This window comes from Myotis myotis, unplaced genomic scaffold (genome assembly GCF_014108235.1).
Source record: "Myotis myotis isolate mMyoMyo1 unplaced genomic scaffold, mMyoMyo1.p scaffold_m19_p_2, whole genome shotgun sequence".
NCBI classification, from domain to species: domain Eukaryota; kingdom Metazoa; phylum Chordata; class Mammalia; order Chiroptera; family Vespertilionidae; genus Myotis; species Myotis myotis.
The window spans coordinates 208,253,050-208,393,361 of record NW_023416324.1 but is presented as its reverse complement, the minus strand read 5'-3'; the positions used below and the strand labels follow the sequence as shown (position 1 = coordinate 208,393,361).

The 140,312-nt window shown below is 55.9% G+C and overlaps 1 protein-coding gene and 1 pseudogene across 3 annotated transcripts; both read left to right on the top strand.

The window, feature by feature from the left end:
* The first annotated feature begins 34,908 nt into the window (after positions 1-34,908).
* LOC118675802 lies at positions 34,909-58,304 on the top strand (annotated as a pseudogene).
* Positions 58,305-58,746: 442 nt separating this feature from the next.
* COL18A1 (collagen type XVIII alpha 1 chain) lies at positions 58,747-139,290 on the top strand. 3 transcript variants are annotated; one of them, XM_036349544.1, is made up of 42 exons: positions 58,747-58,853; positions 58,956-59,050; positions 103,309-103,853; positions 109,464-109,550; positions 110,539-110,598; positions 112,665-112,794; positions 116,609-116,670; positions 117,044-117,163; positions 117,538-117,564; positions 118,744-118,806; positions 118,897-118,983; positions 119,384-119,437; positions 119,570-119,728; positions 120,582-120,644; positions 121,626-121,652; positions 122,663-122,794; positions 123,380-123,442; positions 124,409-124,435; positions 125,323-125,358; positions 125,852-125,923; positions 126,274-126,309; positions 126,540-126,632; positions 127,138-127,167; positions 127,251-127,277; positions 127,512-127,574; positions 127,913-127,987; positions 128,924-128,950; positions 129,149-129,202; positions 129,576-129,650; positions 130,844-130,921; positions 131,492-131,534; positions 131,784-131,846; positions 132,987-133,030; positions 133,282-133,404; positions 134,088-134,241; positions 134,322-134,395; positions 134,970-135,098; positions 135,535-135,567; positions 136,793-137,038; positions 137,484-137,681; positions 138,003-138,118; positions 138,866-139,290. In XM_036349544.1, exons 1-42 carry the CDS (start codon positions 58,843-58,845, stop codon positions 139,074-139,076), a joined length of 3,912 nt encoding a protein of 1,303 aa, XP_036205437.1. In that variant the 5' UTR covers positions 58,747-58,842; the 3' UTR covers positions 139,077-139,290. The 3 variants fall into 3 exon arrangements, with proteins under 3 accessions (XP_036205437.1, XP_036205436.1, XP_036205435.1); XM_036349543.1 differs by lacking the exons at positions 58,747-58,853; positions 58,956-59,050 and adding an exon at positions 93,863-94,555; XM_036349542.1 differs by lacking the exons at positions 58,747-58,853; positions 58,956-59,050 and adding an exon at positions 93,863-95,263.
* Positions 139,291-140,312: the final 1,022 nt, after the last annotated feature.

Sequence of the window (140,312 nt, the reverse complement as noted above, 5' to 3'; positions counted from 1 at the left end):
ATTTTTCTTCAAGGAACATGCTCACTTTGCAATAAATGCAGAGCTAAAAATCAGCAGGCGGGCCCACTCATCACGCCTGAACCCCAGGTCACCAGCACCTGCTGTCCCCGGCCACACATGGTTCCATCAGTTCTGCTCAGAAATGTCACAGCTGCATTTCCAGGGCCCCAGGTCCCCAGAACCCTGGCCCACAGCCCACACTGGCCCAAATGCAGGTCACGTCCTCTCTTAGTCATCTCTGATGACTCCCACTGCTAGGGACAGTCCCACACTCTGCTTGGGCATTGAGGTCCAGCTGGGCCTGCTCGCCCCCCTCTCTTCGTTTCTCCCTCCTGCCCCCTGGCAATAGTTGGCTGAAGATTGTGTGGGTGCTATTCAAGAGGGCTTCCTTAGACTTTGCAGTTTGGCAAAATAAGTTTGTCTGCCCTAGCCGGTTCGACTCAGTGGCTGGAGCATTGGCCTGCAGACTGAAGGGTCCCGGGTTTGATTCTGACCAAGGGCACATGCAGGGTTGCAGGCTCCATCACCATTAGAGGGCATGCAGGAGGCAGCCAATCAATGATTCTCTCTCATCATTGATCTTTCTATCTCTCCCTGTCCTTTCCGCTCTGAAATCAATAAAAACATATAAAAAATAAAATAAGTTTGTCCTTCAAAGCCCGATTTGCATGTGACTTCTTCCAGGAAGCCTCGCTGACTGCCTGGAAGAAAAGGAATCCTCCCTATCGAGGTGCGATGGAAGATGGAAGATGTAGGAGTCCACCAGCCATGTTGGGGCCCGGCCCCCCCATTTCACCTGGCATTCTATGAGTGAGGATGGGTAGAGGTGGGGAGCACACGGAGCTGCCCTCTCCAACAGGCCGCATAGATGGGGCAGATGGCGGACGCTACCCGATTGAGAGGCCCGGGGAGTTACTCAATGAGACCATGAGGGGTGCTCCCTGGGGCACTGAGGGAGATGGAGGTGGGGGGCTAGGTGATGGGTCAGCATGAGAATGCTCAGGTGAGACCTTGGGGCTGGGGTAAAGCAAGAGGAAGGCGGGGAGGGGGATCTAGGAACTGTCCTGAGGTGGGAAGAAGTGTCTGTGGATAAAGTGGGTTCTTAGGGAGAAACACAGGAAGGGCCCAAGGTGTGTCCTCAGAAGGGTGTCTGCCATGCCTGGGGCTCCAGGTCTGGGCTGTGGAAGTTCAGGAACCCCGCCCCCCCCCAGGAGAGGATCTGGGGAAAGATGGGGCGTTTGTTCTATGCACATCCAGTGGGGTGTCTGGGCCTGTGAGCAGTTCAAGGGGGCTGAGAAGAACAGGCTGATTAATCAGAAAAGTCAGAGCAATAAATTTAAAGGCTTTTATATTAAAACAAAAGGGAGAAGGAATAGACACAGCTCCTTGGCCCCTGCTTGCCACCACCATTGGTCACCCCAGCGTGGTTACATCTGCCCCATCCTCCATTGGTCACCCCAGTGTGGTTACATCTGCCCCGTCCTCCATTGGTCACCCCAGTGTGGTTACATCTGCCCCATCCTCCATTGGTCACCCCAGCGTGGTTACGCCTGCCCCGTCCTCCATTGGTCACCCCAGCGTGGTTACATCTGCCCCGTCCACCATTGGTCACCCCAGTGTGGTTACATCTGCCCCGTCCTCCATTGGTCATCCCAGCGTGGTTACATCTGCCAGGCTCTGTGCCCTAGGAGCTCACATTCACAGGGGTCACAGGGGTCACAGGGGCTGGGGTTCCGGCACATCTTTTTGGCAGACGTCAGGCAACCTCCCACTAAACGTACCTGCGAGGGCTGAGCCCGGGGGTGGGGAGACCTCACCCATCAGCGGCCCACTAGTTCTCTCCTGCTGCGGACAAAGTTGCCGCCTTACAACACCTGTCCTCCGCTTCCCCGTCCGCACAGCCCCTGGGCTGGGTGCCCCTGGCTCCGAGGTGGCAGGAGGTTGTCCCTGGGCATGTCATCCAGGGTTAACCGGGTGCAGGATTCCAGGTGACTCACGCCCGGGGCTGGCAGGTTGGGGCTGGTGGTTGGTGGGAGGCCTCCTGACCTCCCTGCGCCTCGGGCTGGCCCAGGTCTGCCTTCTGGCTGGGTTTCCGCCCACGAGGGCGGTGAGCTCAGCTCTCGCTCTGCTGCAGCCTCTGGGGAGAGGAGCAGGCCGCCTCCTGTCCCCGGGGAGCATTCCTGGCGGATTCCATAGGCGTCTGTGCAGGCGCGGGGTTTCCAGACATACCTGTGGCCAGGCAGCGCTCCTTCGGAACGGAACAGTGAAAACACCTGGGAGACCGTTCAGCTTTCCTCCCAGGTGCGAAAACCACGAAACCGCCCAGCAGGTGCGGCTCCGTGATTGACGTGAACCAGGCGGTCACGGTTTGATTCCCGGTCAGGGCCCATGTCCAGGTTGCGGGCTCCATCCCCCCATGGGGGACATGCAGGAGACAGCCAATCAATGTTTCTCATCGTTGATATTCCTATCTCCCTCCCCCTTTCTCTCTGAAATCAATAAAGATATCTTTAAAAAGCAAACCAACCATGAAACCTTCTAAACTTGGTGCCTCAAAGGGAGGCAAGCAGATTCCTTGCCAGGAAACCATGACAAGGCACAGATGTAAGGCTGCCCAGAGGACACTTGCTGCCCCCTCCCCCCCCAACCCCCCCCGGGGGCGGTGTCTGTGCTAAAGTTCCAGGTTTCTGACCTGAAGGTCTGAGGCAGGGCCTGACCTCAGCCCTGGGGGCGGGCGTGCCTCCTGGACGCCCAGCATGGGGCCCCAGAGACCTACCAAGACCCACCTCCTCAGGGCCGAGGGGCGGGGCGTGGGGTCCTCCCTGGGCTCCCTGGGGGGCCACCCATCACTGTGCTGTCACGTAGATGTCCCTACGCGGGAGGGGTGGGGGTGGACGGGAACTCTGCCGCCCTGGAAGCTCTTCTGTGAGGCTGAAACTGTTTCAAAGTAAAAAGTTTAAAAAAAAAAACATTTTGTGCTGACCGGGTAGCTCTTGTTTGGAGCATCAACCCACACACCAAACGATTTCAGGTTCGATTCCTGGTCAGGGCACATACCAAAGCTTGGGGTTCGATCCCAGGTTGAGGGCACATACTGGAAGCAACCAATCAATGTCTCCTCTCTCTCTCTCTCTCTCTCTCTCTCTCTCTCTCTCTCTCCCCTCATCCCCCCTCCCCACCTTACTCTCTCCCTAAAGTCAATAAAAACAAACACCCACATATCCTTGGGTGAGGATTTAAAAAACTCAAACAGCCCATGTTTAGGGAAACGATCTCTTCTGAGTTAACTTGTTCCTGCTCAATGGGGACAGTGACGCTGAAGTGACGCCCTGGCTCATCTGTGGACTGAGGCTGTTTCAGATCCTCGTTTGAAAGGGCTGTGAGCCATGACCCGGCCAATTGGACCTGAGGACATTTCCTACTCCCTGGCGTTTAGTAACAATGAGGTGATTCTTCGTCAGCACTGAAGTCCCTGCCACCGGGAGTAACTTTTTTCTCTGACGTCAGGAATGTCCCTCAGGGAGCACAATGCCTCCGTGGGTTGGGTTCACACGTGGGTTGGGTTCACACGTCACCGTCGATGCTTTAAACCAATGGGGTCTTTGTATTTTGGCAAAACATGCTTCTCGATTCCCTGTTTCTCAAAGACGCACCATCTCTCCAAATCCTACTCTCCTGGGCCCGGCCACACGCAGGCAGGCGGTCTGCGCTGCTCGCTGGGCCTGAGGGGCCACTGGTCATCTGACGTGTCAGTGCCCACAGCGCAGGGAGCCTCGCCGGCCGGCCGGGGTCTCAGGGACACAGGGGCCGGCTGCAGCCTCGAGGGCTCTCGGGCTCAGTGCAAGATGTGCGGTGGCCTGTGGAGGGGGTCGGGAAGGCGCTAACAAGGAGGAACCTGCTGTGAGCCCACAGGCTCTCGGAAACAGTATCTCACGCCACGTTAACCACATCGTCCTTAGAGAAAGCTAGCGAGCCCGGCGTCATCACCTGCATTTCACAGATGGAGACACCGAGGCCCGAGGCCCTCTCCCTGGCCTGGAACCCCTCCGAGGGCTTCTACGCGTCATACACGTATGGACACATAGCACGTTTAAATGAGACCAAAACGTGGTCCACACGCCTCAGTTTAAAACCGTGGTCGGCACACTGCGGCTCGCGAGCCACACGCGGCTCTTTGGCCCTTGAGTGTGGCTCTTCCTAAGCCTTAGGAGTACCCTAATTAAGTGAATAACAATGTACCTACCTATGTAGTTTAAGTTTAAAAAAGAAATTTCAGTCGTTGTACTGTTGATGATATTTGGCTCCGGTGACTAGTGAGTTGCCGACCACTGGTTTAAAACATAACCATGTCCGGTGTAAGCACATTTACGGACGACACCTTAGACATGGATCCCGAGGCCACTTTGTTCTGACTTTAGGAAAAGGCCCCGGGGCTGATGTGCAGACAGAAGAATGAGGTGTGGTCCCCTCTGGACCGTGTGGCGGCGCCCAGCCCTTTCCCTGCATTTTGCCCAAATATCTTGGGATTAGAGGTCGAGTAGATAGCGGGAGATGGTGGTCCCTGCAAGTGGGATTTGGAACAACACAGCCCTCTGAAGAGCAGAGCCTTTATCTTCAGAAGGGCCAGGGCGGGTCCTGTGTCCGATAGAATGTAAAAGATCAACACAGTGGCCCGACCGGCAGCCCGGGATGTGTCTGGAATTTGTCTTTGATTTTTTTAAAATAACCCACAAGTTGGTGTTAACGTCTGATTTTTTAAAGAAACTCCGGTATTTATTTTTTAATGTTGTGTTTGTACAAAAGCCACCCGAGAATGTCACAGATCATAAGGACATCAGATTAAAAAAGCAGTGCAGTTCTCATGAACATCACTAGAGAATTTACCTGTACACTTTGCCCTGAACGTTCATGTCATGGACTGAAAGTCTGTGTCCCTCCCCCCCACATTCCTATGTTGAATCCTAACCCCCAAGGCGATGGCGTTGGGGGGGGTGGCGGCAGGGCTTTGGGGGGGAGGGGTGCTTGGAGAGGCGACTCCAGAATGAGATTAGTGCCCGAAGTAGAGACCAGTGAGCTCCCTGCCCCTTCCCCAGAGAGGACTCGTTGAGAGGGTCCTCACCCACCGTGCCAACACCTTGCTCTTGGACTTCTGGTCTCCTGAGCCATAGCAATAAATTTCTGTTCTTTATAAACCTCCCGTGTGTGGTATTTTGTTATAACAGCCCACACAGAGTGAGATAACTCAGGGGAAGCCATGTTATAGGTCTTTATACTATTACAATATCACCTGCACGCCTATAAATTTGTATTAATAAACTATATAAAAGAGAACAGTTGTGTGTGTTACAAGTCGTTTACAAGTGTTTAATGTGTAGGATCAGTTAATGAAACAACCAAACAGAAAATTACTAAAATGCCAGTCTTTTTATATCACACACACTTCAAAAGTTGATAAAGACTCCAAATTTGACATCTCAATTGATCATATTATGATTAGGAAAAACACATAGAGTTTAGCAAAAACGGGGGCTGTGGTTGGGCTCTCTTTAAAATATTTTTAAATTTGTAGACTTCGGTTTGGGAGCACTTTTAGGTTTACGGAAAAGCTGAGTGGCAAGTGCAAAGTTCCCGGGTGCCCCTGGCCCACACATTTGCTTCCACTCACTAACATCGGTGCATTTGTGGGCTACATTGCTGCCACTGAAAGCCATATCGACACTTTATTTTTTAATTATTTTTTATTTATTTTTAGAGAGAGAGAGAGAGAGAGAGAGAGACATCAGCTGCCTCCAGCACACCCCCTACTGGGGATCAGGCCCCAAACCCCGCCATGTGTCCTGGCCAGGAATCGAACCGGCAACCTCTCGGACAACACTCAACCAACTGAGCCACACCGGCCGGGGCTCAATACATTATTATAAGCTAAAACCCGCGGTTTGCAGCAGGGTTCACTCCGTGCCAAACGTTCTGTGGGTTTTGACAAATGGGCAATGACACGTGTCCACCAATTCGGCTCCTTCTTATCGGGTTAAAAATAAATGGGGCCTCCCCGAGGTGAACGTGTGGCGGCCATCACTTTTCTCATAGTGTTCCTTCTGGAAATATTGGCCTTGGAAGGAAACGTTTTAATCACTAGCCACTGCTCTGCGTTTCGGCGAAGACCCAGGAGCCTGTTATCTTATCTATTTCTCGGCGTGCTGCCAACTTCCAGACGCGTAGCTCAGAAGCTGGGCTTCTTTCTTCTGCATGTAAGCTTACACTCAACACAGAAGCTTTGATTCAAAGGACAGCTCAGTTTCATGGGAATGTTTCCGTTTTACTCGTTGGGATTCGTATGGAAGCTGGTGAAACTTATAATCTCTTCCTTTATAAATATTCAGCCACTCATTTACCCATTTGTTCACTCGGTTGTTCGTGTTTCTGTCAGGAGTCCATCAGTCTCTCAAACGGAGGTTCCAAGGTCATCTCTTCCTCCTAGAAATCACCCGCTTTGTTGAAACAAACCAAAGTCGAGATGAGCTCATTGCACTTCTCAGACCCCAGTCAACCCCCCCCCCCCGCCCCCCGCCCACCGCCCTTGGTTCCTGAGGCCCCAGGACAAAGGAGGGGGAGGAGGAGGGAAGGGAAGGGAGAGACCCACAATCGGGGTTGCCTTCATGGCAGGGACTGTGTGCTCAGTTGTCCCTGGAAATTTAATTTCAGCTCTTCAAAGTTGACATTTTGTAGGGTTGTGAATACCAAAATTATAAAATGTGCGAATTCATGTAAGTGCAAATTCCCACATTGTAATTGACAATATTTCCCCCGACAGTCACATGCCCTGTGACACGCTGTGTACCTTATTCACACAGAAATTCTCTCAGCCTTCCGCTCCGAGTGCACCTGAGGCTGACACAGAAAACATCGCGGCCACAGGAAGGATTCTTTCCTCTTAACCTGGAGAGCTCCTGTGCCGGAGGGCAGATGCTTCTGCTGTCCGAGGACTCCTGCGAATGACACCTGGCCGCCCCTCACCCAGCATTGCCCCAGAGCACAGCCACTAGCTCAGTGGTTCTCAACCTCGGCTGCACATGAGAATCACCTGGGAATCTTTTTAAAATCCTGATTTCTGGGCCTCATCCTCCGGAAATTCTGTTTCTTGGTTACTAATGTTGTGGCCTCACCCCACAACAAAGAAACAGAATTTCCGGAGGATGAGGCCCAGAAATCAGGATTTTAAAAAGATTCCCAGGTGATTCTCATGTGCAGCTGAGGTTGAGAACCACTGCCCTAGATGCTAAGGTTTGCCCGGGGACCTTTAACCTGCCAGCAGCACAGGTGAGGGGATAGGTTTGGTCACATTCACCCCACCTCTTTTTTTTCTTTTTCTTCTTTTAATCCTTTTTCAAGGACATTTTTTCCATTGATTTTTAGAGAGAGTGGAAAGGAGAGGGAGAGACAGAGAGAAACAGCGATGTGAGAGAGACACATGGATTGGTTGCCTCCTGCATGCCCCGGACCAGGGAGAGGAGCCTGCAACTGAGGTATGTGCCCTTGACCAGAATCCAACCTGGGACCCTTCAGTCTGCAGGCCGACGCTCTATCCACTGAGCCAGACCAGCTAGGCCAGTGGTCGGCAAACTGCGGCCCCTTGGGTGTGGCTCTTCCACAAAATACCATGTGCGGGCGCGCACGTACAGTGCGATTGAAACTTTGTGGCCACACTCAAGGGGCCAAAGAGCCGCATGTGGCTCGCGAGCTGCAGTTTGCCGACCACTGAGCTAGGGCCACCCCACCTCTTGACCTGCCCCAGGGACTTGGCACATTTAATATTTGGGGAGGGAAAGAGATGCATTTGAAGGTGCAGGCGGGGTCCTTGGGAGCTTATACTGGGATCCCCCAAAATCTCCCAGTGCTGTTGACATCCGACTGGTTCTCAGCTCACACCTAAGATCAGAGTGCACACCTCAGCGAGCTGCCTGGAGCACATGCACACGTGTGCACACACGGTGGCACCCGCTTCGAGCTGGCTGTACCACACTCACGCGGCGCATCGGCAAACAGCCTCTCCCTCTTCCAGCTTTAAGCACCGTTTGTTTTTTATCACCAGCAGATGTGTGTTTTATTCAACTTTCTATTTATGCCTTCTTGGAGGTTTCTTAACAGCAAGCACAGCAGGAATTTAGTTGCGTACACAGGAAATCCAAAAGAATCTGCAGATAAACAAATTTTACACTTTAAGTAGGTGAACTGTGTGGCTCATAAAGTATATCCCCATAAAGCTATTACTTTTAAAAAGTGAACTTAGCAGGGACACTGGAGACACAATAATATACAAAAGTCAATTGTATTTACCTAGACCTGCAACAAATAATTAGGCAATAAGAATTTTAAAATGACAGCGTTTGCGGTAGCCTCAAAAGTCTCAGCTGCCCAGTAAGTAATAAATTCAACAGGATTCTGACCACTACACAGTGTTTATTAAGGTGGATTAAGGAAGACTTAATTAAATGCAGGGAGATAACGTATTGTGGATTAAAAGACAAACATTATAAAGACATAAAACCGTATCTGTCGATTTAAGGCAATCCCAGCAAATGTATGTGTGTGTGTGTGTGTGTGTGGGGGGGCGTGTGCATGTGTGCGTGTGTGTGTGGGGGGGCGTGTGCATGTGTGCGTGTGTGTGTGTGGGGGCGTGTGCATGTGTGCGTGTGTGGGGGGGGGCGTGTGCATGTGTGCGTGTGTGGGGTGTGGGGGGCGTGTGCATGTGTGCATGTGTGTGGGGGGGCGTGTGCATGTGTGCGTGTGTGTGTGGGGGGGCGTGTGCATGTGTGCGTGTGTGGGGGGGGCGTGTGCATGTGTGCGTGTGTGGGGTGTGGGGGGCGTGTGCATGTGTGCGTGTGTGGGGGGGGCGTGTGCATGTGTGCGTGTGTGTGTGGGGGGCGTGTGCATGTGTGCGTGTGTGTGTGTGGGGCGTGTGCATGTGTGTGTGCGCGTGCGCACGTGCCGTGGGGAAATGGCCCCGCTGATTGTGAAGTTCGTGTAGGATGCATAAAGGAACAGGAAAAGCTGAGACAACCTTCCGCTGCGGGGCCAGGGCAGGCGGCCCAGGCGGGGCCAGGGGACAAAACCGGCAGGAGCACACACCTCAGGGCAGCTCTGCTCCCAGGCCTTTCAAACTCAGAGAAAAGCCCAGCGTGGCTGGCGCAGGGGTTGAGCATCGACCTAGGAATCAGGAGGTCACGGTTCAATTCCCGGTCCAGGCACATGCCCAGGTTGTGGGTTCGAGCCCCAGTGTGGGGCGTGTAGGAGGCAGCCAATCAACGATTCTCTCTCATCATTGCTGTTTCTATTTCTCCCTCTCCCTTCCTCTCCGAAATCAATCAAAATATATTTTTTAAAAAACAAAACTTTGAGGAAAGCTTTGCTGCTGAAGAAGAAAGAAACTCAGCAAACTTCTCTGGGTGAAGGTTAAAGACCTCTAGCCTGAGGCTGGGTGTGCATTCAGCTGGGCTCAGGGCCAGCTCCCCGCCTCCCGCCTCCCTGCGTGGCCCACAGCGCGGCTGGAGGGACAGGGCTGGAGACACAAAGGGGATCCCTATTCTCTTCCCTGGACCAGGGGCCTAAGTGGGAGGCCTGTGTGTGGCCTTCATAAGCCAGTGATCCTCCCCACCCCGCCCCACAGGTGCCTGGGGTCACCCGGGCCCGAGGTTTCCGGGGAAAGAAGGGTTCAGATGAGTGGGTGTGGCCCACCCTTCCTGTGGGGGAGGAGGGCTCATCGACCCCTCCCAGGAGGACTCCCTTCCTCCCACACAGGTGACCTGGGGGCAAAGCCTGGAAAGCCTGACCAGCTCCAATGCCGACCTCTTTCCATCCATTGGGAGGCCCATGCCTGGTCCCGCTCACAGCATCTGGGACCTATTTCCTGCTGGTCCCAGACTGCACACCCTGGGCGGGGGCCAGCTGGCTGGTCTGGAAGCCCCTCGCCATCAGCCCACACAGAAACCCCCAAGGCCAGGACTGCTTTCTCCCCAAAGTGGCCACCACCATGCTGGGGCCACAAACACTGGGGAGCCAAAGTAGAAGGGGCTGTTGCAGGGGAGATGCCAGAAATGAACACACCAGAACCTCGTGCTCACATGGGGCCTCGTAGGAGAAGAGGCCGGCCCCTGAGACTGGACAGCCGTCCAGACCCTGCCCGATGGTCCTGCTGTCCTGCTCTCTGTGCCCCCGGGGCTCCTCCTGCCACTCGGCCCCTCTCCCCAGCCTCTGGCTCTCGGCTTCACAGCTCTGTCCTAATGCCGGGTGGGCCTCCAGCTCACCACAGGCAGCATCGCAGCATCGTCAGAGCCTCTGCGTCACCATCAGGCTCCTGCCGTGGGGCCTCCCTGCAGACCTGTAGGTGGGTGACTCACAGCCGTGCCCCAAGGGAAAGCCCCCTCCAGGAGGGGTGAGTGAGGGCAACACCTGAGGGAGGGGGGCACCCAGAGTTCTGCCTGGCCCCAGAGTTCTCCCAGTTGGTGCTGTTTCTTCACCTTGTAACCTTTATACGTAGAGTTGGGCAGTTTACACACACAAGCACAGCACATGTACCTGACTTTTTTGAAAAACCCAAGTCACCAAAACTAACAAAAATTAATATAAAATATGAATAGCTCTATGTCTAGTTTGAAAAATTGAATTCACCATCAAAACTCTTTGTAGAAATAAAATGCCTGGATGGTTTTACTACTGAGTTGTATCAAAGACATAGGAAAGAAATATTACCAATCTGACACAAACTCATTCAGAAGACAAAGAGGTAACAATCCCCAACTCATTCTGTGAGGCTGGCGTAACTCTGATACAACAACTGACCAATGACAGTGCAACAAAAGGAATTTAGACAGTAGTACTACATGAGCATGGACACGAAACACCTAACAAAGGGTTAACCAATCAAATTCAACAATATATAAAAAGGGTAAGTTATGTCATGTGACCAAGCACTGCTTAGCCCCAAAATGAAAGATCCTATATAATAAAACCCTAATATGCAAGTGGACCGAACAGTGGAAAGACCAGTTGCTATGATGCACACTGACCACCAGGGGCAGATGCTCAATGCAGGAGCTGTCCCCTGATGGTAAGGAGCCCAGCAGGCAGGCGGTAAGGAGCGAGGGGTCCAGGACTGTGAAAGCCCCGGACTGCAAGAGGGCCTAAGCAGGCAGGTGGACATCCCCCAAGGGGTCCTGCACTGCCAGAGGGCGCAGGCCAGACTGAGGGATCTGCCCCCCCCCCCTGCACAATTTTCATGCACCAGGTCACTAGTTTATTTAATATTTGATCAATCAGTACAATTCACCATATTAGCAGAATAAAGGAATAAAATGTACAATCACTTCAATAAATGCAGAAAAGTCATTCAACAAAAATTCAGCACCCATTTATGATACAGACTAAGAATAAAATGAGAATTCATCTTCTGACATGGGCCATCCACGAACCGTCTACAGCCAAAATCACATTTCATGATGAAATAAGGTGCGTTTGTTTACCCCCTATGTTTGGGAACAAGGTAGGCCGTCTGCTTGAACCGCATCTGTTCAACACAGTGCTAGGGGCTGTGGCCAATGCAATAAGGCAAGACTAGGAAACCAGAGGCATACAAGGTGCAGCGTGCCTGGTACTAAGAGGCACCTTTCACCAGACCTGCCCTCTCTTCTCAGCTCTGGGTTGGGAATGCTGAGATTGCAAACATTTCTACTTTGCAGCTCCCTCTCACACTCTGCACGTTTACACTCTCCAGTGGGTGCTAGAGGAGACTGTTGCAGTCCAAAGGGACAGAAGGACCAGGGTATTAAAGGGGATGTGGTGATTCCATTTAGTGTGTTTTCCTGGACAGCACCCTCGACAGGAGGGAACATTAGCTCTTTCTGCGGCTTACACCTACCTTGGCCTTCAATTTTGGCAACAACTGAATGTGAACGGTCAGCTAGATGATTGCATTATATCGCTTGACAATTGTACAAGGATTTGTAGGAGAATGTCTGTGCCCCTAGGACAGTGATGGCGAACCTATGACACACGTGTCAGAGGTGACACGCAAACTCATTTTTTTGGGGTTGATTTTTCTTTGTTAAATGGCATTTAAATATATAAAATAAATATCAAAATATAAATCTTTGTTTTACTATGGTTGCAAATATCAAAAAATTTCTATCTGTGACACGGCACCAGAGTTAAGTTAGGGTTTTTCAAAATGCTGACACGCCGAGCTCAAAAGGTTCGCCATCACTGCCCTAGGAGATGCACCCTGAAGTATTTAAGGCTAAAGGGATAGAATGTCTGCCCCCTACTTTCCATTAATTCTAAAAACACTTCAGAGACAGGGAGAGGAAGAGAGATGAAGGAAATGACCCAAAATGTAGAAAATCAGTTAAGTCAGAGTAGAGGCGATCCAGAATGTTCCCTCTCTACTCTTGTACCTTTTCATTCATTTACTTTGTTTGAAATTATCGCAAAATAAAACACTAAACAAATGTAAGAACAGTTAAGTCAGGAATAAAACAGCTGTTTGTTTCAAAGGGGAACGGCCATATGTTCATAACCACAACAGGGAGGCTCTGACTCCAAGTTCGTGAAGCTGTTTTGCTGTCAAACGTGCCGACGCTGCACATTTCAAAGCCGACCTTCGCCCCCCGCAGTTGCATTTTTTCCAGTCAGATGTTCTCACGGGACAAGAATGTTTAGTTTTCACTTTGCTCCCACTGTCAGTGAGGCTTCCCTGGCGAGCATGCGTGCACACCCACCACCCATGTCTGCACACGGAGTTAAGATCCCTCACTGGCTGCAGGCACAGGCTGGGCTTGGCACGGGGCACGGGCTTATCATGGGGGGATGGATGAGCTCTGGAGCCTCCTGGCACCTCTGGGCTGCTGGGTGGAGAGGCCTGGCTTATCTCCTCTCAGACACAGAAGGAGCGGTCCAGCTCACCTGGTGCTGTGGTTCTCAAGCTTTGCCATCTGGTATGCACACGGCAGCACTGGCGTAAATGACGGTCAAGGTGTAAGTCACAAAAAGAGTCAGTTCCAGCTGAGGGGGAGCTGGCCCGAGTTCCTCATGGTTCCGGGACCCCGCGTCTGAGCCTGGCTCCTAGGGGCAGCTGTGGATCAGTCCAGAGCTCCAGAAGGTTTAGCATCACAGAGTGAAGTCGCCTTTGCCCAGGGCAACTGACCAATGCAGCCTCATGGGCGAGACTTGAAGCGTGAGGAGACAGCCGGCCCTGAGCAGCCAGCACACTGATGGGGAGGACTGCTTCTCGAGGGCCCCCGTCACTCGTCTGTGTATTGTGGGGATCGGCGAGTCCCTGTTCCTGGAGATCTGACCAGAGGGGACAGTAGCTGACTCGGCCCTCCGTGACCAGGGTCACTTCCCCGTTACCCTGAGCAAGGCCAGGACCTGGATCCACAGCTGGTTCCAGGACTGAGGCAGGTGCTCAGACCAGAGCCAGAATCCACAAGTGGCCATTTTTCTGCGTCCCTTACTACTCAGGACACTGCTGGCCGCTGGGGGCAGGACTGGACATCTGCTTCACTGGTCGGGGGGGCCTGGGGTCATTATTTAATTCCGGTAGGGGTATGTCAGCGAGTCCTAGCTAACTAGCACGGTCTGGGTGCCACTCCTAAGTGCTAACTCGTCCTCACAGAAGCTTATTGACAGAGCGGGAAACTGAGGCACAGGGAGGCCACACAGCTGGGCAGCACGGAGCCTGGAGTTGAAGCCCTAATCTACCAGGCATCCAGCTGCCCACGGGGCCACAGAGAAGGGCCATCTAGTAGAGCATGCCTGAGGGTCCAGGCTGTTAGGGCAGCCAGGAATGAGGAGCTAATGGGTGGAGGGGAAGGCATGGTGCATCCTGGGGGGCCATGCTCACACAGCCTGGTGGGCAGGACCAAACCCACAGGGACCTGAGAGTCCAGGCCCCAGGGCGTCCCTTCCTTAGCTCTGCCATTGAAGCCTGGTCTTGTCCCCACCGGCTCTGCCTGGGAGCCCTGCAACCCACCCCCCCCCCCCCCCCCCCCGGCTTACTCCCTCCCTCACCCAGCCAGAAAATGTAGCGGAACAAACAGACCCTACCCACAATTGCAATCCTCATCGTAACGTTAGGAGCAGGCAATTCGCAATGTGTGTGGCCCAATAAAAGGAGACTTTCTAATTGCATTACTAGCTTTACAGGAAGATTTCAGCCAATGGAGGCTTTGTCCACTTTGGGGTGGGTGGGATGGAATGCTCATAAATTCTCACTGCTCTGTCCATCTACTTATGGGGCATCTACTGGGTGAGGCCCCGGGAGGCCCTGGGAGACAGGTCAGACCCTGCCCAGCACCCCGGGCTTCCCACCCCTACGTCTTCATAAGTGACAAAGATGTAAGAATGTAGTGACAGCTTGGTTTAGGGCAGTGGTCGGCAAACTGAGGCCCCTTGAGTGTGGCTCTTTCACAAAATACCACGTGCGGGCGCGCACATACAGTGCGATTGAAACTTCGTGGCCACACTCAAGGGGCCAAAGAGCCACATGTGGCTCGCGAGCCGCAGTTTGCCGACCACTCGTTTAGGGTAGGAAGGAGGTAAACAGAGGCCACACCAGGTGGGGGACAGAGGCCCTACTGAGGAGCTGACCTTCTCAAGAGCCCGAGAAGGTTTGAAGATTGACACTGGTTTTCCTGGCCGAGGGCACAGCAGGGACAAAGGGCTTCCTCTAACATGATAACAACCCCAAAGGGACTCCTTGACGAGCTTATAGTGACTGTAAAACTTATTTTACACCTTATAACTAAAGGATATAAAAATATTTTAATAAAAAGAACAATGAGGAGAGGTGAGCCTTATGGGATGGAAGACCACCCTCTAAGTCAGTGAGGAGGGAGTGGTGGTGCGGGGAATAATTACAAGGTTCACCCCCCTCATCCGTGGCCTAGGGCACGTGGCACTGGACCAACCATCCACCATCCACTCATTCATCACAGGAGGGGCTGCCAGCGATGGGACCGTGAGGGAGACGTCGTGGGCCCAGGGGTCAGCTATGGTGTTAACTTGTCATGAGCACCACCCGCTTGGAGCATGCTCACACTGAGAGCCCGGAGCAGCAAGACACTGTCCCCAGCCCCAGGGAATGGTGAGCCCCTCCAACCAGGGGAGCTCAGGGCCATGAGGACCAGAAAGAGGACACATGAAGACCAGGCAGAGGCCACTCAGAGTAGCAGACACCGGGAGAGACAGTCAATCCCCCCAAAACTTCTGCTCCATGCACTGGGGTTTTGTTAGAACATGCTGGTTCCCTAACAATCGCCCGCCCTCATCCCTGGAACTGTGGACATGTGACCTCACCTGGCGGAGGAACTCTGCAGATGCGATTAAGGTTAGGGGCCCTGGGCCAGAGAGGTCATCCTGCACCATGCCCGGGTCCTCACAAGGTCCTCATTGGGGGGGCGGACGGCCAGGGAGGGGCGGCGATGCGACAGCAGCCTCCAAAAGCCAGAGGAGGGGAAAGAAGGGGCTCTCCTGGCGCCTCCAGAGGAGCTGCCCCGACACCCTCCTTCCACCCACATCGCTGATTTGAGACTTGCCTCCAGAACTGTCAGATAATAACTGTGTTGTTTTAAGCCACTACATGTGTCGTCATTTGTCATGGCAGCCACAGGAAACGAATACATTGAAGGCAAACCACTTGGCGCGGGGGGGAGGGGGGGATTGAAAATAAATTACAAAAAAGACAATGTCAGGAGCAAAGGTTTTAATTGAATGAACATGGTACAGGGAGGAATGGACATGGCACAGGGAGGAATGGACATGGCACAGGGAGGAATGGACATGGCATAGGGAGGAATGGACATGGCATAGGGAGGAATGGACATGGAACAGGGAGGAATGGACATGGCATAGGAAGGAATGGACATAGTATAGGGAGGAATGGACATGGCATAGGGAGGAATGGACATGGCACAGGGAGGAATGGACATGGCATAGGGAGGAATGGACATGGCACAGGGAGGAATGGACATGGCACAGGGAGGAATGGACATGGCACAGGGAGGAATGGACATGGCACAGGGAGAAATGGACATGGCACAGGGAGGAATGGACATGGCACAGGAAGGAATGGACATGGTCTAGGGTGGAATGAACATGGTACAGGGAGGAATGGACATGGCACAGGGAGGAATGGACATGGCATAGGGAGGAATGGACATGGCATAGGGAGGAATGGACATGGCACAGGGAGGAATGGACATGGCATAGGAAGGAATGGACATTGTATAGGGAGGAATGGACATGGCATAGGGAGGAATGGACATGGCACAGGGAGGAATGGACATGGCATAGGGAGGAATGGACATGGCACAGGGAGGAATGGACATGGCACAGGGAGGAATGGACATGAGTAGGTAGGAATGAACATGAGTAGGTAGGAATGGACATGTGCAATTAAGAATGAACATGCCCTAGGCAGTTTGGCTCAGTGGATAGAGTGTTGGCCTTCGAACTGGAAGGTCCCAGGTTCGATTCCAGTCAAGGGCACATGCCCGGGTTGTGGGCTCGATCCCTAGTGGGGGACTTGCAAGAGGCAGCCGATCCATGATTCTCTCTCATCATGGATGTTTCTATTTCTCTCTCCCTCTCCCTTCCTCTCTGAAATCAATAAAAATATATTTTAAAAAATGAACATGGTGTAGGTAGGAATAAACGTGGCATAGGTAGGAATGCACATGTGTAGGGAGGAATGCACATGTGTAGGGAGGAATGCACATGTGTAAGTAGGTAGATAAACACTCACCATCTGGAGAACACAGTAACGGTGGGTCCATGAGCCACAGGGGACCTCTGACCTCCCAGCAGGGTTCAGGCCAGTGCAGGGAACTTCTCAGAAGGTGCTAGGATCGGGTTCCCGGTGTGCCCGGGGGTGAGGAGCCTGGGCACTAAAGCCTCCGGGTGTCCAGTGGCCACTGCCAAGATGGACCTCACTCTCTACTCAGGGCCAGGAGCCCTCAGCTTATAGGAGGTCAGAGTTCTGTGCTGCAAAGGTCGGTTGCCCTCTGAGGAGCACAGGTGGCTCTCAGGGACCTGGGGTAAGCGCCAGGGTCCAGCTGCTCTGGGCTGGACAATGGGGTCATTGTGCCCAGATGCTGAATTGGCCAGGAAAGGGAAGTGGAGCTGTGAACTGGTCCTCTGCTCCCAGCAGGCTTCATCTCTGACACCAACAGGCCCCCACCTACCGGCTTGAGGAGGCACGAGGTGGCCAATCGCACTGCCCAGTGGTGGTGCAGCCCGACCAGGTGTGAGGGTGGTGAAGGAGAAGGTGGTGGGGCTGGGCCACCAGGCGCTGCTTGGAGGGTCATGTGACTCCCCACTATGGGCCCCAGGAATCCTGCATTTCAGGGGGTGGCTGTGGGAGCCTCCAGCTCCTGGGCTGGGTTCTCTGAGCCTGCAGTGGGGGAGGGTCAGGCTTTGGGGACAGAGGGGACAGAGGCGGGACTCGCAGGGGAGTCCATGGAGACTGCGCCCTCGGACAAGAGGTCATTGGAGCAGCCCAGCTGGTCTGTCCCGCTGCTGGGAGCCAGAGGCCACGGCCGGCAGGGTGGCCGGCACAGTGATTTCTCAGTAGGAGAGATTCCTGAATGAGGGCAGTTGCACAGTGTTGCTCATCAGCCTTTCTTTAAACTTATTTTTCCTTAAACTTCCTGATCTGGTTTTGGATTGAAGAGGATCAGAACATGCCAGCCTAAACCATGCCACTTTGGCAGAAGGGCTATTTTGAGCTGAAGGCAATTAAGCACACACATTCACACACACATTCACACACATTCACACACACACATTCACACACACATTCACACACACATTCACACACACACATTCACACACACATTCACACACACATTCACACACACATTCACACACATTCACACATTCACACACACATTCACACACACATTCACACACATTCACACACACATTCACACACACATTCACACACATTCACACACACATTCACACACACTCACACACATTCACACACACTCACACACACATTCACACACACATTCTCACACATTCACACACAGATTCACACACACATTCACACACATATTCACACACATTCACACACATTCACACACACACACACCCTCCCGCCTAAGAGCAGGGCCATGGCTCCCTTGGTAAAGACAGCCCCCACCTGTGCAGGTGTCCCCAGGAGACAGTAATAAGGAGCATGAATAGGCCGCTCCCATTGACCATACATTTCCTAGGCACCTTCCCACGCATTACCCGCCCACCCCAACCCCGCTCCCTATTCCGGTCTCTTCTCCACGAGTCTCACCCTTTCTTAAAATGGCGTGTGACCCCCTTCCGGGGTGGAACGGTCTCTGGAATTTTCGCCTCCTTTCTGTGAGGCCCCCACGTGCATATGCAATAAACCTTTTCCCCTGTTAATCTGGCTTTAATTCAGTTTCATCCACAGACTTCGATCACTGCCTATAAGAGGGCAGCTGACAGGTTTCCCTCCCCACAGGATGCTTACAGGAGAAGCCACCACCTGGCCTCTTTCAGCTCCTAGCTGCCCACGTGGAGTTCACGTTTCTTTAAACTCCAAGAAACCTCACAAATGTTTTCTTTTCTTTAAAAAAAAAATCAGTGTAGTGGCCCCCCAGGCTGGGCAGGCAGGGCGTCCTGCCAATCGATGTGGTAATAAGGAGGCACTAGGACGGCCACTGGCCCCAGATGGTCTGCGAGATTGTCCTGACTCACAGAACCAAAGCACACGATGCCTGGTGCCTGGAAGTTCAGTTTGGACCTTTTTCCAGGGCAAGAGTCACCCAAGCTGGGAGCGTGGTGTGTGAATGGGCCCTTTCCCCACGGACCCTGGTCCACAGCCCCTCCCGCAGGGGCCACGCTGGCTGGGTCCCCCGTCCTGCGGTCTGATGACAGCTCTCCACGCCCAGGGCTGCGCGTTGGAGTTCGTGGCATGTCATTAACATTGGTCTGTTCCAAGCAGCCTCATTAGTCTCATTTCCTTGCCAGAGAACATCGGCTGGGAAAGCAGTTGGACAGCGGCCGCTGAGGAGTCCTGTATCAACCTTCTCACAAAAGGTGTATGTGTGGGGCGGGGGGAGCATGTGACTCTGTCCTCTCCAGGCTGGGGTTCCCACAGCAGCCAGCTGTGCCCATCTCCCTCCTGGCTCCGCCCCCTTTCCTCTGCTCATCCTACAAATTCCCCCATCAGTTCCCACCTCCACCCTCCGCCTGGCCAAGGCCCAACTGAGAGCGCCAGTGGGAAGCTCTAGGAAAGTACAAATTTCCTCCCTGTTGAAAATCAGAGAAGAACCTCCCACCTCCTTCTTTGTGCACAAATCTTCTTAATGGCTCCGTAAGCTCCTGGCCGGCTCAGACGCAGGAATGCTTCCTCACGGCCGGGAGCCAGCTCTTTGAACTGTAATCGCCCAGGAAGAGGGACCTCCTGGTTTCCTGGGAGGGATGGCCCTAACATGGCACCTGACTCCCAACTGTAAAACCCATTTAAAAGTCTGGATTCCTCTGTCTCCCCAGTTGCTGCAGCCACTTGCCTGTGATGAGCACCCCATGCTGGTTTAATGCTTATTCAGTACCAGAATTGTGTTCTTTCTCATATATATATATATTTCAGAGAGGAAGGGAGAGGGAGAGAGAGATAGAAACATCAGTGATGACAGAGAATTATTGATCGGCTGCCTCCTGCATGCCCTCTACTGGGGATCGAGCCCACAACCCGGGGAACGTGCCCTGACCAGGAATCGGATCATGACCTCCTGGTTCACAGGTCGACACTCAATCACTGAGCCACGCCGCTAACTTTATGGAGAGGTTTTCTGGGTTGAAAAGAGGTTTGTTTTTAATTCTACTTCCCCAGGACAGCCCTGGTGGAAGATGGCAGTGCAAGGAGAGAGGGATGGTTCAGGTCACTTCTCACAGCCTGGCCCCGGTTGCTGACCCTGGCTACTGCCACAATCCTTGCAAACAGGCCTTTGTCAAACTCCCCTCCCCTCCTGGGCGTGTCTCCCCCAGCCAGCCCTTCCCCCAGCAGGCTGCCTGTTCAGAGCTGGCCCTTGTGTGGGCTGCATTTGGTCCTGGTAGTCAGGAACATCCTAGCAGATGGAAGGCCACACACAGCGTCCCGAGGTCTAAGGTTGGACCTGGTCCACTCTGCCTGCTTGGCTCACACGCTGTGCCCAGGTGGCAGGCCACGGCACCCCAGGGTTTCCATCGCTAAGGGCATGGACTTTTTTTAAGGGCGTGGACTTTTGCTTTTCTGTCCAAGTGCTCCTTCCACACGCTGTGGGTCAGCAGTTTAGACCAGCTGTCCCCACTGTGGGTGGACAGTCAGGACACTGTGGTCACCTGCAGGAGCACCACATGAAGCCGGCCAGCTGTCTCTCAGCCCCATCAACTCAGCTCCTCCACACAGCCTGCCCCCCCGCCCCCCACCCCCCCCGCCCTCCTCAGGGGCCCTGTGGGGAATGCTTGCCCCTCACTTCCTCAGGTCTCTAGTTCCGGAGGGATTTAAGGGAGAAAAGATGGAGAAGGGCATCTTCAATGGCAGGAGGAGCAGGCGGTGGGTGTAACCAGCCTCATACATGCACACACACATGTGCACACACATTCTCACATGTATGCATACGCTCATGCATGCATATTCTCATGCATGAGATCCGGAGTGAGTGGCTGAGGCAGAATGCCCACCAGGCCAGGTGTCTCGGCCACTGGCCAGAAGTCCGGGAGGAGCTGGCCGTGGGGGGAGGGCACCGGGCCCCTGACCTTGGGCTGGACATGTAGTGAGAATAGAACGGAGATTCAGCAGATGTCTCAGGTGGGCCTGGGAATCCCACAGAACTGGGAGGTGGGCAGAGTCCAAGGCCAGGATGATGCAGCCATCTGGGCAACGCCCCCACGCAGTGCAGAAGGGCCTGAGCTCCGCCCTCCCCTGCCCGGCTGGCCCAATTACTCCGAGGCCGCTCCCATTCCCAGGCCCCCTGACCCCACTGCTGAAGCGGCTCTGAGCCTGGAGGGCTGCCAAGGGCACTGACCTTCCTTCCTGACCTCCAGCCCGCCTTCCGCTCTCCCCACCCCATGAGGGGCCTAGATGGCTGGCACCCCTGAGGACCTGGGGTGGGGTAGAGTCAGACTCTGACTCCTCCCTTCCTTTCTCTGAAGGTGCTGCTAACACATCTGAGATCCCTGCTGACACTTAATCTGCCCTGGGCCTGAGGGAGGAGGCGCCTTCGCCTTCACCAGCAGGAAGGAGGTTGTGCAGCAGACCGGCCCCTCCTGCTCTCCCATCTCCCCGGAGCCCCAGAAGGTCCGGACCTGGCTCTCCTTCCCCAGGAATGGGCGGCCTGGACGCATCTCATTGATTGTTAGTGAAAATGCTGACGGGGTGATTTTATCTGTCCCTCTCCCCGGGAGGTGCCAGTATCACGGGTTCCTCGTTTAATGGGGGAAACGCTGGAATCAGGCTGTTCAGACTCTGGCCGGCCTCCACCTCACTGTTCACGCTCCAGCTCCCACTTCCTCTGGTCCTAATAGAGCAGAAGTTGTTGAAGGCTGTTTACCCCATCAGAGTTCCAAGGGCCTGTGTGACTCATGGTCTGGCTGCTTGCTTCTGGATGCATTTACCAAATATCCACTGTCTCAGGCCCAGAGGCCAAGAAATTTCCATCTGTTCAGGACATACAATCAAGAAACATCTAAACCCAGAGGAACCAATGAGTCAGCAGAATCCCGGAGTTACTCACCAGCACTGAGAAACTGGCCCCATCTTCCTGTTTTAATTCACTCGGTGAGCCCTCGCCAGGCCGCTGCTCCGTGCCAGGCACCATGTGGACCGGCTCACGCTGTCTCCGCACCCAGGAGCTCACAGTCCATCAAGGGAACAGGCCGGGCAGTCATCGCATAAAGGGAGCTGTGCTCAGGGCCTGGCAGGACCGGGGAGGGAGCGAGGTGCCCGGAGAGCCTCTCAGGGGCGCTCCCACCCACATTCCCATTGCACCTCCACCACCTCACAGGGACCTCCTTACGCCAGCTCTTCCCATCCAGCTGTGCGTCTGTCCGTGAGATGTGCCTCTTTGCTGCGTGCAGCAGTACTTAGTTTCACGGCTGCACGGTGTTAAAATGCCAAAACCAACCCACCCTCGCTCGTCCCGACTCAGGGCACCAGAACCTGCTGCTATAGATAGCCCTGTGCATGCCTTCGGTGGGTGTGAGCAGGTACTTCTGTAGGGCACACACGGGAGCGGAGGTGCTGGGTCACAGGCTGTGAAAAGGTTAAGCTTCAGCCAGTCGTGACCAGTGGTTTTCCAGAGTAGCTGTGACAACCTGCCCGCCCACCAGCTTCCCCTGTCCTTGTCCACAGCTGGAACGGTCAGTCTTCAATTTTAGCCACTGTGGTGGACGGAATCTCATCGCCCCGATGAGTGAGGATTTGAGCTACGTTCCATGTATTCACTGGACATCCTCCCCGGTGAGGTGACTAAGTATATGACCATGTGTCCACAGGGCCGTGCACTGTATTCTCTGGATTTGTGTGAGTTCTGTATAGTTCTCTAGACAAAGCCCTTATGACGTCTACAACGTGATATGCACCGTGGCACCTTCACTCTCACGGACTGACGTCCTCGCTCTGAAGCGCAGGCTTCCCACAGCCTTTAGGACACACTTCCTCTGGTCGTTCAGGTTACAGTTATATCTTCCCTTATGTCATATTTTAGGTCTTTGTGGTTTTACCTTTCACCTTGAGAGCAGCAACCCCTCTGGCATTGGTGTCTTAGGGTAGCGGTCGCCAACCTGTCGGACTTCACGGACCACCAGTGGTCCACGGACCCCTGGTTGGCAGCCGCTGCTCCAAAGGTTTCCTTAAACCAGCGGTCGCCAACCTTTCAGACCTCACGGACCATGTGAGGTGAAGCTGAGATTGTTTTTCTTCCTGGAGAGATATCTCTACATTTTTTCTAATTACAGTTCACATGCAATATCATGTTAATTTCCGGTGTACAACATCGCGATTAGACATGTATACACCTTACAAAGTGATCACCTCAATAAGCCTCGTGTCCACCCGGCACCACACATGGTTATTACATATCATTGACTACATTCCCCATGCTGTACTTTACATCCCTGCGACTATTTTGTAACGACAAATTTGTACTTTTTAATCCCTTTACTTTTTTCACCCAGTGCCCCAACTCTCCTCCCCTCTGGCAACTATCAAGGTGTTTGGTTTAGCCCAGCCGGCGTGGCTCAGTGGTTAAGCGTCGACCTATGAACCAGGAGGTCACAGTTCGATTCCCAGTCAGGGTACGTACCGGGGTTTCTGGCTCAATCTCCAGTAGGGGGTCTGCAGGAGGCAGCTGACCTATGATTCGCTCCCATCATTGATGTTTCTATATCTCTTTCCCTCTCCCTGCCTCTGTGAAATCAATGAAAACATATATTTTAAAAAAAATTTTGTTTTAGCCCTGGCTGGTGTTGCTAAGTGGTTAGAATGTTGATCCGTACACCGAAGGGTCACAGATTCAACTCCCAGTCAAGGGCATGTATCTGGGTTGTAGGTTCGATTCCCAGCCCCAGTCAGGATCCGTGCAGGAGGCAACCAATCCATGTGTCTCTCTCACATCAATGTTTCTCTCTCTCTCTTTCTTTCCTCCCCCTCCTCCCTCCCTTCCACTCTCCCTAAAAATCAATGGGAAAAATATTTTTTAAATGTTTAGTTTCTTCATTTATTTTGTTTTATTTAAGATTCCACATATAAGTGAAATCATATGGTGTTTATGATTAGCATAATACCCTCTAGGCCCATGCATGTTCTCGCAAATGGCAAGATTTTATTCTTTTTTGTGGCTGAGTAATATTCCACTGTATATACTGTATTTTTCCGTGTCTAAGATGCCCTTTTTTTCTAAAATCGTTAGACTGAAAACCTGAGGGGCGTCTTATACACAGAAGTCAGCCAAGGAGGGAGCCGCGTGGGTGCGTAGCTGCCCACACCTTGTCAAACAGGCTTCCTCCAATATGAGCCTTATTGTTACTAATGCCAGCTGATGCTGTAATTGCAGGTGGAGGTGGAGAGTGCACAGATGCAACAGGGACCAGAGCATTCTGAGCCGATAAAGATGTTAAGAAAGCCCTGACCTATTTGGCTCAGTGGATAGAGCGTCGGCCTGTGGACTGAAGGGTCCTAGGTTCGATTCCAGTCAATGGCATGTATCCAATGGGGGGTATGCAGGAGGCAGCTGATGGATGTTTCTAACTCTCTATCCCTTTCCCTTCCTCTGTAAAAAATCAATAAAATATATTTTAAAAAATAAAATAAAAAATATTTTTTTAAAAAATAAAAAGATAAAAACCATTAAGTGATTGTCTTACTCTGGAAAATTCAAATGGAATGTAATCAGCTGTGCAAAAGAGCATGAAAATAGAGCCACAGAGAGACAATTTGGACCTCCTCCCACTGAGTGTATGATCAGACAGTGGAGAAAATAGGATGAACAACTCCTTAAGGTGCCAAAAAAGAGAGAAGGCCTTAAGAGGAAAACCAACAAAATGTTTAAAATACTGATTTCTTAATTTCGGGTTGGAAAAGTGGGGGAGGGGAGGTCTTATACACAGAAAAATATGGCATGTACCACATCTTCATTATCCATTCTCCTGGCTAGAAATCCAATCAGCTCACCCCTTTGTTGAGAAGCCCTCCCTCCCCTGCTGCACTGAGGTCACTCTCGCTCTGTCCTCACTGCTCCATCCTCACCAGCTTCCTTTCGATTAGGGTTTAAGTGGCATGTTTTTGCTTCTCTTACTTCCCTTTCTGTGTTTTTTTCTAGAAGTTTTTCCTACAAGCTGAATGCTATTAGATTTGTTTTATTTTCAATCCAGTCTGACAGTGTTTGAAAGGGTTTAGTTCATTTTCCATCGATATAATTTCCAATACATTTGGGGTTACAGCCTTCATCTTACAATTTATGTCCTCATGCCAAGGTGGGGAACCTTCTTTCTGCCAAGGGCCATTTGGATTATTTATGACATCATTTGCAGGCCACACAAAATTATCAACTTAAAACTTATGTTGCTATAAAGGTAAGCTCTTAGATTGATTGAGTTTCGAGTCCCACCTGCAGTTGCCCTGGCAGGGCCAGGCCAATGACATGGCCTGAGGGCCGACGTTCCCCACCTCTGCTCTATGCCCACCTATTCTCTGTTCCTTCTTCTCTCCTCAATTCTCCTCTTTTTAATTTTATCAACTATCTTTATTTTTTCAATCCTCACCAAGGATATTTTCCATTGATTTTTAGGAAGAGAGAGGAAAAGACAGAGAGAAACATCAATGTGAGTGAAACACATCGATTGGTTGCCTCCTGCATGTGTCCTGACCAGGATCCGGGCCAGGGAGGAGCCTACATCTGAGGTACGTGCCCTTGACCGGAATCGAAACTGGGACCCTTTGGTCTGCAGGCGGATGCTCTATCCAGGCCGATGCTCTCTCCACTGAGCCAAATCCACTAGGGCTCAATTATCTTTCTAATTATTCCATGTTCTCCCTCTATTCGCTTGCTTGTTATACATTTTTATTGTTCAACTAGGGGTTACTTTAGAAATTACAATATTCATCTTTGAATTCTAAGAGTCTAATAAAATTTGTACTTGTATCTCTTCTCAGAAAATGCCAGGGCCTTTGAACCTTTGAATTCCTTTTATTCCTTGTGGTAAATAAAATGACTCCCCAAAGATGTCCATGTACTAATCTCCAGGGCCAGTGATATGTGATGTCACATAGAAAAGAGCCTTTGCGGGTGTAATTAGGTTACAGACCATAGAATACAAAGATTATCCTGGTCTGTCCGGTGGCCCAGTCAAACTACAGGAGCCCTCAGGGGCGGGAGACTGTCTCTGGCGTCCGTCAGAAAGATTCCGAGCAGCAGCAGGACTCGACGTGTGCTGCTGGTTTGGAATGAAAGGGACAGTGGCAAGGAATGCGGCAGCCTCAATAGCAGAAGCCCAGCCAAGAGCCACAAAGGAAGGGGACATCAGCCCTGCACGGGCGAGGACCGGAATTCTTCCAAGAACCGGAGCGAGCCTCTCTGTGGGTTCTGCCCTGGGCCTGCAGACAGAGCCGCCTGCTGATGCCTGGACTGGCTGTGTGAGACCCGAGCAGAGAGCCTAGTCCAGGCATCCGAACCTCAGGCCTATCGAGTTGTGAGACTGAAAAGCCATGTTGTTTTTGCCCTGCCTTTTCGATAACCTGTTACGTTGCCGTGGAAAACGAACACCCTCCCCTCCTGCCTTGTCGGTGGCTGTGATGTTCAGTTCCACATGTATGTAGCCCCGGCAGACCTCCTTACTCAATGCCTTCAGTGCTAGCGACTTCACTTGCACCCCACGCCGGGGCTGCCCTCTGCCCTCCTCCACGGTGGGTCATAGGTAGAGATGACCGTCCTCTTTCATCAGAGCAACACCCTCTGGAACTTCCCTCTAGTGCTGGGTTGTTGGAGACAAGTTCTCTCTGATTTTGTTTGTCTGAAAATGTCTTTATTTTGCTTTCTTCTTGGAAGATATTTTTGCTGGGTATAAAATTCTTAGTTATTGATCAACAACGTAAATAATAATATTATTGACTTATAGTCCTAAGAATAAAATAAATATCCTTGAGTCCATATTGACTTAAATAGTGATTGAATTACATACACAAGAAGGGATAACTATTCCTTACAGTAAAGTCCCATTAGTAAATATAGAAGGAATAAGGTAAATAGAAAAATCATTATTATGACACTATGAGTAGCCCTGAGCACAATTCCGTGCACCCGTAGATCTCTGCGGGGCCTGGCCGCTCTGTGCCCACTGACCAGAAGCTCTCTGCCGCCCAGAGGCCCATCCGCAGCCGGGTGCGGAACGCTTGCCTCATTGCCAGGGCGATGACGCAAGCATTCCGCGCTCCAGCCTGGCCAGAGGCCCCCCGCAACCCCAGGCTGCTCCATGCCCACTGCCCAGAGGCCCTCCACGGCTGGGGTGGAATGCTTGCCTCGTCGCTGCAGTGACAAAGCAAGCATTCCACCAGGCTGCTCATGCTGCCTGCTCTCAGCGGCTGCCCCCCAGGACTTGGGGACTCCAGTGGGGCTGAGAGGACTGGGCGCCACCATCTTTGTGATGGAGTGTTGGTTAATTTGCATTTTACCCTTTTATTAGATAGCATGGTAATGATTGCTGTAGCCAAGATCCATTGATAAATGCTAAAATTAGGGGGGGGGGTGGACTTTAAAGGAAAAAGGATATTTGCAGAGCTCAAAATATTAAGTGTTGTGGTTCTAGCATGAGCCCACAAGTTTGTGTGTCCTGCCCTCTCCAGGAGGGGGTGCTCTCTTGTCCTCTCCCCAGTGTGACCTGGACGCAGTGACTCCCTTCCACTAAACAGAGCATCAGAGGGGAAATTTGTTACTTTTGTGTTGGAGGAGCTGCAGCCTCTACCTTACCTGAGTGAACAGGGTTAACGTGATCAGTAATAGGCCTTGCTATCCTGTCCCCTGGTGTGATGTATTGGGAAGGACACTTCCCTCTGTGATCTTTCCAAAAACCCCAAACCCCACTGTAATTGTGAAAAATCATTGTACAAACACCAGTCAAGGGTCATTCTATGAAATACCTTGTTAGTACTTTTCAAGAATGTCAAGGTCATGAAAGACAAGGACAAGCTGAGAAACTGCAGATTGGAGGAGACTAAGCTGGCCATGAGTCCACAGCCTACGGTGTTCTTGCCCTGAGGTCAGGGTCAGCAGGTCTGAGAAGGGACGAGGCTCCTCACGACCCCCTTCAGTTCATTGGCGCCCACCTGGCCTGGACCGTTCCTGGAGCAGAGCCCTGGAGGCTGGGTTTGGCTGTGGGTCCTTCCCCATGAGAGTCTCTTCTAATGGGTGAGGAACTCAGGGAGGAGACTGGAAGGCTGTGTGGTGAGTGGCTTGCAGCCCTCAGGAGCTGAGACCAGAGATGCTGTGGAATCCAGGAGGTTGGGCCATGGCCAGAGTTCCAGAGCCTGGGGCCCAGCTCCTTGGTGCATTAAGTAGAATCAACCTTAAGTGGGATGGGGGAGGGGGGTGTTCTGGGCAGTTTAGGGGGAATTGGAGGAATCCAGGATGATGGCACTGCCTCAGGCAGGTCACCCCAGCCCCCCGCCTGGGGTGGGGCCCAGAGAACAAACATGGGCCCACCATGAGGGGCCCAGCCGTGCCCAGAGCAGAAGGACACCCTGATGTGGGCAAGGTCCAGAGGGAACAGCACAGCCCACCCAGGAGCTCTGCCCACGGAAACGGTGATCCAGACACAAAGTGCCCACCCTCCGGTGGGTGCCAGCCCCGCCTGCCCCCACGTCAGCGGCTCACACTCCGCTCCTTCCAGCCTCCAGGCGCACCCCCAGGGATGATGCCTGAGTCAGTGGTAAGAGCAGAAGGCCCTGAGGTTCCTGGAGCCTGCATCTGGCCAGGGAGGCCTCGGGCACCCAGGTGCTGGCACACAGGGTTGGACACAGGGATTTTTACTGCTGTTTCTTGCAAGGAGGAGCGAGTGGGCGGTGCGGACGCTGCCTGCCTCGGGGGCACCGGGTGCGTGTGAGCTGCCCGTGTGGAGCTGCGTTTGCTGTGGTCACGGCCATGTGTCCTTTGTCTGTGGTTGTTGGCCCGGGCCTGTCGGAACTGTTTCTGTTTCCCATCCCCTATTATATTATCTTGGCACCGAGGGAAGGAGCGACCTCCTGGAATTGTTTGCTGCGTTTATTGTTGTAGAGCCCTGAACACGTGGGAGTGATTACGAGTCTGGGGGCTGTGTCATTTTTTCCCTGCCACAAACCTGTTCCCACCCCGGCCTCACATCCTCATGATGGCAGAGAACAAGAGCTGGGGAAGCTGGCGGACACAGGGCGAGGGTATGTGTGAGTGTGATGTGTGTGTGTGTATGTGTGTGTGTGAGGTGCATGAGTGTGTGTGTGTGTGAGGTGCATGAGTGTGTGTGTGTGTGTGATGTGCATGAGGGTGTGTGCGTGTGTGAGGTGCATGAGTGTGTGTGTGTGTGAGGTGCATGAGTGTGTGTGTGTGAGGTGCATGAGTGTGTGTGTGTGTGTGTGTGTGTGTGTGAGGTGCATGAGTGTGTGTGTGATGTGCATGAGTGTGTGTATGTGTGCGTGTGCGTGTGTGTGTGTGTGAGGTGCATGAGTGTGTGTGTGATGTGCATGAGTGTGTGTATGTGTGCGTGTGTGTGTGTGTGTGTGTGTGTGAGGTGTATGAGTATGTGTTAGTGAAGATGTGATGTGTGTGGAGGGTGAGGATGTGATGTGTGTGATGTGTGTGATGGGTGCGTGTGAGTGTGAATGTGTGTGATGTGCATGAGTGTGTGTGAGGATGTGATGTGTGTACATGCAGGTGTGAGTGTGTGAGTGTGTGAGAATGTGTGCATGTGTGTTAGTGTGAGGGTGTGATGTGTTTGTGAGTTAGTGTGTATGAGTGTGAGTTAGTGTGAGGGTATGATGTGTTTGTGAATGGTAGTGTGTGATGTGCATGAGTGTATGTAAGTGAGGATGTGGTGTGTGTGTACATGCAGGTGTGTGAGTGTGTGTGCATGTGTGTTAGTGTGAGGGTGTGATGTGTTTGTGAGTGTGAGTGAGTGTGCATGAGTGTGAGTTAGTGTGAGGGTCTGATGTGTGTGACTGTGAGTGTGATCAGACCAGAAGTCGATCTTCTTGGACACCTTCCATCACTGTTGTTCAGGCAGCCCCTCCTGTGATGGTGACCCAGAGGAGGAGACACAGGCTGAAGTGTGACATGGGGACTGTGTTCAGGTGCGGGCCCCGCGGGCTGTGCGACTTCCTAGGAGGCTTCCCGGTGGGGCTATGGGGTGCTGGTGGCTGCCCCTCGCCCTCGGGGGAAGTGACTGGTCACCTGGGGGGTGGGGTCCAGAGGCCGGGCCTCCTGCTCTGATGGGGCTCTCAGAGGGCCGCCAGCCCCAGGAGCCCCAGGGCTCAGGCTAAAAGCCAGTCTTGCACTTTTTAAGACACGGATGTGACATCAGCACTGGCAGGCGTGAGGCCTCCCTTGGAGCGCAGGGGTCCCAGCCCTCAGTTTGGGTGGGAAACACCAGGCCAAGGGCCTCTGCACCGCCCCCCACCCGCCCCCAGGCTGGAGAGAAGCTCACACTCTGAAGTGAGGAAACTGGCGGGGTCCTGAAGGGCCTGGGAGGAGTCCTGGGTGTGACCTCCCTGGAAAATCCCATCCGAGGCCTGTGCCGAGGGGGTGGGCGGACCACCTCTCCCTCCATCCGTCCCGCCCTTGGGTTTATTATTGTAGCCTTTCTCTGACATTTGTTGGGGCAGATATTTATTTACTAAAGGAAACCAAACATTAAAACATTTGCTTTGTTACAAGTAAAAGCCACATTCCAGGAAGCAGACAAGGGCTTTAAAAACCCACAGAGACTGTAAAAGCCAGCCCGTGAGCACAGCCTCCGGCCTCCCCTCTGCACAGAGTTCCAGGAGCACAGGGTCTCCATCCCTCCATCAAAGACCAAAGACGGGGAAGGAAAGGAAGCGCACCAACCAACACACACATCAGCCCCGAAGCTGGACTCTTCGTGAAAATATAAACAAGCCTCCAGGCGATCCAGCCAGTTTAAGTTCACACTCCCTGGGCCCACGGGGGTGGGGTCCCGGCCAGAGTCGATGCTGTTGTACCCCAGTTCACAGGGACCGTGGGCGAGGCTGCCTGTCCCCTCCAGGCTCCCTCTTTGCATGACAACCGGGCTGTGGTCTGAGTCCAGCAGAGCCTCAAAGCCCAGGGGAGCCTGACCCACTGACCCCTCCCAGGGCCTCCCAGGGGCTTGGTCTGCCTGAGTCCACCCACCCCGCCCTCCGGGGCGCCAGGTGCCGAGCCCCTGCCACTCAGGTTAACAGGAGACCCACGTGCACTCACGGTGAAAACCTCACCACCAGTTGTGAAATGTGGGTTCCGCAGGATGGGAAAATACCTCACTATGTTTCCTGCGTTTCCTGCGGGGCCAGACTGGCCGCCCTCCCCGGGCCTCGAGGAAGGAGTGTGAGTCACCAGCGGTCAGAGCCAGGCTGCCATGGGCCGCGAGGTTCCTGGAAGCAGGCGCCGGTCAGTGGAGAAGGAGGCTGATCTGAACTGGCCTCTGCCCTCCAGGGCGGAGGACAGGGGAAGGCCAGCCCTGCAGGGCAGGGAGCACCCTGGGAGTCCAGTTTAGGGGTAAAGAGCCTGGATAGGGGAAAAGTGCCCTGCAAAGGCGCCATAGACCCTGTAGAGCATGAACTAACCTCATTTGGAAGAGGGGCCTTTGCCAATGGGAGTAAGCTAAGGGTCTTGAGACGGGAGACTTCCCTGTACCTTCCCGGGGCCCCAGTGCCGTGATGCGTCCTGATAAAGGGAGGCAGAGGGAGGCCTGACAGACAGAGAGGTTGTGCTAAGGAGGCAGAGATGTGAAGACGCTGCCCTTGAAGGCTGGAGGGCCTGGCCTCAGCCAAGGGCCCCCAGAAGCTGCCAGCAGCTGGGGGAGGCAGGGGGAGCCCCCCTTCCCTAGAACCTCGGGGCCGGGGGAGCTCTGCCCACACCTAGACTTTGGGTTCCGGCCTTCACAACTGTGACACAGTATACGTTTCTGCTGCTTCGCGTCACCCAGTTTGTAGTGATTTGTCCAGCCACCCCCGGACATCACACAGCAGAGAGGAGAGGCGTGAGGGCAAGGTCTGGGCCGAGCCGGTGGGTGTGGAGTGGGTGCTGTTTGTGGGAGGGGCCCCCAGAGAAAGGAGGGGCGGCCAGCTTGTGTGACTGTGGCAGGACTTGCCCACCAAGGGGCGTCTCGCCCCCAAGCCCCATGAGCGGCGAGCCTGCTTAAGGAGCGGTCGGGAAACCATTGCGTTGACCTGTCCCCGTCACAGTCCCCCCACCCCCTTGAGGGGCCCATCCGTGATACAAGCCTCACACACTCCCACCTGCGGCCGAGTCCTGTCGCTGCTGACCCAGGACTGGCTCGATTTACCCTTCGTAGAAAGCGAGGTGCAGAGCTGTGGAGGCTCTGTCACCCCAACAGACATTGCCCCATGTGACCCCCTCTCCCCCTCTAGCCCACATTCCCCAGGCCCTTGTGGTCAAAATGCTGGGCTAACCACTGGTCCCTCGGGGAAGTGAACACAGGATAGTGCCTTCGAGGGCACAGAGGCTGTGCCCAGCTCCCGGGGGGATCCTCAGGGACCCAGAAACCCTAGCACAGCGGGCAGGGAGCCCCGAAGCAGGGACAGTTAGTTGAGGGTGACAACAGCTCCACTGAAGCCCGGAAGGGTCCTGCCCGCCTCCGCACTGTGCCCACAGCGGGTGTGGGTGGCTCAGTCTGCCCTTACCTGGCCCTGTGTCACCTTCGGACACATCCTCTGGTCCGGGGTCCCCTGCCCTGGCTGCACGGTCGCATCACCAGGAGCTTGTCAAGCACACTGACACCTGTCGCCTCCCGCACGACCTGCCCCGACCCAGGCTCCTACGGGCAGAGCCCAGCACTGGGGTCAGTGGGAGGGGTTAGTTCCCAGGTGACTTCCCACTGGGCCACCAGGCTGAGCACATGGCCAGGCTGGCTCTCAGCTTCGGCTTCCGGCTTCTGTAGACGGCAGGAGCACAAGGGCAAAAGGAGCACAGCCCGAAGCACCCTTTCTCCAGTCGCGAAGGTGGCTAAACCTCCTCCCAGCTCCCGGAGGGTCTACGAGGGGCAGGCTGCACCCAGCACAGGAGAGACGTTCCAAAAATCAAAGCGGCCATTTTCGTGCCTTAGATGAACTGAATCAAGAAAACCATTCAGGGGTCAGAAATCTCTGTCACTGAGACCAGGGGCTCCGATTTCTCCGGCTCAGTTAACAACAACGCTAATAGAGACACGGGGCTCGGCCTGCGTGGCTCAGGGGTTAAGCGCTGACCTATGAACCAGGAGGTCACAGTTCGATTCCAGGGCAGGGCACATGCCTGGGTTGCGGGCTCGATCCCCAGTGGGGGGCGTGCAGGAGGCAGCCCATGGATGTTTTTATCTCTCTCCCTCTCCCTCCTCTCTGAAATCAATAACAATAATTTTTTTAAAAAAGGAAAGAAACGTGGTTAGTGGTGTAATAACTAGAAAGCCTGGAAATGCTGAGTGATGAAGAAAGTGTGCTTAGGGGCCCGACCTCACTTTTGGGGTGGTTGGCCTGGGGGTGCAGGTCGCCTTAGATAAACACAGGTGCAGGTGTGCGCACACCTGGGGAGGTGTTCAGGGAGGTGAGTGCTGTGTGTTTTGGCAGCTTCTGGCTGAATGAGTTCTCTGGTTGCATTTTCATAGCAAAATGTGCGTTCTCAGTAAAGACATATACTCTGCGACACAGGTGCCTCCAAGAAGGAGGAGGAGGAAGTGCCCTCATTTTCCTGGGGCTGCCTTCAGCTGGGCGGGAGGAGCCCTATGCTGGGGTCAGATCGGCAGACACACATTCCATCAACCCGCCATCAGCATGCCCAACGCCCGCAGGAAACGCTGCCCCGTATTCATTTCTTCCTCATCAAGGCCTTTATCAGCACCACCCACCAAGTCACTGCCCCTGCCCTCTCCCTCCAGAGTCAAGGATGTGCCACAGAAGTCAGCAGCGGAGCTTGGTGGTCAGGAGAACGGACTGGCCTGGGCTCTGCCCCTTTTGGGTTTGTGGTGACTGTGCCCAGCTCCTGGTGGAGGACCTCAGTTCCCATGCGCAGCCTGGGTTGGCTGTCATAGACCATTTCCAGGGTCCAGTCCCAAGGGGTTGTGACCACCTCTGAGGCCACTCATCTATATAATAAACTAATAAAATGGTAATATGCCAATTAGACTGGACGTCTTCTGGACAAAGCCACGGTGGTGGGAGCTGAGGCAGAGGTGGTTAGGGGCGATCAGGCCAGCAGGAGAGAGCAGTTAGGGACAATCAGGCAGGCAAGCAGAGAAGTTAGGGGTGATCAGGCAGGCAGATGAGCAGTTAAGAGCCAGCAGTCCTGGATTGCAAGAGGGATGTCTGACTGCCAGTTTTCTGACATCCCCTGCAGGGTCCCGGATTGGAGAGGGTGCAGGCCGGACTGAGGGACCTCTGCCCCCCCTTTGCAGGAATTTCATGTACCAGGCCTCTAGTTGCTTTATAAAGATAGATGGAGCTAGAACCAGGGATGGAGATGGAGTGGAAATGAAGTCAAAGATGAGATGGGGAAAGTGATGAGATGAGATGAGATGAGATGAGATGAGATGAGATGAGATGCGATGAGATGAAGATGAAAAGAAATGAGATGGCCCAGCCGGTGTGGCTCAGGAGTTGAGTGTCAACCCAGGAACCAAGAGGTCACCGGTTTGATTCCCAGTCAGGGCACATGTCTAAATTGTGGGCTCAGTCCCCAATAGGGGGAGTACAGGAGGCAGCCCATCAATGACATTCCTCTCTCATCCATGTGTCTATCTCTCTATCACTCTCCCTTCCTCTCTTCCTGAAAAGCAATAATAAAAACGTATTTTTTAAAAAATGAGATGAAGATGGAGATGGAATGAGATGGAGATGAGAAGAGATGAGATGGAGATAGAGATGGAGGTAGAGATGGAGGTAGGGATGGGTATGGAGTAGAGATGGAGGTGGAGGTGGAGGTGGAGGTAGGGATGGGTATGGAGTAGAGATGGAGGTGGAGGTGGAAGTAGGGATGGGTATGGAGTAGATGGAGGTGGAGGTGGAGGTGGAGGTAGGGATGGGTATGGAGTAGAGATGGAGGTGGAGGTGGAGGTAGGGATGGGTAGGAGTAGAGATGGTGAGGTGGAGGTGGAGGTGGAGGTAGGGATGGGTATGGAGTAGAGATGGAGGTGGAGGTGGAGGTAGGGATGGGTATAGGAGTAGAGATGGAGGTGGAGGTGGAGGTGGAGGTAGGAGGGGTATAGAAGTAGAGATGGAGGTGGAGGTGGAGGTAGGGAGGGGTATAGGAGTAGAGATGGAGGTGGAGGTCGAGGTAGGGATGGGTATGGAGTAGAGATGGAGGTGGAGATAGACACAAGAAGAAGGATTGGGATAGGGTAGAGACAGGCAGATTCGCCCAGCTGAACAGCCCTGCAGGGCAGACTGTGGGGGTCGCAGTGGGGAAGGCTCGGAGGAGGGGGCGGTGCTATCCTGCCTCTGTCCTGCCCCAGGCAGGGCCCTCCCTGTGGGTGAGGTTTGCTTTCAGGCAGGTGTCCTGGCTGGGAGCCCAGCTAGACTGGGGGGAGCAGGCTCCGAGCCCCTGTCACCCAGCAGCTGCTTTAAGGCCCAGTGGGTGCAGAGCCGCTCCGGCCATGCTCTTGAGGACCTTCTCCGGCACCACGATGCCTCGACGCCTCGCTGGGGAGTGGTGCCACCGAGCACTGAGGCTGGTGGGAAGGAGCCGACTCAGCGGACAGAAGCGTCTCTGCATGGACCACGCTTTCTTGATCAATGGGAAGGGACAATTTTGGCTTTTTTTTTTTTTTAAAGAGGAAACAAACGTTGAGGGACTATTTCCAACACAGAGGCCAGTTCCCCCAAGTTTTGTCGATTCATGCATCGCAATCCCTGTGGACCTTGCGGCAGACCCTGAGGTGGGAGGAGCCTGAGACTCCGGGCACAGGAGCCCGTTTAAAGGGCAACAGAAGTGCTCTCCAAGGAGCCATTCATTCTACGGAAGCCAGATTCCAAGGGCAGCCCTGCCCTGGGCTCCCACCCTCCTGGGGACCCTGAGCTATGTGAGGAATCTGTCCAGTGCAGCCCCCACATGTGTCAGCATGGCCCTGCCTGGGAACTGCACTGCGGGGTCAGGCACATCCCTTGCAAAGGAATTCCCCGGCCAGCAGGTCAGGGCTTCCAGGAGGGGCTGGGGGCGGCCCGGGCCACCACCCGAGCGGGCCCTCACCTGCCGGCTCACAGCTTCGGGCTGTGTCAGGTCTGCGGGTGCTGGTGGGGGACACACACCTGGGCTTCCTTCACGGGCACTTTCACAGGAAGAACGTCAAGGTTTCGATCTTGTTTCCGCTGTGGCAGCTCCACTGATTGCTCTGCAGGTAAAGGATGTTGGTCTGAGGTGGGAAAGGCCGGAACCACACCTGAGGACCAACTGAGCCCAGGCGGAAAGCGAGGCCTCGGGCATCATGCTCCCCCCACCGAGGGCCCATCTGCTTTCTATCTCTCAGAGCTGACTCTGCACCAAAATAGACCGGAGAGTCACTGTGACCTTGCAAAAGTCCCCACTATTTTTACATTTGCTGTCCCGAGGGACAGCAGCCATGAATCATCCGTGACAAATCTTTCCTTTATGTCCATTTTATGTTTATTATTATTTTTTAAATCCTCGCCCAAAAATATTTGATTTTTAGAAAGAGTGAAAGGGGGGCGGGGAAGGGAGGAAGAGAGAGAGACAGAGAGAGAGAAACATGGATGTGAGAGAGACACATCGATTGGTTGCCAGCTGGAGCCAGGGGTGAAACCTGCAACCCAGATATGTGCCCTTGGCTGGGAATCGAACCTGCGACCCTTCAGTGTGCAGGCAGACACTCTAATCACTGACCCACACCAGCCACGGCTTTGATGTCCCTTTTGATTCCACCCTCCCAGGGTTACACAGCCTCACAGGGAGGCTCCACTGGGCTTGAACTCAGTGCCATGAAATAGGTTGCAAACTGGGGAGAACGCGCTTCATAATTGGCATGAAAAGGCCCTAGCCATTTTGGATAGAGCGTCAACCTGTGGACTGAAGGGTCCCGGGTTTGATTCCTGTCAAGGGCACATGCCCGGGTTGCAGGCTTGATCCCCAGTAGGGGGCGTGCAGGAGGCAGCTGATCCATGATTCTCTCTCATCATTGATGTTTCTATCTCTCTCTCCCTCTCCCTTTCTCTCTGAAAACCAATAAAAATATATTTAAAATAATAATTGGCATGAAAAGTCTGTCCTGAAAAAGACACTGGCAAGGGCTGTGGCCCAGCTGCCTCCGTGCTTGCCCCACGCGGGGGGGGGGGGGGGGGGGTGGAGGGGGGGGGCGCTGTGCCAGGAACCCCGCGGGGCTCCCTGCACAGGAGACTAGAGCCCGGCTCCTGGAGAAGCCGCCTGCAGGCAGCAGCATCCAGCCTCTGACGCCTGGGGTGGGGCCCAGCCTCCGACCCTGGTTCTCAGGCAGCGGCATTCGGCATTCGGGAGAAACTTGATGCCTCCCCATAACATTGTTTCCGTATTCCTTCTCACCTGCGATTTCTTCAAGGAAAATCCACTCAGACCTCATTACTCACAAGTTCCACATGTGCAGACGCACCGACTCGCTAGAGTTGATGTGTAACCACAAAATCAATACCGCGGTGCTTTCGCGGTCATGCCGGGACCGCAGAGCCGCGAGCGGCCTGAGTGGCTGGCACACGCTCCCGGGGCACAGGCGACACCCTGCCCTCTGGCTCCAGCTCCCAGGCTGTGAATGTCTCCTTTCATGGTCTGCTCACTGCCGCGTTTCATTCTTTTAAGCGGCCCCAGGCCAGGGCTGCGGTGCCAGGAGGCTGTGAGGTGCTTCCCAGAGGAGATGCAGTCAGACTGGCTTCCTTCAGAGCCCAGGACGCCCCGTCACCAGGGGTTCAATGATCATGACTCATTGTGTATTAACGATCAGTGCGCATTCATCAAGGTGTCTTTCAGCGGAAACGCACGCTAAGAGGGTACCTATCGGTGGGTGGTGCGGAGGCTCTCCCTGCGTTCACCAGTTCGGTGCTGGAGACGACTTTACAGGATGTGGCCCCCATAGATCATGGAACTGGCTGTGCTGAGAATGTGTGACCCTCACAGACTTCAGTCTCCATCAGATTCCACTCTTCCCTGTTCCCTTGCACTTTCAGGGCTTGGTATCCTGAGGTGAGAGGCCTCGCTGTGTCCGCCCTCGCTGGGCTGCGGGCCCTGGCCCTCCGCCGGGAGGGTCCATGACTGAGCGCATGGAGATGGGGATTTTCAATGCAACAGGGACTGCTGAGCTGTTGGCCCAAAGAAAGAGTTTACTCATCCAATACGACTCTCAGGGTGTTTTCTGAAAACCTATGAGACCCGTAAACCCCCTGAGGATGGTGTCGGGGGCTGCTGTGGGCAGTGCCAGAGGCTGGCAACCACATCTGTCTGCCCACGTCTGCCCTTTCTATGTGTGTGTGGCTCTGTCCCTGGTCTCCAGGGGGACCGTGTGCTGCCTCCCAGCTTTCCGCTCCTGGGCCTGCCCGCCGCCCGCCTTTCCGAGCACATCCCTCCTCCAAGAAGGGCTCAGCTGGCCCCAGGCAGCACTGCCCTTAAAAGGAGCTTTTCTGTGGCCCTATCTTAGGAATCCCGAGCCAGATTGGAGGCAGGCGTCCAGGCCTTAGGCACTTCCGTCCTGTCCCCAAAGGTCACGGCTCTCCAGCTCTGAGGAATTCTGGATGTCTCCCAGGGCGACCGGCTGAGACAGGCAGGATTGTTCCAGCACATCGCTGTGCCCTACAAACCCCGCCTGGCGGGCCGGAGAGCGGGTGGGCATTGGAGCAGGGAGCCACTCGCTCAGGAAGCATGGAAGGCATGAGGACATTCCTGCCCGCCCTTTCCTTTCCTATTATTATTATCGTTGTTGTTATTTCCCCCTTTCCTTTAGGCCACAGTGCACAGGGCTGGGCTCACTGTGGTCCTTAATCCGAGACACGCCCTCCCCACTGGTCCAGGCCGCTGCTGGGTTCATGGGTCACTTTGTTATCTTAAGCCCCGGAGCAAGTGTCCACCTGAGGCAACAGCAGGGCCCTTGCAGGGCCTCCCTCAACCCCCCGGTCCCCTCCATTTCCCGGCCCAGCAGGAAGAGCATCGCGTCCCGCAGGTCCCACGCCTTGCCTTCCCTCTTCCTGGTTTGATTGCATATTGTTGGTTTTTTAAAAAATATATTTTATTGATTTTTTACAGAGAGGAAGGGAGAGGGATAGAGAATTAGAAACATCGATGGGAGAGAAACATCGATCAGCTGCCTCCTGCACACTCCCACTGGGGATGTGCCTGCAACCAAGGTACATGCCCTTGACCGGAATCGAACCTGGGACCCTTCAGTCCGCAGGCCGACACGCTATCCACTGAGCCAAACCAGCCAGGGCTGCATATTGTTTTTGTTGTTGTTGTTTTTTAAGTGATTTCTCTCTCTGACTGGATCCCAATATGCAAGGTTGTGGGTTCAGTCTCCAGTCAGATACATACAAGAAGCAGCCAATGACCCTGGCTGGTGTGGCTCAGTTGCTTGAGTGTTGTCCCATGCACTGAGAGGTCGCCCGTTCGATTCCTGGCCAAGACACACGCCTGGGTTGCAGCCTTGATCTCCGGGGAAGAGGGTGCGGGGGAGAGGGGAATAAGAGGGGCATGCAGGAGGCAGCTGATCAATGATTCTCTCTCTCTCTTCCTCTTTCTCTAAAATCAATAAAAAACAATTTTTTTAAAAAATAGAATCAACCAATAGATGCATAGACGATGGTACAACAAATCAATGTGGTTTTTTCCTCTTTCACTCTCCTTCCCTTCCTCTCTCTCTCTCTCTAAAAATCAACTAAGACATTTTTTAAAACGTAATTTCCTGTTTCAGTGGCTTCTGACCATATAGAAAGGGCACCACACTGCGTGACACCTCTGAGCTCCCCTCTCGCCGTGCGAGCAGCTGTGATGCACCGAGGGAGCTCTGTGCGCACTCGTTCAGGTGGCTGTTCCGCGTGTGAACCCCTGCAGGGCTTCTCACCCGGCGTCCTCGGGCTTCGCTGCTAAGAACACTTTCACACGCCCGCTCCTCCTAGGAGTGCACGTGCGGGGCCGTGGGCTCAGACGCCGGGGACAGCGTGGAACTATTTCCCAGAGTGGCTGCACTAATGCAACCTCCTGTCCCCCAGCAGCAATGAGACACCAGGGATTCTTATTCTCTCCAACTCTTGGTGTGATCAGATTTCTACGTTTTCTCCAAACACACGGGTGTATCATGGCGACTGATGCACCGCTGAGCCTCTCAGCATCCCTGCTCTGGGTTCTGTGCGTATTTCCCTCTCCTTGTTGGGTGGCTGTGACCTCACTGTTGATCCCTTGACGTCCTCTCTGCATCCACACCACCACCTCCTTATGTCACGTGCGCTGTAAACATCTCCTCCCCGGTACAACTTGCTTTTCAAACTTTCTTTAGGGTTTCCTCTCACTAACGACGTTCTTCCCTGTAACACAGCCAAGTGTGCTGAGCTTCACTCCCCAGGTGCGCATGGGACACCCAGTCCCTCTCCAGCTCTGACCTCCTCCTGTACCCACTCCGTGCCAGAGGCCCGAGAATGGGCTGCACCCTAACCCCTGCCCTTTGGCTTCTGGTGGGTTCAGCTTCAGGGAGGCAGCAAGAGCAGAGACTGGGAGCAGAGCAAGGTCAGGGACCGGCTCCCCAGGTCCCCTACCGGGTCACCAAGGGTCAGCAAGTCCCTCCACCAAAGGCCACAGCTCCTGAAGGGCCACTCCCCAGAGCTCCCTGGTGTGACCTGCCCATGTCTTATTTGCTACTAGTGCACAGAAACCCAGATGGCTTTTGTATATTAATTTTATATCTAGTCGCTTCACTAAACACTCCCATTACCTGTTACAATATGTTTGTGGACTCTTTGGGGTTTTAATGTAAGCAATCATAGCAACTGAAAATTACAGCTTCGGTGGCTCCTTTTCCATCCTTGATGGTGTCACGTCCACCATGCGGTAGAGTCCCGGGGTGGCGGGTTTCAAACTCATACAAGAGGGGCCTTTCTGGCAATGACAGCAGCACAGAGGGAAGGACCTGCCGCCCTCTGTTGTGCTCTTCATGCAGGGAGCACCAGTGACACTGAGGCCCCACCTTTCCGAGGAAGAGGGAAGAAGGCTGGCGCACAAGGTGAGGCCGGTCTAGATGACGCCGAAGTGAAGTGCCTTCCAGCTCCCATATTTTGAGGTACCAATTTACATCCTCCCTTAGGGGCCTGGTGGCAGTGGGTCTCAACGGCCAAACTCCATTCCCTAGCCGGTTTGGCTCAGGGGATAGAGCCGTGGCCTGCGGACGAAAGGGTCCCTGCTTCGATTCCAGTCAAGGGCACAAGCCTGGGTTGTGGGCTCCATTCCCAGGAGGAGGTGTGCAGGAGGCAGCCTGTCAGTGATTATCTCTCATCATTGATGTTTCTAACTCTCTCTGAGAATTTGCCACACGGGGCTGATGGTTGAAGTGTGAGGAGATTTCTGGAGCCCTGAGAGAGAGCTGGCTCCAGGGGGGATGTAGGGAAGGGATTCAGTCTCCACATGGCTCGGCTGACTCACTCCCCTGCCCTCCTCTCCAATGCTGCTTGGAGGACCCCAAGACTGGGGCTGGGGTCTCCGTATCTGTGGGCTTAAGAAAACCTCCCTCGGGTTAAGTGCTGACATAATACAAATTCCTGGGGATGGGGGTTCATTTTCTATTGTTTTACACCTGACCATGGTGGTGTCCATATCCTAAGAATCAGCACAGACCTGTAAAGAATGGCCAAAACGCCAGGTATAATTCTTTAACATGTATCTCCACTCCTTGTGAGAGGAGAGCAGAGGGGAAGGAGGGGAAAGAAGGGAAGGGAAGGGAAGGAAGGGAAGGAAGGAAGGGAAGGAAGGGAAGGGAAGGGAAGGGAAGGGAAGGGAAGAGAAGGGAAGGGAAGGAAGGGAAAGGAAGTGGCACAGGGAGGAGTTGAGGAGGAAGCGGAGGGAGGGGGGCAGGGAGGCGGGCCTGTATCAGCCATAGTGAGTGCCGTTCTTTGCCCGCCTCTAGTTTTCTGTATCTGCATTTTCTTAGCATCAGCCATACCATGTGCTCACTTCTGTGCCTTGGTATTTAATGCAAAAGACATGCTCCACACATCCTTACAGACCTTACTGTCATTTTCACCACTGCACAATATTCCATTTGTTGATATACCCCAACTTACCCAAATCATTTTCAATAGCTGATCATTTAAAGTTCTTACTGTAGAAGTGTAAATAGTATCACCAGCACGAGGGGTGGTGCCCAAATACCGGAACAGCTAGGACGTTGGACATGGAGCTCAGACCTCCCAAACCGAAGCAGCTGGGCCATGGGGACAGGCGGCAGGCGGGGCAGGTAGGTGCAGGCGCCACCAGAGCTGGCTCCCCGTCCCCGTATTTCTATAGCTCAAAGCCTGCGACTTAGGCCTGGCTGGCTTCCCAGGCTGGTTCCCTTTTCCTTTTGCCATAAATAAAATTAAGACAAGCTAAAGGCGTCTCTAAGGGATCTTTGCACCGACTTGTTTGCGGCTGGAAGAGCCTCAGGGTAGACGGGGAGAGTCAATGCAAGCTAGGAACTCTTCTAGAACCTCCGTCATTGCGCAGACAGAGCCCCAGCGGGTCCCAAGCGAAGCTGACTGGAAGGAAGTGCCAAGCCCAGGCGTCCTGCCGGCCATCAGTCCCCCCTCTGCCGCCAGGCCCGGTGCCTGCCCTTTCCTTTTCCTTCACAGACAGAAACCCCTGGAGAGAAGTTGAGGCGAGAGAAAGAGGCAGACAGAAAACAGGAAAGGGGGAAGCAGATGGGAAAGCCTGCCTGAGCTCAGAGGAAAGGGGGGGACAATGGAGAGGGGGTAGGGGAAGGGAAGAGGTGGGGGTAGTAGGCAAGGGCATCTGGGCTGGCCCTCCTGGGCTCAGTCCTCACCAGCCCCTCCCCACGCCTGGATGTCACAGCCCCTGGTGATTCTCTGTGGCCCCTGCCAGCACTCCCAGTTCTCCCATGATTCACAGCTCTGAATGGCACAGGACAGGAACCTGGTCTGCATGGCCCCTCTTCAACTAAAAACTTCCCTGGAGAGATCACACTTGTCATAAGCGCCTAGTCACCCGTGTAATTCTGATCTTACTGTTGTTATTTACTTTTCTTATGGTAAGAGACACCATACATCTGGAAGTGTGTTCATAATACATTTGTGGAATTTAAAGACTAAGAGCAGCCCTAATTGGTTTGGCTCAGTGGATAGAGCGTCGGCCTGTGGACTGAAGGGTCCCAGGTTCGATTCCGGTCAAGGGCATGTACCTTGGTTGTGGGCACATTCCCAATAGGGGGTGTGCAGAAGGCAGCTGATCAATGTTTCTCTCTCATCGATGTTTCTAACTCTCTATCCTTCCCCTTCCTCTTGGTAAAAAAATCAATAAAATACATTTTTTTAAAAAGAACAAGAACAGAAAAGTCATCCCCAAGCACGCCTCTGTCTCTTCAGTTTGTGCCAGAAGCCAACTTTGAGACAAAGGTTCCTGGGCACGGAGGTGACCTGGAGACACAGGTAGGTGGTGGGGAAGGGAGATGGAAGAGAATCCGCCACCAACGGGCATGTGATCAAACCAACTGCCACCTGGGCCCTGCAGACATCTGGTAGACCATGTGGCTCAGTTAGCCCGCCTGGTAGGAGAGGGAGTGGACCCTCTGGCTGGCTGTGTGCATCCGGGCATGTGCTGGTGGTACACTCATCGAGGGTGTGCCCGGGACTGGTAGGGCCCTGAGAGTTCAGGGAGGGCCCCAAAGGCGTGGCCTGCACCGCTCACTTGACTTGACAAGAACATCCTGGTCCTCAGGAGCCCCTTCCCAAGACTTTTCATTACAGTGTTTCCCCAGGAGCATGGGCCCTTCTAACCATTCAGTTCTGGTCTCTGAGATTCATAAAGGATCAGGCTGTATGTCTTCTTCTACTGTGTGGTGTCTCTTACAATAAGGAGAGAAATATAAGGAATGGGCCTTACATTTCCGAGGCCCATTCATGTTGGTGCACGGTCCTCATGTCACTCAAGCCGTGAAATGTCAGGAAGACCATCCACATCAAGTAGTTCAACCGAGAGAGTTTAAGGTGGGGAGTGGACACAAAGGCATGGCTGGGCTGAAGTATGAAGTGGGCGTAATGAGGCAGCCCGAGATCAGCAACAACAGGACCACTGGTGTCCTGAGCTGGAGGGAGCAAGGGAGGGGGTGGTGTTACCAGAGCCAGGAGCCAGGCCACCTGCTGGGAACCAAGTCAGCCCACTGGGTGGGAGTTGGGACCAAGGAAGGGAGGCACCACTGACTGACATGCCCCCTGAAGCAAGACAGAGGAGAGAGACACCCTGGCTCCTCCCTTCCACCTTTTAATCTCTTGCCAGCCCCTCCCATTGGCTGACACTGAATGACAGCTAGTTGACAAGGGAGCATGGGAAATGGCTTTTGGATACAGAGCAGAGTGCAGCAAGGGAAGGGTGGGAAATGGATCTGGCACAAGCAGGAACGTGTCTGTATACTATTCTATGCTTGAAGGACACTGGATTGGTTCCAGCTTTTTTCTCCTATAAGCCCCTTTGTGCATGCCACCTGGCATACATGTGTGCAAGCATTTCTCTGAGACAGTGTTTTCCAAACTTTCTGACTACCATATTTTCATGGTGATGCAGTGTACACACACAACTGAAGCCAACGGCTATGGAGCAATGCTTGCCCTTGTGTGCAGTGCTTGCTGACATTTTCTGTTCTATTTTTATTATTGTTATTGTTGCTGTTGTTGTTTTTACTCTTATCACATCATCACCATCATCATTATCACCATCATCACCACCATCACCATCATCACCATTACCATCACCATCACCATTACCATCATCATCATCATCGTCACCCTCATTATCACATCATCACCACTATCACTATCACCATCATCATCATCACCATCACCATCATCATTGTAATCACCATCATCATCACCACCAGCACCATTATCACCATCACCATTACCATCACCATCATCATTGTCACTACCATCATTATCACATCATCACCACTATCACCATCATCATCATCTCCATCACCATCACCATCATCATTGTTACCACCATCACCACCACCACCAGCACCATTATCACCATCACCATCATCACCACCAACACCATTATCATCGTCATCATCATCACTGCTTGTGTCCTGCTAAGTTGATTTCATCCCTCACTAATGGCCTGCAGTTTGAAAAACACTGCTTTGAGTACACATCTCAGGATGGCATTGTCGCGTCATTGGGTGTGCATAGCTTTAATTTCACTAGGAAATATCTAGTAGTTTCCCAAGGCAGTGCTGCTCCACGTACCCATCAGCGATGCAGACATGTTTCAGTTGCTCCCCATCCTCATGGACAGGGGTGCATACCCAGGGGAAACCCCTTGTGGGTTCTGATTTGCATTGTTTCCTATAGAAGGATAGCATGTGGCCTTATTTGGAAATAGGGTCACTGTAGACATCACTTGCAAAGTTATGGTCTGGTGCCCCCACCCACCTGCTTCACCATCCCGCCGCGGCCAATGCCCGCCATGTTCCACAAGTGCCCCCTGTGGTCAGCACTCGTCATAGTGACTGGTTGTTCGGTTGTTTGGTTGTTCCGCCGTTCGGTCTATTTGTATATTAGGGTTTTATATATATATGTAGATTATAATTTGTTTTTGAATGTTAAGCCAACCTTGAATTCCTAGAATAAATCCTACACATTTGTGATGCTCTATCCTTTTTATATATAATTGGATTTTATCTATAACTAATGGCCCAATGCATGAAATTCATGCACATTATAAGGGAATTAATTAGAGGAAATATTTTAATATTGCTATTTGCCCTTTCTCTATAATAGAAGTGTCAGAGATGAAAGAAAATTAGTAAAATGTATATGAAAATTTTCCTCCTGTCAGAGTCTGGGGCATGCCACAGGACCCAGAGTCAAGTCCCCGCCCACCCGCACGTGCCTCAAAATCACGTGAGACCCAGACCTGGCTGGCCCCAGCTCTGTCAAGCCCCACTGGGCAGGGGGCACAGCCTCAGGTAATTTGGCCTGGTGTTGAACGGGGGTGGGTGCAGCCTCAGGTCCCCCGTCAAGCTCCACTGGGTGGGGGTGTGGCCTGAGGTCCCCCATCAAGTTCTGCCGGGCGGGGGACGCAGCCTTAGGTCCCCCACCCTAGCCCGGCACCACTCAGCCTCAGGTCCCTGCTGATCGCTCATTATGGCTCATTACGGGAACCCCACCTCCGCTGTGGGCACAGCCATCTTGTTACAGAAACCCTGCCTCTGCTGTGGGTGCAGCCATCTTGTGATGGCGTGATGGCGTGAGGGTTAATTTGCATATTACCTCTTTATTGTATAGGGCAATAAAAGCATAATATGCTAATTAGACCAGACATCCTTCCAGACCACCTTGTGGACGAAATACACAAATTCCTTGAGAGACAGATTATCCATCCTGATATAAAAGGAAAGGAAGCACAGGTCCTAGGTGCCAGAGGGAAGCCGGTGCCAGCAGCCGGGGGAAGGAAGGCCTACTCTTGCATGAATTTCGTGTATCAGGCCTCTAGTTTGTTAATAATTTTGTTAAGGATTTTGCACATATATTCATGGAAAATATTGATTTATAGTTTTCTTGTAGTGTCTTTGTTGGATACCAGGGTAATACAGGCCTCATGAAGTGAATGGGGGAAGTGTTCCCTCTTCCATTTTCTAAAAGAACCTGTATGGGTTTGCAATTATTTTTTCAATAAACATTTTATAGTACTCAGATAAAGCTATTTGCTGGGTTTTTCTTTGTAAGAAGGTTTTTAGTTATGTCTCAATTTCTTTAACAGATGTAGAGCTATTTGGATTTTTTAAACTTTCCTTTTATATCAGTATGGATAATCTGTCTCTCAAGGAATTTGTGTATTTCACCTAAGCTACAGAATGAATTAGCATAAGATAGAATTGTTTATAGTATTCCCGTATTAGCTTTTAAAAAACTGTAGGATCTGTAGTGATGTCTGCTCTTCCGTTCTTGATATTGGTAATTTATGCCCAAACTCTTTCTTTCTTGATTAGTCCAGCTCGAGTTTCTAAAAAAACAAAAGAAACAAAAACAGCTTTTGATTTCAATAATTTCCTCTATTGTTTAGTTTCTATCTCATTGGTTTTGTATTATTTCCTTTCTTCTATTTTCTTTGTGCTTAATCAGCTCTTATTTCCCAGTTTTGTAAGATGGAAGCTGAGGTCACTTTGAGATCTCCTTCTTTTCTAATTTGAGTATTCAGTGCTATGAATTTCCCACTGAGCACTGCTTTAGCTTCTTCCCCCAAATTTTATGTTGTATTTTCATTTTCAATTAATTCAAAATATATATATTTTTTCATTTCTCTGAGAGTCCGTTCTGACTTATGGCTTATTTAGAAATGTTTAAAATTTCCAAATAGTTTGGGACTTTAAGGATATCTAATTTTTAATTCTTGTTCTGTTATGTTCTAGAAGCATACTTTGTATGTCTATCTTAGTGAATGTCAATGTGCACTTGAGAAGAATATGTTCTTCTCAAGAAGTATCCTTGGGTGGCGTATCCTATAAATATCAATGAGATCTAGGTAGTTGATAGCATTGTTCAAGTCTTCTATACCCTTATTGATTCTTTTGTCTACTTGTTCTAGCAATTGCTGAATGTTGACATCTTCAACTATAAATTGGGATCTGTTTATTTCTCCTTCCAGTCCAATCAGTTTTCGCTTTATATGTTTTGGGGAATTGACTCCTTCATCACTATTTGTGATATATTCCTTTTTATGAAGTCTGTCTGATATCAAGATAACTACCCTGGTTTTCTTTTGGCTAGTGATTGAATGGCACATCTTTTGTCATCCTTATGCTTTAAATCTATGTATGTCTTTATATTTAACATGAATTTCTTATAGACATAATTTAGTTTGGTTTTTCATCCAATCTGACCATCTCTACCTTTTAACTGGTGTATTTAGACCATTCACACTTAATGTAATTGTTGATAATATTGGATTAAAATTATAATTTTGCTGGGTCTTTTATTTGATTCATCTGTTTCTTGTTTTTCTTTTACTCTTTTCTGCTTTCTCTTAACTGAGCTATTTTTATATTACTGTTGTATGTTATCTTTACTTATTACTTATACCTCTTTAAAATATTTTTAGTGGTTGCCCTGGGGTTTAAAATATAAACCTGAATCAGAATTTACATTCAGATAGTATCAGACCACTTCACATGTAGTGTAAGAAGCTTACAATGATATCTTCCCCATTCCAATCTCCCATCCTTCCTGTTAGCATACATTTTATTTTTATGTGTGCTCTCAACCCACTACAATGCTACTATTTTTCCTTTAGAAAAAGAGCTATCATATATAGCAATTAAAAATACGGGAAAAAGAATTTTATCTTATCTTCATTTCTTCCATTTCTCAGATTCTTCATTTCTTTGTGGAGATCCAGTTGGCAGCCTCGGTTCATTTTGTTTCCGATTGCTGGAAGTCATTTATCACTCCTTGAGGAGTAGGTATGCCAGCAATATAGTTCTTGTTTCTCCGATATAGTCTTTTGTTTTTTTTTAATTTTAAAAGACATTTTCGCTGGTATAGAATTCTGAATCGACACTTTTTCTTTCTTTCATGGCTATAGGCACCCCTTCGCTGTCATCTAGCACGCATGGCTTCTGAAGGGCATTCTGCTCCGATTCTTCCCTTCGTCTCTCTGCAGGGAATGTATCTGTGTTGGTACTCTGCTTGCCTTAGAGATTTAGAGATTTTCCCCTCTCTCTTTCCCCCTTCAGTTTAAATGTGTTACACAGATGGGCTTTTTGTTTGGTTTTGTTTGCTTGTTTGTTCTACCTTGTCAATGTAAGAAACATTCAACCCTGTAGAGACTTTTTTTATGAGTTTATTTGAGCCAAACTGATAACAATTGCCAGGAAGCAAAATCTCAATGGATTGAGAATGCTCCAGAGAATGGCAGTTTTGCACTTTGTTTTATGTTTCAGAACAAAGGGGAAGGAGATATTGGTGGGGTCCTGAGATGCAGAACCCCCCTCCACCCCCGCGCCCCCCCCACACACATGGAGTTTCTCTCAGCCTAGCTACCTATGTGGTTAGGAGCGCCCTACTTAAATCTGGCTCCTCCCTGACTTTTTGCCCTAGTACCAAGTGGCACCTGAGATACAGATGGAAGTCTGGTACCTGGCCATTTGCATTCAGACCAAATGTTGTAGTCTCTTTGCTTCTCGGTCTATGGTGTGGACCTGGCCTAGGTGGCGCCTAGAGCTTGTCATACTCAGGCTCTGCTGCAACGTAAGGAGGTTACATGAAATTCATTGGTGATACATTAGGGAGGCAGAAGAAAGCAAAGTGGGGTGGGGTGGGGGTATGTCTGGGCCTGGATAAAAGTAAAAGGAATAGACACTTCCTTTACATAGGTGGGTAAAGGATTTTAACTGTTAACAATTAACTTGATAATAACAATGAGGGGATTTGTGGTTTCCGCTCTGGTGGGTGGTTGTCCTTGGAGGCGTCGGGTGGAGAAGGAAATTATGTTGATATTCCAAAGGTATGTTATCAATTTTGTTATCATAGATGCGGGGGGGGGGGGGAAAGACAGCAGGCTCAGTTAAGGCAAAGATTGACCTTTGGTAGAGAAAATACAGCCCTAGGACAGGACTATCCGCCACGAACTGGTTTTAGTTAGAAAGTTTTCATTTCAGAACATCCTAGGTGGTTACTCTAGAGCAGTGGTTCTCAACCTCCCTAATGCCGCGACCCTTTAATACAGTTCCTCATGTTGTGGTGACCCCCAACCATAAAATTATTTTCGTTGCTACTTCATAACTGTAACTTTGCTACTGTTATGAATCGTCATGTAAATATCTGATACGCAGGATGTATTTTCATTGTTACAAATTGAACATAATTAAAGCACAGTGATTAATCACAAAAACAATATGTAATTATATATGTGTTTTCCGATGGTCTTAGGCGACCCCTGTGAAAGGGTCGTTCGACCCCCAGGTTGAGAACCACTGCTCTAGGTCTTTGAACTTGTAAGGCCGCCACGCAGGCCTCCCCTGAGCTTGTCAGTTTTGTCATGTGGCCCCTTTTTTGTCCACAACCTGTTGGGGCCACTCATCTTGCTATGTGTTCTTTGTGCTTCTTTGATCCATAGTTTGGTGTCTGTCATTAATCTTGGAAATTTTCAAATATATCCTCCCTAGGGCAAAAGGGCAGGGAGCAGCCAGATTTAAGTAGGGCTCCTGAGCTCTTAACCACATAGGTAGCTAGGCTGAGAGAAACTCCATGTCTGTGTTGGGGGTGCGGGGGTGGAGGGGGTGAGTGGGGGGGGGAGGGGTCTGCAGATCAGGACCCCACCAATGTCTCCTTCCCCTTTGTTCTGAAATATAAAACAAAGTGCAAAACTGCCATTCTCTGGAGCATTCTCAATATATATTTCAAATATATCCCCCCTGCCCCTCTCCTTTTCCTTCTGGGATTCCAGGGATATGTGCCTTAGGCTGTGAAATACTGTCCCACGGCTCTAGGATGCGCACCCCTGTTTTATTTCTATTCTTTTTCCTCTTTCTGTTTCAATTCGGATAATTTCTGTAGCACTGCTTTCAAATCTGCTGAGTCTTTCCTTGGCTACCTTGAGTTTGCTAATGAGCCTGCCCGTACCATTCTTTATCCCCTTTCCTGGGCTTTCCCTCTTTAGCACTCCCATTTCGTATGCTCTCACCGTATCCATCTCTTTTCAAGACAGTTCATTACTCTAGTGCGGGCGCGCACGCACGGTGCGATTGAAACTTTGTGGCCCACGCGCAGAAGTCGGTATTTTGTGGAAGAGCCGGTATTTTGTGGAAGAGCCACACTCCAGGGGCCAAAGAGCCACATGTGGCTCGCGAGCCGCGGTTTGCCGAGCCGCAGTTTGCCGACCACTGTTCTGAGCAAAAAAATTTAAAGCAACCCAAGTCTTGCCCTAGTCGGTGTGGTTCGGTGGTTAGAGCTCCTCACATGGATGTTTCTCTCTCTGTGTCTTCCCCTCCCTTCCACTCTTTCTAAAAATCAATGGAAAAATATCCTCGGGTGAGGATTAACAACAAAAAATCAAGTTTTGAGGACATATCTGTAATACTTTCAACAATACATTTTTTAAAAAAGCAAGTTTTAGAACCGTGAGCATGATCTCATGTATCAATGTAAGAAACATTCAACCCTGTGAAGAACTTTTGTGTGTTTATTTGAGCCAAACTGTCGACAATTGTCGGGAAGCCAGATTTTGCTCTGGAGAATGGCGGCTTTGCAAGTGGGTTACGTCACATCCATTGGTGATAAATTAGGGAAGCGGGAGAAAGCAAAGTGGGGAAACCTCTGAGATTAGATGAAAAGTAAAATGATAGACGCATACACCTTTTACAGAGATGGGAACAGGTAGTGAACAGTCAACAATTAACATGATAAAACAATGAGAGGATTTATGGTCCCCGCCCTGCTGCACAGGTTGTGCCCCGTGGGGTGTGGAAAAGGGGGCGTTACCCTAACATTTTAAAGGAACGTTATCGTAGATGCAAATGCCAATAGACAGGCTCAGTGAAGGTAGAGATTGACCTTTGTCAGGGAAGATACCGGCCTAGGACAGGACTACCCACCACTAACTGCTTTTAGTTAAAAGAGTTTTACTTTCAGACCATCCTTTGTGGTTACGCTTCGGTCTCTGAATTCGCAAGGCTGCCCTGCAGGCCTTCCCTGAGCTAGTCAGGCTAACACGTGGCCCCTTTTCGTCCACACATGTATGCTTTTAAAATTTTTACAAAACAACTTTCTGCGTTTCTGGAGTAACAAATACCTATAAAATGCATTTTATAAAAACCAGCAGAAGGATAATAACGGGGACTGTGCTTGGCAGGAGACTGAGCTGCGGGGGCAGGCCAAGGGGGAATTTAGCTTTATTGCTAACATTTGGACTTGTTACACTGAGTTGTAATCATGTGAGTTGTGTATGTTTAAATGGCTCAGGCTTTGATTGGGGGTGAGGAAGAGTGGGGGAGGGGTGCGCAAACTGCTGGGATGTAAGGTGCCAGGCAAAGGGGCTGGAGGTTGTTACCTACAAATCTTCTGCCCTGAAGGGTTCCTACTGGGGAAGGGGCGCTTTGACATACAGCCTGCCTCAGCTGTAGTAAGTTTATCTCCCTTCCTTCCTCCTTCCTTCCTTCCTTCCTTCCTTCCTTCCTTCCTTCCTTCCTTCCTTCCTTCCTTCCTTCTTTCCTTCCTTCCTTCCTTCTTTCCTTCCTTCCTTTTGTTCACTGGTGAACAAAGCAAAGAAGCGGTGTGGAGAGGGAAGTGGGAAGCCCATAAGCAAATAAATGAGCAAATGAACAAATAAGGGAACAAGAATATTAAACAGCAGTGAGTGCTCTGCAGAAAAGTAAAGGAGCTGGTGTGGTAGCAAACGCTGCTCCTGGTGGGCCTGGGCAGTCCGAGCAAGCTCTGAGGACCAGGGCGCTGCAGACGGTGAGGGTTGGGGAGCCAAGACCAAGCCCACACCCCTCGTTGAGTGGGGTCGGAACTGAGTGGGGCTGGGAATGTTTCAATACTGATCTCGAGTGTGAGCAGACCCAGGCTGTGCGTGTGTGAGTGGGTGTTGTGGGTGCACATAGATGGGTGAGCAGGAGTGGAGGGAGGCCCACCGGTGAACTCACCCGAGGGAGGCTGTGCGTGGCCCTGATCAGGAGGGAAAGAGACCCGGCGGTGCTGTGTGTGGAGAGCTGCCAGGCAGGCAGGAGGGAGTCACCTGGGCTTCTCGCTCCGGCCCACGTGCAACTACAAAGCCCGGTGTTTCCGTGGGTATTGATGCAGCTCTGTGTGGTCTCTGTGGGGTGAGGCCTTCCTGAGAAATGGGGTGGCCCAGGTCATGAGATGCTGCCTGGAGAATTCAGGGACCCCCTTCCTCCCTCCCCTCTGCCGCCGGTTGACTCACTGTGAGCTCAGGCATTTCCCTGCAGCTGTGAAATGAGGAAATGGCTCTGACATTAGCACAACTGTTTGTTATGAATCTTGGAAAATGTGGGAAATCATGGAGAACAGTCCAGAGCTCACCTGTAATTCCAGCACTCAGAGCTAACCACCTCTCCAGCCGGGCTCCGTGCCTTCCTCACAGGCACATCTCCTACCGACCACCGCCTCGCGTGCGTGCTGTTGGCCAAAGCTTTTCCTCGCAAATATTCCTTATTTAATTAGATTTCTTCCTGGGGATGTGATATTCCGTTTCGCGGACATCTTGTCATCCACTTGCTGTTTCCGAATCCATCGGTTTCATTGGCCGCCCTGCCCGGTGCCCATGTCCCTGCTGCTCAGAGGCTGACATCCAGCTGAGCCACCAGCCAAGGGCAAGGCTGGGCAGGAAGGGTCGGGAGCCGTGGACTCAGGTGGTCTTTCACTCGGGATGTATTTACTGAGCATCTACCAGAGGCAGGCATCACCCCAGGGGCTGCAGGTGCAAACACAGGAAAGGTACAACACACCTGGTGTGGCGCTGGAGCACTGGGGAGGGAACCAGTGGTGCAGGCAGCAGGCACGAAGACCAGGTCGTACAAACTGTCATTCCTATGTGGTGAATGCGGTGGGAAGAATAAACCAAGGCACTGGGGTCAGTGACGGGAGTGTGGGAGCTGTGTGTGTGTGGGGCCGGGGGGGAGGTTGACAGAGTCCAGCAGAGGCCAGAGTGTAGGGCCATGGATGGGACTCGGTCTATTCACCCATGTGGCCAGGACATGACGGGACCCAGCTGCCCAGATTGGGGTGGACCATGTGACCAGGGCCTGAGGACTGAAGTGTGTGGCCTGGTGTGGAACCAGATACACGTCTGGATACACTGTGCTTTTCACAGCCAGCTCTGCCCAGCATGGCTTCTTCCTCTCCTGGTGAAAAGTTACTTTTGTAGCACATGGCGAGCTCCCTGGCGCTGCAGGGAGAAGGGACAATCTGGGCAGAGGTCGCATGTCCTGCCCTTTGCATGCCCATGCCCAGCCGGCCTGAGACACCTTCCTGCCTGTCCCACCTCTCTCCCTTCACAGCCCCCTCCCCAGGACCCACTGCCCCTGGAGCAGGACTTGAGGGAATCCACTGTAGTTTTGGAAAACCCTGCCAATTTAAGACGAAAGCCATTTAAAAACAAGCCCAGCTTTGGGGGTGAGTGGACCGGGAGCCTCTATTTCCAGTCATGGGGCACCGTCAGTCAAGCCTTTGGGCAGCACAAGTTGGTCACGCTGGTCTGTGTCTGTTGCACAGGCCAACCTGGGGACAAGCTCAGCACTCGGTCATGTCTCCTGTGTAAGGACATGTGAGACACGTGGCATCACAGGAAAACAGGAAATCAACACAAGGAACGGACAAGAAATGTGGCTGGAGCCGGGGTTCTGGCCCTTCCACCCCAGGACAGCCTCCCACTCGCTGGGGCCTTTGCTCCGGACCCTCCCACCCTTGGCATCTCCACCTGCCTCCTCAGCCCAGTTGAGGAGCCCCCTGCTGCCCAGACTTGCTGTGGTCCCTTGGCCCCCCTGGGACTTCTGAGTCCTTGGGGTGAGTTGACGGTGTCCACCCCTCCCAAGGCAAAGGGCGGGGGGGCAGTGTCTCTGTGGATGAGGGTGGGAGATCACACAGCAGTGTCAGCTGAGGGAGATTTGGGGTCTTCTTGTTCTACGTGCACATCTACACTTTCTATAGTGATCACATGTCCCTGTGGACCCTGGGGGAGGAAGCAACTGTCCTCTCCCATCCCAGGTTCTTCAGGCCCCCCTCTAATAATTAAATCAACATAAGACAGGTTAATGAGAGAAAACAACTAAGTTTCATGCACATATATGTGCATATGGGGGCCCCCATACAGGAGAGGTTCAGGGACAGACGGGAAGTGAGGGACATATGACATTCTGAGCTAAGGCACCTGGGGCTTCAGAGGGAGGAGGGCCATTGCAGGATGATAAGAAGATCAGACATCCAGTCCTTCCTATAGATAGGATAGGCCCTCCCCTGTAGATAGGCCCCCAAAAGTTATTTCTGGTGATAACTCTTACTATGGGCAAGGTCCCTAATTTAAATTCTTCTAGACAGTTGGGGGTGGTGGGGGTACAGAAGTTTCTCTAGAGCTCAAAGGGTCTGGGTTGCCTTTCACTCATAATAACCTACATACCACCCAGGCACTTCTTGGGGGGACTCGTTCTGAACCCCTACAGTGAATAAAGGGAAAGACAGAATTCTCATAAGAACGCGATGGGGGACAACGTGCCTGCACCCTCCCCCTCCTCCACCGTCGCCTCCTCCTGCCGCTCCTGGGGCTGCTGGGTGGGTGCGGACCTCGTGTCTCTTTTGTGAAGCAGCAGCCGAGGAGACTCTGGCGCTCACCGTGGCAGATGAAAAGCCCAAGGAAGGAGTCAAGACTGAGAACAACAATCATATTAATTTGAAGGTGGCGGGCAGGATGGTTCTGCGGTGCAGTTTACGATTCAGAGGCAGCCTGGCTGTGCGTGTTCAGTGGTTAGCGTCGGCCTACGATTACGGTCAGGGCACATGCTGGGTTGAGGGCTCGATCCCCAGTAGGGGTGTGCAGGAGGCAGCCGATCAATAATTCTCATTATTGATCTTTCTATCTCTCTCCCTCTTTCCCTCTCTGAAATCAATACAAATGAATAAAAATATTTTTTTTAAAAAAAATTAAGAGGCATACTTCTTAGTAAACTAATGAAGGCCTATTGTGAATGACAGGGTTTGTCAACGAGGCAGATCAGATTCCGATTTGACGGGCAGCCAATCAATGAAACCCTGCACAGTTGGACGTGGAGGATGAAGGTACACGTGATGTGTGCCAGCAGCAGACAGAGCTAACAAGGGAACCTGCTACCTCGCTCCAGAACTCGGTTCCTACAGACCAAGAAGACATTCTCAATGAGAAAACCGCAATTTGGTTTCAACGCATCTGACTACTACCGTAGTTTTCTCTCTTCTTTTGTTTTCCCCTTCCCATTCCTTTCTTGGACATAAAGTCACTGATACATGTGCACAAAGCATTTGCCTTCTTTAACACTAAGTGGCCTATGGTATGTTTTGATCGACATCAAACGGAGAGGGGCTGGGGAAAAGACTGGTTCAGTGGAACCCCCCACCCCCTTCTCCCTGAGCGGAAGCTCACTCAGCTCTCATCTTTATATTCCAGTGCGTTATTTTGCTCTCCCTGTTTAACAAAAGAAGAACAACATAAAAATCCTTGCACACCTTGTTTGGAGAATTTTAATGTTTTTCATTTATCATTGTAAAACCAAGAAAAATTTTATAACTTTTTGTATGTAGCTGTTACATGCAGGGAAATCTGCCTTTAAGAAGAGATAAATTACTCTCAAAGAAATGAATCCTAGATAGTTTTCCCTTCAAGTCAAGCGCCTTGTTTAAATAAACTGTCTTCATGAGTGCTTCACAGTAAAAAGCCTTATTTTCGTACTTTCGTTGTTGATGGCACTTTTCATTACACGAGGGTCTTTGAAGCTAGCCCTCCCTGCAAAGCCCCTAAAGGTGGGCTCATCCTGCCTGGGGGCCTCCAACCCAGAGACTGCAGTGGTGGTGATCAAGGGGGCCAACAGGAGGGAGGTGATGACTCTGGGTGGGGGGGAGGACAGGAGGGACACTAGGGAGGTGCTGAGTCCCAGGCCCCGTGTGCACTGCCCTCCCCCTCCCGCCGCTCCCGCCCAGAGCTGCAGATCAGCCAGTCCCACCTGCAGAGGCAAGTCCTCTGACTGCAGATTTAGGAATGGGTGGGGTTGGGTGGCAGCAGGATGGGCCTGAGGGCGGGTGAGATGGAAGAGACCGAGGAGCTCCCGCCCTTCAGATTCCTTCCCGGAGCAGGGCTGAGCCATGGACAGATGGACTGAGGGTCAGGCAGATGGTCAGGAACCACTCTAAGGAGTGCTGTTAGGACCGAGGACATGCCAACCACACACAGAAACACACCCACACACGTGCACGCTACAGAAACGCACCAAACATAGGCACAGACAGCGCCCACAGACTCACCCACCCCGTCAGAAACAGACACCCCCCACTCAGGGCCCCCCCCCCATCCATACAAAAAAACAAACGTTTTGCAAAAGAGTGTGCTAATCCTCAGTTCTATGATATTCTCTTCATTTTTTAAAAACACGGGTGACAACCTCTAAGTTGATTTCTCTGCCCACCTTGTACCCCAGGTGCCCTTGCCATGCAACCTAGAGAAAGACTCCAGGTTCCAGAACAGGACGGTGGTGGAGGTGGATGGTGGAGGTGTGGGGCAGGTGGCGGGGGGCGGGGGGGCGGGGGGGTGGCAGGGCCTGGGCCCAAGGCAGGGCCTGGGTGGTGGAGGGGGAACCATGGGCTGCATGGGGAGCCAGGCAGGCCTCTCTGTGGCAGGGTGGAGAGCAGGGCCGGAGGAGGTGCTGAGGGCAGCTGTCAGGTGGGTGGGCCCAGGGAGGTGGTGGTGGAGGGGCACATGGGGAAGGCTGCCTCCCTAGGGCATATAGCTGGGGCCTTGTCAGGGACAAGGTCTCTAGGCTGGCTGAAAAATGAAGTCTGGGATTGTCCAGGAGGATGTGCTGGGGGTGGGGGTGCCAGAGAGGTGCAGAGAGCCTTCCTTAGTGAGGTGGGGGAGGCAGGTATCCAGGTGCAGATGCGCTGGGGACCAGGCAGGAGATGACTGGGCCAGGAAGGGGAGTGGGGGCTGAGCCGGGCCTCCAGGAGTGATCCCGTGGGTTTCACAGAAAGTTAGAAGCCAAGGGTGATGGCGCTGGGGCCTCTGGTGTCCTGAGAGGTGAGGGGCGAGGTCCAGGACAATGCGAGTTAGTTTAAGAGGTCAATATGAGGGGCTCTCTGTGGACAGGCCTGCTGGGTGGGTATGAGGACAGGACCCCATGCTGAGATGCGGCCAGGGGCTCCAGCCCGAGGCAATGGAAACCAAGTGGACATCACTGGGGGTAGGAGGCTGGGAAGGCTCTGGTGAGGGGCGGCTGGACCTCCGGGAGGGAGAGGGGCCCAGACACTGGGGGCAGGGGCGCATGGGGGGGGGGGAGGAGGGGGGCTGGCCTTCTCAGCGACTCTCCCAAGTCCTTCCCTCTTTGTAAAGTGGTGGTGGTGGTGGTGGGGGGGGGGGGGGGGGGACCTAGCGGGAGTCGCGGCCGGCGCTGTGGGGCGGGGACGGCCACCTGAAGCGTCCTGGGGCACAGGGTCACCCTGGGCGGCCGCAGCAGGTGGCGGCGGGCGCAGCATGGGGAGCGCTGTCGTTCTGGGCCTGAGCCTGCCCAGGCGGGAGGCTGGAGCCATTACCTCGCGGCTAATGCGCTCACGAGGCTGGGCAGGAGCCCCGCTTCTCCCCCCTCCACCCATTATCCCCCAGCGATAAACGCCTTTGTTCAAATCGCCCCACCGGGTTCAGGGCCTGGAGAAGACTCCCCGGGGGGCCGCGAAAGAACCTTCCCGAATAAAATCCGGGCCGGCTGCGTCGGTCCAGACCTTGCCCCCGGCTGGGAGCCCGGATCCCACGTGCGCCCCGAGCTGGGGCAGGGCTGGCGCTCTCCGGGGGCGGGGGCGCGGGCGGACCGCGCTCGCTGGGGCTGGGAGGTGGGGAGAAAGCCCCCGGAGAGCGCCACTGCGCGCGGTGCTAGGACCCGAGGGAGCGGCCGGTCACCCCTCGAAGCCCGGGATTTGGCCAACCGTGCCCCAGCCCCAGCTCAACCCAGCCCACCTCCTGGTTCAGCCCGAAGTCCGGGCCCGGCTTCCCGGCCTCCCCGCCCCGCCCCCTGCCCGTCCCCGCCTCGCGCCCCGCCCCGCCCCGCCCCGCCCCCTGCCCGTCCCGGTGGCGGCCGGAGCGTGAGGGCCGAGCGGGCGCACCGCCGCGGAGGGTGCAGGAGCCGCTGAGCAGACCGTCCGGCCCGCAGAGCATGGCGCCGAGGTGCGGAGCGCGGGGCCGCGAGGCGGGCGGGGGCAGCGGGGTCGCACGGCGGGCGGGCGGGGGACGCGTGCGGAGAACTAACCTGCGGCATGTCGCCCGCAGGTGGCCCGGTCCGTGGCCGCTACGGCGATGCCTCCGGGACGTGCTCCCACTGCTGGCCCTGCTGCTCCGGGTTCGCGCGGCCTCGGCGGAGCCAGGTAAGAACTGCGGGGTCTGCAGGCCGCCCGCACCCCAGCGCTGTGTGCGGGTCTTCGGCGGTGCCGGCCCCCTCACCTCCAGCCCATCCCGGATTTGGTCCCAGGAGGCGGCCCCCGCGCTGCCCACGCGCACGGGTGGCCAGCGGGCGGCGGGCGGAGGAGCGGGGTGGGGCCGCGGCTCTGTGTCCCGCGTGTCCCGCGCTGGCCATTCATTCTTCGGCTGCAGGGGTTCGCGCTGCCCCCGCCACCGCAGGACCCAGGGAGCGGGCTGGGGTGGCGCGGGCCCTCCACGCCGCGAGTCCTTCGGAAGCAAACTTGGTGACCAAACTTCGGCCACTCCGCGGGGAAGTTGGTGCACTCGGCGGGCGGTTCTGCCGGCCGAGGGCCACCGAGGGGCCGGGGCTGTGGTCGCGGGGGCAGCTGTTACACTCGCGGGGGCTCTGGAGGCGCCCGCGCATCCACCGCCCTGGTCACTGGCCTCGTCCCTCCCAGCTCCAGAGCGGCCTCAGTGGGTTGCGCCTCTGGGCTCCGGGGGTGACCGCGCCGGGGGCTGGCAGGTCTCCGGGGAAGACAGTGCGGTTTGGAGTGAAACCACTTGGTTTCCAACCTGTTGAAGCAAAAACTGCTCGGGTTCCCCAGGACCAGCCTTTGTGCTCGCAGGGGCCGCAGGCTTGGGTCCCGCCGTTGCCGCGGTGTCGGGTTGCGAGCGGTCCCCTTTGATGCCGCCGAGCCTCCGGGAACAATGCGCTGAAGTCCGTTGTTCGGCTGCGCTCGCCGCCTTTCCCGCGTGCGCCGCAAACCGTGCCGAGGGCGCCGTTCCAGGCGCGCTGAGCTCCCTCTGCCACTGGCTTCGGGGACCCGGTTCCTGACCACGCGGCTGCCAGGCCCTCTTCTTGACACGCCCAACAGTGGCCGGGGAGGAGGCGGTGTTGCGGGAGTGGAGGGATGCCCGACCGCGGGACAGCCCCCGCCCCAGGGACCCGGGTTTTGCCGAGGGTCGACTAGGATGCTGTGCGCAGACGTTCGTCAGCCCTCTCCTCCTGGCTCCATTGAAAACAGGAGACTGTAACTCAGTGGTTCTCAACCTTCTGGCCCTTTAAATACCGTTCCTCATGTTGTGACCCAACCATAAAATTATTCGCGTTGCTATTTCATCACTGTGATGTTGCTACTGTTATGAATCGTCATGTAAATATCTGATATGCAGGATGGTCTTAGGCGATCCCTGTGAAAGGGTCGTCGCGACCCACAGGTTGAGAACCGCGTAACTGGTCACCGCGGAAGCAACACACCTGCTTGCCACAGCTTCTGAGGGAGGAGGGACCTCTGGAGGGAAGTCGTTCTGGGGAGAGAAAAATAATGTAATTTGTTAAATTGTTTCCAACCGGTTTAGGGTAAATAGCCGGGCAGACCTTTCCAAACAGTAGGTTGTAAACATCTTCCAAAAGCACCTGCTCGTGGGTAGCAGAGGATTTCTTATTCACTCCAGGAGGGAATTGGGGGACGTTTGACCTTTCATGATTGAGTTCCTCCTGACCCTCAGGGCACTTGGGGGGTGATAGTCGTGGCTTCAGGGGCCTCCCGGTCAGCTTCCCAAGGACAAGGACAGCCCCAGGCCCAGACTCCTGCTGCTGGAGCAGGAATTTGCAAGCCTAAACCCTCATTTATAGTCAGGTAACAGGGAGAAAAGTAAAGACGCTGGAGGTTCGAGAATGGTGTGTTTTACCTCCTGTCGCACCACCAGGACTGCAGTGGGATTTATTGCAGAAGGGAGGAAGGAAGGCTGTGGGACGTGGCTCTTTCTGAACCTGGAGGTTAAAGCAGGAAGCAGGCTCAGCAGGGGGCTGGGGGCTGCCCATCCCCCCACCCACCTCCCCAACCTCCACCCCTACCCCCGCCCGCCCCTCCTGTCAGGGAGGACACAGGATCCATACCCAGCTGGGACTGAGCCCCCGGGAATTGGCATGATAATTGCCCCCTGCAGGTGTTACCAAAGAACTAATGTATGAAATCCTGACCTAGCAGGGGCTCCATTTGTTCTAGAAACCCTTAAAAATCATTCTAGGCCCAGTTTTCAGATTTGCACATTTTTTTCCTGACCAAAAATGATGCACTTATCCATGTCTCTGTCTTGCACATGACAAAAAAAAAAAAAAAAAAAAGTCTTGCTGTGCAGGGATTGGTTCCCGTGATTCTGATGCTCTGGAGTGGCATTTTGTGCATTTCCCCCACGACCGGAAGCCTGGCAGAAGCAGGGGCTGAGCAGTGCTGATGACTCTGGAGGTTCAGTGTTGCCTCCCCCCCCCCCCCCCCCCCCCCCACCTTGCAGGTGGAAGTGTGTGGACTCACCGGTACCAAAATGGCCTTGGCCCCCGAGAGGTGCTTGTGAATCAGAGTCAAGGCTGAGGCAGAGGGCAGCATCCAGCCTGGTCTCTCCCACATGTGACCTCAGCATCAGGCTCTGCCAGCTCCCCCACCCCCCATTATTTGGGGGAGCTGCCGGATTGGGCTTGTAAGACAGAGCCAAGATCCTATGGCCGGTGGTGGTGGCGTCTGTCATCGTCACCGAGGCTGATGGGAAAGAGGCTTAGTCCCAGGCTGGCGTGTTTCTAGGTAGAGCTGTCACCGGAGCTCACCCGCCGGGGAGTCTTCAGGGTTCAGGTGTGGGACCTCTAAGACAGTTTTGAATTTCAGCAAAACTTGTTTTTCAAGGTTCTCCTGTTTTCCTTTAAAAGAAGGAGAGGGAGGAAAGTCCTGAGCAAGGAAACCTAGAAGGAGCAAAGCCGACTCCATCTAGAAACTGACTCCAAACAGAGTGCACGTGGGACTCTGGGAGAGCCCTGCCCCACCCGCCTTCGCTTCACCTTAAAAAATACACATGTGCACACACACGAATGTGCATGCACACATGTGCACACATGTACATAGAAGTGCACGCACACACACACCTGTGCACACACACAAGGGTAGATGCACACATGCACACACATATACTTAATTTCTCTCCACCAAAGTGTCTGGTTCGCTCTTTATCCAGACTGTTGAAAGGCTTGGTTCTCTGGGCCCCTGGGAGAGGTGGAGGGGCCCTGTGTGGGCAATGGCACTGCCCCAGAACAGCTCCTGGCTGCAGCCATGTGCAGCACAGGGAGAGGAGTCCCCGTGATGCCCACGACTCAGCTGTCCGTCCAGAGTTGGGTGGCCCAGCTGCTTCTCAGGATGGCGCTGCCCACCCAGCTCCAAAGGGCACTCTGTCAGGCTCTCCATGCTGCTGAGGTCAGGACACTGGGCAAGTCTTGGCATTGGAGCGTGGGGCAGAGGCCCTAGTCCACCCTGATACCTTTTCCATGAGGCAGTGAAGGAGATAGGGCAAAGCCCAGTCTTCTGATTCAGGGTGTAGCGAGCCTCCTCACCCTCATGGCATCAGGGCTAATGGGAAGGGGCAGTCAGCTGAAGGGTGGCATCCAGGATGGCAGCTCAGGGGTCAGATGAGAGTGTGGCTGGAGCACGCTGGCCCCGTGGCAGCCCTGACCGATGAGCAGCGCCCAGGCCAGGCCTGCCTGCAGTGACCCCTCCCGCAGGGCCCACCTGCGGACGTGACCTGCTCCTCTCTGCGGAGGCTCCGGGTTAGCTGTTCGCTGGGGGAACCAGATGCTGCCCAGACGGCAGCCCCTCCCACTAGAACACGGCTGGCTAAGCAGCAGCTGTACAATGCTTCAGGCACCTTCCTGGTTGAAAGTGGGCATCACAGGACCTGACACGTGAAACTCCTTGAAATTTGATGCAGTTTGTGGGGAGGGGGGGGGATAAAATACTGAAAAAACTAGAATACATGTTTGGCGTGCTTATAACGTTATTAATTTTTATACATTTGACAACAGTGACCCAGAAAGACAATGAGAGCAGATGGGAGCAATACCCATGCTCTCGCCTCAGAAGCTGCTGGCCAGGTCACATGGTTCTCTGGACCCTAGGCCCGCCGTCACTGATGGTTTAGGTCTGGGACCAGCCCTCTGCCAGATACCACAGGGTCCGGGCCCCTTCCCGCCCTCCTTCAGTTCAGGAAGGAGCCAGCATTTCAGCGCAGGTCCAGATCCTCCTGAGGCATCCGAGGGGCAGCCTGTGCCTGACCCTGCTCCAGGGCTATCTGGGGCTACACCCCCCCCCCGACCGCCCCACCCGCCACCCGCCCCCGTGAGTAGCAGGTCGTCACTTTGTAAAGCCACACAGCGTGTATAATAACTGTGCATTGTATTTTATACCACACGTTGTGTCTCCCTACACCATGTGGTATGTCTCAAAGCGACAGGAAGCCCCCAGTGGGAGGGGGCTTTTCTGTCCTCCCCAGCGCTGCCCAGTGCTGGTGAGGGTGGAAGAGGGATGCTGGCCGGCCGGTGGCGTCCCTAATACTTTAGATCGGCGGCCTGGGTCGCTGCAGAACGACTGTCAGAAGGAGCCTTTGATCATGGATGCGCTGAGTCAGATTCAGTTTGGAGGCTGCAGGGCAGTGTGTCTGCCCCACCCGCCGCGCCTGCAGGAGCGTGTCCTGCCTCCGGCTCCCCCGGCACAGGCAGGCCCAAGCATGGCCTTCCTGGCTGGCCTCAGCGAGAGCCCAGAAAGGAGAGCCTGTGTGCAGGCCCGCTCATCTTTCTGGAATTCCACGCTGGCCGGCGGGGTCACTCCTGGGCTGCTCTGTGATGAGGCTGGATAGGGCAGGGGCCCCCAGGGCTGGGCTGGAGTGACTGGTGGGGCTCTGGCCACTCCTGGTGTTGGGAAGACCAGGAGGCTTGGTGGGGGGCATGAGCCAGTGTTAGGTCCAGTGGGCCCAGACGCTGGCTGTGGGTCAGGGTTGACCCTTAAGGGTGTTTCCTGGGAAGGGACATCAGACCAGAGCCAAAGGCTGGGGCCCAGGCTGGAGAGGTAGTGGCTGGGCCTGTGTGACGAACACGCTCAGTGATGGATTGCAGTGGCAGGGCCGGGGTCTGAGCTGCAGACACCTGTGCTATTGATGGGTTGGTTGACTGCTTTTGGTAGAGCCTGGACTGAACGTCTGCGATTTATTTAAATGTTTATTCTTTCAGTGTTTCATTTCTTTTGGTGTGAAGCACTCACTTTTACATTTTGCACTGTTCCTGTGAGTAGATTCAGGAACCTTTGAGACTGTGTCAGGCATGGGCAGCTGAGTCTCCTGTCTGCAGAGGACCTGCTAGCATGGCTGTTCTCTGACTGCGAGAGGTGCCCCTCTATTTTGCAGCGACCGGAGCTGGTGTGAGAGCAGTGCTGGGAGGGCGCATCTCAGTATCCGTTAACCGTATCACGGTGCCCGCCATCTGAAATGAGCGCCCTTGCCGGTTTGGCTGAGTGGCTAGGCTAGCCGCTAGAGTGTCGACCTGCGGACTCCAGGGTCCCAGGTTCGATTCCCGCCAACGGTTGTGGGCTCGATTCCCAGGAGGGGGCGTGCAGGAGGCAGCCGGTCAATGATTTTCTCTCATCATTGATGTTTATATCTCTCCCTGTCTCTCCTTCTCCCTTCCTTTCTGAAATCAATAAAAATATATATTCTTTTAAAAGTGAGCTCCTGGGAGCATGCAGCTGGAGAAGTGCAGCTGGTTCAGCGGCTCAGGGGCTGGAGACTGGATGGCCTCTGCCAGGCCCCGGATCCATACGCCTCTTGGCCGCGGGTGAAGGGAGAGCTTTCTCCATGTGAACATTTAGACACCAGGGGACTGACTGCACGTTGGGAGAAATCAGGTGGTTCATGTGGATGCTGCTGCTTTGACCCTGTGAGGGCAAGAGTGGCCCCGCCCTGTGCTGGGAGGGGAGGCGGGTAATGAGAAGATAGGACATGACACCCCAGGACCCTCGACGGGCCGGCCGGCCAGCAGACACCCAGCCCCCCAGTGGGCCTGGTGCAGGTGGGCTTGGCAGAGGAGGGAGACCATCTGAGACTATCTTCTCTGAGGTCCCTTTGTCCTGTTGACCCCATGGAGGCAATGCCTGTGACCTCTTCCAAGCTAGGGCTGAAGCAGGCAGGTGTCAGGCCAGCATTCCTGGAAGGCCTTACCGTCGGCTCCTGGCTGGTCCAGGGCTGGGACATGAGGGTGAGGCCTGGCTGGTTTCCCTGTTGGCTCCCACAGGGTGAGTCCAGTCATGTAACCTCTTTGTCTCTCTGGCCATTGACCTGTTGCCTGTGTGCATGATTGCAAGGTGCCCTGCCCGCCCCAAAGAACAGGAAGGAGACCACAGAGTTTCCCCGTGGTGGCCCTGTGATGAGCGAAGGATGAGGAAGGCGGTGCAGATGGGCAAAGTGCGTCCACGGTGGGGTCTGGGTTTCCCTGAGTACTTTGAGTCCTCATGCTCCTAACCCCGGGAGCCCGCACGGCCAGCGTTGGGGCTGAGCGTGGGGGGCTGTGGACGGGGACCTCAGGGGACACCCCTCCAACTGAGCATGTTAATTCACACTGGCTTTCCCTGATCTGGGCACTAGCACTGAGCAGCTTGCTGATTTGACAGGTGAAAAACACAATTTAAAGTGTTTTATTCTGTATTTTCACCCATTAGTGAGGGTGATGTTCTAATGCAGTGATGGCGAACCTATGACACGCGTGTCAGAGGTGACACGCGAACTCAATTTTTTGGTTGATTTTTCTTTGTTAAATGGCATTTAAATATATAAAATAAATATCAAAAATATAAGTCTTTGTTTTACTATGGTTGCAAATATCAAAAAATTTCTGTATGTGACACGGTGCCAGAGTTAAGTTAGGGTTTTTCAAAACGCTGACACGCCGAGCTCAAAAGGTTTGCCGTCACTGCTCTAATGTGTCCACTGGTCATGGAGGTTCTCCCTGGCCCCAACGTACGCTCTGGGTCTTTCCTCGAGGATTTCCGTCGGCTCATGGTGTCATCTCTGCGGTGGTAGATTTGGCAGATTTTTCGAGTTTGTGAGCAGCCTTCCACAGGGGATGGGGTACTTCCTAAAGCATGGAGTGTGTTTTCTTTATTTCTCTTTAATTTTTATGGCCTGTCTCTTTGGAGGGGACACACAGGTGATGAGCACGGCTCGGACCACAGTGGGTGCGTTGTATTGCAGGGATGACGAGGGGTGGTGAGGATTCCGTGAGCGAAGGTGTGCAAGGCTGGTGAGCAGTGCATGTGGTTGCGGGGCACACACTACATGTCAGCTGTGACCTTTTTATTTTTTTAATGTGTTTTTATTGATTTTAAAGAGAGAGGAAGGGAGAGGGAGAGATAGAAACGTCGATGAGAGAGGAACATCAGTTGGCTGCCTGCTGCACACCCCGTCCTGGGGACTGAGCCCAAAACGCTGTCTCTGCTCTGTGAATGGGGAGGACAGGATGGGGGTTCCTCCCAGGCTTAACAGCAGGGAGCTCACACCGCACGTTGGCTTTCTGGGATGTGGCTTCCTGGGGTGCATCCTGACCACCCCTCACTGGGCTCTGAGGACACACGATGGGGCAGGCTCTCACCCAGCCATCAGGGCGGGGCCTGTGTGCACTGTGAGCTGGAAAGGGGTTCACGTGGCCGGCGCGTGGCTGTGGGCTGTGCCCGCTGGGACTGCCGTATATTGGACGGAGCCCGCCAGCTCCCATCACCGAGTCCTCCAGGTGTCCTCGGCCACGCTGGCGCATGGCCACGCCCGTCCCACACGCTGCGGGGATCCGGGGAGCAGACTCCTGCCTCTGCTTGTTGGGTCTGGTTACTGGGCTGCTGTGTTTTTAAAAATAAAACCTCCGGTTGAGATTCCACGAGGCTGTCAGGAGACACCTGAGAGGGCAGGCTTCTTGTTCTCTCCGATTGGGCGGGGAGCCGCCCGGCCAACAGGCTTGGCCCTGGTCTGCGGTTTGTGAGTCTGGACGGAGCCTGATGTGGTGTCAGGGACGGCTCAGAGGACAGCCTGCAGCTTCCTGCCACCTGCCCCATCGACTTCCAACCAGAAAGAAGGAAGGGTGTCATTAATCCCTACCTGTGGGGTCCTCTCCACCTATCCCTGGGTGCCCAAACTGCTGCCTCTACTCCACGGCCCCCAGGCTCCATCCCCAGGGGCCCCTGGCTCAGACACCTTTCTCCCCTCAAGTGGATTCTCAGGGTTTTAAAAGGGCAGGTTTGCCCTGGCTGGTGCTGCTCAGTGGTTAGAGCACCAGATTGTGCACTGAAGGCATGAGGGTTTGATCCCTGGTCAAGGGTTGCAGGTTCACCCCCCCGACCCCTGATCAGGGTGTGTGTGAAGACAACCAATCTATGTTTCTCACTCACATCGATGTTCCCTTCTCTCTCTCTCTCTCTCTCTCTCTCTCTCCCCCCCCTCCCTCTCTCTCCCTCCCTCTCCCTCTCTCTCCCTCTCTCTCTCCCTCGCCCCCCCCCCCCCTTCATTCTCTCTGAAAAGCTTTGGAAAAAAATGTCCTCAGGTGAGGATTAACAACAAACACAAAAAAGACAGGTTCCCCGGAACTCTCCTAGGATGGGGTTGAAGGGGCTCTGGTTCCCGGCAGGCAGGTGTCCAGTAAAGCCAGCCCATCAGTGGAGCTGGGAGAGGCTTCTTCTAAAATAATAACTATTTCAGCTAAACAGCTTTCTGTCACCCCAAGCGTGGGGCCACAGCGAGCTTGGAGGGGTGGGAGGCTTGGGCCAGGGAGGGAGGTGGTGAGAGTGGGGCCCAGTCAGTGGAGGTGGCACTGGCACGTGGGAGAATGGCTGGAGGGGGCCCTGCCGGGTGCAGTGCTGACTGTTAATGAGGCCCCTGGTGGGGGCGCTGTCCTGGGACTCGGGGCCTGCGGGCCTTCGCAGGGCGGCCTGGAGTGTTACCCTCCACAAGGTCAGACAGTGACCCGCCCTTCCATTTTTGGAGCATTAGACAAATGCTACAAAAGCAGGTTCCCAGAAAGTACCAAATGGCCAAGGCCCCAGAAAGAGTTTATGAAGCAAAGCTGACCGGGTGTGCGGGGCACGAGGGGAGGGTGCCCTGAGCCCTCGGCATCGGATGCTGCGACGACCTGCTGTTGTCTGGATGGTGCGTGGCAACGGGGTGCCAGGCCGGCTTCCTCAGGAAAATGGCCGAGCTGGCCACATGCAGGAGGCTGTGCTCCCGAGACTTTGCCTCCACGGAGTGGACATTTTTAACCTGTTTTTGGTGCGGGGACCTTTTCTGAGCTCCTGCGTTTAGCAGAAGCAGGGACATCCCAGCGAGGGGGCAAGAGCTCAGCGTGGTCTGTGGGCCAGGAGGGCAGCCCAGTGCAGGGGCTGCGGCAGCGGAGGGGGAGAGGGGAGGGGGTAGGGGGCTTGGGAGCTGGCAGCTGGCAGCTGCCCAGGGGCTTTCTGGGTACAGGTAGCCGTCATTCCTACCCGCTTCCTGGGCCCGTCTTGGGTCAGCAGCACCAGGGCTGGCCCAGTAGGACAGGTATTTCCTGGCCAGAGGACTGGGGCCATGGGGAACCTGGGGGTCCTTTGTGAAATAGGCCTTCTGGGCCTGAGGGGACTTGGGGAGGGCAGGTGTGAAGCTCCGCCTCAGGGTCTTGGGGTGGGGGAGGCACGGGGTGGCGTTTCTCTGCTTGGAACCGGAAATCCAGGGCTGTGCAGTGGAGGACAGGCCTGGCGGTTCTGGGCCCTCCCCTTTGTAGTCTGGTCACCCTGGCTGCCGAAGGGCCCAGCCAGCAGGTTTAAGTACTGATGACTTGGGCTGTTACCAGTAAATCCCACTAGTGAGCAGAGGAGCTGGACGGCGGGGCTGCAGCCCACCCCACCCTCTAAGGACAGTCGCACCCTGTGCCACCGGCACCATCGTCACCAGAACTGGAACCAGAGAGGAGGCGGCTCTGGGTGGAGGACACCTCACAACCCCATCACCGTGCTGGCCCCGTAGCACGCGGGAGAGACTGCACAGTGGAGGTCGGGGAGGCTGGTCCCCAGGACAGGTGCGCCGACCCCTCAGAGCCTTTGCTAAACCCCGTGCTGAGGGAAGGGGGCTGGTCCCCCAGGTTCTGTTGTGCAATTTTCGTGATTTTTAATTTTATTTTGTGAAATGATGCTTGTCAAACAGGAAAGCACACAGTATTCGAACCACAAACAATACAGGACACAGGGCCCCTCTGCCTCCCCCAGGGTCACCCCCCAAACCCAGCTCACAACTCCAGATTTCAGATACTCCGCTGGGGGGCTGAGAAGTTGTTTAGATGCTTAGATGGGTGGAAAGAAAAATGAAAGATCAGCTTCTGGAGAAAAGTGAAATTGGACACAAATAGCACAGCCCTGGGCTCGGCCACAGGTGGGGACAGGACCCCCGGGGTCCGCTAGAGTCCCCCACGGGCCCCTGGGCAGGAGGTGATGGAGGGAGCCACTGGTGGACCCGGAGCACCTGGCAGGCCCCTCTCCTGGCTGATATGCCCTGGCCCCCCAGCCTGCAGGGAGCGTGGGCAGCACAGAGTTAATGGGCGCCTCCCCGCGGGTGTGAGGGGCGCTGGGAAGCCAGGATCTGGGAGCTCTTTCATCGCCAATCGCCAATTGAAGACGGTCGTCCCCTGGGATGAAAGCCCCTTTGTGCCCGGCCTGGGCTGGCTCTCACGCACCCCCAGAGCAGGTAGTGGACGGCCCTCTCTCTGCAGGAATGTCCCCATGAGGCACCGCAAACAACCTCCTCCTTTATTCGTGCTATCAGCTCACGATGCCTGACGATTTGGGTCCCAATTATATCTAGAGAAGGAGGGGAAAGGTCGCGCTGTCTAGACACTAACCCAGCGCGATTCCGTTTCTTCCTGGGCCTGTCTCCTGGCAACAGGATTATGGCTGGCGGGGGGCTGGCATTCCCCAGGCCCTGTGAGAGTGGGGGCCCCACTCCTGCTCTCCGGAACCTTCTGGGGCCAGCAGTGGGGTGTGGGCAGGGAAGGCTGCGTGGAAAAGGCCTACTGCTCTCAGGCTGGTCACCAAGGGACCCTGGGCCGGGCTGGGGTTGAGGAGGCCTTGCAGTGAGGGGAGCCCCGGTGTTTGCTGGAAGCTGTGTGTGCTGAGTGCCCTGCTCTCCGGCCCAGTTCCATCAGCCCTGCCACACATGCCTGCCTTTTGCCGGGAAGGGCAGGAAGGGAACTTGGCTAATGCCCATCTGAGCTCCTGACCCCCCCGCCCCCCAAGTTAGCAGTGCCCCCCCCTCCCCCTAGGTGGAAGACGCCAGCCCTTGCTGCTCCAGACGGGCTCCCACAGGGTCCCCAGTGGCATCTACACTGGTTCCTACTGTGTTAGGTTAGTTGCTGCCCGGGGTACCCTGCTTAGCGCCCTCTGGGCTCCCGCTGGACAGACGGTGTCCCGGAAGCATTTGCAGTTTTTGCCAGAAATTTAACCCCGTGCAGAGCACTTACGGTTCCCTGCAGAGGGACCTGGGAGGCAGAGCTGCCATCCCGCCGGGAGGAGCAGTAGGAGTGATGGTCACGGAGGTTGTAGCAATTGGAAGTGGGGGGAGGAGGAAAGGAGGCTCCAGGGAGTGGAAGCTGGGAGTCCATTAGTAACAGGGCTCCCCATTTCTCTCTAGCCTGGCAGACAGCTCCAGGGGGTCTGCAGGGCCTCCTCTGTCAGGACTGTTTTAGGGAGGCATCAGTCAGGTCCCCCTTATACTCCCTTGTGTCCTGGCTCTGTCACGTGCCCCCATACAGCCCGGGGGGAGGCCTGAGGTTGGGGGTGCAGAATGTGGCTGAGCACATGGCCTCCCCTCCCTCCTGAAAGTAAGGGGGTGGTGCCCCTCCACCCTGTGGGGTTTGGGCTACAGCTCTGCCTGCCTGTCAGACACATCCCTCTGCCCTTAGAGATGGAATCATGGGTAGTTAGCGAACAAGAAGGTGGGGTCTTCTCTCCTTGCTTGTCCTGCTCTTCATCTGATGGGGAAGCTTCTTCCTTTCACAGGCCCTTCTCTGCCTCCCGCCTGCATGAGACATGGGGGCCAGCAGGTACACGAACTTAGGTCATTTCAAGGTCGGCCATGCATGTAAGGTGGTGCCATCCTTACAGGGAGACCCGCATCCTGCGCGCTCCCAGGAATTGGGGCCGTGGGGGAGCTGGGGGGAGGGGGGCCTTTAGATCTTGACACCAAGGCCAGGGACCAGCTTTAGGGGAGACCAAGTATACCGCATGAGTAAGTGTTTTCCACGGGGTCCTCGCGGGATGACTGTACCTTTGGGATCTCCAAGCACTTGCACCGAATACATGTGCAGGAGCCCCGGACCTTCAGCTTGGGGCCACTGCTCTCTTTGTTCCCACAGTTGGGTGGTGGCCCCCCCCCACCCCCATTCCAGCATGCTCACACACACTCACAGACACCGCCATGCTCACACACGCTGACATACACATGCCCTCACACAGGACACACAGTTAACACAAGCCAACCTTGAGGCTTAACTGGAGTGGAACGTGCACCCCAGGAATTGGCTCGGAGGCCACGCTGTGCATCCCCTCTATCCCTCTGCACGCTCCCCTCCCTCCTGAACTCAGCTTCCTCCCATGCTCTTCAGCCCCCCATCACTCCCTCATCCCAGACGACACCCCCCACCCCTGCTCTTGACCTCACCTGCCTGTGCTTGGAGGTGCTGTTGTAGTTGGGAGCCCAGGCAGGGGTTCCTTCGCTGGTCACTGGTCCCACCTAGAGGGAAGAGGCTGCAGACCCCGCCCGGCCCCCTCCCCGAACTCCCCTTCTGCCTCTCTGCCACCTAGGAAAGAGACTGTGGGTGGTGGTCCAAGGGGCACTGGGGGGCATATCCCTAGGGGACCCCCTACTGTTTGAAACTCTGACTTGAGATTGCACTGGCTTCCTGAACCGTTATGCTGTCTGGCAAACCCTTCCCCCTGGACCTGGCACCTGCACCCTCTGCTCCAGGTGCTACTGGCTTTTGCCCTGCCTGCCTGGTGCCCTGGGCGTCATTGCCCTGGCTGAGTCCTCACACCAGGATGGGGCCGCCTTCGCAGGCAGGGCCTGTAGCCTCCTGGTACCTGGTGTGCCAGGCATACAGCAGGGGCTCAATAAATGCTTCCCAATGGATGGATGGAGGGACTTTTGAATGAGGGTTTTATGAAAAGCTCACAAATTAGGCCTCAGTTCTGTGCTCTGAGTGTCTGAGGGGCACAGGCCACGGCGTCAGTGGCAGGTAGGCGGGATGCAGAGGCGTTCCTGCACCTCCTGGTCACGAGGGTCCTGGGTGGGTCCTGAAAGTGGTTGCTATGGAGCTGCAGGAATACAAAGGGCGTGTGGGAAGCCAGGCAGAGAGACCTCCTTCACCATTTGTCCTGGCCCCTCTCGACAGCTGCCCGGTGGACACTGGTCACCAGCTGGTCGTGATGGTCATGAGGCTGGAGGCCAGGTGGGGGCAGAAAGGGCAGACACACATCAGGGTGCAGTGAATGCTCACGGGCCAAGTGAGAGCCAGCGTTGTCCTTCCTGGGAGGCCACTGTCCTGTGGGGGAGCTCCTCCACCTGGGGGCAGTTCCTAGAGGGCCCAAAGGCTGTAGCTGTCCTTGCTTGCAACTGGCTGTCATTGCGGCCTTCGCTTCTCTGTAGGAGCTCGAGTTGGGAAACCCCGTCACTAAGCTCGGGATTGAGAATGATGTCACCCAGGTCCTGGAAACTTGGTTAGTCACGCCTCCTAGTGTAGGCACCTTGGAGAGCTTGTCACCTCCCCTTTTCCTCCCAGAATGTGGTCAGGTGACTTGAAAAGACAGATGTGGGAGCTGCGCCCTCTGGGAGTTTCCCAGGTGGGTACAGGACCGCAGGAGGTCAAGTCCAAGTGCACAGACCAGCCTGGGTGACTAGGGTGCGTGTGGTCACTTGACTTCATTCATGACAGTGGGTCAGCCTCATTCTCAGAGTCCTTGTCTCTGTAGGGTCAGCCCAGGGCAGCCCTTTCTCCCTGTTCCTGCTGCGGGGCCCCGGCCGTGAGTCACCAGGTTGATGCTGAGGTAGTTCGCTCAGACTTGACCAAACATTAAGTGGCCAGATCACACACACACACACACACACACACACACACACACACACACACGCCCCCGCCCCAGTGTTTCGGAAGAATGACTTTGTTTTCACCCCAATGATTGTCAACAGCCGCCTGTGTCTGTCCTCCTGCAGTGTTAGGGGGCCCAGGGCTGCTGGGGCCGTGGGAAGACCCCAGGCCTCAGGAGTTGCTGAGACTCACTCAGGGTCCCGGTGGTGGAAGGAGCTTCCAGTGGCAGGGCCTCCCTCCACTCACTGGCAGCCCCAGGAGGCGTCCCACCCCCTCCTCCCACCCGCAGGCGCTGGCGGGGATGCTGCTTGGTGAGGGTGTGGGTCGGACGCCGCCTCCTCCTGGGCAGGCCCCCTCCTGCCCCTGGCCCATCAGCCTGACCTCACTGCCTGCGTGTCAGGGCACCGCCGTCCTCCCGGTGGGAGGCTCTGGGCGGCCGCCAGGGCTGTGGGCCTCTGCGCTGAGGTTGGGCTCCGCTGTGGACGTGTGGACGAAATTGGTTCTGGTCCGCTGGCCCTGTGGTTTGGTGCCTCAGCTCCTGTGCTGGGCAGGGGGGTCCCACGGGCCCTGAGTAGCCAGCGCGGGCAGCCGCCCTGAGTCCTACCAGCTCCGGGTTCTGATTTCTGTGCTCAGTAGACGGTTGGCTCTGACTTGGCAGTCAGCTCGGGGAGCGCTGGGCCTGCTGCTGCTGCTGCTTCGGGGCTGACGGAGCAAGGTGAGGCCGCGGGCTTGGGCTCAGGAATTTGGACTGGCACCTGGGCCATGAGCTCAGGTCTGACTAACAGCTCTGACTAAGGAGGAGCCCAGCAGCTGTGACTCACAGCCCTGGGGCTCCAATGGCTCCAGCTCCTCCACAGCGAAGGCTGCTTCCCAGCTGCTTCCCGGCAGCTTCTCCAAAGCCTGCAGGGTGGCTGTGCTCATGTCCCCTCCCCTGTGCGGCCCTCCTGCTGCCCTTCCTGTCTCTCTGTGAGCACCCCTTGTCGTGCTGCATGGGATCGGGGCCCAGTGCCCTCGGGGCTTGAGCAGTGAGTGGGTGAGCGAGGCTGTTCACCTCCAATGTGCTGCATCGGGGGGCGACCACCCTCAGCCCACTGGGTGCAGGTGGTGACTGGTTGGGTGTGGCCAGGGCTGGGGACTGGAGGTCAGGAGACCCCAGGATATGAGGGGGCGGTTTTCATGTGCATACAGTGCTCCCTCTCCTTGGGTGGGGAACAATCGGGTTCCTTTTCATTGGAGTAAAATTCACACAGCAAAACATTAGCCATCTTAAAGTGAACCATTCAGTGACCTTTAGGACATTCACAACGTTATCCAACCATCCCTATCTCTAGTTGCAGAACTTTCTCAGCTCCAAAACACTGCCTGTTATCAGTCAGCCCCTCCCTGCCCTCCCCCAGCGCCTGGCAGCCACTAACCTGCTTCTGCCTGTGGATTTGCCCACATGGGATCCTACACTGTGTGTCCTTCCGGGTCTGGCTTCTGTCACTGGGCATCACATGTCCCTCCATACTATAGCCTGTCAATGCTTCACCCTTTTTCCTGGCTGAGTAATACTCCACTGTAAATTCTTTAACTTTTGCCCTAGCTGGTTTGGCTCAGTGGGTAGAGCGTAGGCCTGCAGGTCAAAGGGGCCGGGGTTCGATTCTGGTCAAGGGCACATCCCTTGGTTGCAGGCTTCTCCCCAGCCCAGGCCCTGGTCAGGGCACCTGTAGAAGGCAACCAATTGATGTGTTTCTCTCTGTCTTTCCCTCTCTCTTCCACTCTCTCTAGAAATCAATGGAAAAATATCCTCAAGTGAAGATTAAAAAATAATAATAAAATAAATTCTTTAACGTTTAAAATAACTTTTTAAAAATATGTTTTTTCAATTGATTTTTTAGAGAGGAAGGGAGAGAGAGAGAGAGAGAGAGAGAGAGAGAGACAGACATACATCAATGAAAGAGAAACATTTTGCACAGCCCCCCCGTAGGGCAAGCTGGCAACCTGGTCATGTGCCCTGACCGGGAATTGAACCTCTTGGTTCCTGGGTTGATGCTCAACTGCTGAGCTATGCCGGCTGGGCTGAAACAATTTTCGCGTAAAGGAAGCATCTCTAGATGGGGTTGTGGCTTTTGAGCAGGTGACCCAGGCAGGACCCCGGGCAGGCGGCGGGGAAGCAGGTGCTCCCTGGGCTGCAGGCCATTCTGTGTGGTTACGTCAGTGGCTGCCTAATTGGGGTTCTGTGCAGACACAGTCCTGCTGTGTCCGTTTACCCGTCTCTGCTGCTGCTTCAGCATCCTTTGTGAGTTGGTCACGGCTGCCATGTGACCCTCAGCTGCGGGTCCCCCGCGGTCCGCCCCTGGCTGCCTAGCTCCTCCTCCTCTGCCGGTGCGGGGGCCGGAATGTGTGTCCAAGGCGTGGGGGTTGGGCCCTGGGGGTCTTGGTGGCGTCCCTGTTTGTGCTGCAACTCTGTGGTGGGTCCCTTTGCCCTCCCGCAGGGCAGGCTGCTTGAAAGGATTAACATGGCAGGAAGGGGGGCCCGACACCCCGAGGCCCTCAGCTACCTCCTGGTTGCCGGGGAGGGGGTTCCAGGTGGGGCGCCTCAGCCTCTCCCCAGAGGGGGGCTGGGCCCACCCAGGGCAGGCTCGGGGTCACTCTTGGTGACCCTGGGTCCAGTTACAAAGGCGGGTAGAGAACGTGGGTGGCTGCCTAAGCCGATGAAAACCCAAGAATGTGGAGAGGGCTGGTCCTGGCCTCAGGTCTCCCGGTCCTCGGTGAGATTGCTTTCATTTCTAGGCAGGAGCCCCCCGGGAGGCTTTCTGTGGCTGGGCAGGTTTCTGGCAGGAGCCACACCCCCCTCCCCCCGGAGGCCTGTGGCTGGGCAGGTTCCTGGCAGGAGCCCCCGGCCCCAGCCTTTCATCAGCAGGCCCTTAGCAGGGACAGGCCAGCCCAGGAAGCGGGGGTCACGAGGCCCCACCAGGACGGTCACTCCACGGTCACCTCACACACATGGCAGGTCTGCGGGTGGCGTAGGCCCGAGGCGGGGGATCAGGAGGCAACAACAGAAACTGGGGGGAACGGGCCGCCTGCAGTCTGCTGTCCAGCAGGCGCCTGGGCATTTGTCTTGGAGGTGATTTATTTGCAGGGCTGGGGGCTGACATCCCCGGAGGTCACATTCCAATCGTAACAGCTTATCTGGGCTGTCAGGCTGGCCCGGGAGGGGGTCTGAGACAGAACAGAGCTCCGCTGGTCTCTCCCCGCTCCATTCCCTCACGTGGGGTCTAGGGGGAACAGGGAGGTGTTTGCAGGGACCTCCCTGAAGCACCTACTGTGTGCAGGGACAGTGCTGGGCCCTGGGTCCCCCCACCTCCCATTGCTCACAGCGGGGGAGGGAGGATTAGGTGGGCAGGACCCACCCCACAGCCATAGGGTGCAGGGAGGCAACCTGATGGCATGGGGGAGGAGGACTCATTCCAGTGGAGGCTCTCGGTGCCCCAGAAGAGGGTGACATTTGCAGGGCCCCAGTCGTTGTGCTGGGTACGTGTCCAGATGCCATAGAATCCTCCCCGAGGCCCCAGGAGGACCCCCGCTGCTCTCTGTGCCTTTCCATTTTGGCACTTGAGGCAATTTCAGACACAGACCCAGGACTAGTGCAGGGGCGGCAAGGGCGGGGCCAGCTGGGGCAGATGTGGGCTGTGGGGGAAGGGGAGATGTGAGGCCATCCTGAGCCATGCCCAGCTGGCTCTGCGTCCATGGCGGGCGGGAGGCGTGCACAGACGGCCTCAGGGACCCTGCTGACTTGGTCCAGTCAAGTTGGGGTCAGGTGTGAATCGTGCAAAGACTTCCCTGCGCTGAGGGCCGTAGCCCCGAACTGGGAGGGCATCTGGGAACCTCAGGCTGGGTCCCTGGGGAGGAGCACCCCAAAGGCCTCTTCCGAGATTGGTGGAGGGTCAGCCCAGAGGATGGGCTGACATAGGACCTGTGTTTGGGACCTGCTCCAGGTGCCTGCTGGGAAGGGGCAGCCCAGGCCCCTCCAGCCTGAGCTCCCTGCCTGCTTCACTTGTCAGAAGGACCCCATTGTCCACCCACCACACTTTGGCCTCGAGAAACGTCCCCTCCAGAGCACCCTCGTCGTCCCCTTTCCCTGTGAGGACGGAGAAGACTCCAAATAGGTTCCAGAGAAAAGCGGCGATTGCACAGATGTTAATCCTCTTTGAGACGGCATGATCGTTTAGCCAAAGAAAATACTCACACCAGTTTCACTTTGAAAGGGTCACGGACTCTCTTTAATGTTTAATTTCTTTTGACCCATAAGTATCACAGGAGAAGAAGGAGGAAGAAGCCATCGTCTGTTCAGATGTCGGGAGGAAGTTTGGACGATGGGATGGAACATTTCGTTCAATCTTAAAAGTAAAGAAAAAGTCTTTATTTTTATAGGTACAACCTCACAAAACTTCCAAAGACTAGGTCCTCGCTACCGGCCGCACGTGTGGATGGGACCACCCTGGTCCCATTGGGGGATGAAGGTGTTGAGCTGGGCTGGACGATGGCCTGGGAGGGGCTGGGGGCTGAGAAGTTCTGTGGGCTGTGCAGGCGGGTCCCCAGCAGGCCCTTCACCAAACCCGGCTGGCCTTCGTCAGGCTTGAACTTACCAAAGTGCCACCTGCAAGAACAGGCTGGGGACCCGGTGGGGAGCCCCAACAAGATGCATTCCTGAGTCCTGGCTCCCCGTGCGCCTCAATGTCTGCTTCCTTTAGGCCTCTGGCCAGCTGTGTCATTCCAGTGGGTCCCGTGTCTTCTCTGCACCTCAGTTTTTCTCTCTTGCAAATGGGCTCACAGAGCTTGGCTGCAGGGGGCACCGTGAGGATGCCGGAAAGGTGCTGAGAAACGTTAGGCTGCGGACAGGCGCCAGGTGATGTTGGCCAGCCTCTCAGGGACCCCAGGCCCGCGAGCCAGCTCTCTGGAAACCTGGAGGGAATGGCTTTACGGGGCAGGTGGGGGTGACTGGTGCTTTTGCAGGAGGACTGGGGGGCGCAGCGGCATCTCTGCTCTTCGACACCAGCCCAGGAGCAGGGCATCAGGGTAACTTCTGGGGGGACAGCTGTGAGGGCCTGAAACCTCTGTTCTCCACTCAGAAGCCTGGCCATGGTGGATGGATGGGGCCCAGTCGAGAGTTTGGTCCTTCTGTTCGGCCAGCCCTGCAGACAGGGGATGTGCTGGTGACCCAGCAGTTCTGGACTCTGTGGCATCTGTACTCGGGGCGGTTCCAACTACATTTATCATCAACGTGGAGAAGAAACCCAGAGGGAGGGAGAGACTGGATTTGCAGCTCGGGCCTCTGCCAGCACCTCCTTGTTACCACGTGACTGTTAGCCGGTGGTTTTGAGTGAGTGTGAGGGCGCAGGCTGGCAGCTGTGGGGGAGAGAGGTGGGGCGCCGCCTCATCCTGGCCAGGGTCCTGGCGGGGGTGAGCTTGCACACCGGAGCCCTCGGAAAGGGGCTGAGGCCCTGAGGAGGTTCCTCCAGGGTGCGGGGGTCAGGTCTGGCCTGGGCTGGGGTCATTTGGGGCCCTTGTAGACAGTGACCTCTCTGAGAAGGAACAGGGGCTCCATCTAAAATCCTGCCTTGCCCAGCCGGGGTGTCTCAGTGGTTGAGCATCGACCTATGAACCAAGAAGTCACGGTTCAACGGTTTGATTCCTGGTCAGGACATGTGCCCGGGTTGCAGGCTCATCCCCAGTGCCGGGGGGGGGGGGGGGGGCGTGCAGGAGGCAGCTGATCAGTGATTCTCTCTTGTCATTGATGTTTCTATTTCTCTGTCCCCCTTCCTCTCCGAAATTAATACAAATTATTTCTTTAAAAAATCCTGCTTTCGGTGTCCTCTCACTCCCTCTCTCTTCAGTGAAATGCCCCCTGGGTGACACGGATTTTAACAGTCATTTCTGTCCTCCCTGAGGGGGACCTCATTTAGAAGTGACCCCGGCCCCCTGGGAGACAGGGAGCGTGCACACTGCACCTCCCGCCTCCTCTGGGATGTGGCTGGGAAGTAGCCGCCTCCTTTGGGAACCGGTCCAGCCGTGTTGAGGGGAAACGGCCCCGTGCGCTGGGTGGGCATAAGAGGGGCTGTGCCTGGGGCCCCGTAGAACCAGCCTGTCTGCAGATGGACCAATGCTCATTCTGATAACTTCCTGCGGACCACATTTCTCGTGATTTAAAAGCTTCATGGAATACCCATTTCCAGCTTGTATCTGGAACAAGATGGGTTTTTAATTAGGTGAAAAGGTTGACTGTTGGGCGCTGGCTGGGCTGAGGCCGAGGACGGAGCTGTGCAGGCTGCAGACAGGAAGGGGCCGCGAGGACCCATGGACTGTCCCCCGAGTGTCCAGCCCCCCTGGCTCCTGTCAGCACGTCTCACTGTCCCCTCTGAGGTGTTTGCAGGTTCAAGTGCCCGAGTTCTGGAGGTGGGTGTGTCACCCACTCTCACACTCACTGCCTTTCACACTCGTACGTCACACACTCACCTTCAGTCTCACACAATCAGGTATAACACACTCCCGTCCCCAGGTGGGCTCCCCGAACTGTCGCTGACTGGTGAGCAGGGGTGGGCGCACCTTTCCCTACCTGCTCCTTCCCAAGCTCTCTTGCCAACCTCTCCTTCCTCTCTGCCCGCCTCGCCAGGCAGCCTCTGCCTTGTCCAGGGCTGGGGCCCATCTGTGGGGCTGGTGGGGCCGGTTTGCGGGGCAGCTTCTCCCCAGGGAAAGGCAGGGCCCTCAGGGTTCGAGCCTGCCCGAGGCCTTTGCGCTGGGCCCTCCGATGGCCGCTCGATGACTGGCCACTGAGGGCGGCGGGCGCCTGGCCACCCCGCTGCCGGGAGTGTGCATTCTCGTGGAAAGCAGCCTCCTTGTTCACTGGCACGCACAGGGCTGTCCTGTCCGCGCAGCTGGAAGACACGATGAGACACCCACTGTGACGGGAGTAAAAGTGAATTCCAGCCACTGACCAGCGCTCTGAGAGCGGTTGGGGCCTGTGTGCACACAGCGGTGGTCCCGTCTGTGCTGAGGTGGGCACAGAGTGGCAGCACCTGTTTAGAGATGTTCATAGCCATTCGGCATCGCCGTGACATTTTTATCGTGTTTTACAAAAGTGCTTGCCACCACGGATTTGGGGGAGGGGGCTGGTCCTTGCCCACAGTTTGAGAGGCAACAGCCTGCAGGTCCAGATGCTCGAAGGAAATGGAACACATTAGGCTGCTGTGTAGGAATTATCCAGTGGCTTTGAGGGGACAGGGCAGGACCCCCAGCGCATGGTGCGGGACCGAGGGATTGAAAATGTACGTGTGGTGGGAAAATGAGGGCAGACCAGAAGGAAGCATGTGCTCTGAAAGCAGGGCACCTTGACGGAGCTGCCAGAGGAGCCCCTGGAGTATTGGGGTGACGGCGGAGAAGGGGCCCCTTGAATGAGGAGCCGCAGGTGCCCGCAGTCAGAGGTGAAGGTCCACTGAGAAGAGGCAGCAAGTGCAGGGTGGATGCGTGTCCCGGGGCCGCTGTAACAAATGACAACAAAGTTAGGGACTTAGAACAGCACAGGTTTATCCCTAAGAGTGGAGGTCGGTCAGAAGACTGAAGGGCTCCTTGGGCTGGAGTCTGGGTGTCAGCAGGGCTGGGTCCCCTGGAGGCTCCAGGGGAACGTGCTTTCTGGCCTGTTCCTGCTTCTGGAGGGGGCCCTGTCTTTGGCTTGTGGCCCCTCCTCCATCTTCACAGTCAGCAGTGACCAGTTCAGCCTCAGTTCTGGTTCTTCTGCCCCCCTCTTCCCCTTTCTGGGACCCCTGTGAGGATAGTGGGCCCATCTGGATGATCCAGAACAATCTATTTTGTCATGTTGGTCAGCTGGTTAGCAGCAGCAGCATCCACCTGCAACCTTCATCCCCCTTTGCCAGGAAACATACCTACTCACAGCCCCAGGGAGTAGGATGTGGGGGGCCGGGGGGTTTGTGTGCAGGGGACAGTGTTCTGACCTCTGGCCCCGAAGATTCATGTCCCTTCCACGTGCAACACATCCATCCCATGCCAGCACCCACACAGAGGGAATGAAAACCCCAGAACACCACTTCCTACCACCGTGGGCAGTGCGGAGGGACGGCCACTTTTGTGCACTGGGACCCACGATCAGGCGTCCTCATGGGAGGGGACTCGGCCCTCTGTCACTTACATTCTGGGATTTCATCCCCTTGAAATGCACCTGCTCTGCCAGGACCACTGGCACAGGGGCAGGGCTGGGTCCTGCTGCTGGCGCAGGGCGGAGCTGGGTCCTGCTTACCCCCCATGGCGCAGCCCTCCCTGGCCTGGGGAGTCCTGAGTGACAGAGGCTCAGAGTATGCAGCGGTCACTGGGCCGGGGAAGTTATTAACCTTCCTTAGTAGGTCTTTGTGTATTGCAACATGTACATTGATTTAATATTTTAAAAATCTAAGTGAAGAACAAATGTGAACTTCGGGTTCATTTCTTCTACCAGAGCACGGAGCCTCGGTTAGAAACCCCGGGTGTGTGGCTCCCCCTGGTGGTCATTTGACAACATGACAGCCTGTCGCAGGCGGGACCCAGGGTGATGTGACTTCCACCCACAGTGTAGATGGATAGCATCCGCATTCGCAAACCTGGTCACACTCAGCATGGTCTTCCTCCGGTTACTGGCACTTCGGGCACTTAGGGACGCGTGAAGCGGATGTGGTTTGGGATTTGAAGGGACAGCACTGAGCCTGGCCTTGGAAGGACCCTCCCTGCATGAACACCCCAGACGCTGGGTACGAACGAGCCTGTGAAGTGAGAAGTGAAAATTGGATTAAAGTGGGTCTGGGTGACTTCCTGCGAAAGCAAACGGAGAACCCGGGGCCAGCTGGTCGCTCACTTCCCTGTTCCTTCCGCCCCTCCCATGTTGCCATGGACAGGGAGCATGGGCCTGCTGGTGAGCGGCCACTCAGGTCTTCAGTGTCTGGGAGGAGAAGCAGGGCTCAAACACGGTGTCTGTCCCATGACTTCTCTGGCACCAGCTTACCGTCCTGATCGCATTCCCTGGACTCTGGGAGGAGTTGATTGTGCCCTTCCTTGGGGTGGGGGAGGTTATGGAAGGGTCTGGGCCTCTGAGGTGCCCTGACTTTTTGGCTCATAAGTGGGTAGCCTTGGGCAGGGCCCCTGGCTCTGTGTGGGGTTCGTGCTGAGGCGGTGACTCCAAAGGTCGGATCAGGGCTGACTTCCTGGATGTCTGTCCCAGGTCCCTGGAAGCAGCCTGGGTCTGCCTAATTTATTTCACACTCACCTGCCCTAAGGAATTACCTGGGAGCTTTTCAGAACGCCAAGGCCCCCACGCACCCCTGGTGTGGGCATGCCCAGCACACGGGGACCCCTGGCCAGGCCCGGGCTGAGTGCCTTCTGAGCCCCAGGTAACTGGAAGGTGGGAGCAGGGCTGGAGCCGGCTGAGCACACAGCTTCTGAATGAATGTGTGTGGGTCAAACGAGGATGCGCGTGTTTGGATGCGCTGTGGCTGTTCTCCTGGACTGCAGTGGGCGGCCTCATGGTGTCCCCAGATGGACACTGGCACCTCCTGCCATCCCCCTGCGGGCCCCGCCCTGGGGGTTACACAGACCGTCCTCGAGGGAGCCCACCTCCCTGCGCTGCTCTGGCAGAATCTGCCCAGACCCCCAGGACTCTCACCCCCATCTTTGTCAGATTCGAGCTTTGTCATTTTCTGGGGGTGGGGGGACCATTGAATGCCCCCCACCCCCCTCTCTCTCGGGCACATTTTCCTCCTTATCACCCCCCTGGTTTATTCCACGGAACGAATACAGTTTTATTTTTCTCGGGTTGGGGTGATATGAGCAGAAGACGATGTGCCCCCTCCCCATTCCCACAGGTCCTGGCAGAGCTGCCCGGTGTGGTGAGTGGATTTGGCCGAGGCCCCTCCCCTCCCCCATCACAGACAGTGTGTGAGACACACGAGTCCTTTCTCTGGAGGGGGCTTGTCTTCCCTTAGGGAGAGAGCCACGGCTCCTGCAGTTTGCTTCATACTTTTCATTTAAGGGAACAGGACAATTTCTCCCAGAAACCGTGTCCCAGCATCGGGCATGGGAGGGGAGACAGGTGCGAAGCTGAGCTCCGTGCTGGGACCCAGGCCACATGCCTCGAGCCCCGCTCAGCTTAGAGAGAAGCCTGCTGGCGATGAAGAGCGAGGTTGGAACGAGGAGACCTGCTGTCACCTGCTATTAAAATGCCAGCTGCAGACAGGAGTCCTCCCTGTGAGCTGTGTGGGATTCTGCTGGTTCCTCTTGCCCCCAGTGTAATACACATCAGCTCCTCTGAGTACAGACGGCAAATAAGCAGAGAGAAAGGGGCTAAGAGCAAGGAAAGGCCCCTGGGCAGACGTGAGCTGCACGGTGAGGGAGGAGAGGAGGAGAGGCGGAGAGGCGTGAGGTGGGGGCTGGAGCAGCCCCTCCAGCGGAGCCGGGGGGCCGCCCGGAGACCGGTGTGGGTGTGGAGGGAAGGAATGGGCATTCGGGCATTTGGATGCTTTAAAACAAAAACACTGCGCCCAGGGGTCTGCGCGCTCCCACGCCCTCCTGGACAAGCCACACCCCTCTGCCTCCCTGCTCCTCTGCATGAAATCTACACTGTGACTCGGAGAAGCCATGGCCTGGCGAGGCCACTGTCAGGGCCCAGGTGCTTCCCATCTGTTTCTCCCTGGCATCTGCCCGTTTCCTTGCTGGGAAGTGTTCACAGGGGAGAGAAATGGAACTCACCACAGCCTTGTCTGTAGCCATCGAGGCCCTGGCGTCCCAGGGGGTCAGGGCTCATGCTTCCCTCTGCGTCCTGAGCCGAGAGCAGGGCCGGGCCAGGGGACCGAGGCCAGAGAAAGGTGAAGGGCGCGTTGCACGGACCCCATTGCACGGACCATGTATGTGAGGTCACCTTATGAGGCGGGTCGGCAGCGATGGGAGGCCACTGGACACTGGGACTCCGTCCCGGGGCCTGGGTGGCCTCTAGGGGGCAGCTGTGACCAGACCGATTCCGAGTCTCCCGCCCCACGTTGCACAGGTGGTGTCCCAGTGCTGCCCCACGGGCCCTCCTCCGAGGGCCTTTCCCCGCTCCATGCTGCCTCACTTCGTGCAGACGCTCATGTCCCCAGCATGCCCGGGGCCAGGAAGGGCTCTTCCCACTGCAGACGAGGACCCAGCACTGCCAGGGCTCGGGGCTCAGGGTCCGCACCCCGTCTGTTCAGGAAAGCCCTGCGTTCTGCTGCTCTCTCCTCCTGCCCGTCCAACTCGGCCCCTGGCCTGCTCCCACCTGTCCTGAGCACCCCTCACGTTCCCCGGCTGCGTCACAATGATCACACGGGGTGAGGGTGGGAGGCCTGAAACCGGGATTGATTCTCGTTCTGGAGGCCAGACGTCTGAGGTCCCGGTGTCGCGGTGCCAGGCTCCCTCCAGGGTCTCTGGGGAGGGTCCTTCCTGCCTCTTGCAGCTTCTGTGGCCCCAGGCACCCCTGGCTGTTGGCCCCGTCAGTCCAGGCTTCGCCTCCGTCACATGTGACTTCTCCTTTGCGAGTCTTTCCCTTTCTGTCTCATAAGGACACTTGCCATAGGATTCAGGGCCCCTCAGGATGCACCTGCAAAGACCCCTTTATCCCTCTCAGGCCACGTTCACAGGTGCCATGGGTTTCGGCAAACCTTTTTAGGGCCAACACTCAGCCTGCTGCGACGCTTTCTGAGCCACCCAGGCCCCGGTGGCATGACGTGGACGTGCATGTGCGGATCCTTGGGGTGTTGGCACATGGGAGGTGCCTGACCCGTGACCCCAACCAGACCGGAGCACAGTTATCCCGGTGGGGGCTGAGCAGGTCGGCTGCTCCCCACCCCCGCCCCGTGGGAACCTGGCGCGTGAGCTGGCCCTCTCGCCTCCAGTGAAATCCAGTTAATGAGCAACCCGCCAGACTCCTAAAGCCTAACTGAACCGTCCACTTGCTAATGTCCTGGCCAGTCCCCGTCCCCATCTCCGCCGCTTGTTGCCCCGTAGCCCCCGCCCTCAGAGGCCCAGCTCAGCAGTGCAGCTGAGTTTGGGGGGGGGGGGTGTCCCTGTGTGGGGCTGGGACCCCCTGCCCCCCTGGCCAAGGCCTGCCGTCCTCCCCACATGCTCTCGTGAGTTCTAGAAGGTGACGGGGGCAGGCTGTGCCCGTATGCGGAGGGCGTGGGGACGAGTCCACACTCAGGCTCACTTTTTCTCTGGAGGATGCTCTGTGGGGCCCGGTGTCCGGGAGGCTCTGGTGAAAACACTGGTTAAATATTAACTTCCCGGGTCAAGGACCTTTATTTGAAAGAAATGCCGTCCCCTGTGTGCCCTGTTGGGTGGCCTTGTTCTCGGGCAGGACACCTGGACTCTGCACCTGGTCAGGAACCTACTGAGCAGGTCTCATGGGGACACTGGGATGACACTGGTCCTAGGAAGGGGGCCGTCTTTTCTGCGGCCCGCAGAGCTCTCTGTCCCCCTGCCGCTGGCCACGCAGGTGGCTGGCCCTTCCGAGGGAAAGGCCACATCACCACACAGGAATGTAGTGTCCCTGGGTGGGGAACCGGCCTCCTGGGGGGATGGGAGGACACATTGCTGCTACTGTCCATCATGAGAGGCTCAGGCCCTGGTCCCACATCCTGTCTGGGGCTGTCATCCCCTGTGTCCTCTGCTCTCGCCCCCTGCTTTATCTCCTTCATCCCACTTTGTGGAGGCCTTTCCTGCTTTGTAGCTGATGCAGTTCAGTGCCCAGAGTAGGGCTGGCACACAGTAGGAGCTCAGTACGTATTTGTTGAATAAAGGAAGGAAAGTATGTCCCTGAAAGGTGAAGAATTAATGCACAGGGACAGGGTTTAGTGTGGGGTCTGAGCCAGGGACCCCTCGCTGCCCCATTCCCGCTGCAGGGCCAGCCACCTCCTGCCTGGAACTCCCGTCCTCCTGACTGACGATGGCAGGGTGTGAGGTTTGCGTTCTCCAGGCTGAAGAGTGTGGTTTCCACCACGTGCCTTGTACACAGGAAGCGCCCAGTTAATGTCAGCCTCATGCGCACAGCAGCGACCGCAGCAGCTCTGGTGTGCAGACTGTGAGCAGGAAGGAGGCCCTGTGTTTCCGGAATGAGGCCGGTGATGAGCTTGAAAAACTCCATTAGCAGCAAAGGTGACCAGGGTCCAAATCCCTATTCTTTTTTAAAAAAACGGCAAGAAAGTGAATAAAGGTGAACAGGAATTTAAAAAAGACAGAAATGCTCGCATCAAGTATATTTAAAAGATCAATCATGCCAACAGTCAAATAAATGCAAGCATTTAGGATTGTGTAGTTGAAATCTGACATGGTCTCCCTTGAGATACAATCCACATGCCATGCCATGCACTAACTCACAGCCTATGGATGAGTGGTTTTGTGCTTTCAAAGATGCATGCAGCCATCATCACAGACCATTTTAGGACGTCCTCCTCACTTCAGAAAGAAACCTTTAGGTGTCCCCCAGCCGGGAACAGCTGCTCGCCTGCTTTCCATGGGTTTCTCTACACATTTCACGTAGATGGAGCCATACAGTAGGTGGCCTTTTGTGTCTGGCTTCTTACACTGAGCATAGCATTTTCGTGGTCCGTCCACGTTGCCGTGTGTCATTCCTTTTCATGGTTAATACTCCATCGCGTGGGTGGGCCACATTCTATCCATTCAGCAGTTGGTGGACACTTGCATTGTTTCCACCTTCTGGCTCATGTGAATAACGCTGCCATGAACCTTTGTGTATAATTTATGTGTGTGTGTGTATGTGTGTGTGTGTGTGTGTGTGTGTGCATGCTTTCATTTCTCTTAGGTATATATACCGAGGGTGGAATTTCTGAGACATAGGATAACTCTATGTTTAACAGTTTGAGGAATGGCCAGACTACTTTCTTAAGTGGCCGCCTGTTTTACCTTCTCACCAGCAGGGTGTGAGGGTTCTGACTTCTCCACAGCCTCACCGACACTTGTCATTATCTGGCTTTTTGATTCCAGCCCATACTCGTGATGTGAGATGTGTCTCATTGTGGTTTTCTTTTGCGTTTCCTTAATGACTAGTGATGTTGAGCATCTTTTCATGGGCTGGTTGGCCATTGGGATGTCTTCCTTGGAGAAATGTCTATTCAGATTCTTCGCCTGCTTTTTAATTACATTGTGTTTCTTTTTATTGGTGTATTGATTATATAGATACAAGTCCTTTATGAGGTATATGATTTGCAAATATAGTCTCCCAACTGTGGGTTGTCTTTTCACTTTGTTGATGTTGTCCTTCGAGACACAAAACTTACATTTTGATGAAGTCCAATTTATCTATTTTTTTCTTTTGTTGCTTAGGCATTTGCTGTCAAATGTAAGAACCCTTTGCCAAATCCAACGTCATGAAGGTTTATTCCTGTTTTCTTATAAGGGTTTTGTAGTTTTAGCTCTTACATTAGGACCTTGGTCCATTTTAATTTAACGTTTGTGTGTGGTGTGAGATAAGAGTCTTAACTTCATTATTTTGCCTGTGGCAATCCTATTGCCCCAGCACCCATGTCGAAATACTATTCTCTCTCCACTAAATGGTTTGGGCACTCGTCAAAAATTGGTTGACCATAGATGTACAGTGCGGCCTTGACTTACGAGTGTCCCAACTCACGAGTTTTTCGAGATACGAGCCGTCTCTCGGCCGATTTTTTGCTTTGAGTTGCGAGCTAAAATTCGGGTTATGAGGCAGCTTCAGATACCCCACCGCTAGTTGGCGCAGCGAATGTCACAGTGAACGCCACAACATCAGCCCAGCATCACGTGTCTCACTCGGTGAAAATTGATTTGACATACAAGTAATTAGAGTTACGAGCTCCGTCACGGAACGAATTAAACTTGTAAGTCAAGGCCCCACTGTATGAGATTATTTCAGAAGTCTCAGCTCTATTCCACTGCTCTGTGTGTCTACCCTTGTGCCAGTACCAACTGTTGTGGCTACTTAGATTGTGAGTCCTTCAGTTTTGTTCTAACCCCAAAAAGTGTTCTAACGTAGTACTATGAACTGTATGTCAACAAATTAGATAACTTCGTAGGAATTGGCAAATTCCTACAAAGATATAAACTACTGCCCCACTGGTGTGGCTCAGTGGTTGATGTCAACCTATGAACCAGGAGGTTGTGGTTGGATTCCTGGTCAGGGCACATGCCCAGATCGCAGGCTTGGTCCGCAGTAGAGGGCATGTAGGAGGCAGCCAATCCATGATTCTCTTTCATCATTGATGTTTCTATCTCTTTCCCCCCTCTCTCTTCCTCTCTGAAATCAACAACAACAAAATATTTTTTAAAAAGAAAAAAAAAAGATATAAGCTACTGAAACTCACTAAGAAATAGATAATTTGAATAGATCGTAAGTGAAGAAATTTACTTAATAACCCAAAAAACTAACCGTGAAGAAAAGCTCAGCTTCACGGACGAATTCTACCAAACATTTACTAGTAAAGAAGGATTAAAACCAGTTCTTAACAAACTTTCAAGAAAATAAAAGGGCAGTACACTTCCCAACTCATTTTATGAGGCTAGAAGTATAACCTGGATACAAAAGCCAGACAAAGACATCACACACTAAAAGAAAAACTACAGACCAGTATCTCTTGTAAATGTGGACACACAAGTCTTTAAATACTAGCAAACAAATCCAACAACATAGAACAGTTACATGTTACGAGCAAATGGGCTTTATCCCAGGAATGCAAGGCTGGTTAACATCCAAAAATTGATGTAACACATCATATCAGTAGAATACAAAATAAAAATCACATGAACATCTTAGGTACAGAATAGGCAATTGACAAAAGTCAACATCCTTTCATGATTAAAAAACCCCCCAGCAAAACAGGAACAGAAGGGAGCTTTCTCAACCTGCTAAAAGGTCACACCTAACATCAGGCTTCCTGGTGAAAGGCTGGTGCTTCCCCCAAATCAGGCAACCAGACAAGGATGCCCACTCTCACCATCTGTTAATAAGCACTGTGCTCTGTTCACAGATGACATGTCATATATATACTAGAGGCCTGGTGCATGAAAATTTGTACACTGGGGCAGGGGTTGCGGGGGTGGTCCCTCAGGCCAGCCTGCCCCCTTTCACAGTCTGGGAGCCCTTAGTGCAGTGGTTCTCAACCTTCTGGCCCTTTAAATACAGTTCCTCATGTTGTGACCCAACCATAAAATTATTTTCGTTGCTACTTCATAACTGTAATGTTGCTACTGTTATGAATTGTAATGTAAATATCTGATATGCAGGATGGTCTTAGGCGACCCCTGTGAAAGGGTCGTTCAACCGCCAAAGGGGTTGTGACCCACAGGTTGAGAACCGCTGCCTTAGGGGATGTCCTGCTGCTGCCGCCACCTCTGGCCGCTGTGGCTGCTGGCCCTCCTTGGCCCTCGCAGCCGCTGCAGCTTTGTCTGGAAGACGTTCGGTCTATTCAGTCTAATTAGCATATTATCCTTTTATTAGCATATATAATATTAGAGGCCCAGTGCACTAAATTAGTGCACTGATAGGGTCCCTAGCGGCTGCTGGCTGCTGGCCAGTACTCCCTCCCTTTCCCTGGCCAGCCCTACTCCCTGGTTGAATTCCTGGATGACCTCCTGTTTGAGGGGACAATTTGCATACTATGCTTTTATTATATCCTATATAATAAAAGCCTAATATACAAATCAACCAAATAGCAGAACGACCGGTCACTATTACATGCACTGACCACCAGGGGGCAGACGCTCAACACAGGAGCTGCCCCCTGGTGGTCAATGTGCTCCCACAGGGGGAGCGCCACTCAGCCAGAAGCCAGGCTCATGGCTGGCGAGCGCAGCATCGGTGGCGGGACCCTCTCCTGCCTCCACCACAGCACTAAGGATGTCTGACTGCCAGGCCTAAGCCTTCAGTCGGACATTGCCTGAGGGCTCCTGGACTGCAAGAACACGCAGGCTGGGCTCAGGGACACCCCCCCCCCAAGTGCACAAATTTTGTGCACCAGGCCTCTAGTGTATATATATATATATATATATATATATATATATATATATATATATATATATATATATAAGGAATCCACTAAAAAACCTTAAAACTAATATATAAGTTCAGTATAGTTGTAGGATTTGAGATTAAGGAAGGGATGGCTGTCCCCTTGCCCCACGGTGCTGTGGGGGAACATCCTGGTATTGCTTCTGGGGGTAAGTGAGGTGGTGCCCTTGCGCTCCAGACACAGGACAAGACAGGCATGTGGAAGACCCGGTCAGCACACCCGGCCAGAGGGAGCCGAGAGGCTTGGCGGCACTTGAAGGTTGTGGATTTGGGATCATTCAGAGTGAGAGCCGTGCGGACGGAGGTGTGTGCTCACCTTCCATGTGCAGTGCTAATGCCCCTCCCCAGGGCACGTGCTGTGCAGCTGTGAGGGGCCAGGATGACCATCAAGCCCTGCTTGGCAGCACTTCCCAAGCTGGACCTGGAGCCTCCCAGGCATCCAGGAATCCCAAGAAAACTCTCTGCATGGGAGTGAGTGGAAATGTGCAGGAGCAGACAGCACACATGTATGTGCACACACAAACACATCTCGCATGTGCACACGAACATAGTGACAAACATACGTAGACACAAACACACATGCATACATGTGCACAGAGACAAACACATCACACATACACACACACCACACATACACACACATACCCTGGAGAGTCCTGGGGGTGGATTAATGTGTGGAGGTGTCGACGGACTGGGGCCATGAGCTGTGTGTCATGGACAGAGGAGAAGAGGGCGTTTCAGGCAGGACAGGAGGGGAAGTGAAGGCAGAGAAAGGTGCTTTGCTGGGAGTCAGCAGCCCCCACTAGACACAGCCAGTGTTTGATTGGTTTGTCCCCAGGATGTCCTGAGAACCCTGTGAAAGCGGCAGCCACCCCGTGACTCAGTGCCGTTCACCTGTCTCCACGCAGGCCCAGGACTCCCCTCACTGTTTGGTGACATCCCAGGGCCTGCAGGCCGATGCCGCGTTCCTCCAGCTGCATGAGACAGTCACCAGGCGCTCTGCAGGCATGTGATGCTCAGCAAGGGCTTGGAGCTGGCACAGGCCCCGTGGTGGGCAGGGAGGGCGAGGTCTGGAGGATTAGGACGGAGGGGTGCCCTGCTGTGTCGCAGGGTTGGCTCAGCCTGGTGGGGCCGCTGCTGCCCTCCTGTAGAGCCTGCCCCTCACCCGGGCAGCAGCTGGCATCTCGCTCTGCAGCCACGGCTCCTTGGTTCCTCGCTCCTGGCTCTGCCTGGAAACAGTGAGTTGAGCAAGTGGCTCAGGGAGTAACTGAGTGCCCAGGGCATTGGGCTGACAAGGGGGCGGCCACCCAACAGGGCGTCAGTCTCTGCCACACATGAGCCCAGAGTTCCCTCTCCCATCCTGGCAGAAGGGGGACGGCCTTTGGAATTTCTGTCCTGAGATTTTCCAGGGACACTTTAGGCATAAAATCACATTAGTGGCAGTGACTTTTCAAGACTATTGTCTGAGCATTTCTAAGAATCCTGAGCATAGAGGGGATCATGTTGGTAACAGGGCCTCCCTGAGACACAGATGTTTGCATATGGATGCCTCACCTTTCGAGAGGGGTCTCCGTGCTCAGCTGTTCTAAAGCGTGATGACGTGCTGATTCCGCACAGCCGAGCCCTGCCCTTCGGAGGTTCCCAGCTGGGGACCTAGGGGCCGGGGGGCGGGACTTGACTTCCAGGCTGTTTGAACAGAGCTGCTCTCGCTGCTGAACGCAGCCGAGGGGAAGGTGGGCTGAAACCCCCAGCACAGCCTGGAGAAGGCGGGTGACGAGGGGATTCAGGCAAAGGGATGGACAGCTGGTGTGCAGAGCACATGCGGGATCTAGTGTGGCGTGTGGCCGTTAAAGCAGTGTTGAGCGTGGATGTGCGTGTGGTTATGTGAGCGTGTGATGAGGGTGTGCAGTGCCATTCTGGCTCTCCTCTTTTGGGCTCTGTCATCTAGAGCCAGCCCTCAGGTCCCCATGCCTCAGTTTCTTTATTCGCAGGCTGGCTGATGGGCACAGGCTCACAGAATGAGGTGGGCACTTGGCACCGTGCCTGGTCAGCTGGGCATCTCTGTGTTGCCGGCAGCCCTGTTGGGAGGTGCCGGATGGGACAGAGCTCGGAGCGGTTTCTGTCCAACCAGGGGTCCTTGTGTGGATGGGTACATCCCACACCTGCACTCCTCCTGCTGCTGCCCAGGGCTGGGACCCCCACTCTGGTGGGCAGCACAGAGGGTGGGTGCTGGGCAGTGGGGTCTGCCTGGCTGCAGAGGGAGGGTGGCAGCCATAATCAAAGCAGACACCAGCACTCGTGGCAAATCCGAGCAGCCCCAAAGCCGGCACACGGGCAGAGCTTACGTCCACACGGCAGCATCCTTCTCGTGCCCTGGACAAAGGAAGTGTTGGCTGAGGCTGTTATAGGGAAGGAGTGGGGGCACAATGGGAATGTCCAGCTGTGGGCTGCCTGGCTCATGCCCTCTGAGCAGTGGCAGTGCCCAGATCCCTTCCTTTCCTGAGACACAGCCCGGAAGAGGTGCCCGGTGAAGACAGAGCTGAGAGGAGGCAGGGTGGGGCCCCGTGCAGGGCTGGCACCCAGGCTGTGGGCAGGACTCCCTCACCAGCCCCATCTCATGGCCTTGGGGTGACCTGGCAGTCCCCGCTCTCCACACACAGACTGAGATCTGGGGGTGGTGGCGGCGGGAGAGGACGCCTGTCCCTGTGGGACCTGCTGGCAGCGGCAGCGGCAGTCTCCGTAAGTTCCATGACCCTCCTTTCCCTCCGTGTCACACCCTGCGGCTGCGTCCTGTCCCTTTCAAGTCGTTCTCAGGGCTTAACCGGAAACCCCCGCAGGACTGAGAAGTGTGATGAAAGTGTCACCAGCAGGGTCAGCCCGAGAGCCTTTCTGATCAGTGAGAAAGGGGTCGGCGGTTACAAAAGGCCACAAGTCGCCAGTGTTCGAGCCCAGATCGCGGTCTCTGGTGAGATGGGGCGAGGACAGGTCAGCGTCTGCGAGAGGGGCCGGAATGGGGGCCGGGGGTGGGGGCGGGGGGCAGGCTGAGGAGCCGCACCTCGAAGCAGGTGGGAGCCCAGGTCCCTTCCGGCTCCTCCTTGGATGTTGAATTTCTCAGAAGCAACAAGTCCAGCCGAGGAGTTGGACTTGCACCAAGTTCCAGCTGTAACGCAGGGCGTGCAGCCCCATGCAGCTGAGGGCTGGGACCCCCTGGTCTTCAGTTGCAGCGGCTCTGCGCGCAGGGCTGGGGGCTGCCCCCTGGTGTCCTATGGCCCCAGCCCTGTCCCGAGCGGCCACCCCGAGGGGGCTGTGCCGGGCACCTTCTCTTGGAGCTGGGCTCTGTGGAGGGTGCTCAGGCTGTAGGGCCAGCAAGAGGTTCCTTCCAGAAGCTGCCTTGGGGTCAGGGTGCTGGCCTGGAGACCCCATTTGCACACACAGCAGCACAGGGATTGGCCGTAGTCTGGCGAGGAGCAGTGAGGCCTGCAGCTCACAGCTCAGCGAGTTCGGAATTCCAGGGAACGTGCTTGAATGTCCCCTGGGCCTCTCGGAGTCTGTGGCTGTTTTAAGGAGGTGTGAGACCTCCTCAGTGTCACTGTGATAGAGGAGTTCTGTCTTTTTTCTTCCATGAGAGTGAAAAGAAAGAGCCGCCGGGAACATGAATGGGGTTGCTGACCGTGGGCGGGGAGGGCGGGCCGGGCGGGAGCTGGCTGGCCCCACCTCCCCAGGGCAGACGCCTGCCCGCCCTCCTCCGTGGTGCACACAGCCCGATGGCTCCCGACCCCAGCGGCCGCCTGGGCCTGCCGCTGCCGCTGCTGCTGCTGCTCACCTGCTGCCTCGCTGCCACCCGGGCGGATCTGCTGGACTGGCTGTGGTCCACGAATACGGATCGGCCCACCACCTCCCCCGTCCCCGTGGCCACAGGCAGCCCACCTGTGAAGCCCACAGAGGATACCACCACACAGGTAGCCCCTCAGGATGGCCCCACCGAGCAGGGGACAGCACCTACCAGCCCCGAGCTGCCCCTGGAGAGTCTGGAGGCTGGCCAGGGCGAGGCCTCCACTGCCCGTCCTGCCTCCCCGGCGAGCCCGGACACGAAGGAGGAGAATCTTGCTGGCGTCGGAGCCATGATCCTGAACGTGGCTATGGGTATCCGGAGCTTTGTCCAGCTATGGGGTAATAGCACCCCCGCCGAGAACGCTACCGGAATGGAGATGCCAACACTTGCGACCCCCACAGGCCCCCTCACCTTCCCAGTGCCCTCCAGCGCCCCCCAAGAGAACGGGACCACTCCCTGGCTGACCAGTGGGACCCTGAGCTCTCCGGACACCAAGAGGACTGAGGCCGGCAGCCTGCCAGTGCCCACCCAGCCACTACCCTCCCCGGACAGGCCCCGGACACTACTCGGGGAGCCCTTGGTGCCACCGAAGCCCCCAGGTAGAGCTCTCTCCTCCATGCGGGGCGGGGCCCTCCCCTGGGGAAGCCAGCAGTCCCCAGCCTGGCCCCTGGATCTGGATGGCAAAGGACTCTTGCCCGGCATCCCCGAGCGCACGCCACTTCTGCTTCCCCTGGTGATGGGTTCCCTGGGCGCGCATGCTGCCCCCTCGGCTGGCTCCTCTGACGCCCCCGCCAATCTGTCTCCGATCTCACTCTCAGCTTCGACTGGGGACCGTGGTGCTTGGGTTCCTCACGGGGCTAATTCTGTGGGGCCTGGTCTTGCTAATTACTTTGCACTGCTCAGGTCCCCCCGGCCGACCCCCACAGTGCAGCCTGTCCGCCACCTCGCCGGCCGCTGCCTGCCCTTGCCGCCCTCCCTGCCGGTCTGCGGCAGCCTGGGCATCGGGCGCTCCTGGCTGCCCAACCACCTCCACCACTCCAGTGGGGAGGAGGTGCTGGCGGCTGCCCGGGCCTGGGGCGGCCTCCTCCGGACGCACTGCCACCGCTTCCTCGCCTGGTTCTTCTGCCTGCTGCTGGCCCCACCCTGTGGCACCGGCCCCTCGCCCTCCCCGCCACCCTGCCGCCAGTTCTGCGAGGCCCTGGAGGACGCGTGCTGGAGCCACTTGGACGGGGGCAGGCTGCCAGTCGTCTGCGCCTCGCTGCCGGCCAGGGAGGACGGGCACTGTGTGTTCATTGGGCCGGCCGCAGGTAACGCCTGGCCCGCCCGCCTCACCCTTTCCATGTTGCTCTTTCGTGGCAGCCCGGCCAGGGCTGGGGTGAACCTGGCATAGGCTCCTTTGCCCCGGTGCTGGCCTTTGTGGGCCCTCAGGAGGCAGGAGTGCCACACCTCCTTGGCTGGGGGGAGGCTGGGTCTGGTTCTGTGCATGAAACGGCAGTGCGTGGGGAGCAGCCCCTGCCCAAGCATTTTCATTCACGAGTGCTCTGAGACACCCGTCATGGAAGGGAGGCTGAGGGCACGCACATGATGTGCCAAGGGAGCCGGGTTCCCTCCTGCTTCTGGCTGCTGCTCCAGTCTGACTGGGGGGAGGGGGCTGGGAGTGGGTGCCACAGGGAGAGGCAAGCCGTGCCAGCAGGTGGTAAGGCTGTGGCACTCATGAGGCCACCCCAGCCTGGGGCCATGCGCTCCAGAGCACATCTCTGCTCCTCTGGTGGGGAGAGGGAGGGCAGCCGCAGCCCTCCCAGCCCCCAGCTCCACAGTGGGGCCCAGCCCCCCGAGCAGAGCCTGCTCCCTGGTTGCTCTTAGAGGCCCCATCTGTGTGGGCTCTGCGTGTCCCCTCCCTCTTCCTCTCTGTGGGGAGCAGCCTTGCCCACTCATCCGTCCCTGCAGGCACTGGGCTTTGGAGCTGGGCAATGGGGGTGGGGTGGCTGCACTGGATCTCAAGGGGGTGTCCCCCTACTGGGCCCCTGAGGGTTGTGTGGGTGGCTCCTTGGCACCCTGTGCCAGGCCTGGGGTGAAGTGAAGTGGAGAAGCCAGGGCAGGAGCAAGTGCCAATGACGGGTGGTGCCCAGCCCCAAGGAAGGGGCACCCCAGAGGCTGGACGGGAGGGAGGACGGCAGCGACAGGGGCTGGGCCTGCTCTCCAGCAGGAGTGGCCGGGGTGTGTCCGGCAGAGGAACGGCCCATCAGGCCTGCGCTGGGAGGCCTGGTACGTGCAGGGTTGGGGGCCACAGTGAGCTGCACGTTCCCGCGCCCCATTCATATGTGGTGCCTGGAACACCCGAATATTGGGCTGGCCGGGGCCTTCTCCTCACCTTGTCTCTTCCGAGTGTGTGTGGCAGGGGCTGCCCCACAGGGAGTGGCTTGTCCGGGGCCCCTGGTTCCATGTAGAGGAGCCTGGCCGCTCCCCACTCCACCTCTTCCTCCTCCGCCACGAGGCTGGGGCAGGGCCTGAATGCACCAGACCTGCTGGGCCTCGGACAGGCCCTGGTCTCCTGTGGGTGTGTGTGTGGGGGTGGGGGGGAGGGCGGGGAATCTCTCTGACCGCAGCTGGCCTGGTCAGCCAAGTGGCCTAAAGAGGACTCCTCACTGGACATCTGCACCATTGGCAGGATCCCCGCGTGTGAGGGAGGCCGTGTTCCCAGCAGGTCCTGGGGGAATCTGCCGGCAGCGCTCACTGCTCCTCCCGCCCCCTTGGGCTGGCGGTGGGCTTCGGCTCATCTCACCATTTCCCCCTCCTCTGGCATCTTAGTGAGGACCACCCACCACCTGGCCTTCCCACCCCTGCATGCTGGGGGCAGGCGGAGGAGGAGGAAGGCCAGGTGGGGAGCGGAGGGACCAGGAAGGCCCAGCCCCTCTCCTGTATTGGTGAATGTCCCCCACCCCACCCCGTGGAGGGCGGGGGCTGGTGAGTGGGGTGCTGGGATGCAACAACCATCATTGGCCTCGTGAGGTCCTTGGGCTGTGAGTGTGTGTGTGTGTGTGTGGGGGGGCACTTGTGGGGGAGGGGCAGACCTGAGCCCGGGTGCTGCTTCCTTCCCAGGACCTGTCCAGCACTGCCTGTAGGGTCTCGGCTGCCCCACCACCTTTCCTGTCCTTCCTCCTGAGGGTGCCCTGCAGGGTGGCTGCAGGCCCTGGTGGAGCTGGCCCCACGCCCCTTGTGCTGGGCCAGTGGGGTGTGGGTGGGTCACCTGGTCCCAGCACACCAGCCTGAGGCCCAGCTCTGTCCACCCCCCGGCAGGGCCTCCCCTGTACCTGCTCCTCTCTGCCCCCCTAAGAGAGCGGGGTGGGGGAGGAGCTGGGGCAGTCCAGCCAGTGGCTAGGCGTGGGGAGGTGTTCAGGAGGGAGAAGGCCACCGTGGGAGCCCTGTGTTGGAGCTGGAGCTGGAGCGGGCGGTCAGTCAGCTCACTGTTGAGCACTCGGTGCAGGGTTTTGCCATCTGTGAACGTGCCCCTCAGGCCACAGAGAAAAGTGGATGAGGCCCCACCCTGGGGAGGGCAGGCACAGGTCCCAGGTCCTCACTGTGTCCACACTGGGAGGGAGCTCAGGGCAGAGGGACGGGGCTGGGGGCGAGAGGGGCAGGTGTCTGTCCATTTTCAAAGCCAGCAAGGTCAGCCAGGCCCATCTCAGGGTCTCTTCCTCTCTCATCACAACCTTCTCTGCCCCAGTGGGAGAGGCTCTCTCTTTTAAGAGTGCATGTGGTTAGATTGGGACAACCTCCCCATCTTAAGGGCCATCACCGCAGTCACATTGCAAAGCTGTGTTGGCCCCATGGAGTCATCATCACAGGCTCCAGATGAGGGTGTCCTTGGGGCCTTCATCTAGATCAGTGGTTCTCAACCTTCCTAATGCCGCGACCCTTTAATACGGTTCCTCACGTTGTGGTGACCCCCAACTTCATTGTTACAAATTGAACATAATTAAAGCATAGTGATTAATCACAAAAACAATATGTAATTATATATGTGTTTTCCGATGGTCTTAGGCGACCCCTGTGAAAGGGTCGTTTGACCCCCAAAGGGGTCGCGACCCACAGGTTGAGAACCGCTGATTCTAGATCATCAGAAATCGCTCACGGAGGCCTTTGTGGATGGTGTTGATGGGAAGTCAGAATTGGACATTAGAATCGTGTCACGTGTCCGTGGTGCCCCCACCCAGTGACATGGGTGCTCCAGTTGCCCATCATGCTTATTAGACTTTCAGTCGGGTGTTGAGCAGCAGATGGCCCTGAGGTGTGTGTTCTCTTTGATACTGAGATGAGGTTCTTCACCCGCCCCAGACGCTTGCCTGTGCAATTGCTGCTGCAGGTAATGAAGCGACAGGTTTGGGGAGTCTCTCCGAGTGTGTCAAGGGGGTGGTCGTGCTCCATCTAACGGGAGGGTGGGGCAGGCAGGTGCCTCTGGGCCGGATCCTGAGAGAGAGCTTCCCACCCGCCTCGCCGTGTGCCGTGTGTATTGGGGGGTCGGGTGCGTGTGGGTGGTACTGGGCCCATTATGTGTCAGTGCACTAAACGTATCGCCCCCTTGTCCCACTTCATGGCTTCAACTTGACTTCTGTTTTATCTGAGAGTCGTGTTGCAATGTTTGCTTACTTTCTCCTGCCCTTTGCCTGTTTTGTTTTGTTTTAAAGACTTTTTTTTTTTTAAGAGCAGTTTCAGGTTCATAGCAAAATTGAGGGGAAGGTACGGAGATTTCTCATATGCCCCCATTCCCCCCACCCCCCAGCACACTCAGCCTCCTCCATTTTATATTGAATGTTCCGAAGATTTGGGCAAAAGTGTAATGGCATGTGTTCATCATTATAGTATTATATAGAATGGTTTCCCCGCCCTAAATAAATCCTCTCTTCTCCACCTGTTCATCGGCCCTCACCCCATCCCTGGCAACCACTGAACGTTTTACTGTCTCCACAGTTTTGCCTTTTCCAGAACGTCATAGAGTTGGAATAATATATGATGTAGCGTTTTTAAAGACTGGCTTTTTTCACCGAGTATGCATTAACGTTTCCTCCATGTCGTTTATGGCTTTATAGTTCATTTCTCTTTATCCTATATAATAAAGAGCTAATATGCTAATTAGACTGAACAGCAGAACGACCGTCCGGACGACCTTCTGGAAGACCTTCAGGATGAAGCCGGGGCTGCAAGGGCTGAGCCCCTTGTATGAATTTTGTACATCAGGCCTCTAGTCACTTAATAATATTCCATTGTTTAAATGTTCCACAGTTTATTTACTCATTCACCTGCTGAAAGACATATTGGTTGCTTCCAAGTTTGGGCAAGCCTATATAATAAAAGGCTAATATGCAAATCAACCGAACGGCAGAACGACCAGTCACTATGACGCTCACTGACCACCAGGGGGCAGACACTCAACACAGGAGCTGCCCCCTGGTGGTCAGTGTGCTCCCACACGGGGAGCGCACTCAGCCAGAAGCCGGGCTTATGGCTGGTGAGTGCAGTGGGGGTGGCAGGAACCTCTCCTGCCTCCGCAGCAGTGCTAAGTCATCAGTCAGGCATCCCCCGAGGGCTCCCGGACTTCAAGAAGGCGCAGATGGGGCTGAAGGACCCCCCACCAAGTGCACAAATTTTGTGTACCAGGCCTCTAGTTATGAATAAAGCTTCTGTACACATCTGTGTGCAGGTTTCTGTGTGGAAATAAGTTTTCAAGTCCTTTGGGTAAATACCAGAGTGTGATTGCTAGATTATAGGGTAAGAGTATGTTTAGTTTTATAATAAACCACCCAGCTGTCTCCCACAGTGGCTGCACCGGGTTGTATTCCCACCAGCAGTGACTGTGAGTTCTGGTTGCTCCACACCCTGGCCAGCACTTGGTTGTCAAGTGTTCCTGATTGTGGCCCTTCTAATAGGTGTGAAGTCGTGTCTCGTGGTTGTTTTCATTTGCACCCCCCTGGTGCATGTGATGTGGAGCACCTTTTCATATGTTTATTTGCCATATTTGCCTCTTCTTTGGTGAGGTGCCTGTTAAGATCTTTGGCCCACTTTTCAATCCGGTTGTTTGTTTTCTTATTGTTGAGTTGTGAGTGTTCTTGTATGTTTTAGATGTACCTCCTTTTATCAGATACATGTTTTGAAAATATTCCCTCCAGTCTGTGGTGTGTCTTCTTACTGTCTTAATGCGCCTTTTGCATAAGAGAAGTTTCTAATCTTAAAGAAATTAAATGAAGTTTAGCTTAGCTTATCAATGATGTTTTTTCATGGATTGTGCCTTTGGTGTTATATCTAAAAAGTCATTGCCATATCCAAGGTCATCAGAGTTTTCCCTGTTATCTTCTAGCAGTTTTATAGTTTGGCACATTACATTTAGGTCTGTGATCTGCGGTGAGTTAATTTCTGTGAGAGGTATGAGGTCCGTGTCTAGATGTAATTTTTTGCACATTGGCGTGTAGCAGTTCCAGCACCATTTGTTGAAAATATTATCTTTACTCCATTCTATTGCCCTTGCTCTTTTGTCAAAGATCAGTTGAGTATATTTATGTGGCTCTCTTCCTGAGTTCTCTATTCCGTTCCATTGATCATTTTGTTGTTTCAAGAGTACCACAGAGTCTTGATCACTGTAGGCTTAGAAAAACTGTGTTCTTCTCCTTCAGAATTGCATTGGCTATTCTGGGTCTTTGTCTCTCCATATACTTTAGAATCTGTTTGTCGATATTCACAAAATAACTATCTGGGATTTTGATTGAGATTTCTTTGAATCTATAGATTAAGTTGGGAAGAACTGATATCTTGACAATATTGAGTCTTTTTATCTATGAGCATGGAATATATCTACATTTCTTTAGTTCTGTGATTTCTTTCTTCAGAGTTTTGTAGTTTTCCTCATGTAGATCTTGTACATATTTCGTTTGATTGATATCTAAGTATTTAATTTTGGTATTCTGTAAGTAGTATTCTGTTTTTAATTTCAAATTCCACTTGTTCTTTGCTGGTATGTAGAAAACAGATTGACTTTGTATATTGATCCTGTATCCCACAACCTTGCTATCATCACTTACCGTATTAGCTCCAGGAGGTGTGTGTGTCGGGGGGGGGGGGGGGGGCGGGTTGTTTGTTAATTCTTTTGAATTTTCTACATAGATGATTATACCATCTGCAAACAAGACAGTATTATTTCTTTCTTCCCAATTTGTGTATTTTATTTCCTTTTCTTATTTCATTAGTTAGCACTTCCAGTATGATGTTGAAAAGAAGTAGAGAGGGGACGTTCCTGCTTTGTACCTGATCCTAGTGGGAGAGGTTCAAGTTTCTCACCGTTAAGTATGATGTTAGCTGTAGGTTTTTTGTAGATATTCTTTATCAGGTGGAGGAAATTGTGCTTCCCTGTGCCTGCCCCACTTCCCGTCTGCATGAGGGTCTTACCCTTAGGGAGGCTGAGATCAGTGGGAGCCTGGCTGGCTGGCAGCGCTGCCACATGGCGGGCAGTCAGGGCCATGCAGAGCCACACCGCTGACCCTGGGGGCCAACCCTGGCAGGTACCGACAGTGCATGTCCCCCTGCGGTGGCCCTTTCTCCTGTTTTTATTTATTTTTTTCCTCAGGGACTCTTATAAGACAACTTGCCTTAGAAGTTGGGGTGAGCATTTCTTCCCTGTTCCTGCCCCGGAAAGTCAGAGGTCAGCCTGGCCCTGCTGGTGGGCCAGATCCAAGTGCCCATCACACACAGCAGTCACATAGATGCACGCACACACACACATACACACTCACACTTGCACTCACTGTCACACTCACGCCTGCTGGCTCCACGCAGCCTTCCTCGGGACCCCCACACATCACTGCTGCCTCCCAGAAGCATCTCTCTCCTGTGTGACTCACACTCTGGAGGTGGACCCCACCCAGACTGTAGGTGGGGGTCTTGAGAGGAAAGGCCTTGGGTCAGGGCTCTTGGCCAACTTTGGCCGCAGAGTCAGGCTCCGCCAGGCAAAGTGGATGTGCGGGGAAGTCATGCATGCACCGGTCTCTCCTTGAGCTGGTGCCTGCCCTCCTGTGTCCGGCAGTGACCACATGCTGCGTGGGGACGTAGCCTGGCCCTCTGCCCCAACGCTCAGCATTCCTGGCTCCTAGGGCATGGGAGCCTGAGACTAGTGGCCCCCACATGCTCCGTATTGCATGCGAGGGCTTGGGCAGGTCCAGGCACACAGTCAGGTCAGGCCCTGCTCCGGCCCAGGGTCAGCATCATGGACAGCAGGGCCTCTGGTCCCTCCTGCTGGACAGAAATGAGGGGAGAGAACCCAGCACCCTGGCTGGGTCCCCGCCTGGGCTCCTGCCACCGAGGGGCCTCCAAGTGCTGGGGGATGTCAGTCAGAACTCGTGCTCTGTGACACCGATGGCCCAGGAGGAGGACACACGAGCAGTTCTGACCGTGGGCTCCTGAGGGGCGTGAATGGAAGGGACGCATGAGCCTCCCGGGTGTTTAGAAGGCAGGTGGGGCTGGTGGGACCACGCTAGCTTGAGCATCTGTGGGTTGAGAAGGCAGACCTCCCGCCAGTGGTCCCCCCTCACAAGGCTGCTCTCCAGGTCACCCCAGTGTGGACACACCAGGACGGGGGGAGCCCCTGCACTTGGAACCTTAAGCTGGAACCCCCGCCTCCTGGAAACACTACGTCTACCCTCAGTCCGTGCTGACTTGGCTCCCAGAAGCCCCATGCAACAGCCTCAGCCGAGCTGTCACATCCAAGCCCCAGCCAACCGGGGACTGGGTGTGAGTTGCTATACTGAGTGTCAGCGCAGACGTGGAAACCACAGGACCGACCCGGCTAAGCCAAGTCCTCCAGGAGGCACAGCCCCTCTCACGTTCTGTCTTCTGTTTCTGGGCTGGTTCTGATGAGGGTGACGCTGCAGGGGACAGCCCGGTGCACAGCTGTCTTTCCCCTATTGCCCGTGCCCTGCTCCTGTGGATCCCCGCGGGGGGCCCGAGCATGGGGATGATGAGTGATGGGGTGAGGACGGGGTGCGGGGCAAGGTTGCAGGTGGGCTCAGAACCCCCGGCCCCTTCACAGCAGGCTCCTTGCCCCTCCTCCTGCCATGCTGGTTTGGGATGGTCCCTGCTGCATCCTGCCCGCCCTCCCCCCACCCCACGGCCTGCAAGCTTGTCGAGGGGATGGTTTAGTGGTTTATGGCCAACATGTTCTGGCCCAACGTGTGTCTGGATAAGATGGGGTATCTGTCCACCTCCCCAGCCAGCAGAGCCCAGAGGAGCAGAGCAGGTGCCAGGGGCATGACTCGGTTTCCCCTTTGTGCTCTGCACACAGCCTCACAAGGTGTCTTTTTCCTCTTCACAGAGGGAGTGGTCACAGAGGTGGGGCTCCTCCAGCTGCTCGGGGAGCCCCTGCCCCAACAGGTCACCCAGATTGATGACCCCGACGTGGGACCAGCCTACGTCTTTGGTCCAGATGCCAACAGCGGCCAGGTGGCCCGGTACCACTTCCCCAGCCCGTTCTTCCGTGACTTCTCGCTGTTCTTCCACGTGCAGCCGGCCACCGAGGCCGCGGGGGTGCTGTTCGCCATCACGGATGCAGCCCAGGCAGTGGTCTCCGTGGGCGTGAAGCTGTCGGGCGTGAGTGACGGCCAGCAGCACATCCAGCTCCTGTACACCGAGCCGGGCGCGGCCCGGACACGCACGGCGGCCAGCTTTGCCCTGCCCGCCTTCACCGGCCAGTGGACGCGCTTTGCCCTCAGTGTGGACGATGACACCGTGACGCTCTTTGTGGACTGCGAGAAGATCCAGGGGGTGTCCTTGGCGCGGTCCCCACGCGCCCTGGAGCTGGAACCCGGCTCCGGCTTCTTTGTGGCTCAGGCCGGGGAAGCGGACCCCGACAAGTTCCAGGTAACTGTGGCTGCTGCTTGAGGACTGGACCAGCCCTGGGGGAGGGGCCATCAGTCCCTACCTGACTTCAGGCCCCAGGGTCTGCCTGGTCCCAATGTGTCTTATTCCCTGGTGCTCTGGCCCCTTGGGGTCTGTCTGCGGCCCCCTTGGGACCATCTTTCTAACTGCCACCATCTGCACAAGGCAAGCGAAGGGCCCCGTGTTCCATAATTAAGAATTTTAAGATGGCAACAGCAGAGGGTAGGAGCAGGCCTGGGCCCTTCTAGGGATAAGCTGTACCCCATGAACACTGCACACCCGCTGGGCTGGGCCAGGGCTCCATGCCCGGTGCCAGCGTCAATTGTGCTGTTGTTATTATTTTACCAAATTGCTCAGCGGCCGCTCAGAGCGGTGTGGGCAGGACTTCCCCAGCAGTGCTGTCTCTACTGTGTCCCCAGGAGGTCCACACTCCCTGGGCCGGACCCTGGCCTTCATCTGGGGGGAGGCCAACCCCAGAACTTGGGTGGGTTCTTTGTCCTGGGCCCTCGGCCCCTACACGTGGAACCTTTAGCTGGACCCCGGCCTCCTGGAAACACGGCGTGGGCACCCTCGGTTCGAGCTGACTCAATTCTAACGTTACAGCTGGTCTGCAGCTGGCCCGCCCCGCACAGGGGTCCCTGTGTAGGCTGATGGGCGACGTGCCTCAGGGGACAGAAAGTTAATTATTACCCAGACAAAAGCTGCTTGATGGAAGTTGTTCTAAGTCCTGGTGATTCGGCTTCTGAAAGCTGGCCTTTCCCCTTTGGCAGAAACTTTCACCCGTGGGGTCGGGGGGCCAGCAGGACTTTGATACCAAACTGGGCCTCTTTGTGTTTTCATTTTGATCCTCAAACATGATTAATTGGAAGGCGTCACAGAGAGACGTCTCACCCAGGGAGGGGCCGTGCTCGCTGGCAGTTTGCTGTGTGACCTCCCGTATGCCATTGTTCCATACGTCTTTGCGGGTTTAACAGAAAGCTGACCATGGGGCTGCCCAGGGCTCAGGGGGCTCAGGGCGGCCACACTCCTCCTGCAGGGAGGAGACCGCAGGCTTCCCCCCAGGCCTGGCCAGGGTCACACGTTATTTGTGCAAAACATGACTGCCAGTTGGATGCATCAGCAAGCTGCATCTGGGGGTTTTAATTGGCGTTTCTTGCTGTGAGTGAAGACAGACTTTGATTTTTTTTTTTTATTGGCTATTTGTATTTCTTCTTTTGTGACTGACCTGCTTGTGTTCTTTGCATTTCTGTTTTGATGGTTCACGCCATTTCCTGTTGGTTTTTTACAAACTCTTCACATATGAAAGAAACCTACCCTTTGTTTTGTGTGCTGCGGATATTACTTCCCAGTTTGTCTTTTGCCTTTTTAAAAAATATATATATTTTTTATTGGTTTCAGAGAGGAAGGGAGTGGCAGAGAGAGAGTTAGAAACATCAATGGTGAGAGAGAATCATTGATTGGCTGCCTACTGGGGATGGAGCCCACAACCTGGGCATGTGCTCTTGACGGGAATCAAACCTGGGGCCCTTCAGTCCACAGGCCAACGCTCTATCCCAGGGGTCCTCAAACTACGGCCCGCGGGCCACACGCAAATACAAATATTGTATTTGTTCCCGTTTTGTTTTTTTACTTCAAAATAAGATATGTGCAGTGTGCTTAGGAATTTGTTCATTTTTTTTAAAAAAAAACTATAGTCCGGCCCTCCAACGGTCTGAGGGACAGTGAACTGGCCCCCTGTTTAAAAAGTTTGAGGACCCCTGCTCTATCCACTGAGCCAAACCGGCTAGGGCTGTCACTTGCCTTTTTACCTTGCACTTTTTAAACATCATTGGGACATTTAAAGTGTTTATGTGGTTTAATCTGGCCTGGGGAAGACTCCTAAGACATTGTATCCTAGCCAGGTCTTTGGGGTCAGAAAGACAGAAACGGGGAGTTTAAGGCTGATGTTTGGCTCTGGGCTGTGGCCCTGATTCCTGTCCACTGTGTCACATTGAGTGCGGGCGAGGCCTGACTCCCGTGTCTGCGCAGACGAGAAGTTTGAGGAGTGTTCTGTGTGGGTTTCTGGCCCGATTCCAGCGAGGTGAGGGGAGCAGCCTGTTGTCTGACGAGACTGATCAGTACAAGGTGTTTCGGGCGTTTGCCTTGAGATTCTTAGGAAAGAGTCACTCCAGTCGAGTGGTTTATCTGCTTTGGCAGAAACGAAAGCTCAGGGGTGTCCTCCCGACGGGTCCTGTGGCTCCTTACAGAACCTGTATTCTTTTCTCCTGTCAGAAAATTCTGGAACCCCATTGGTCTTTCAGGCTTATTCTTGTCAGATTTGGTTATAAACATCCCTTGGAAGCGGTTCGCTCCACGCAGTCATTACAGTGTTTTGCTTGTTAACATGCTACGTCCGACTCTTGTTCAGTGTCTATGTGTCTACCTCCCCCTTTTTACCCGTTCAGATGCCATTGTTCCATATGTCTTTGCCGGTCCTTTCCCTGTTTGCTTCTTTGTGAAGCCACCTTCCTCTTAGTCGGGGCTTTCCTTTATGGTTCTGTCTCGGCCTCAGGGTCTGTTGTCAGACGAACTGCCCTCGAATCCCTTGGGCCCTTGTCCGCAGCCTCCAGGCAGGCGGGGCCGGGCCTGACCTGTTCCTGGCACATCCGCGGTCAGTCCGCGTGTTCAGTGAGAAGTGCGGGCATTGTCACCGTTGCTCACCTGCGGCTTTGTTGGCTGGATTACATACACCAGCGCTTCGCCCACGGAAGCCAAGAGCTTGCCCACCGGCCCCCTGGGCTTGGGCCACCGGGGCAGGCTCGACGCCGAGGATGGCGGGGAGCAACAGGGAGAGGGTGAGCGTCTCCAACCCCCATAGGCCTCCCCCCATCATGGCCACACTCCTGACCGAGGGGGTCCTGGGGCCCCCCAGGTCATGCTGACCAAACGCTTGGAACCCTGTCACTCATGGGAAGTAGGGTTTTGATCATCACACGCATCTTTAAGACATGTAGCCCGTGGTGTAGCAGTGGCAGGACATAGTTTAAATGGTCTTGATTAACGAAATCTCTGGATTTCCTGACGTGGTTCTAAGTCTGCTCAATATTTGCAGAGGGTCTTGTGGCTTTTGCACCAGTGATGTCTTCCCCAGCTAACTCCGTCCTCGGGAAGTTGCCAGCCCCAGCGGCGGCTGGGATCTGAGCTGTCCTGCCCTCCTCATTCAGGCCTTTGTGGGCCTGGTCTCGGAGGCTCGGAGCCTTGCAGGCGGTGTCAGTGAGTGGCTGGTCATGGGGGACATACAGCACCCTGACCCCCTACCTGCCAGAAGCGCCCCTGCCCAACCCTCACACACAAAGTGCCACCGAGGGGCATTCCAGGATTTTAACCTCTGGCCCTCCGGCCGTCTCTGAGCTCTCAACCCGGGTGACTGTCACCTGGGGTTCTCCTGCCCCTCCCTCAATGGGGCTCGTGGGCCAACAGTTTGCATCTCAGATGTGATGCTGCTGCTGACCCCAGAGGCTGACCCTTGCAATTTTAGTCCAGACTGGCCTACACTTCTTTTGGGTGATGGCACCCTTAGAGCTGGGATGGTGGTGGACACTGGGGTGCATACCTCCCCCACACCCGTGCCCATATGCGTGCACATGCACACTCATAAGACCATGCACATATCCACATAACACACATGCCTGTAACGTATACACACACACACACACACACACACACACACACACACAGGTACACTGTCCCACAAGCCTCATCGTCAGTAGTGGAGGTGGATGGGGGAACATGGAGTCAAGCAGAACTGGCCCCCAGAGTCTAACTGGCCTGGGGAGGGACTCCAGGGGTACTTCCTGGAGGAGGCAGCCTGAGCGGAGCCTCGAAAGATGAGTGGAGCTCCAGGTGCGGGCTCAGCTGGGTGTTTGGTCGTTGGTGGTCACATGTCCCTTGTTGGTGCAGAATAGGGAGGTCATGAGCTCAAGGGTCAGCTGATAAAGGGAGTCCGAAGGGCATTTGGAGGAATAAACAGAATGACCAAAGCCGGAGTCTGCACATGGCCCTCGGACAGGTCCATCCTGCCACCCATTTTCATACGGCCTGTAAGCTAGCCAGCCTTCCTGTGCTTAAATGGTTAGGAAAAAAAGAACATTTTGTGACACGTGCAAATCTTATGAAGTAAAACGGTTGGTGTCCCTACAGTTTGGTTGGACAGTCACGCCCCGTCTTTTACAGACTGTCCTGGTCGATTTCCTGGTACAACACAGTCCTTGTGACAAAGGCCTGGACATACTGACCAACTGGCCCTTTCCAGAGAATGTCCGCTGACCTCTGACCTAGACTTTCTGTGAAGGGTGGTTAAAACGTGCTTCTTAGAACTGAGCAGCTGCCTTCTGTTCTGCTCCGTGCCCGCCACGTGACCTGTGCGCTGATAAGCCTCTGGGCGGTTTCCCAGGACAGGGACCCGGGAACAGGAGGACACATGGAAAGCAAGGAACATGCTGCTTTATGGTCTCTATTTAAGAACAGTTGCACTGAAGTCAATCCCAGTGGATCCAGATGTTAAGTAGAACACAAAATGCTAGAGAAAGCACTGAGAGCACTCCCAGTTTCCAGGTGGGAAGCCTTTTAGGAAGTGGCATCGAAGACAGAACTCACAGTGCACAGCAGAGCCTGCTGTGCTGTGTCCCAGGGACATCATATGTCACCGGCTCAGGATCATATGTCACCTGCCTGGGTTCGCAGGAGTCCCGTGGGCGCTGGGAGGCCCCTGGGCCCCAGCTTCACCTACTTGGCTCTGAGAGTCGGCTGAGATCCAGACACTGCACTTGGTGCCACCCTTTGCTCCTCTACCCTTTGGAGATCAGAGAGGGCCCCAGTGCAGCCAGGGTTGAGTCCTCATCATCTCTGCTGTCCCCAACTGGCTTCCTGCCTCATGCGTAGGGCCCCCTTTTGAGTAGGTGCCCCATGTCCTCTCCACAGGGTAGACCCTCTGTACTCACAGTTCAGGACATTGTCCCACCTGTGTCTGCTGCCCTCCCAGCTCCCCCCACCCAGTGCCATCTGCCTCCTCTCCCTCAGGGGCACCACTTTCAGTGACACACCTCATCTTTTTCTTACCTGGGCACGATCGCCTCTAAGATCCACACTCAGCCTTATCCCGGTGCCCGGTGCCCGGTGCAGGGCTGAGAGCATGTGAGGGAGCCTGTGTGGGAAGGAGGGATGGAGAGGGTGAGTGAGTAAATGAAGGAGTGAGCGAACGGGTGAAATTGCCCCGGCTGAGGGGCCCATGTGCACAGAGAACCGAGAGCTCACTCCAGTCGCTATGGGCTGTTTTGTCCGCTGCTCCTCACTTATTTTATGAAAAGGTGACATTGCAAAGAGAGTTAAGACCTGGATTCCGACCAGTTAATCGAACTCTGTTTCCTGCTGCGCCTGAGGTTTGCCCAGGAGCAGCACTGGGCTGACCCAGGGCACGGCCCCTCTCATGCTGGTTTATGTCCCCTGAAATTTTGACTTCATGATGCCAGGTTCAGTGAGTCAGGGTCTCTCTGTGCCCCCCGCCGCCCGCCCGCCTCAGGACCGCCCGTGACTTCCCTCTCCCTCTGCGTGTAGGGGATGATCGCGGACCTGAGAGTGCGCAGTGACCCCCAGGTGAGCCCCATGCACTGCCTGGAGGACGATGACGACGATGATGATGGGGTGAGTCTCCCTCCTCCACCCCTACCCCCACCCTCACCTGGTGGGAGGAGAGCCCCAGCCAACAGGGGCCGACCTTCGCCCCAGGAACCCCAAAGTGATGGGATGAGAAAGGTCTCTGAAAGATGCCGTTTCAGGTACCAGGAACCTGGTACATTTTCAGTTGCCCTATAGCCCCGCCTTCCCTGGAACTCTCCACTCAAAACACACACAAAGTGAATGCTGGTGGACACTGGGCCCAGGACAGCCCGGAGGTGATAGTTGATAGTCAGCACCGCAAACATGTGTCAGTGTGTGAGTGTGCGTGTGTGTGTGTGTGTGCGTGCACACAGTCAGGTGGGACCTGAGGAGGCACGTCCACCTGCTCTTGGGTGTGGACAGATAGGAGGAAGGCCGTGTCCTGGGGGAGGCTCCAGGCCACAGACCTGCCTCTGTGGACACAGCTGTGAAGAGAGTGAGGTCGTCCAGTCCTGTCCCCTCAGCTGCCTTCTGTTCTGCTCCGTGTCCACCGTGTGCCCTGTGCGCTGATAAGCCTCTGGGCCGTTTCCAGGACGGTGACCCGGGACAGGATGACACGTGGGAAGAGAGGAACATGCTTCTTTATGGTTCTCTGTGTGTCTGGCCCGGAGCCACATTGATTTCCAGTGGGCCGTTCTAATGGGTCTGACCGGGCATGCCTCACTGATGGCCAGCTGACACCTCGGAGGGCCAGCTCCCTCCTGGTGACCAAAAAACCACCCCTCCCGCCCCCCTACCCTGTCTCCCCTCTCCCTTCCGCCCCCCGTCTCCCCTCTCCCTCCCCCCCCCCGTCTCCCCTCGTCCCCCCCCCCCCCCCCCCCCGTCTCCCCTCTTCCTCCTGCCCGGCCTGGGATGGGTCTGGGACAGGGCCTGGGATGGGTCTGGGACAGGCGGGACCTGCCTGGTTTGCTCTCCAGGCCCTGCTGGGCCGGGGCTTTAGTCACCAGCTTCTTCCTTTTCTGTGAACCCTCAGGCGTCAGGGGACTTCGGAAGTGGGCTGGCGGAGAACCCAGAGCTTCTCAAGAAGGAAGAGGTGAGTGCCCCCAGCCCAGCCTGGGCCGTGCTCCCTCATTTTTTTAAAAAAATATATTTTTATTGACATTAAAGAGGAAGAGAGAGATAGAAACATCAGTGATGAGAGGGAATCATTGATTGGCTGCCTCCTGCACGTTGGACCGAGCCCACAATCCAGGCATGTGCCCTTTTACCGGAATCGAACCTGGGACCCCCCCGGTCTGCAGGCTGACGCTCTATCCACTGCGCCAAACCGGCCAGGGCGCCATGCTCCCGCTCATTAGAAAATCAGTTTTTCTAATTCTGCACGATCCTTGAGTCCCTCAGGTGCCCCTGACATCCTGACTGTGCCTCCCATTGGCTGGTAGGGCCCCAAGGGACTAGCGAGTAAGTCAGAGAAGGGGAAGCCATGCAGGGCAGCACGAGGCCAGCTCAGTGAGTTTCTCAGCTCACGCCGCTGATATGACACAGGAGGGAGTGTGTCTCAGGGACGTGAAAGGGGCTGGACCCTCCGCTCCCATCATCTGTGTCACGCTGTCTACGCCAGGGCTCGGGCATCCCGGGCATAACAGGAGGCGTGCTGAGCTGCCCTGGGGTGGATGGTCAGCACACACAACACCCCCCCCCCCTCCCCAAGGCAGGGCTTGGGACCCCTGGGCTTGCCAGGGTGGAGGTGGGGCAGGTGGCTCACCCACCTGCATGGTGGGCTCCTGGACACGGGTCAGTACGTAGTGGCCCAAAACAGCCCCCCAAGGGCCAGGCTGCCTGTGTGTACCTCCACCGCTAAGCCTCACAGACACGGCTGGATTTGAGATCGTGCACTTTTGCCCGCCAGGCTCCTATCTCCACCTGGGTGCCTGGGCCACACACCAGCCACTGGGGATGCAGTGACCCCACAAAACCATGGTGTGTGAGCTGTGCTGGGACCACAGCGTGAAATGCCACAGCTTGGTGGCCTCTCTTCACACATTGCGGACCAGTAGTGTTATTGCTAGCTTTACCCAGTGGCCAGATAAGTTTCTATTGAACAAGTACAAAAAACGTTTACATAAATATTAAAGGCATGCTTTAAAATTAAATACCCACTGCATTTTGAAGTTATTTATTACATCTTCTTACAAGCTGATATCTTTTTAAAGTATCATACTTTATAAAACACTGTAATATGAAGCGAGAATTCTCGTGATCTGTCCACTTAATAGCCTGGAACAGCGGTCACCAACCTTTCGGACCTCATGGGCCACCAGTGATCTGTGGACCACCTGTTGGTGACCGTTGGCCTGGAGGGTCAAAAACCAAAAATAGGGTCCCTATTTAGACGGGTTGATCCTGAGCCTGCAGCCTGTCCCTGGCTATGCCCACTAGCAGGCCACTGATGAGCGAGGCTGCTGACCATCAGAGGGACTGGGCAGAAGCCTCTATGGCATGGGCGGGCTTGGTCCAGGTGGAGGTCCCAGCCACAGGGAAGGCCTGGTGTCCCGGCCCTGGCTGCTGCTTGCCTGCCTGACGAGGGGTGGGGAGGGGAGCCCTCAGACAAGACTCCCAGGGTGACCGTCACCCACACACAACATCCCCAGGGAGTTCATGCCAAATGGGGGTGGCCGGCTGCAGGAAGTGTCTTGCCTGCGTGTTTGAACATCCACTTGCACCCATGTCCTCGACTCCATGGTGCCTCTGGGAACAGGGAAGACCGGTTTTCAGAGCAGAGTGCCTTATGCCCTCCGGGCGGGGTGGGTGGCAGTCACCCAGCCATGGAGTGCCAGGTGGGGCCCTCGCCAAGGACACGCCACAGCCACGCCAGCGTGTGCAGTGAACCACCGGATCCCTCCCAAGGGCATCGGTGACAGTGCTGACCACGGCCCTTCTCTTTGGGGGCCCACGGGAAGGAGCTGGGCTCTGGACTGTCCCCGAGTTGCCGCCCGGAGCCCGGGGAGTGGGCGCTGGTCCCTCCCTCGCATGGGGAAGTTGCTGGGCCTGGGGAGGTCAGCAGCATAAACCTAAACCTGACATGTGCCAGCACCCACATTCACAGGACATCCAAGTTTGCTGACTAACGGAGCCGTCTTCCCACTCTCACCTTGCCAGGGGGCACCCCTAAAGCCCAGCCCCCCCGAGGCTCCCCCGGTCACTTCTCCTCCCTTGGCTGAAGGCAGCCACTCAGAAGATTCCAGAACAGAAGAAATCGAGGAACAAACCACTGTGTCTATATTGGGAGGTAAAGCTCTTGTGGGTGTGTGCGTGTTACTGGTATATGAGCGTGTTAGTGGTATGTGTGCATGTTAGTGCTGTGCATGTTCGTGGTGGGTGTGTTCGTGGTGTGTGTGTTCGTGGTATATGTGCGTGTTAGTGCTGTGCATGTTCGTGGTGGGTGTGTTCGTGGTGTGTGTGTTCGTGGTATATGTGTGTGTTAGTGCTGTGCATGTTTGTGGTATATGTGTGTGTTAGTGCTGTGTGCACGTGTGTGTGGCGGGTGAGGCTCTCCCGTCCATCACAGACAGAAGCCCCAGCCTGGGGAGTGGTCAGCACCTGCCCTGCCCCCTCACCTTGGCACATGCGGGGTCCCCTGTGGGAATAAGCTGCTCCAGGAGAAACGGGGCAGAGCGGCTGCTGGGACACGTCCTTCTCTTGCCCAGGGTGTGTGTTTTGTGCCCGTTTCTGGGGTATTTGTGGGACTGTCTGGAGTGTGCTACCAGAGTGCCACACCACTGTTCAGCCCGGGGCCCAGGGGGCCGCTAGGGGACATGAGAGCCTCTGTGAGATGGGTCCACCCTGGGATCCGCACGGGGGTCAGGGACGTCCCCTGGCGGCCTGGGAGGTGCGCTGGCCGAGGGAGTGCACAAGCACAGGCCTGTGGAGCAGGGGCAGCGTGCCCGGAATGCATGGGAAACGGAGTGTGTCAGAGTTCATTGCGGCATCACAACAAACTGCCGCAGATCCAGCCGCACCGTCTTGCCTCACGGCTCTGCAGGTGGGAGTCCTGTGCGGAGCCCGGGGCTGAGAGCGGGTGGGCAGGCTGCTCCCTGCAGGAGGCCCGGGGAGGTCGGCTCACTGCGTGGTGGGATGGAGAGTCCAGGTGCTTTGCTGCTCTCAGCCAGGGACCATTCTCGGGGTCCAGGGGTCGCCCACATGCCTCAGCGCCTCCTCGGGACCCCGCCCGCCTCACCTCTCCTGCCTGCCTCTCCTGTTTTGGGACCTTGGGTAATGATTGGGTCATACCCCAAATTTCCAGAATAAACTCCCTGTGCTCAAGTCCGCTCATTAGTCACCTGCCAATCATATCTTCACGGCGGTGCCTAGATGCGCGTCAGGCTGAATAACCAGGGAATGGGAATCTCAAGGGGACATCTGTGCAGTTCTGTCTGCACATTTATGTCGAGGTTTTAGAGCAGTGGTTCTCAACCTTCCTAATGCCACGACCCTTTAATACAGTTCCTCATGTTGTGGTGACCCCCAATTTCATTGTTACAAATTGAACACAATTAAAGCATAGTGATTAATCACAAAAACAATATGTAATTATATATGTGTTTTCCGATGGTCTTAGGCGACCCCTGTGAAAGGGTTGTTCGACCCCCAAGGGGGTCGCGACCCACAGGTTGAGAACCGCTGTTTTAGAGGATTATATAGACCTTTTTCATTTAGAATAAAAGCATTGATTGCGTTTTAAGTTAATAAAATAATACATGGTCAGTGCAGCCAGATTAGAAACAGAAAAGAGAACGGATGAGTGAGAACCGTCCAGCGGTCCCCCAGGATCTTCCCTCCGAGGCTGAGGACGTGCTGCCTGTGGCATCTGTCGGGGACGTGCTGCCCAAGGCGCAGGCAGGATGGCAAGGTGGGCGGAACGCCTGGCCCCCCAAGAGTTCTGAGTGAGGGGCGCAGGCCCCCTGGGCCACGGGGCAGCCCCGCCCCACCCCGCCTCACTGTCCTGTGTGTCCAGGGGCCGTCTGGGCATAAAGTATGGATCTCGGTTCTTTTATTTTTTGCTTATACAGGTTCAGTTTTTCTAGCTCCATTTATCAAAAAGCGTATCCTCCTCCCCCACCCCGAGCTGCGTTGGGGCCTTTGCTGAGCGCCAGCTGCCGTCTGTGTGGGCCTGTCTCTGGACTCCCCTGTGTCCGTGGGTCTGCCTGTGTGTCCGACGGTGGGACGCACTGCCAGTGTGGATGCGGCCTTGTGCGGAGGCCCAGGATCAGGTCCTGATGGTTTATCGTTTCCCAGACCCTCCCGTCCTTGACACAACTGCTCTGCTGTTCTGTCCTGTACCCTTTCTTACGAACTTTAGAATCGGTTTGTCGGTGTGTGTTTTTAAGAACAGCCGGCTGGGGTTTGGGTTGGAATGCCGTTGAGTCCCTAAGTCAGTATTGGGGGAGGGGCTGGGACAGCTCACGAATACCGAGTCTAAAGAAAGAACATGGAGCCTCCTGACGCAGAAACACAGTCCCTCTCCCTGTACGGAGGTCCCTTTCCTCTTCTCTTAGTGATGCTTTTTCCATTTTAAATGTTCGCGTAGGCAGGGCTTTTAAATCTGCCTTAAATCACACTAATTCCTGGAATGCATCCTGGGCGGTTCCCACCCCACGCCATCAGGGGAAGGGGCTGGGCTGCCCTCCTGAGGCTGACGTGTGACTCAGTGGGTCCAGGGGAAGGGGCGTCAGGGCTGCTTGGGCGGCATCCACCTGGGCCAGGAGGCAGGGCTCTGAGCAGAGCAGAGGGTGGGGTGGTGGGAGATGCCCACACATGGATGCAGCTTCGGTTTCTGCTGGAAACAGGACAGGAGTCGCCCAGAGCTCTGCACGCGGGTGGTGCTGTGCAGCCCTGGCAGTGAGAGCTCCCTCGGGAGTTGTCAGGTCCAAGTGGGATGAAGGGCCTCAAATCCATCCGGTCCCCCAGCTCTGCTGCGAGGCTGTCCCCGGAGCCGGTCAAACCCCAGGAGGGTCAGACACTCCTCTGAACTTCCCTCTGAAGACGGCGCCTCTGCAGGTCACCAAGTGCCCGGGACATTTCAACCCAGCATGAGCCCTGTGTTTGCTAATGGACTCTGTGCTGCTGGAATGATCGGGTGAAAGGTTTTGGGGAACATTCTCAAAATTCACCCACAAATTACGTGTCAAGCACAGAGGGTAAGGCGCCCACCCTGCAGCTGGTGAGGAAATTGACAAATGGGAGAAGCAAGGAGCAGGGGCGATGGGGACGGACACACACGCACACTCACACATGCACTCGCACGGCGCTGGCCTGGGCCGCCTCTCTCTGCGGGTGGTGCGTGCACAGCTCTGGGACATGTGCCGCTCAGGCCGGGCTGATTGTGCCAGAGCTGGCCTCTGGGCAGGATCCTTGGTAGGGCCTGGTTTCCCCACTGTCACCATTTCCCCAAAAGAAGTCCCACAGGACACCACTGGGCAGTGGGGAAGCCTGAAGCCGGCGGCGTTAGGTCACTGTGTGTGACAGTGCTGTTCCCAAGTGAGACCATCAGGTTGTTCGAGAACGTACTCGTTCTTGGGAGACGGGGCGTTCAGGGGGAAGGGTCGTGATCGTGCAGGGGATTCTAGGGGCTCGGCGAGAGGAGTGTGTGTGTGTGTGTGTGTGTGTGTGTGTGTGAGAGAGAGAGGGAGAGAGAGAGAGAGAGAGAGATAACAGTGAGTGTGAGAGAAGTGAATGTGTGTGTATGTGTGTGTGTGAGAGAGATAACAGTGAGTGTGAGAGAAGTGGAGTGTGTGTGTGTTTGTGTGTGTGTGTGTGAAAGAGAGAGAGAGAGAGAGAGAGAGAGAGCAGTGAGTGTGAGACAAGTGGAGTGTGTATGTGTGTGAGAGAGAGAGAGAGAGAGAGAGAGAACAGTGAGTGTGAAACAAGTGGAGTGTGTGTGTGTGAGAGAGAGAGAGATAACAGTGAGTGTGAAAGAAGTGGAGTGTGTGTGTGAGTACTGAGTATGAGAGAGAACTGGAGTGTGTGCTGCCCTGGAGGGGGGCGTGAGCTGAGGGCAGAGGCTGGGCCATGTTCAGGGCCTGACCTCTGTCCCCCACCCCCAGCTCAGACCCTTCCTGGCTCAAGTACAGTCATCACCTGGGACAGCAGCCACGTCCTGGAAGAGGTGAGGCCACAGCCCTGGCCCAGACCCATGGGGGCCCCAGAGTAGTGGGTCCCTCTGGTCCCCTCACTGGTGACCCGACTGAGTTCTGAATCCATACCCTTCCTCTTTGTCTCTACGTCTGGCACCAGGTGGGCACGGCTGGGAGGCTCTGGCCAGAGCATGAGGAGCATGTGGGCAGGGAGAGGGGACAACTGGGCAGGCCCCTGTGGTGCCACCAGCCCAAACCCTGTGCATGTCGATTCTTGTTTGTGTCCCCTGTGTGTGTCCACCCTGTGTCCCTGTGTGGTACTGACCCAGCCCAGGACACAGGAGTGGTGGGGTGGGCAGGTCAGCGTGTGTGTGGCCCTCCAGCCTTGCCTTCTCCTCCTCCCAGGGTCTCGCAGGCCCCATGGTGCAGAACCCCCATGCACGGGCTGTCCCTGGGCCGCAGGGGCCCCCTGGACCCGCGGGGCCACCAGGGAAGGATGGCGCCCCTGGAAGGGACGGTGAGCCAGTGAGTACACATTTCTCCTCGGTCCCGCTGGGGTGGGGTTCAGGCAGGAAGGGGAGAGGGTGCGGCTGATCGGGCAGAGCAGTGGGCCCTGGGGACCCTGGAGACCCCAGGATGGTAGGCACTGTGTGGGCTGCTCCCCTCCCTGCGGGAGAGCGGGAGGGTGTCGGGGAGGCTGCGGGCAGAGCCAGCTGAGGCCAGCCCACCGTGGAGGAAGGTGGTCAGATGCTGGGTGGAGGGTGCTTCCCTCCCACACAGACCGCTCTCCCACGGGAGTCAGGTCTGTGGAGGCGTGCAGCCCGGGTCCGATTCCACGCCGGATGGGGTGGGGCCCGAGCCATGAGTCCATCACTAACCACTTCTCTCGCATGTTCCAGGGCGACCCTGGGGAAGACGGAAGACCCGTAAGTGTGCTTTTCTCTCTGAGCTGCCTTTAATCTGACATTTGTGTAAGGCCCTTAGCACTTTTTACCCTGTGACACTCCTCAGGCTCAACACAGTGAAGAGGTTTCAAAATGAAGCCATTTAGAAAATGCAACCTAATTTCGCTAAGAAAATACAAGTTAAAAAGTTCTGAAGGTCGTCCGGATGGACATCTGGTCTAATTAGCATATTACACTTTTATTAGTATAGATGCCCTGGCTGGTTTGGCGCAGTGGATAGAGCATCAGCCTCCAGACTGAAGGGTCCGGGTTTCGATTCTGCTCAAGGGCACATACCTTGGTTGCAGGCTCGATCCCTGGCCCTGGTTGGGGCATGTGCAGAGGACAGCCAATCAATGTGTCTCTTTCACATTAATGTTTCTCTCTGTCTCTCCTCCTTCCTCCCACTCTCTAAAAATCAATGGAGAGATAGTCTCCGGTGAGAATTAAAAAAATAATAAAGTTATATGTATGTATTGAAATGTTTAGGCTGATTACCAGGGATAAAAAAGGGGGGGGAAGTTATAGCTTCCAAATCCTTAGAGGGAAAAAGTGCGTAACAGAAATGAAAGGCTGCCCGCGGTCGGAGGCAGCACACACGGAGCAGGAGATGGTTATTTGCAGGTGTTAGTTACAGATTCATTAGTTGCCATCTCAATCCATGTAGAGTTTTTATCTTAAAATTTTTCATTTGGATTTTTAAAAATCAACAAATACTCGTCCCAAGAAACACAATGAAATGGCACAAGAGTCACAAATAAAGATTTGGGAAGCAACAGACCAACAAACGGCAGCAGGCAGGAGGGAGTGGCACATGACCAGCCCTGACAGGAAAGGTAGTACACGCATCGCACGAACCCCCACAAGGGGCAGAGCACCCGCGCTCCGGTGAGGACGGCCAGGATGCTGCAGGCAGCCCTGGCAGGTTCTCCCAGGCACTGTCTGTAAGGCGGGGTCACGTGCTGAGCCTCGGGAATCCCCAGGGTCAGGAGTGCCCACCTGCGGTCCCAGCTCAGGCTCAGCTCTGCTCCTCCTCGGTGCTGGGTGCTCTGAGTGGGAGCAGACATCCAGGGCTCACAGCCACAAGCTGCACGTCTGTGGCTCAGACGTGATGGGGCAGAGAGGCCTTCTCCCTGCCTGAGCTGCCTGCCTGTCTTCCAGGGTGACATAGGTCCGCAGGGCTTCCCGGGAACCCCAGGAGACGTGGGCCCCAAGGGTGAGAAGGTGAGTCCAGCCTGGCCGGGGCTGTGGGTAGACCCCTGATCCATAGCCGGGCTGTGCTCCCTGGTGTGACCGGGCATCTTCTCTTCCCAGGGGGATCCTGGAGTTGGGCCAAGAGGACCCCCAGGACCTCAAGGGCCGCCGGGGCCACCAGGACCCTCCTTCCGACACGACAAGCTGGTGAGTCCTGCACGGGCCTCTTCCACCACGGGGTCCACCCGCTGTCCCAGAGGAAGGACCCTCTCATCCCCTACGTGGCCTCAGACCTGGAGCCAGCCTTCCTGGGGTGTCTGGGCACAGGGGAGTCAGGTGTCTGGGCTTATGGTGCCCAGGGAGTCGGGCAGGGGCCCTCCGGTTGGTTCTGGGCCTCAGAGGGACCTCCTTTACGCTTCTTTCACTTAGTGGAGCGGGCAGGGTGTTCACTCTCTCTCTGCTCCCGTCTTTCCCTGGTGGTGAGATGGGAAGTGCCTAGGGGACAGCATAGTGCAGGGGGGTGGGGGATGGGCTCCCCCGAATGCAGACAGGGCTGGCCGGGGCACAGGTCAGGGCTCTGGGTGACGGTGTCTGTGCTTTCCCTCAGACCTTCATCGACATGGAGGGGTCCGGGTTCAGTGGTGACCCGGAGAGCCTTCGGGTGAGTGTCCCTCGGCTGGAGTGTCTCCGTGACAAGGGGACCAGAGGGGAGGGGGGTCAGGGTGGGGCGATGTGGGGGGGCTGTCCTTTGGTGGGTGCTGTGTGCATGACTGTTCTGTTTTTCTGTGTCCAGGGCCCGAGAGGTTTCCCTGGCCCCCCCGGGCCCCCCGGCGTCCCAGGCCTTCCCGGAGAGCCAGGCCGATTCGGGGTGAACAGCTCCGTCATCCCAGGACCCGCAGGCCTTCCCGGTGTGCCTGGGCGGGATGGACACCCTGGGATCCCCGGCCCCCCAGTAAGACCTGCCTCCCCGCAGCTGCCCTTGTCCCCATCAGTGTCGGCTGGGAATGTGGGGGAATACTAAGTGTGGGGGCCTCTTCCTGTCTGGGCAGAAGCTCCCCTCACTGCCTCTACTCCTCTGTCCTCACCACTGAGTCCTCAGGAGGGAGGGCTCCCCACTCTCGGTGGGGTGGGGAGGAACCTGATGGTTCGGGCCCTGACCCGCCGGGTGACCGTATGCAATGCCAGTCACCTCTCTGTCCCTCAGTGGGCAGCCGACCTCACAGAGGTCGTCTCCAGGGGTGATTCTCATGGGATCAGGGTGGGCCCACTGCCTGAGGACCAGGGGCTGTGAGGGGCCCACGTTGGCCAACTCACCATTCACAGGGGTCTCAGAGCCCGGCTACTCCCCTGCTCCTGGCACTGGGAACAAACACAGGGGCCTGGCGATGGCCACAGATGTCACTATTGCAATCAGGTCACAGAAACCAGGTGCACGGAGCCTGGTTTTCACTTGATAGCGTGCTCTGGATGCGTAATTCACCAGGTGTGGAGCCATCCTATTGACAGCACGCCCTCCCACTTCAGTGAGAGTCCGCCCCAACATCGTGGGTGAGGCAGCCCCCTCACCAGGGGTCCAGAGGCCCCTCAATTTGACCAGAAATTGAACCCCCCCCCCCAAAAAAGGAAAGAAATTTAAAATCTGGGCAGAGCAGCATGAGCTTCCTGACCTGTGTTACTGTGGGGTTACTGCGAGCTACGGGGTTTGCGTGTGTCCTTGATTCTCAGGACACCCAGATCATCTGCTGACCCACCTTTCTCAGCTGCTGAATTCCCTCCGGCCCCACACTCTGCTTTCTCTCCTTCAGGGACCTCCAGGAACCCCAGGAAAAGACGGGCGGCCAGGAGAGGCCGGCCAGAAAGGCAGCCTTGTAAGTCACTCCTCCAGGTGTCCAGGGTGGATGTGTCCTGCAGCCACATCGTGTGGCCAGAGGGTGACCAATCCCTGCATGTGGGGTTTGGCCCTGGTGACTTCATGAGGAGAAATGCCATCAGGGCGGCAACACCCAAGGTTGTGGGTGGCTTTACTCCAACAGGCAGCCACCATCACCACCGTCGTCACGGTGCGACAGCGGGGGCCTCGGGCTCCCTGAGTTTGCTCAGAGCCGCGGCTGGCTGGGGCTCGTGTGAAAATTCAGGGCCTCATTACCACTGTTTCTCTGACAATTGGACTGATGTTTTTTTTTGAAGAATATTAACACTTCATTTGATTTGGACGTTTTATTTCAAGTTTCAATTGTGGTTGCATCGGTAATGGAAAAATTTTCAAGGCTGCACAAACCTCTAATTGGGGTTGTGGTTTCCTTCTGGTTTTCTGCGAATGAGGGTGGGGCTGGGGGTGTGCCAACCTGCGGCCATTGGAAGACTCTTCCATGTGGCACCATCTGTGAGCACATGGCTACTTTGGGCTCAGCTGAGGGGGTGAATTTTAAGAGAACCCCTCTGCTCAAAGCTCCTCACTTTGGCCACCTGAGCTAGAAGGGCTCTCCTGGGCATTCGCTACTTGGCACACAGTTGTGGGACGGGCTCTTGGCAGCGGTTCAGTACTGGCCCCCACGGCCGAGCCTCCCCTGGGGCCTCTGTCCCCACCTGGAACAGGCAATGGTGGGAACAGCCAGAGAGGTACACCAGGCCAAGGGGGGCACTTGGAGTGTTAGATGCACGTCTTGTGGGAGCAGCAGAGGCATCCCAGCTCCCAGGTCCAGAAGAGGGGGAAATCACAGAGGAATAAGTCCACAGGAATGGGAACATAGTGGCCTGTGGGCCGGGATAAAGGAATGAGACCCTGCGTGCTTTCCTCTTGCTGGCTGCTCACTGGCCTGTTTGTATAGTAATTATTCTCTTTCCTGCAGGGCAAAGTGGGCACCCCAGGACCTAAGGTAAGATAGACTTCCAGGTCGGGAGTGGCTGCTGGGTGGACGTAGGCCCCGCCCCCCCACGAGGGCACAGGAGTGGGCAGACAGCTCAGGAGCCAGGGAGCTGTCCTTGGTGCTGATCATGGGCTCTGTCCATCCTGCTGTGGTCAGGACTGCCTGGGCCAGAGAAAGGTGCCCTCCTGCCATTAGGCAGGGCATGCTGCCAGCATAGGGCAGTGGTCACACGTGTGCCCTTGTTGTGTATCAGTGGGCTTGGAGTGTCCTTCACAGCCCTTCCCAAATCTGGTCATCTCCATTTAGTACAGATGAGGGAACTGAGCTCAGGGGTCAGGTGGCCACAAGGGGGCGGCACTGGTCCAGCTTTGGACTCAGCACGAGGGCCTCCCTGTCTTGGGTCCCAGTGTCCTTCTCTCTTGCACTGGGCTCCTGCCTGACCCTTGGGATCCTCCAGCTCTGAGCAGTAGGTCTGTGTCTGAGACTGGAACCCCACATTGTACCTGCGTCCTGACTCTTGCTCCTCCCTTAGGCTGTGCCTCATGCCCCATCTCACCCACCCTCCCCCCCACACACACCCCAACTTCTGCAGTGGTAATGGGGTTCCAGGCCTTCCAGACTCACTCCAAGCCCCCCAGGCTCCTTCCAGCAGCACCCTTCTCTGTCAGCTGCCACAGCACCCCCTGGCTCTCCATCTCCATCCCCACCAGCCCCAGCTGTGCAGCATGCTCTGTGCATGGTGCACCCCAAACCATGAGCGACTCGCGTCTCGCTCCCCTGGAATGAACATCTCAGTTATTTCATTTTTAAGTGGATGAAATCCTCTTGTAAATTCAGAAGAGAGGTGCAGCAGGGTTTGCTTGCTTCATGGAACATTATTTATCTCTGTGGCTTTGCAGATTTGTAAAAAGCTTTGTAAGGAAACGTAGGTGTGTTGGGGACATAGTGACTGCCTCAGGGTTCAGCCGACACCCACCCTGATGGCCCAGAGTGATGACATTCTCTCCCCACCTGTGCAGGGAAGCAAGGGAGACCCCGGCCCCATGGGTGCTCCTGGAGAGAACGGCTTGGCAGGAGCCCCCGGACCAGCAGGACCACCAGGCCCCCCCGGGCCCCCAGGGCCTCCAGGACCAGGACTTCCCGCGGGGTTTGTGAGTACCAGCTGCTCCTGGCCCCAGAAAGCCTCGGTCTGTGCCCCACGGCTCCTCCCAGCATCCCACACCGACTGCCTGTAGTGGAATCCCCATGTGTGAGCTGTGAGCGGCTGGGCGGGCTCAGCAGAATGGGCTGGCTGGCACAGTGAGTGTGGGTGTGTCTCCTGAGTCCACCACTGCTTGGACAGTGCCTCATGGTGGAGCCATGGCCACTGGGAGGGAACAGGCTCAAATGGTCTCTGCTCGGGGACCATGTCCCACCAGTGATGCTGAAGGGCTGCTCCAAGGAGACAAAAGCAGAAACTGAGCACCATCACTCAGCCAGGTCCCTGGCACACGCATGGAGCAAGAACGAGTGACCTAAACTTACGAGGCTCTGTGAACGGGCCCCCATCCAGCCGGTCCCTGCCCCAAGCCAGACCCTTCTTACTTGAGCTCGAGGATGGCTGCTGCCAGGCGACTGGGCCCTTGGTGTTCGCCCGCTCAGCCATGGCCGATCTCCGCCTCGGGGCCAGTGGCCGGCCTCAGAGAGGGTCTCTTTCTTTAAGAAGAGACACAGACCCGAGTCACTGTGTTTTCCAGGATGACATGGAAGGCTCCGGGGGACCCTTCTGGTTGACGGCCCGAGGTGCTGATGGGCTGCAGGTACTGCTTGTGAACAAATTTGGTTGGCTCTGGGGTGCAGGGGTACCTGGGGCAGGGGCGTCCCTGGGACAGGCCTGAGTGGGGACCAAGAGCAGCACTAGAGAGCCAGTGAGACCAACTGAGTCTGGGGCACCGTCCACCCTGGAGGTTCTCCCACATGGGAACATGCCCTGGTGGTCGAGATGAATGAATGTGGGGTGGAATGAGCCCTGAAAGATGCTCCTTCCTGTGAAATCTCAGTCACTGAGTTCTCTGGCTTGGTGCCTCGGCCATCTCAGCTAGAGGGAGCAGCTGGACAGACACTACGTCCATAGTCAGCTAGGGCAGCTGTACCATCCATTCAGCCCTTTGCCTTCTATGTATTAAAACATGTCAGTTCTTGTCAGTAGCAATTCGCTGCCCTGGCTCACGTGAGGTGTGAGCCAGGAGGTGAGAATCGTTGCTGTGACACAGAGGTGGAGAGGATCCCGTGGGCAGAGGCAGCGAGGTCGGGGGGCACAGGTCCCCCCTTTGAGGGTTCCAGGCCCAAGCACACAGCTCCAAGGCCCCTTGACCTCTAGAGGGGTCTGTGGGACTGTTTCAGGCCTCAGAGTTGAGGTGGTGGAGACCCTCAGTGGTCACAGTGCTTATTTTTAAGTCACATGCACTTATTCTTAGTTAAATAAAATGCAAATTTATTAATGTTGGGGCGGTCTGAGCTGATATTCCTTGGGGGGCTGGCACGGGTCCTGGCACGCCCACTGCAACTAGCTGGTGTCATGTCTGTGGGCCCTAGAGGGTGTCGAGGACAAACTACCCCTTGGTGGGATTTTAAGGGTAGGGCGCTGGCTCCTCTTGACAAACTTGATTTTTTTTTCTGTTTTGTTGGGACCAGGCAGCTCTGGGAAGGGCTTGTTTCCTTGTGGGAGGGAGAAGCTCCCAGGAGAGCCAGGCTCTGAGGGCCTCTTCCCTCTCTTGCCCCCACAGGGACCACCCGGCAAGCCTGGGGCCAAGGTAAGCATGAGATTAGCGAGCGATGCTCCTGCCACACTCCGCCCAGCCAGGAGTTACTACTTCTCGCCCCCAGGTCATCGTGGGAAATGTGGGGACAATAGTCACTCCAACCTAGCGCCTGCATGTTGGGGTGTGGTGGGGATCTGGCCCATCTTTCTAAAGCTGTGTGACCTGAGATCTCTGGCCTCACGCATCTGAAGTGTGTGCTGACTTGGGGAGAAATGGGGCCTTCGGGGGGACCCCTACAGCCTCCAGGACAACAGATGGTGCCCGGAGACCCTGAGGGCTTCTCTTGGCCTTCCCCCCACCTCGTCTTGTCTCCTCCTGCTTTCTCTCTGCTCTCCAACCTATCCCTAAAGGACAGCTGCCCCTCTGAGGCGGTTGCCCCCCTCCCCATGGGTGATGAGGGCTAGAGGAGCCCCAGGAGGGGTTGCCCCTTGGGGTGCTCTGTGCTCCTGCTCACTCCCAAAGGCCTCTAAGGCCCACACACCCACTGTGGGGTCAGCCCCTGCTATTCCACCTCTTACTTCCAGAATGTTTTGCTCTGATTTGCAAAACTTTGGGACATTTCAAAAATTGAGTTTTTAGAAGTACGTACCTATTAGATTAAGTTGTAAAAAATGAAGCCATCTCATAGAACAACATGATGGCCTGGCCTCCAGAACAGCTTTTAGCATGTGGCCAGCCCTCAGCTGTGCCGGCCGCAAAGTCCCTGCACACGGTGCTCAGTGTCCCCTGGACACTCAGCTCTGAGCTGGGCGAGGGGACAGTGTGAGAAGCTACCTGAATAACTAACCCTTTCTTACCTTTCTCTGGGGGCGGGTGGATGTCGCCATGGGGTTGGGCCTGCCCAACACTGCACTCACAGACCCCTTCATCCACTTTAGGGGGATCCTGGAATAGCTGGCCCACCAGGGACTAAGGTAAGAACCTTCCCTCGGGTCCTGGAAATCGGCAATCTTCATTAGCCCTGGTCTGGGGACAGGAAGGGGTCCTTGGCCTGCGCCCATTGGCTCCTTTGGCCTCATCGGCCCAGTCCCCTTGCAGCCTCAGTAAGAGGCTCCCCTCCAGGCCCGGCCCAGCGTCATATCATTCTCCCACTCTCCCCTGGTTCATCCCGTGCCGTCTCGGCCCTGACTTCACTCCTCAGAATTTAAGAACTACTTGTCCCAAAGGCGCTCACCTCCACCTCACCCCCTCTCCCCTAGACTTGCCTGTTGCTTACTGGCTCTGCCGCAGAAATCATGGGAACCACACGTGTCCTCTGACCCTCCTCCAACCCCTGGCCCCCAACCCCCTTCTGCCCTGCTCGACCCCTAAGTGTTTCTAGGAGGCTGAGCCCCGGCCTGTCCCCTCCCCCGCACCGGCTCACTGGGCCGTGTCTGATGCATGGTCCGCTCCTCGTGTCCTTTGCAGGGAGAAGTCGGTGCAGACGGACCCCCCGGGTTTCCTGGCCTTCCCGGCAAAGAGGGCGTAGCTGGAGCCCAGGTAGGTGACCACCCAGGGCTGCCAGGGGGGTGATACCCCGAAAGTGAGAACTGGTACTCAGTGTGTCTCTCAGGCGGTCCCCCAACTTAGTTCTCTGTATGCCAAGGGGCCTGGAGACTCCACTCCCTGGATGAGTCGGGAGTCCAGGCTGCCTGAGGGAGCTTCCTGTGGTTGCCTGGCTCATCTACCACCCTGCTCCCACCCTCCCATAACTCCTCTTCCCCACCAGTCAGTGAAAGAACTCTCCATACTTCATTCAAAGCGGGTCCCAGCCGTCCGGGGTGTCCTGGGGTGGGGGAGGGTGGCTCGTGCTCTGTTTATGATGAAACGTTTCCTTCCTGTCTCTGCAGGGACCAAAAGGAGAAAAAGGGACTCAGGGAGAGAAAGTGAGTGGGGGGCGGGGGGTACCGGGGTGGGGGGGGTGCACAGGTGGGGTGGTGGGTGCATGTGGGAGGCTGCCCTCTGCCCCACCTGTTCTTAGAGACTTGGGGTGAAGACCCTCAAATCTGAGGGCTCTCCTCACACCCTGTCAGCTCTGAGGTCCCAGCCCAGAGCCCCTGTAACAATTCTACCCCTACAAGGGGTAGAAGCACTGGACACAGGCTTCTTCTTCCAGGGTGACCCAGGGAAGGACGGAGTGGGGCAGCCAGGGCCCCCCGGGCCCCCCGGACTCCCGGGGCCCGTCGTCTACGTGTCGGAGGAGCAGGACGTAAGGACATTGCATGGGTGGGCACATGCTCTGCCTGGACCCCCAGTGCAGGGTTGACCTCCAACTGCCAAGGGCTATGCTCTGATGGGCTAGGAGGACGGTGGTCAGAGCCACCAGCCCTCCCCCCCATAGGTTGACCCCCAAGGACATCGGGGTGTCCAGTCTTGGTTCTGCGGGGCTTCTCGTCGAAGCCAGGCCTTCCAGCATCCCATGTGGCTGAGTTGCCACCTCCGGCCCCCATTGTACAGCAGGGGAGGCGGGGCACTGGGCCCCTGGTCCCAGGGTCCTGGGTGGTTCTCCAGTCCAGGAGGCGGCTCCCAGAAGTGGCTTCACTTCTCCTCTGAGGGACCTAGAGGCACAAGCCAGGACGGTTTAAAGCAAAACTCTGCCCCATGTTTGATTTCTAGAGTTGTCCTGTTTGTCTTGTGACACTGGTGAGAGTGGAATTTTAATTGTATACGTGGTTTTCTTTCCATGATTTCGTGTTTCTGTGGCTTGGTGACAGAGAGCAGTGTCCGTAACCCATGGGGTCAAGGTACGTGCCGCCCTGCCTGGTATGCGGTCTGGCTGCACGGCGCCGGTCGGCGTCCTCCGTGACACTCTTGCTCTCTCCCACAGGGCCAGCCGGGGTACGCAGGCCTCCCCGTAAGTAGCCTCAGCCCCACCCCCGCCCTAGCAGGGAGCAAAGTTTCCATGTTGTGAGGAACCTTTTGACCCCTTAGCAGGAGCCCCCCGGGTCTAGCAGGGGGTCTCGGGCCTGTAACTGGTCAGGACCATGAAGCAGGTGCATCCTGGGAGATGAGCAGGGAGGGAGCGTGAGTGGCCATCATGGGGACTGGTCGCTCGAGCCGCCTTTCATTCCTGCCTGTCTCCCTGTAGGGACCAGCTGGGCCGAAGGGAGACACGGGCGTCAGTGGCCAGCCAGGCCCCCCGGGACCCAAGGTGAGGAGTTGGATGTCATCTGCTCAGGGGTCGGCCCCCTCTGTGAACCCTGAGGGGCAGTCCTGGTCCACCCTGGTGACCACTCCCTGGGAAGGCGGGGGACCTGGGCGCTCCCACAGACTACCTGAAGTCTGGGACAGATTCTCCTCTTAGTCACTTCAGTGTGACCCATGGGGGACCCACCAAGACTCCCAACCACAGAGCCCCAGCAGGCAGGCCTGCTTACATGCACCCGTTCTGGGGTGTTCGTGTGGATCCCGGAGTTGGGGCTCTGCTGCGGTAGTTGGAGGGCCCTCTCCCTGGAGCTGACCTCCCTGACTGCGCCGCTTGGGTTCTAGGGTGAGAAGGGTGAGCCCGGCATGGTCTTCAGTCCCGACGGCAGAGTGCTGCCCCCTGCCCAGAAAGGAGCCAAGGTGAGCCACCGGGCCTTGCTTTTCTCTCCTGGTACCAGCTGGGGAGCAGGATTTCCAGGGATCAGGGAGCCAGCATTGGCGGGGGTGCGGGGGTGGCTTCCTGAGAGGGGCCAACTCCTGGCCATGCACAGGTTCTGGAACCTTCCACAGCCTGGGCTCCCTTGCCCTTCTCTGTCTGTTCCTCTTGCACAACCACATTGGGAGGGTTCTGCAAGCTCAGATGCACTGCAGCCCAGCTGGCCCTTGGTCACATCCTGCCTCCGTTGGCTGAGCCAGCCCTGCATGGGGCCTGGGGGCTCTGGGCTCACGCCCTGGCCCCGCCTCACCTGCAGGGGATGGAGCCCCCAGCGTTGCCCAGTGGGAGCTGCCCATCCTGCTGTGTCTACTGCCTCTCAGCCTCAGGACTGCTGCTGGGGTCCTGGCGGGAGCAGGACCTGGCTGGGGTCAGGCATGGGCTCCTTGAGGGGCCTGTGCCCTGTGTCCCCTGCCCCAGCAGTTGACCCTCCAGACGGGCCCTTGGGTGGGTCCTGGGAGTAACTGGACCTGATCGGGTGGCTGTAGGTGCAGGCCTGCAAGGGCCTGGGAGCCCTCAGAATTGTTGGGGATGGTCGCGGGACCTGGGGTCCCAGGCCCAGAGAATACTCTGCCAACCCCACCGGGCACTGTACCTGAGGTCAGGACCAGGGTGACTCTAACCAGGACACTGCAGGGCAGCCTCCCAAGCTGCAGGCCTCTCGGGGACCAGCTGGGCCCCATTCATCCCCCTGGGACAGGACACCACTCCAGCACCTTCTCTCTGCTCTTGTTTCCTTCCCTCCTCGGTGGTCAGTGCTTCAGTGCTGCCCGGAGGGCATCCAGATGGGCATGGGGACCCCACGGGGTTGCCCGGGGGATGACCTGCGCGGTCCCCTAACAGTGCTTCTGGTTTCTGTTCAGGGGGAGCCCGGCTTCCGAGGACCTCCGGTGAGTAGGCCCTACTTCCCCGCCATGCGCATGCGTGTGCTGTGCTCTGAAAAGCACCTGTCCCGCCTGGCTACTGGAAAGCACAAGTGACCAGAGCTGACATCCCAGCTTCACGGTCAAAGCTCAGGACAGGGGTTGGGGGGAGACCACAGCGGGTCTACCTCTGCTCGCCTGGAACGTGGCTCCTCCTCTCTGCAGGGTCCATACGGACGGCCTGGGCACAAAGGAGAGATTGGCTTCCCCGGGCGGCCGGTAAGGATCGAGGATCTTACTGTGTGTGTGTGGGGGGGGGGGGGGGGGGACAGGTGGAGTGTGGCCCAGCCCCGGGTGGCAGTGGGCTCTGAGGGGAGTGGGTTGCCATTCTTCCCACTGCCTTCCACCTAAGGTGGCCTCTGCCTGAGCATGGCTCTCTTTGGGACATGGGTGAGGAGGCCCTGCTCAGGGACAGCTCAGACCCGAGAGGCGGGGATGGGGACAGGAGTGTCTGGGCCCAGCCCCCTGGGGCCTGAAGGCTCGGGTGGTGTGAGGCTGGAGTGGGCTGGGTCTGTCCTGGTAGGGACTGAGATGGTAGCTGAGGCTGAGGTCTTGGCCAGCACCCAGCAGTTCCCCCCTACTCTCTCCCCAGGGCCGTCCTGGGATGAATGGATTCAAAGGAGAGAAAGGGGAGCCAGGAGACGCCAGCGTCGGATTTGGTGCACGGGTGAGTGTCCTGCAGGGGCAGACAGGACACGACTGGGGCCCCCAGCACCCAGAATGGCCTGAGGGGAACAGCCTGAACAGCCTTGGGTCCCAGGCTCGTCTTCAGGAGGCTGCTTCTGAGGGGCCCTTGGTGTGACCAGGCTGTGCTTGTCCTCTGACTCGCATGCGCCGACGTGCACGCACACGCCCAGCTCTAGCTACCTCTCGGGAGGTCATCCAGGCCAGCGTGGGGTCTGAGCCCCAGGGCTGTCTTCACGCATCACCACGTTACCTGCAGTAACTCTGCCATCTTTCGAGCCAAGGGTTTCATGTTAGCAATGTGAGCAGGGTGGGGCATGTAGCCATTTCGTCCTGGGAGTTGGGGCTTGCTTCTGACACACCGGGCACCTGGTGCCCCTCCTGCCACACTCGTGCATTCTCTCCGGGGAGCCCAGCCCCACCCCAAATCTCAGCCTGGGGCCCCTCCCGCCCCTCCCTGGTCCCTGTCCCGAGCTCCCACAGCTCAGCCGGACGGGACGGTGGTCCTGAGCCGTGTTCCAGGCAGTTGCTCTTCCAGTTTTTTATTTGTGCTGGTTCTTCCTGGGAGCTTCCTTCCCTCTTGTTGACTGAGACTGGGCCGTTGTGAAAAATTAAGACTAGAAGTCAGCACTTTTCAGGCTTCTGACGCAGTGATGGAACGAGAGGTCACATTTGTGAATAAGGAAGAGAGGCTCTTGAATTCTTTTTACACTGTTAAGGTTTATTTTATTTTATATATATAATTTTATCATTGATTTCAGAGAGAGGAAGGGAAAGGGAGAGATAGAAACATCAATGATGGGAGAGAATCATTGATCAGCTGCCTCCTGCACATCCCACACTGGGGATCGAGCCCGCAACCCGGACATGTGCCCTGACCTGGAATCCAGCCATGACCTCCTGGTTCATAGGTCGATGCTCAACCACTGAGCCACGCTGGCCAGGGGGCTGTTGAGTTTTAAAGGCGGCTGTGAAATGGCTGCACATGTGCCCCTGGTCAGGTGTGTCCCACCTCTGGTTCTGCTTCTGTCTCTCCCTCCTCGGCCATACTTGGACAGTGGCTAAGGGAGGACCACTGTGACTTTAAGAAATGCTGCTGCCCACATCTCCCGCCCTGGCCAGTGTCGATGGCCTGGCTGTGGACGTGACTGACCAGAGCTTTCTGTTCCCTCACAGGGTCCACCTGGCCTCCCAGGGCCTCCAGGGCCGCCAGGGCCACCAGGCCTTCCCGGGAACCCTGTCTACGACACCAACGTAAGTCGCCTGGCACCGCTCGCTCACCCCTCCCCAGTCCTTGGAGTCCTCGGTTGCTGCCACCAACCCCCATGGACCCCAGGGAGGGGTAGCCCAAACCCCTGGAGGCTTCCTTCCTCTGAGTAGGGGAGATGGGGTCCTTCTGGGAGGGTGGGCACCAGGCTGCCTGCCTCGGGGGCCACAGTCAATTAGAAGATCAGCCCCCAGGAAAGTACAGGCAGGGCGGGGGGGGGGGGGGTGTTGGGCAGGGCAGGGAGAGCTCTCTGGATCTGGGTACCTGAGCCCCAAGACCCATTGTCCCTGGGTGGGTGGACATACCGTTTCACGAGGCTCAGAGACATGAAGTGCACTCATGAGGGGCTCCTCCTATTGTGACCAGGTCTCCTGATTCCAAACCCCGTGTCCTCTCCTCCTCCTCCTCCCTGCCCCACTGTCTCGGGTCGGGGTGGAGGGTGCCTCTGTGCCCTCGAAAAGGGTGCTGAGGCTTCTGGGCTCAGAGACCCCTGGGTGGGTGGTGACCTCAGTTCCCAGTGTCTCCCTCAACAGCTATCTCTGGCCCACTCTTTGCAGGCATTTGTGGAGTCTGGCCCTGTGGGACCTCCTGGTTTGCCAGGTGAGGGCTCCTGGCGGCCCTGGAAGAGCTGGGGGTGGGCGGCCCCTTCCTGGGGTGCTGGATGCTCCAGGAGTTGGCACCCCCTGCTCACCCGGCTCTGAGGCCACATGAATTCCCTGGGGACCTAACCTTGGGTGGGAGTGGACACAGGGACCACCCACTTGCTGCCCACAGTTTAGATCGGGCTCCAGAGGGGGCATGCTCCTCTCACACATTCAGTAATGGGCACTGGGGTCTCCGTCCCTCCAGGGCACCAGGGGCCTTCTGGGCCGAAGGGGGACAAAGGAGAAGTGGGCCCTCCCGGACCACCAGGTAAGAGCGCTGGGCGGCCCTGGGCTGAGGGGCTGCGCTGGGGGTTGCTTGCCTTGCTCTCCGGGAGGAAGGAAACGCCTTCTGGGCTCGGGGGGCCCTCACAGGACCTGTAGGGCATGGGCTGGACTCACGGACACCTGGTTGGCCCCATCGCCACCACAGGGCCCAGGGCGGCAGACGGTGGCCCGGCAGCATGTCCTGTCACCCCACCTGCTGAGAATTAGGGCTGGGCCCCAGTGTGTGTCTCCCAGAGAAGACCTAGCCCTCCAGTGGGGATGCTGAGGGGCCTTGTGGGAGGAGGAGAGAGGTGCAGCATCGTGCTGGGAAAGGGGCTCCCCTGCAGCTGGCGGAGTGTCCATGGGAACGGACCCCCCTTCCTCAGTGGGGTTGTGAGGCTCCGGGGCCGGGGCCCAGGAGGGATGTCTGTGGTCCTTGCTGCGGGTGCAGGGCCTGGCCAGGGGAGAGGCAGGGAGGGGATGCATGGTGTACATTTTTGGAAAGGAAGAAATAAACCTGCCATTTTCATAGACAACACGTTTTTGACCAACAACCCAAAAGGAATTGCAGATTCCTGTTAGAATTAATAACTAAGTTAATCAAGGTCACCAGGGCAATTTACAAAATCCATGACCAGTCATAAATAAACAACATGGAAATTTTAAAAAGTTACCATTTAGAAAGATATCAGATTGGTCGCTGTCAGGGGTGGGGGCTGGGGGGAGGGAGAATTGGACGAAGAGGGTCAAAAGGTACAAACTTCCCAACTTTTTCCTTTTTGTACCCATACGAGATGGTGGCTGTTAAGTAAACTTACTGATCACGTCCCAGTATATGTAAGTCAAGTCATCCTGCTGTATGCCTTGCACTCCAACAGTGCTGTGTGTCAGTTACAGCAATAAAACTGGACGGGATAAAAAGGCACCATAAATAAACACACACACACACACACACCCCAAAAAAATAACTGGCAATAGGTGTGAGAAAATAGGCAAAGAATCTCTACAGAAATACAAAATGTTTATGGAGAGAGATGAAAGAAGATGCAGATGGATGTGTCTGGGCGGGGTTGTGGGTGGAGTATAAATGAAAGAGTATAAATGTACAGCGTCTCATTGAGGCCCCATCCGAAACCTCCTGTAGGCCAGTTCCCGTTCGACTTCCTCCAGCTAGAAGCTGAACTGAAGGTGGGTGACCCCTGACCCCTGCGCTGAGCCCTCCTCACTCCACTGGCCCACCCCACGTGGGGCACTGGCCATCCCTGGCGTGGTTTTGTGGGGACTCCCCAGGGTGCAATGAAAGGCCTGTCAGGCCTGGGCTCCGGATGCTCCCCGCTGTCTCACCCTGCCCACCTTCAGGCTGGCGGGGATCAGCACCCACCCCTCCCCACACCAGCAACCAGAGCTGGCCTGTCTGAAACAAGCATTTCCGTCCACAGGGGGACAAGGGTGACCGAGGGGACACCGGGCAGAAAGGAGAAAGGGGTGAGCCCGGGGGAGGCGGATTCTTCGGCTCTGGTGTGCCTGGACCCCCCGGCCCACCAGGCTACCCCGGGATTCCGGTAAGTCTGGGCTTCAGGCCACCCTGTAGGTGCCCACACACAGACCCAGGCCTGTGCGTGTTCCCAGAGGCCCCTGGGGCCAGGAGCCGAGCACAGGGCCAGTCTGGCTCTGAACACCCGATGAGGCCCACAGGCTGTGCCCTACAGATGGCCCCGAACACTTCCATCCTGGTTCTGCCCTATAGGGGGCATTGGCAGGCCCGGTGGGTGCACAGTCACTGGCCCCCACTAGGGTGGGCACATCGACTGGGAGTGTTTCCAGCAGGGAGGTGGGGGACAGGGTGGAGCCCCCACCCAGCTCTCCTGCCTGATCTTCTGCTGGGGCTGTTCCTCCTGATGGGGACCCCACCAAGTCCCCTCAGGGAGACCCCTGGCCCTGAAAGATTCCAGGGAACAGTGGGCCCAGCTTCTGCCTTGGGGGTGGAGGGAGATTAGGGGCCCTTGGGGGCCACACCTGTGTTCAGAGGCTGCTCTGGTACAGGTGCTGGGGTCACACCCCAGCAACAGGGACCCGGGGAAGGGGTGGGGTGTCCTCCCAGGCCTTGGGACGTGGGAGGGAGGTACATGGCTCAGAGGCCGTGCTTCCTGAAGAGGTTCTTGGCAGATGCCTCCCGGCCCCTCAGACTTCAGTGCCCTTGGCCGAGGGCCCTAGCTGACATCAGCACTTGTCTTGTCCGTCCTAGGGTCCTAAAGGAGAGAGCATCAGGGGCCAACCTGGCCCACCTGGACCTCAGGGACCCCCTGGCATTGGCTATGAAGGGCGCCAGGGGCCTCCGGGTCCTCCTGGCCCTCCAGGGCCCCCAGGGCCCCCGTCCTTTCCTGGCCCCTACAGGCAGAGTAAGTTGGGCAGGGCGTGGTCTGGGCTCCAGCCTCGTACCGCTGGGGCTGGTGCGTTCTCACTCTGGCTTCTCTCGTAGCTATCAGCATTCCTGGCCCCCCAGGCCCACCTGGGCCCCCAGGACCCCCTGGAACCCTGGGCACCTCCTCAGGGGTAAGCATTCCCCTGCCCCTCACTGCCTGGTTGCCTGCCCAACCACCCTTCCCTTTGGAGGCCTGTGGTGGGGCTGCTTGATGAGTCCTGGGTAGAACTCCACAGGGACCCTGCTTTGCTCTGGAACAGACACTGAACCCTGAAATGTGCTTTCTGAAGCAGAAGTGGGGTGCCTGGGAGCCGTGACTGAGATGGGCAGGGGGAAGGGGTCAGCCATGGCGGAGGTCCTAGTGGGCAGGACCACGCGCAGAGGCCTGGGGACTCATGGACTCATGGGCACCCAAGAGACCATGCAAAGTGCCCTCTCCCCCTTCCCGAGGGCAGCCTCACCCACCCCGCCTTCACGGGGTGTCTCTGGGGCCAGCCTGACGAGAAGGTGCTCGGTTAAGTCTTAAGGACTGTCCTCTGTCCAGGGTGTCCATGTCCCCACCCCATCACCTGGAAATGTCCAAATGCAGTCCCCTGAACTCCACACCTGTCGGGACCATCTGCGTCCCTGGCCCCACCCCTCGCCCGGTGAGCCCAGTGCCGCCTCTGAGCACAGTGGGGCCCCATTGGGTCCGGCCTCCAGCAGGTGAGGATCTGGCCCACATACCAGACCATGCTGGACAAGGTGCCCGAGGTGCCCGAGGGCTGGCTCATCTTCGTGGCTGACAGGGAGGAGCTGTACGTCCGCGTCCGAAATGGGATCCGGAAGGTCCTGGTGAGTTCTCTGAATGGCCTTTTCCTGCACCTCGTGTCCTCACTCGTGGGGGTCGGACGTGGGAGAAGGTGGGGAGCGCTGCATGGGGAAGGAAGGCCCAGGCCTATGGGAAGGGGCACAGGGATCCAGGCCACTGCCCGCGCCCACAGCAAGCCCCCTCCGCCACGGTCAGGACCCTCAGGACCCCCGCAGGGACAAGTGACAGCCAGCGCTCCTCATGCTACTTTTTTTTAATTAGTAGAATTTCTTGAGGAGTTACAGGCGTACAGAGAAGCAGCCCTCATCCTTTTGAAAATGTGTGGCCTGCCCGGCACCAGACAGGCCCAGGATGCAGCTGTGCTGGCTTCCAGGGGAGGGAGGCCCGGGCTGGGCATGGGCTGCCCACTGTGGGTGCTGGTGAATCAGGTCATGAAGTAACCCCTGTGTTTTCTTCCAGCTGGAGGCCCGGACGCCACTCCCACGTGGGACAGTAAGGAGCCCTGTTCTTTCCCAGCTGTCAGTTTTGGGGTGCAAATCTTTGAGCCTGGTGGATGGCCAGGGCGTGTGGGGCATGCGGTGGTGGTCTGCACACTGCCTCCCATTTCTGGAACAACACTTAGTGCTTTAGCATCCTGGGGCCTCCCCTGCTGGGGAGATGGGGGGCCCATCGTCTTCCCCAGGCTCCTGGGGCCAGAATCCACTGCTCCTTTGAGTCTTTGCTGTGCTTCATCCAGAGTGCAGAGCACAGGGAGAGACCCTTCTAGGGTGGACGGAGGGTGGACGGAGGGGGAACAAAGGAGATGGAGATGGGGGATGAATGGGCTGAAGTGAGTACTTGCGTTTACATCTCACAGCTGTAGGCTCCTTTGAAGAAGCATGACTTCTCATATGGCCGAGCCCGAGGACCTGCGAGTCCATTCTCTCATTCATTCATTCAGCACATAGTCCTGGGCCCCTCCCATATGATGGGCACTGTTCTAGGCATGAGGTACAGCTGGGCAGGAAATGGGCAAAGCCACTGCCCCCTGCAGCTGACATTATATGGGGGAGACAGGCAGTAAAGAGAATAGGTTTGTCAACATGTGAAGCATGATATGAAGCATAGTTATACAAATACAAATCTTTTATGTAAATATATGTTAATTGTATGAACTATAAATAGAAACTATCCACAGGTACTAAGTACCTAATAGGCATATAGGTAACAGTAATAAATTACAGGGTGTGTCCTAAGGCTTTCGGGGCTGTGGGAATAAATAATGGGGAAGTGGGTGGGTTCGCAGGAGTTGGGATTTGAGGGTGGAGGTCACCTTGTCTCTGTGGTGGGAATGGAGCACAGGCTTGAGGAACTGAGACCAGGGGCCCGCCGTGTCATAACGGGGTATCTGAGCTACAGCGAGGAGGCGGCCTCGAGGTCAGGGGACGTGGTCACCTGAGGGTCCCCAGGCCACTGCAAGGAGGTGGCTGGGGTGCACAGGAGCCAGGGGTGTGTGAGCAGAGGACATCCACTTGATTTAGGCATAAACAAGATGGCCAGGCTCCCCCACCAAGAGCACAAGCTGGGGTGAAGAGGAACAGGGGTGCTCTGGGACAGGTAGCCAGGAACCTAGGCCCAGGCAGGAGAGCAGAGCCCGAAGGGCACCAGGGGGCCTCCCTGTGGCACTGACCGGTGTTGGAGCCCCCGTCCCACATACTGTCCACTCCTCAATCTGCAGGACAACGAAGTGGCCGCCTTGCAGCCCCCCCTGGTGCAGCTGCACGAGGGAAACCCGCACCCCCGGTGGGAACTGCCCCCCTCCACCTCACGACCCTGGCGGGCAGATGACATCCTGGTCAGGCCCCCACGCCTGCTGGACCCCCAGCCCTACCCTGGAGTCCCACATCACGGCTCCTACGTGCACTCCCGGCCAGCCCACCCCACGGGCGCTCCCGCCCACACCCACCATGACTTCCAACCGGTGGTGAGTGACCCTGGGGCACGTGCCCTCTGACATCTGCCTCCGAGGCCAGTCTCTGCTTAGGTCCCAGAGAGGCTGGGCTGGTGCCTATGACGGCACTGGGGACAGGGGCCCCGCAGATCCTTTTTCACAGAGGTGGCTGGTGAGGCCTGAGATCAGGGACTTGCTTAGGAGGTAGATGGAGGAGGTGGCCGCTTCAAGCTGACCACCGCCCGCTCCCAGGCTGGGCGTTGCTTTCTGGGCGCCCACACCTCTGCTGCCCTGGGCTGAAGGGCCCCAGGCTGGTTCTCCAGGGCCCCAGCGGGTGCACTCAGCTCTCCCAAGCCCTATCTGTGCTGAGACTCAACCCTACTGTCTATGCAGGGCCGGGGCGGAGGAGGGCAGGTGGGGTGGGGGCACCCAGAACTGTACCGGCGGCTGACTGCAGCTGACTGCCACTCTTCTGCAGCTGCACCTGGTCGCACTCAACGGGCCACAGCCTGGCGGCCTGCGTGGCATCCGTGGCGCCGACCTCCAGTGCTTTCAGCAGGCGCGTGCGGCGGGGCTGGCAGGCACCTTCCGTGCCTTCCTGTCGTCGCGCCTACAGGACCTCTACAGCATTGTGCGTCGTGCTGACCGTGCCACCGTGCCCATCGTCAACCTCAGGGTGGGTGCACTGCCCTGAGTGTGGGGCTCCCAGAGCTGGGGTGAGGGACCTGGGAGTCAGGGGGCAGGGCACTGGGCTGGTCACACCCCTGAGAACCCAGCAAGGCCCCTGCACCACAGTGCGCTTCCCATGGCTTTATTTCATGGCTCTTCACCACCACTGTGCTTGCCGGATGCTCCTAATGTGTGAGGACCATGGGCGGTGGACTCGTCCCAGACCCGGGGTCCAGGCTCGGGGAGGTGCCTGGTCTGCTAAGGTGCCCAGCCAATGGTCCTCTGTCGGGTGGCCAGAGATGGGTAAACCGCCCACTTCCCTCCACAGGACGAGGAGCTGTTTCCCAACTGGGAGGCCTTGTTCTCGGGCTCCCAGGGCCAGCTGAAGCCGGGGGCCCGCATCTTCTCCTTTGACGGCAGAGACGTGCTGCAGCACCCCGCCTGGTAGGTGCCCCCGCGTGAGTGCAGTAGCTGGAGGGTGGGGAGGAGCTCTGGATCTTACCGGCCCTAGTGCAGGCCCCTGACGCTGCACCTCCCTGTCTCACCTGACCCTCTACCTAATACATGCTCACTGTTTAAAACTCACACGATCCAGAAGAGCATGAATGACACAAAGCATCTTCGTGTGTTGTACGAACACCCTCACCAGCCTGCTCCCTGGGCAGGCCTCCCCCATCCCCATTGCTGTCGGAAGACTCGCCAATGGTGGGTGCCCCAGGGGCCTGCCAGGATCACCCAGCTCTCACGGTCTGCCACGCAGGCATCACAGAGAGTGATTGCTCCTGTAAACTCCCCCAAATGGAGTTTCCCAGTTGGAGGATGTGTGTACTTCAAACACTGGTGGAAGCTGTCAGATTGCCCTGACACCCCTCGTCCCTCATGACGTGAGGGCGCCTGTTCCCCCTGGGCATGCTCTTCCCAGGTGGCTCGTGTGTCAGACAAGTATGTCCCCACACTCACGGAGGAGCACCCAGCCCCAAGGGACCAGTCATCAGGGTCACAGAGCCTGTTCCCCGTGCTGTGCCCCCAAAAGCAGTGGCAGCACGGGGTGCACCGTCCCCGGTGGCTAGCGGTGGCCCCAGTCCCTGCTACCACCTCCACCTGCAGCCTCCGCCCTTTTCTGCCTGAGGGTGGCCTCTGTCCCAGGAGGAGCAGGGCCCAGGGGAGACTGACAGCCCCTGTGTCCTGCAGGCCACAGAAGAGTGTGTGGCACGGCTCAGACCCCAGCGGGCGCCGGCTGACCGAGAGCTACTGTGAGACGTGGCGGACTGAGGCCACAACAGCCACGGGCCAGGCCTCCTCCATGCTGACGGGCAGGCTGTTGGGACAGAAAGCCGTGAGCTGCCACAACGCCTTCATCGTCCTCTGCATTGAGAACAGCTTCATGACCTCCTCCAAGTAGGGCTTCTGCCAGCTCACGTGGTGTATGGACCGACGGCCAGAAAGGAGGCCAGGCGGCAGGGCGAGTGGAGAGACCCCCAGTGCCGGGCCGGGAGCGGCAGCCAGCCCTCCAGACAGGGGACCTGGCTGGGACACTTGCCTGTGTGGTTCACATTTCATGTAATCCTCCAGAAATAAAAGAAAGCCAAAGAGTGTATTTTTTAAAAAGTTTAAAACAGAAAGCTTGGTGCCAACTCTTTCTCCTGCCCTGCCCACTTCCAAGCCCCAGCTGGCCTGGTCATGCAGGGCGCTGTCCTCAGATTAGACACGAGGGGGCGCACCCAGCCCCGTTTCTCTCTTGCGCGCGCGCTCTCTCTCTCTCTCTCTCTCTCTCTCTCTCTCTCTCTCTCTCTCTCTCTCCCCGCCCCCCCCCCCCCAAAGAATTTTTGTGACTTTATTTGCACTTGTCTACAATTGCCAGGAAGCAGAATCTCAACGTGTTGGGATAATGCTCCCCCCTGGCTGTGTTCTCTGTGGCTTCCGGCGCTCACTCCCCTGGGGCGGTATGTGCACCCCAGGCCCCCAGAGGGTTGCCCCAGGCAGAGGCTGACTCGGTTTTCTGCCTGGAACCCCTTCTCTGTACAAAACTCAGACCCACTTGCAGACCAGCCACAGCCTCCCTCTTCCCTTCTCTATCTGGCCCAGGGGCTGTGCCAGCAGTAAAGAGAGCCCTCCCTCCCCAGGCGGTCAGCGGTCCAGACGACTCCGGCCTTGGGTCTAAGGGGGACCGCCTCTCCTTGGCCTCTTGCAGCAATACCCCCTTCCACTGGGGCAGTTTCCAAGCTCAGAGCCCAGCTCAGCGCCCCACTGCTGACCCTGGCTCCAGACGGGGGGCGGGGGGTAGCATTACCTCCTCCCCCCATGCTGTATGTGCTAGTGGCCTCTGCATCCCCTTCCCCTTGGAGTCAGCCCTGTCCCATGGGTTCTCTGTCCCATGCTGGCTTCCCAGTTGACCTGTGAGGTCAAAAACAGTGCAGAGCTAGTCCCAGCCATAGCTGTGCTGTGTGTTTATAGGGATCCAGACATGGTAGCATCCTGTTCCTGGCCCCAACCCCACATCCAGTAACCCTTTAAAATCTGGACAAATAAAAGAGTAATATGCTAATTAGAGCGGGAGACCTGGACAAAGCCATGGTGGCGGGGCTGAGGCAGAGGCAGTTAGGGGCGACCAGGCCGGCAGGAGAGGGCAGTTGGGGGT

Excerpts from the sequence above, each read along its gene's own strand:
- COL18A1 (XM_036349542.1), top strand. The coding sequence starts at position 93,889 with ATGGCTCCCGACCCCAGCGGCCGCCTGGGCCTGCCGCTGCCGCTGCTG. Across the intron at positions 125,924-126,273 it reads AGGGCGTAGCTGGAGCCCAG|GGACCAAAAGGAGAAAAAGG; the intron begins GTAGGTGACCAC and ends CTGTCTCTGCAG. Across the intron at positions 129,651-130,843 it reads GCGTCGGATTTGGTGCACGG|GGTCCACCTGGCCTCCCAGG; the intron begins GTGAGTGTCCTG and ends GTTCCCTCACAG.